The 115,453-nt window shown below is 37.0% G+C and overlaps 5 protein-coding genes and 1 pseudogene across 5 annotated transcripts; 2 read left to right on the forward strand and 4 right to left on the reverse strand.

The window, feature by feature from the left end:
- The first annotated feature begins 12,533 nt into the window (after window positions 1-12,533).
- Window positions 12,534-18,440, forward strand: LOC140234847 (deoxycytidylate deaminase-like). Its single transcript, XM_072314892.1, has 5 exons — window positions 12,534-12,637; window positions 13,762-13,864; window positions 14,426-14,561; window positions 16,280-16,493; window positions 17,697-18,440. The coding sequence occupies exons 1-5, from the start codon at window positions 12,534-12,536 to the stop codon at window positions 17,815-17,817; spliced, it is 678 nt and encodes a 225-aa protein (XP_072170993.1). The 3' UTR covers window positions 17,818-18,440.
- A 10,905-nt stretch (window positions 18,441-29,345) lies between these two features.
- LOC140234802 (acetylcholinesterase-like) lies at window positions 29,346-42,819 on the reverse strand. The gene is made up of 9 exons (XM_072314838.1): window positions 42,424-42,819; window positions 39,598-39,757; window positions 38,722-38,799; window positions 36,911-37,029; window positions 34,345-34,506; window positions 32,759-33,064; window positions 31,585-31,925; window positions 30,484-30,674; window positions 29,346-29,585 (listed from the first exon to the last, which is right to left on the reverse strand). The coding sequence occupies exons 1-9, from the start codon at window positions 42,802-42,804 to the stop codon at window positions 29,491-29,493; spliced, it is 1,833 nt and encodes a 610-aa protein (XP_072170939.1). The 5' UTR covers window positions 42,805-42,819; the 3' UTR covers window positions 29,346-29,490.
- A 7,301-nt stretch (window positions 42,820-50,120) lies between these two features.
- Window positions 50,121-55,051, reverse strand: LOC140234983 (uncharacterized). Its single transcript, XM_072315019.1, has 2 exons — window positions 54,774-55,051; window positions 50,121-50,778 (listed from the first exon to the last, which is right to left on the reverse strand). The coding sequence occupies exons 1-2, from the start codon at window positions 55,049-55,051 to the stop codon at window positions 50,121-50,123; spliced, it is 936 nt and encodes a 311-aa protein (XP_072171120.1).
- Window positions 55,052-57,258: 2,207 nt separating this feature from the next.
- LOC140234984 (uncharacterized) lies at window positions 57,259-59,627 on the reverse strand (annotated as a pseudogene).
- A 3,734-nt stretch (window positions 59,628-63,361) lies between these two features.
- On the reverse strand, window positions 63,362-67,667 carry LOC140234985 (uncharacterized). The gene is made up of 2 exons (XM_072315020.1): window positions 67,390-67,667; window positions 63,362-64,019 (listed from the first exon to the last, which is right to left on the reverse strand). The coding sequence occupies exons 1-2, from the start codon at window positions 67,665-67,667 to the stop codon at window positions 63,362-63,364; spliced, it is 936 nt and encodes a 311-aa protein (XP_072171121.1).
- Window positions 67,668-70,755: 3,088 nt separating this feature from the next.
- LOC140235265 (transmembrane protein 179B-like) lies at window positions 70,756-83,096 on the forward strand. Its single transcript, XM_072315297.1, has 6 exons — window positions 70,756-70,857; window positions 74,774-74,884; window positions 76,662-76,744; window positions 77,790-77,921; window positions 81,405-81,480; window positions 82,989-83,096. The coding sequence occupies exons 1-6, from the start codon at window positions 70,756-70,758 to the stop codon at window positions 83,094-83,096; spliced, it is 612 nt and encodes a 203-aa protein (XP_072171398.1).
- Window positions 83,097-115,453: the final 32,357 nt, after the last annotated feature.

A 115,453-nucleotide genomic window follows, 5' to 3' on the forward strand; every position in this document is an offset into this window, starting at 1 on the left:
TCTAGGGGTGCGTTCGAACGCTCTTAAGCGAACCAAAGCGAACTGAACTAAAGCGTACCGTACCGTACTGTGCTAGTTTGGGAGCGTTCGAATGCTCTGTTGAGAAAGCGTACCTCTCGAGTTATTTTTAGAAAAGGTCACGCGTGTTTGTAGCAAGAAGGTCATTCACCTTGCGCTTGACCTACCTACAGCTGTCCCGAACAAAGAGAATGATGTTTTTGCATTGTGACGTATGCGCATAATACGCGCATGCTTTACAACGAACTTTTGGTACGCTTTGGTACGCTTTTGGAGCACATCGGGAAGTGGTCCACTTTTGGCTCGGTACAGTACGGTACGGTACACTTTAGGAGCGTTCGAACGCTCCCCTGGCGCGGTACGGTACGGTACAGTTCACTTTAGGAGAGCGCTCGAACGCACCCTAGCACCCAGCTGCATGCTGCATGCTAGCTTTTTTGACCTCGATCAGTGGACGAATGTGTACTTACTACGTTGTCCACGTGCAGAGATTGTTACACAATTTCTTTGACGGTGCCACACCCAAAGAGATATCACCACCTCGAAAAAATAATCAGAACCGTATCGTTAGTCCCTGGATTCATGATCTTTCTCAAACGAGTGAAATCACTGAAGAAAAAAAAAAGTTGGATAATACAATTTAGTAAGCAATGATTAATTAACATGTTATTTTCTCAAGACATGTGAATATTGATCAGGGAAGCTGAATTTAAAAGTATAGTAAAATAGAAAGTATCTTTCTGCAATTTCATGTGAATTATATGTATGTGCATGAGCGTTTTTGTGACACGTGTTTGTGTGATTGAATGTGTGTGTGTGCGTGTGTGTGTGTGTGTGTGTGCTTGTGTTGCATCTGTCCTATGTAAATATGTTACTATTATACTTCTTGTTAATATGTTTAAAACTTTAGTATGTTTTGCTTTGTTTTATATGTTTATCCGGGACCCCTTTTTTACAAGCTCTGCTTCTTTTGGGGTCCCAAACCATTCATTATTCTTAATGCTGTATCCTTTTGTAAAATGTCAAATGTTTAATGAATTGGTTAAATAAACTTGAAACTTGATAACCAAGATGGGTAAAATACACGCGCGCAAACACACCCACACACACACACACACACACACACACACACACACAAACACAAAAATGCACGATTTCTCATCACAATAGAATCTGTGATGATAATGGGATTATACAGGCCTAATAGGACTACGTCTGAACTTGTCTTTGTAGTCCTATAATGTATACTGTGACAGATTATAAGCCTATAGGGGGCCTTCTTTTCCGAATATCCATCTTGGGAATGGAATAACTATATAATATTATGTTCCCTTCTAAGTCTGCGAAAGATATATAGGCCCTATATATCATATACATCACTCATTAAAAAAAAGAAGCTGCAATTACAGCACAGCTGGGCCTATATTCCATAAGACATCGTTGCCATGTACAGGCCTAGGTATTTTCTCGAATTTAAAGGGATGGTATATTACTGGTTGAGATGGGGATTTAGCTTTTAATTTTTTTGTGAGATACTTAGAAACCACTTTGGGAAATGTTAATGAGCATACCTGACCATTTGAATTGGAATTCATGTATAGAATTGATAGAAATGTTATAATGTTTGTTAGTGTTAAATATTATTGTTGATACTGGCGCATTAATCGCACAGATGTTATTTGTATTGTATGTTCTTAAAATTGTGATTTGTAACTTTCGATGTATACCTGCAGTTATCTAAAGGGATAATTGACCTGGTTATGTATAAACATTTTCTTGAATAAAGAAATGATTCAATTAAAAAAAAAATATTTGATGAAAATCAGTTTTGAAATGGCTGAGATATCCATAGATCCATAGATATCCAAAACATAGGTGAAACAAAGCGATCCTATAAAAAAAGATGGGTCCCACCCGATCAGTTTGTTTTGATATGTCGGCCATTTCAAAACCCATTTTCATCAAATAAACTTGAAATTCCTCTTAGAATATATGCTCTATCATATTTCTTAAGAGGTTTCTAACTATCTCACAAAGCAAAGTTGGAAACCTGAAGTCCCATCTCAACTAAAACTATACAATCTAGCAAGAAAGTCAAGAAAGATGGGCATCCTCGCAATAAGTATGGAGATTTCTTAAGGAGTTTGAGAGGAAAGTCAATATTTCCTACGAATATAAATATAGACCTACATGCATGGCGCAGGGTGCGAAAGTCGTAAGAGGAGGAAGAAAAGTGCACTTAAGCAATGTTAAGTTCGATGATAACTTTTGTAAGTGAAAGAGAGTGATATTTGTTATTCCGAAGGTTCGTTAATCTGAAAATGAAAATCATGTTCGTATTCCGAAACACATGCACAAAATCCGTAATCCTGTCATGTTGGTTAATCTGGAGTGGGCCTAGAGTTTGTTATCTAAATCGAACATTATTTTTGTTACATTATTACCAAGGACAAGGTTCCGTAGAATGTTATAATTAATCTGAACTAAATTTGTTTAGTCCGAAAATAAAATACACCCAAGGTTCACTAAATGGAAGGTTCGTTTAATTATCCTCAGAAAAAAAAAGTATATAGGGATCGTTATTCCGAAGGTTGTTTTATCAAGCTTTAATTCTTAATCCGATTATAAGAAATAAAGTTCTTTAATCCGAAAAATGAATAAAAGGTGCATTCTAACGAACCTTCGGAATTACGAACCTTATTTCGTAGGGATTGAATATTGAAACTTTGATTTTCCGTAGGCCTAATAGGCCTATAAATTCAATATAAACAGTTTATTTGATTTTTCGATTAACGAAATTAAACATTTTTGAACTGAACGATCCTTTATATTTCACTGCTGGAATTAGAACTTTGAGTTCTCTTTCTTATTAACTTTGAGTTCTCTTTCTTATTCGCCATACCCATTTTTTTAACCTATTTTCTTTGTTATGTAAGATTTGTCTAAGTGATCCATATAGATTCACTTGTGCCACCGCCATAGACCTTTCACCTTCTTATCCTTCTCGCCTTTTCCCTGGTCTTTTCCTGTTTTCATGTCTCTTTCTGTTTTTCCTTCCAAGATAATTCCTTCTTTTCCTTCACTTTGTTTGTTTTTTTTTATTTGTGTTTGTTTGTCTGTCTGTTTGAGTGTTTGTTTGTATACAGTATGTATGTGTGTGTATTTTGTTTTGATCTAACAACTTGCTTCCTTGCTTTTATGTCCATAAACGAGGAGAGTGCATCTGCAAAATACAAGCCGGGCTTTTCAGCACGTCTTCTTCTATTCCTGCAACTTTAATTTTAATTCAGTTTCATCTGTGATACGTATTGTGTTGTTAATTTCACGTATTTTTCTTCGTTAGTACATTGATATTGTGTTATTTTGTGTATCATGAAGATGTTTTGCATCGCTGGAAATGAAACAAATAAAATTGAGTTAGATTAGATTCAATTAACTTTCGGAATAACGAACTGTATAGCTGACAAAAAAAAAAACATAATGGTAGGGCCTATATTAGTATATAATTATAGAACCTGACTGCATGGAACTTGACAAAAGTCGTGCAATCCAGTTGTGATTTTAATTTGTGAAATTTGTCATGGTTGAAGGCTGAGGGAATGTAGGAATTAATAATGTACATGTTAATGTCATTAACAAGTTGAGGGGATGTATAGGACCTATATTATGTTTCTCACTAATACAGGTGGAACTACTTGTGGAAGTCCCTTTACTATTGTCTATTTAGCATTCAACCCTGCGACATAGGTATTCAGCAACATAAACGACGAATGGATTTAAACAAAACTTTAAAAATTGTACGGCAATATGAATTGTGTACGTTAATTCACTAGACACATAGGACTTATATGTTTTAGCATATTGTTTAACTATGAGTGGATAGGCTCTACTTGACATGCAGGCTCCTGTACCTCTGCATTGATAGATGACAAAACGCCTTATTATAGGCCTATCAACATAATCCATGAGTAACTGATTGTGAGTGATTGTGTACTATTCAGGTTTAAAAAAAAAGTAATTCGTGGTAATCTCTTTTTTTTTCTTCTTCTTCACATCGTTGTATATATAACGTGAATGATATATTCATGAAAGGGGCCGGGGAACACGCACGCTTTGGAAGAAACGGGATTAAATGATTAAAAAGAAATAAGATCACAATCGCAAAAGAAAACCTTTGACTGTATCGACGGTTTCTTTCCATGGAAGATGAGGGAGGGAGATGACAGCTAAAAAAGAAAAGAAAAGAAAAAAAGAGCTCAGAACAAAACAAAATATCCCCTATTAGGGTCCTACAACTATTCGCCGTATGGATACGCCCTCTGAATAAATCACCCAACCAACGGCGAGCAGCATATACGTTAGGCCACCCTAAATATTTGTGTGTGTGTGTGTGTGTGTGTTTGCTTGTTTGTTTGTTTGTTTGTTTGTTTCGTAGTCTTTAATGATCCTAATAATCATATCACAATCTATCAGGCCTGAAAATATAAATCGCGCGATGTAAAACCACCCTGGTGAAACAAAGCATAATATACAACAGCATTATTTATGAAAGAGAACAAGAGACACAGTTCGAGCTCTTGAATTATCTCAAACAATAAGCATCATAGGCCCTACCTATATGTTACCTATACGAGGTAGTTTTGCGAAGCAATTGCAGTTGATATCTTGCAGGGTAAAAGTCAGTAGTTGTTATTTTGCAGGGTTAAAGGTCAGCAGGCAATATTCGTTCGCCTCTGCCGGTTTTCTGCCTTGCAAGAGAAAAATGCAGAAGAATAGAAAAACAAGGGATAGTTTTTTCGCTTTAAAGGAGACCTCCGGATAATTTTCAGATTTTTACATTTTAACAACTGTAAATTAGTTATACAGAGGACAGAGTTTCAGAATTTGTGATGATTAGGATGAAAAATGAGAATATTTTCAAAATTTAGAACAAATTGCAATGAACAAGGATGATGACATGGCAGAGTCACCATAAGAATGCATGAGTTGGGGCTCAAGGAAGCAGAACAAAAGAAGAAGGCATGCATAGATTATACACAGGTGAACTCGCAAGCAAGCGGTATTGTAATGGAATTACACTGCTACATTTCTGAAATATGTGAACCTCCTATGTCATCATCCTTGTTCAGTGTAATTTGTTTAAGGTTTTTCAAAGTATTGTTTCTCTGCTCAAGAACCACAATAAATTCCACAAATCTATACATGGAGTTGTCGATTTATGTACTACATGATGTCAAATTATGAAAATCGTCTAATATCCCTTTAAGTCAGGGATGACGCTACGTGATTTCGTTTGTTTGTTTTTAAAATGAGGGGCCGCCGACTTCGTTGAAGCAGAGACTCCTATTATGGCAAGCCGTTTGTGTAAAAAGTCGATAAACTCTGTTTTTCACGGATAAACTCTGTTTATCACTTGATAAACTGAGTTTATCAACTGATAAACAGAGTTTATCAGAAAAACTGTGTTTATCAATTGACAAACATTGTTTTTCAAGAAAACTGAGTTTATCAAGTGATAAACAGAGTTTATCAGAAAAACTGTTTATCAGTTGATAAACTCAGTTTATCAGAAAAACTGTGTTTATCAGTTGATAAACACTGTTTATCAAGTGATAAACAGAATTTATCAGAAAAACTGTGTTTATCAGTTGATAAACACTGTTTATCAGTTGATAAACACTGTTTATTAAGTGATAAACACAGTTTATCAGAAAAACTGGGTTTATCAACTGATAAACATTGTTTTTCAAGAAAAACTCTGTTTATCAGAGAAAAACAGAGTTTATCGGAAAAACTCTGTCTATCCACTGATAAACACAGTTTTTCCGATAAACTCTGTTTATCAATGATAAACTGAGTTTATCAACTGATAAACACAGTTTTCCGATAAACTCTGTTTATCACTTGATAAACTGAGTTTATCAACTGATAAACACAGTTTTCTGATAAACTCTGTTTATCACTTGATAAACTCAGTTTATCAGAGAAAAGCAGAGTTATTCAAACCTTCTCGGTAGTGCATGGGCGCTAGCAGCATTTAATACGCAGAGCCGTCTGCTCTGTTAATACGTACATGTACGTATAGATCTACAGCTAGTGATGATACGTACATGTACGTAGATCTACAGCTAGTGATGCCATACACGGCACTTTATGTGCACGCGCGGCCAGCCGGGAAGCGAGCAGCTGCCGGGAAGTGAACAGGTATAAGTAGCGCAGCGATACATTGCAAGCGCTAGCGCTGCGATTATTATCAATGAGCAGAACATATCAAACAGTGAAAACGCCCTCTCTTGTGGAGAGATAAATAACTCTGCTTATCAAAAGTGAAAAACTCTGTTTATCAACTGATAAACTGAGTATATCAGAAAAACTGTGTTTATCAACTGATAAACACAGTTTTTCTTTGATAAACTGTGTTTATCAACTGATAAACACTGTTTTTCTGAGAAACTCAGTTTATCAAGTGATAAACTCAGTTTATCAGATTGATAAACTCTGTTTATCAATTGATAAACAGAGTGTATCACTGATAAACGGTTTGTGCCGAAAGGGTGGGTTGGGTGGTGGCGCGTCGCGTTAATGGGAACACCACCCTTCGTCCAAAGCCCCCCTCCCCCCCCCCCCCCCCGGTTTTGCCGAAAGGGTGCGTTGGGAGCGTTGGGTCGCGTCGCGTTGACTGGAACCACAGTAAACCCACACCCTTCGTCCAAAGCCCCCCCCCCCCCCCCCCCCCGGTTTTGCCGAAAGGGTGCGTTGGTACTTTTTCTCATGTAATATTAAAAGACGAGTTTTGAATTTATATTTAACCTTCAAACAACCATTTCAAAGAGGCCATCGTCCGGATCGGTTTACACTTTATTACCACTTGGTCTACAGCCAGTTGGTCTAATAGACTGTTTGATATCAGTTGGTCTAATAACCAGTTGCTCTAGTCATCATTTCGTCCAATTACTGTTTGGTCTAATTGTTATTTGGTTTAATTACTATTTGGTCTACAGTCAATTCGTCTAGTAACAGCCATTTGGTCTATTTTTGGTCTAACACCAATTTATATCATCAAATACCGATTTGGTCTATTATGAGTTGGTCTAATTCCATTTCGTCTAATCATCAAATGGTCTAAAATAAAACCAAATTTGTCCAATATAAATTTGGTGTACACATCATTAATTTTGGTCCATTGTATATAATATGCCCAGTTGGTCTAGCCTCTGTCTATCATCATTTAGTCTAGTCTACACCCATTTAGTCTAATAACCATTGATCTTATTGTCATTTGGTCTAATAGCCAGCCTCCTGGTCTAATCAGGTACCATTTGGTCCAATCATCGTTTCGTCTATATGACCAACTGGGCTATTTTTTTTTTTTGGGGGGGGGGGGCGGGGGGGTGGGCCCTTTTTATTGATGTGTACACCAAATTTATATTGGACAAATTTGGTTTTATTTTAGACCATTTGATGATTACACGAAATGGAATTAGACTAACTCATAATAGACCAAAAATAGACCAAATGGCTATTATTAGACGAATTGACTGTAGACCAAATAGTAATTAAACCAAATAACAATTAGACCAAACAGTAATTGGACGAAAGGATAACTAGACCAACTGGTTATTTAGACCAACTGATATTAAACAGTCTATTAGACCAACTGGCTGCAGACCAAGTGGTAATAGAGTGTAAACCGATCCGGACGATAGCCTCTTTGAAATGGTTGTTTGAAGGTTAAATATAAATTCAAAACTCGTCTTTTAATATTACATGAGAAAAAGTACCGACGCACCCTTCCGGCAAAACCGGGGGTGGGGGGGGGGGGGGGGGGGGGGGGGGCTTTGGACGAAGGGTGTGGTTCCAGTCAACGCGACGCGACCCAACGGTCCCAACGCACCCCTTTCGGCAAAACCGGGGGGGGGGGGGGGGCTTTGGACGAAGGGTGGTGTTTCCATTAACGCGACGCGCCACCACCCAACCCACCTTTTTGGACGAAGGGTGTGGTTCCAGTCAACGCGACGCGACCCAACGGTCCCAACGCACCCCTTTCGGCAAAACCGGGGGGGGGGGGGGGGGGGGGGGCTTTGGACGAAGGGTGGTGTTTCCATTAACGCGACGCGCCACCACCCAACCCACCTTTTCGGCACAAGCCCTGATAAACACAGTTTATCAGAAAAACTGTGTTTATCAGTTGATAAACTCAGTTTATCAAAGAAAAACTGTTTATCAGTTGATAAACACTGATAAACAGTGTTTATCAACTGATAAACACAGTTTTTAAACACTGATAAACAGTGTTTATCAACTGATAAACACAGTTTTTCTTTGATAAACTGAGTTTATCAACTGATAAACACTGTTTTTCTGATAAACTCAGTTTATCAAGTGATAAACACTGTTTATCAGATTGATAAACTCTGTTTATCAATTGATAAACAGAGTTTATCGCTGATATGCACAGCTTATCAGAAAAACTGTGTTTATCAGTAGTTGATAAACTCAGTTTATCAAAGAAAAACTATGTTTATCAGTTGATAAACACTGTTTTTCACTGACAAACAGAGTTTATCGACTTTTTACACAAACGGCTTGCCATAGACTCCGATTCATTTTTTTTTTTTATATGATGGGGGGGGGAGGCATTTCATTGGCTTCTTCTTCTTTCTTTTTTTTCTTTTCCTTTTAAGCCACTTCAGGGGTTAATCTGTAGACAAGCAAAAAAAAAAAGAAAAAAAAAAAGAAAAGGTCTTTGCCATTTTCGGGTGACACTTCTTTCCTGAAATCGCCTGACAATTAAGCAGCAAAAAAAAAAAAAAAAAAAAAAAAAAAAAAAGTAAGTGTGTGTGTGTGTGTGTGACTTTTTTTTAATGTAGTGCCTATTGTGCTCTTCATAAGTGAGTGGAGTAATAGATTATGTCTGACATATGTCAATATTTTTGGTGCACGTCACGAGACCGACGTCCATAAGTCATACATCCCACGAGTTAATTATACAGCCATGAGTCATACAGCCCACGAGTTATACAGCTACGAGTCATATAATTAAACAACCAATATACGGTGTACTATATAGTGTCGAACTATGACACGTGAGCTGTATGACTCATGGACCTGTTTTCAATGTCGAACTCGTACGTGGGCTCAATGACTCGTGGGTGTCGGCCTCGTGGGATGACCCCAATATTTTCTCGTGAAACTTATCAGTGGGATCGAGGTTAAATGTGTTGAAGAGAAATTTTTGCAGTTTTAATTGAAAAATGGACTTGTTTGTGTTTTGAATTGTTTTTGCTCATGTATACGTACATCCATAGTTTGAGTTATTTCCCGAATGATTGAATGAAATCAATAAATATCAAGGGGAAAAGTGTGTGTGTGTGTGTGTGGGGGGGGGGGGGGGGTTATTGGCTCACGCCCTCTAAATGAATTACCGGTACATAGTAGGCCTACACACTGTACTAGTACTAAGTGTTACAAAAAAACATTTCCCACTTTTGATGCTTAATAGCTCGAAAACTATCAGATAAAACTGTCATTGATGTGAGTAATAGCTGAATAGTGTACAATCTAGTTGGAGGTGATTTAATATGAAAACTTGCATCAACGGAAATCCATGATTAATTTCAAAGTTATAGTTCCGAGATTTTGGTCAAATTTTAACCCTTTGTTCAAAATCTGAACTTTACAAGGAACTAATGATGTGTAGGCCCTATATGTGAGTGTGTACTAATAGCAAGGAGGTACCTCCTTGCTAATAGGAACAATTTTATAGTGACCTGAACAATGGACATGGATACCACCTGTTCAGAGCTCTGCTCCAAAGCACATGGTGGATTGCTCTGTGCACTGCTAGTCCAAATTCCTAGCAAAAGGGTAGAAATGCATGCACATGAAAAAAGTAGCACATGTTTCCATGTGCTTGCATACACCACATTTCAAAATGGTTTTAAGACTAGCCCATAGTCTTCTTGCATTTTACGAATCCTTGATTCCCTTGATTGTATGTTTCATTTTGGAGAAAGGGATTTTGTTAATTCTCAGACCCAGGTGATGTATTCACGGTATACATACGGTGCATATATAATATATTTGTAATTGATTACATAAACTGCAGGTGCCAAGGGAAACAATTTGATTTGCATATTACGCGCGGCGGACCGCTCCAGTGTGAACAGCGTGCCGCTGCGGCAGAGTTTAGCGGCAAACCGCTGCCGCTGCCGCTGCCGCAAAACCGCTCCAATGTGAACGCCCTTTACGTTTACACGGGCCTCCGCGTGTTCATTCGAAAACACAGCTGCACCCAAACAGATGCACGTGAGCAGGCGCAAGGCTGCTAGCGCGGGCCCGGGGAAGCTGCATTTATTGACGGGCATGCAGTGGCGCAGAGTACTTAGATATCCCCACGTACATTGTACGTATGTACGTACGTAGAGTTCACACCATTCCACAGCTTGCAAAGCCAAAAAGAGGACCCGACAGTGATTCCAGGAAGCGCGGTAAGGAGCTTGGGGTTGTGTTGGTGGTACAGTATCAATAATCTTACCCTTGGGATAGCTGCAAGAGGAAACGAGAAGTAGATGCACTACGCCACTATGGCACTACTGCACTCCACTACTACACTAGTCGTGCTTACTATCCAAACAATTTGTGTCGGCTGAGCTCCATACAGGAAGGGCCCCTATTCACCTTATACTATGGATGTGCATGAGTCATAAAGTTTCTACCACTTGACTTTTTGTATTTATTTTTTTTTTTAATTCTTTATATTCGGGTCATCAAATAGCTCTTTCGCGATCGTTTTACATAGACCAGGGACATCTTTTATGCATTGAAAAACGTAAAGCTAGGAGGCCTAGCTAGAGGCCAGAGCCTAACGTAACGTTAGACCATGTGTGCAAGTTGAAAAACCTTAATTTATAAAAAAATGTATGAGTAGAATTACATTTACAGAGAATCATAGCGATAGGATTCTGTTTTCAGTGAGCAGCAGTGCAGAGTAGGTCAAATGTAAAATGAAGAAGTGCATGTTTTTCTACATAAACAGTAGGCCTAGGGGATCTCCACGGGGGTGCATGGGGCACGTGCCCCGCCCTTTTTTAATTACTTTTGAAATAAAAGAAATACAAAGAAAATGAAAGGGGGCATGCATGTGTACCCTTTTTCATTGTTTAAAGGCACATACATGTACGTAGACCCGGTGGTTTAGTCAAAATCAAATGCTTATGTGAGCAGATGGCGCAAGTTTTTGCAGAGACCCACATAGACCTATATGCTATCGACTTCTCTTTGGCGCTTATGCTTTAATTAACCCATTTCCAGGAGTCTGAAGAAGTCCAATCCACTGACGTAGTCAGTGGTCAGATCACAGTTCGGCTCATGATTCGTCTTAGGGGATGACAGCTTTAGCAAATTTTTTTTGTGATGTCATAATAAGGAGCACATATGCACGCACCCTGGCATTACTACAGACTGCGTGATGCGCAGCAGAGAAGACAACAAAGGCAACGTTACCTAGCATCACCGTAGATGTGGTGTTTACTCCTGATGACGGCTCAACTTCGGCAATCTTCGTATCGATGCTAACGTGATTGGCCATCCAACAGTGGCCCCCACAATGCCGGTCTCTTTAAACCATCTTTGTCAGCCACTTGTAGTGGCATCAGAAAATTGCACTGAAGTGTTTGTCCTTAGGGGTCGTTCACAATTATCACCATTTTCACAAGTGTACAAATCATACACTTTTCAAGACCCCCACCCTCCCCCATTAAAGTGTACGAAGAAAAATGTTGATTTTTTTTTTCGCATTATTTTCATGTGTTCAGTTCTTGCTTGCCGTTGGTCTGCCTTTTTTTTTTTCAGTTTGTGTTGACATTTTTCGAAATTGGAAAGCATACGCCGGGTGTTGACCCCCTCCCCCCAGCGTACGGTTTGTACGCTTGTGAAAATGTTGATAATTGTGAACGGCCCCCTTACAGTAATTGTTGCTTGTCAGTTGATGATGAAACCTGGAAGTGGCACAAGAAACAAACAAAAAAATGCGTAGGAGCCTTTTTTTTTTTTTTTTTTTTGCTTGTCAGTTGAAATGGCACCAGAAATGTTTTTGGTGCCCACCCCCCCCCCCCCTTAATTCTTTTGTTAACCCACATCGCTCGCATGTAGATCCGGTCTATAGATACTGTGCATTCGTAGACCATATCCGCCCACCGTATTGACTTTTCCTCAGCCCATGAATGTAGTTCTAGCACAATGGCAGGATTTTCCTTGCACTCATGCTCTCACGTAAACTAAACCTAAAAGGTCTAGAACAATAGATCCCGTTATACTTGAAGCAGAACCAGAACTTCAGTTGCATTGAAAAAAGTTTAATTCTTGAAAAAGAAAATGATAAAAATCAAACCTATATGGAGTATACTGTGTTCCAGTTCAGAAATTCAGTGTATACGTGAAGTAGGATCCACGGTTCAGTGACCCAGAGGTTATTAATGACTGCGACCTGTTCTTCAATCACTTGAAAAGGCAGAATGGAGACTCCTCCTCGACCTCACAAGAATCTTCCCGACAAAACTGCAGAGGAAATTGCTGCTGTTACCCCAACCAGGAACAAGAACAGGAAAGGCACAATAGAGTAAGTTCTAATTTGTTTTGTCTTATTTTGTCTGTGGTGGGTCCAGTGTGTCAGGAAGTATCATAGATCGTTCATTTCGATTACAGAACAAAATCTGGACATATGGTAGATCTATAGAAGAAGAGCACATCATTTAAGTGTGAGGAGAGTAAAAAAAAATGCAGAATTTTTAGTTTTGAGTTGAAGCCTTGTGCTGTCATTGCATGACAACGGCCACAATTATTTTTGTGCAGGAATGTATAGTAAGAGAATGTTGATTAGAGAATTTCACATGTCGTTATATTTCTATAGCACACAGAAAGAGCACTTGTCTCATATAGAAGGCAGGATATAGTATCATGAAAATATGTCATGGATAAGCAGAAAGAATGTGTACTTTTCATATTTCATATTTAGACATTGTTAAAGGACAAGTTCACCTTCATTAACATAAGGATTAAGAGAATGCAGCAATATTAGAACACATCAGTGAAAGTTTGAGGAAAATTGGACAATCGATGCAAAAGTTATGAATTTTTAAAACTTTTGTGTTGGAACTGCTGGATGAGGAGACTACTAAGGCTCATGATGTCATATGAGTACAACAGTATAAAGAAAATGTAAAGAAAATTCAACATATTTTCACTTTTTTCGCATAATAAAAGAACACTTGACTTGCCTCTTTCTAAGGGCAGTGGGAATAATATCATCCATAACATATGTCAGTAAGGAGTCAAGGGAATGTGTACTTTTTTTCAAAAGATGAAATTTTGTGAAATTCTTTTTATATTTTCCTGATATTGTTGTACGCATATGACATCATACACTGCAGCAGTTGTCTCATCCAGCGGTGACTGCACAAAAACTTCAAAAATTCATAACTTTTGAACGGATTGTCCGATTTTTCTCAAACTTTCAATGATGTGTTCTACTAATATTGCTGCATTCACTCAATCCTTATGTTAATGAAGGTGAACTTGTCCTTTAATGAATGTCATTTTAACTTGTGTATTTATATTCGTGGCCATTTTCAAGATGCATGGGAGCTTTTCATTATTTTTTTTCCCCTTTGTGTGTATGTAGGTAACAAAAGCACTAAAAAATGATGTGATTTTTTCATCTTAATTATCATATATGATATGCAGGGACGCAAAAGTTTCAAAGAGAGCTGACTACCTTCCCTGGGACGACTACTTCATGGGTGTAGCATTTTTGTCAGCGCAGCGGAGCAAAGATCCAAACTCTCAGGTAAGTTAAGGATAAACAACGGTAGGACGAACATTCAAGCAGCTTCACTACCCTTCATGTACATTAATAGTAGCTCACTGACCACAAACACACTCGCCCTTTCACCTCTTCTCCCCCCCCCCCCCCCGAAAAAGTATGAATAAATCGGTAAAGTGGGCACCAGAAATAGCTGAAGTATTATTGCTTTTTATTGTTATTATTATTGTTATTATTATCATTAGTAGTAGTAGTAGTACTTACTTGTAATAGTTGTAGTAGTAGTAGTAGTATTCATTCTTTAGCAATTTCCTTGTCTGCCAAGGCATGTTACATGAAGATATTTAAATTGTATATGATTTGTTTGTTCATGCAAACACACACAACACACACACACAAACCACACATGATGTGTAAAACGAAAAATAACAAAAAGAAAAAAAGGGGTCAAACATCAGCCCTTGGAAGAAGTGTGCTTGGTTTTGTTGAATATTTTAATCTGGACATATTCCTCTGGCTACTGAATATACAGTGGCAAGGTAATTGATTCAGTTTTCTGTTTGGTCTTTCTTACCATGCCACCAGGTTGGAGCATGTATTGTAAATGAAGAAAAAAAGATTGTGGGCATCGGATACAACGGCATGCCAAATGGATGCAGCGATGATGAGTTGCCATGGACACGGACTCACGACGACTGGTTGGAGACGAAATATCCATATGGTAAGACGAGCAGGATGACACCCTGATCTTCTTTTGTGGGTAGAATTGGACTGTGGAGCTTGACTTATTTATCATGGTTACTAAAGGAAGCAAGCTATCTAATTCCTTATAACTGCCTCTCTGTGCTATATATTTTTGAGTTCCTCTGCGTCAAGGCAACCTTGATTTCAAGGAGTTTCTTCAAATTTTGTGTACCATCACAGTCAAGTCAAAAAAAGTCACGGAGGGTTTTGCCCAGAAGCTTGATAGTGAAAAAAGAAACTTGCATTGTTTTTATGCCTCCGCCACGAAGTGGTGCCGGGGGCATTATGTTTTCGGGTTGTCCGTCCATACGTCCGTCCGTCCGCTTTCGTTTACGCGATAACTTGAGTAATATGTGCTGGAATTTTACCAAACTTGGTCCAAGTATGAAGTATGATGGGGCAATTATTTGATTACATTTTGGGTGAAATCGGCTAAAGGTCAAAGGTCAAGGTCAAATCATGAAATTGTATCCGTTTACGCAATAACTCGAAACTGGATGGAGCAAATTTCACCAAACTTTGTTGGAGGATGATGTATGATGGGACAATTACTTGATTAGTTTTTCAGTGAAATCGAACAGAGGTCAAAGGTCAAAGATCAAGGTCAAATCCTAAAATTTACCTGTTTACGTGATAACTCAAAATTGGATGAAGTATCTTTCACCAAACTTCGTCCAAGGATGATGTATGATGGGACAATTAGTTGAGTAGAGTTTAGTGACATTGGCAAGAGGTCAAAGGTCAAAAGGACAAGGTCAAATGCTACAAATGTTGCAATTTCCCCCATATCTATGCAATGCCCAAAGGTATTTTCTTGAAACTTGGTGTGGACATGTACTACTGCGTAAAGATTCTCCAGAGAGAGTTTCATGTCATAAGGTCAAAGGTCAAAAGGTCAACGGTTAGGTGAAAATGTTGCAATATTACTTTTCTCGCAAATGGTTCAATGTATCTTCGTGGAACTTGGTACATATGCATGTACTGTCTGGCAGGGATTATCTAGGGAATTTAGGGGTCATGGGTCAATAGTCGGGGGTCAAAGATCAAGGTCAACTCCTCAAAATTTTACTATTTCCCTCATATACTAGTATATGCAATGCTTGCATTATTAGTTTCAAAACTTAATACATGCATTACCTAATAGAGGTTCTCCGGGAAATTTCCAGCCAGAAGGTCAAAGGTCAAAGGTTAAGGGTCAAAGGCCAGGTTTCAATGCCCCCACCCAAAAAAAAAAAAAAAAACTATTTTGTACCGTCATCACACTCTTTCTTCGTACCTTGGAAATTACTTGTATTGTAAATTTCTTGTATGAAATTACATTGCCCATATTTACAAAAGGTGCAATCCTCAACAACCCCCAACAAACCCCTCCCCTAAACCCCTCCCCCAAAAGAGTAAAAGACAAAACACCTCCCCCCCAAAAAAAAAAAGGAAAACAACAAACACACACACCAAAATGGCAATAATAGAAATATGTGATGAACAAGTGATAAAGAGGAAATTTATTTCAGTTGCCTTGTGCACTTTCTGTGAGATTACAAAGATTTACTTCTTAACTATTTAGTCTTTGCAAAAAGGCTAAAATGATGAGTTGATCTAACATTCTTTGGTGTGATTATATGTTATAATGTTGTATTCTCCATGCCTATCACATGGAAAGGATATCAAGTGATTCTCACAATTGTTTAATTTCAGTCTGCCATGCCGAGCTCAATGCCATCATGAACAAAAATTCAGCGGATGTTAAAGGATGCACGATGTATGTCGCCCTCTTCCCCTGCAACGAATGTGCAAAAGTCATCATCCAGTCGGGCATCAAGAAAATCATCTTCCTCTCTGACAAGTATCACGACAAGCCCGTCATGGTGGCATCCAGGCGCATGCTCGATTACGCCAACGTGGAATACAGGTAAAGTGCCCCTTTAATCACAGAGTAAGCAAATAATCAGTCTCTAAGAATTTTGTGGTGCCTTAAACTTTAGTGAAGTTTGTGGGTTGACTGATACCAAATTACTGTATTTCTTATTATGCCACTTTTTTTTTTTGTTGATCACAAAATTTGTCTAAATTTCAAATTGTTGTATATGTCCCAATTCACAAAATATTATATACAGTAAACAATCACTAACATCACTAGATTTTGTGTTATATTTGATTCATAGACAGTAGCTTTGGGGTTTCTGGATGTAGAGGTTAGTGTAAAAACAAGAGTGACCCGATTTGAACTTAAATACAGCAGCTTTCACAAATTACAATACCCAAAACTCTCCCATTCGCTTTGTGAAAAAAAATAAAAAAATGAAAAAGTGAGCTCTTGAAAGATAATTGAACAACTGCAGCTTCTTTTCCTCCGATAGGTCATCATTTCAAGGTTTTTGTAACTCGACCAATATTTGTTGTTCAGTTGTGTGAAGATCAGACTACAAGGAAAATTCATGAAGATTAAAACACCATGAAGTATACCACAGTTACATACAGTAATTGGCATGTGAAGTTTACTCGTGATATAAGTGTTTTTTGTTTTCTGCTGAAAATTTGTGTATACTTTGTACATAGAACTTATGTACCCGCAGTATATGTGAAACAGCAACCGTCTTATTGATTGTACTCCATTCATTCAAGCTATCTTGAACATCTTGCAGGAAGGCATATTTAAGGAAGAAGTCAGCAAAAGCTTGCATGTCAACATAGATGAAATACTTTGGCCATCTGATTCTCATGAATAACAAAACCTTGCTCTGTGCACAATGATATTCTTCCTCCCCTGAATGAAATAAAACTTGTGCTGTTAAGCTTTGAGATCATTTATGTGAAAGATCTTCCATGAAGTTCTGCATAATATGAAGTTTTTTTTGGCACACAAGGCAAAAGAGTGAAATCCATGAAGTTTTTGTGTAAGTTAAGTGTTTTTGACATGGTGTTGTGTGTACAGGAAGCTGTCCTATTGAGCTGCATCATGTTCTGTTTAGATCTGGATCCCTCACCTGATATAAATGTTTATTCATGTCAGAATCATATGGCGATAGGCCCTAAGATAGGAAGAGGACATTTGGTGTGCCCCAAAGTTGAACTCTTCTCAACCTTAATACTGTCGTAAAAATCTGATTTTCAGGCAATTTACACCGTCGAAACAAGAGCTCACCATCGACTTTTACGCTTTGGACCCAGATGCCAGACCAACGATAGATGACGAAGTGTCCTCTTTAGTAAATGGAATTGATAGACTAGCATGAAAGGTGTAAGGTGATATGTACAGTATTATAAGAGATTATTTATAGTATCCCTCTGTGGAAGATATCAGTCAGAGTATACAGGGTAATAAGAGTGGTACTTTTAACTGTGTTTTGTAGTGCTTGAAGTTACCGGGTTTCAGAGAGGGTTAGTACTTGGCTAAAGACTATTGAAGACTATTCCCGAGTATACTTAGGCCGTTGTCGATGGGAAATGCATGTTGTCACAGAGCAAAAGCAGCTTGTCCTCAACTGGTTAAAATGATTATAGCATACAGTTGTAATTCTATCAGATGTTGCTCTATCATGTCTTTCATAGCAATACATGTATGTAACACAAACAGCACAAAATTAAAGTCACTGGACATGGTACATTTGTATGCCTTTTAGGTCTAAAGTGCTAATTTGTGGCTTGTTGGCCACATTGAGTTGGCCTCAACCATAAAAGCATTGTCAATATGACAGCATTTTCATGATAGGCAAAGGATCAGCAGGTTTAGAAACAGTGGTGTGACTGAAGGTAAACTTGATGGCGAGTTTATAGTTTGTGATGATATTTGTCTTTTATTTTACCTGTTAAAGGGATTGTAAAGTTTTGGTTGAGACCTAACGTTAGGTTTATAACATTTTTTTGGTGAGATAATGAGAAACCTCTTCTGAAATATGAAAGAGCATGTAATTTCAAGAAAGATTCAATGTTTATGTGATGAAAATTGGTCTTGAAATGGCTGAGATATCCAGAAAAGCGATCCTAATAAAATTGACAGGTCACAACTTTTATTAGAATCTCTTTATTTTACCTTGCTTTTAGATTTCAAAATCAATTTTCATCAAGTAAACTTTTGATTCCCCTTAGAATTATATGCTCTTTAACATTTCATAGAGTGGTTTCTAAATGTCTCGCAAAAGGTTTCAAGCTGAATCCCCACCTCTGCCAGTATTGTACAGTCCCTTTAAAAGTGCCCGTGGTAATTGTGTCAGCCTTGATCTTATTCTCTTGTGGATGTCATGTGTTTAGCCTTAACACCATTTTCTGATGAATTTCCTGAAATATAGAAGGAAAAAAAAAGCTTTTGCTGAAGCTTGAACAAGATGCTTCACATGCTGGTGTATGTTCAAATCATTGGTTCATTGTAAAATAAAATCAATGGAGGAAAATAATAAAGGCCTGGTAGTGTGGGGAAAATACAGTATAGACCGATTCGGGTTCGTTGAGGGCAGCAGACAATTTATGGCACTGGGCACAGCCATGAGCTCATTTTGAGGTGTCTTAGCCGACCCCCCTCCTCTCCCCCACCCCCCAGGCAACATGTTTATCGCGCACTTGTAACAAAGGTTCGCGCACTAAGCAAGCATTCGCGCACTCAGTATGAGACGCCCATTGGCTAAAACAACCATGCATCAGTTTTTCATTCCGCGCGCGGAAGGGGGTGGGGGAGAGGGGAGGGGGGGTCGGCTGAGACACGGCAGTAATGGCGCTGCCCATGCCAAAAATACACATAGCGCGTCACAGAATCGGTCTATAGGTAGACCTATTGAATCAATCTTCATTCATTGCCCACCAGGGTACGTTCGGAAACCACAAATAGCGCCCGTCAATGAATATATGTATCGAAGAGTACACTCATTAGTAATGGTCGACTCCAATCAAGATTCTTTGGCTGTGTGTGTACTTATGTAGAGATCAGTTATAAAGCTGGACAAAATTCATTTCATGGATTCCCGATCATTTATCTGAGCAGGGCCAGCCTTCCCAATCCGTGCACGGTTCCAGGTCTTTAAATGTACATTGGTGTTGTAGCAATGAAGTATAAAGCACATCTGTCTGTTCTTGATGAAGGGAGGCTTATGTTGTTCATGCAAAGGCTGAAGAAAGTATGGTAAGACATTAGGCAGTACTGTATTAGCTGTTTTTTTTCACGAGGCTTTCATTTTCCCAAATTTCGTGAATCATTGTTGACCGCAAATTTAACAACACATGGAAAATATCTCGAACTGTCAGGCATTAGTGCATTTATGATGATAGCGTCGATGTCAAATTCGCGAAAACAACATCTCCAGAAAGTGTCTGTGACCTCCTTATTTGCGAAAATATCTGCCAGGTACTCGAAAATTACAGCTTATACAGTATAGTTATGACGACATTCAAGGAGGTAATAACTCCCCCTGTCAATTTATGAATGCCTTCACAAAAGTTTATATATGTAATACTATTTGGGACAATGTGACTTTCATAGACAGGTGTCATACTCTTGTAAATGACTGTCAGTTTCAGGGCTTCAACTTTGTCAAATAATTTTCAACAAGGATAATCCATTAAAGCTCAAGATTCATATTTGCATTTACTAATTTGGGGCTGGAAGTCGAGTCATGACACAAATTGTTATCACACCTCTATCATCATATCAGCCTCAGTATGTATAAAATGAGTATCTTATTGGGCTGGAACAATTCTACTTTGTGACCGGATGGTGAATTGAGTCTCACTGGTTGTGGAGTGGTCATGGAGACATCGTGGAGACTGTCTCTGTGACATCTGGCATGTAGCCAAGTCTTTAGGAGTTGCAAGAACATGTTTGATCTTTTTGAAGACTCTTTTCAGTCTCCAGCAGGTCGTAGAGACATCTCCTTGATGTCTCCGCAAGATCTCCTTCTAGTCGTGGCCAAGTTGTGGAGACTGATTTAATTTGCGAGGTCTCCAAGACATCGCCCCAACTTTTAGGTGACCCATTGGCGACCTACCAGAGGCGTCGCAATGATGTGTCCTCGACTGAGGAGACATCTCGGAGATGTGGCAACATTTCTGCAAACTTAGCGGATGAATGAATTATCATCTTATTTGGAGATGTCTCTGAAGTCGCACTGGAGTCCCCTTCTTGGTGAGAACGCAAATCATTTCTCTGTCTCTTGAGTCACACAAGTCATGGTAGTCGGGGTGAAATCTCAGTCTAAAGTTGATATATTCCACAAGGGCAAGGCAATTTAGGAATTTTAGTTAAATACAAATAAATGTGGCAGTATACTGTATACGCCATAAATTTCGCGAGTCTAAATTTTCGTGAATCGGGACTTCCCGACAATTTCGTGAGTGGTTAAATTTGCGATTGTGGAGTCTTGTACTGAACGGAGAAATGTATACGCGTACGTCACATTCATGTCGGCATTAGAGTCAATATTTTCGCATGTTTTTAATTCCGCGAATAGCAGCTGACTCGCGAAATTCGCGAAATATTCGGCGTATACAGTAGATGCTTTTACAGAACTATTTGAGTGTATTTTTTTATACGATTGACAGACAGGACATGTTGGTGAGTCACTCAGTCAGAAAGGCAGCTTCAATTGACCAGTACACCATGTTTCAGTCCAGTATGTTTTTTGTTTGTTTTTTATATGTGCTGGTTCTTTTGTATTGTTACAAGTATTATACAGAAAAAAACCCAAACATTCATTTTGACTTTTGAGGTGCCGTTTGATGAGTATTATATGTACAGGCAACACCCAAAGACCTTGTGATGGGCAGTTTTCTTTTCTACATCGAAGTCTTATTATAGGTGAAGAGTGAGCTATATGAATATATATATATATATATATATATATATATATATATATATATACACAGGTATAATATAATTTTGGGACTTGAATTTTTACTTTGTTCTAACAAGAATTTTGTTTTAACCATGTTTGTTTTAATGGGAGTTCACTGCATTGTATTACACTAATGATGTACTTTGTTTACTCTGTTTGAATAAACAAAAACAAACTAATATGTTGGCACTCATTCAGCTACTGTGCTCGATGTATTTCAGGACAAGGTACTTTCAATGAATACCTCCATTTTGTAGCTCTCATGCATCCCCTTCCAAGATATAACATGTACTGTGTCATTTAAAGACAGTTTAATGTGTCTTGTCTTCCACAAGTCAGCACAATGAAAAACTGCACTTTTTTTATCGCAGTTTTTCTAGATGCAGTTGATGAATTATAGGCCCTGGTTTGAATTAAGGATTCACAAACCAGAATTTGAAATACAGCATTCTGAAGGACACAGCATTGACAGAAATGATACTTTTCAGTCGTTGAAGAGTCCAGGGGTCCGTTTCATGAAAGTCTTATGAGAGACTTTTCGCTCGTAAGACACACTTGTGAGAGACTTCATGAAATGGATTTTACTTTTTCTTTGAAAGTCTCACATACTGTAGCTACATATGAGCAACTTTGGCCATTCTGAGATTTATGTAAAGACTTTTATGTGATGACTTTATGAAACGTACCCCAGGTGTCTGTGTCACGCAAGTCTTATGAGAGACTTTTTGCTCATAAGACTCTTATAAGAGACTTCATGAAATGGATTTGAAAGTCTCTCATAGCTACATATTCTGATATTTATGTAGAGACATTTATGTAATGACTTCATGAAATGGACCCTAGATTTTTCCTGGTGTAAGATCTTAAAATAATTATGCAGTTATGACTAAAAACCAAAGGATGTAACACATGCACACACACACAATATATATATATATATACAGAATCTTAATGAGCTTGAGTGTGATGCATACGTACAGTGAATGTTGTACAATGTCATTTTTCAAAGATGGCAACGATCACAGGTAGTGCAGTAAACTTTGCTTAATTGATGCTGAAGCTATATTTTGGTCTTCGACGTAAGCCAGTCTCGGCCAACTCAAACATGTGCTTTTGTACATTTCATTTTGTACAGTGTGAGCCCAGATTTACATGGAATGGAAGGCTAATGCCTGCAGTGTTGTTTGTGGCAAGGCAAAGTGTGTGTGATAACTATATTCAAATATGCAGACAGTTTCTTATACTTGTAGTTTATGGTAATCCATATGTTTGAAAACAGTTTATGCAAGACATCATTTGAGAGGTACATGTATGAAGCGGCATAGGTATTTTAACAGAAGAAAAAGGTTAAAGAATAGTATGTATTAAAGTCACTTGCAGGTGTGATACAGTATTTCTGTACAGATAGGTTGTTAACATTATTTATATCGTCAGGCAAAGTGTATCACTTGGTTGAAAAACATTTAGTACTCTGTAGTTACTCTTGAATCAGAAGCATATATATTTCTCAGAAGCATAGAAGCATATGTAATAATCAACAAAGAAAAGCACAGAATGATTGTTACTGCAGTCCACATGTACCGGTAGTAAATGTCCAGTGGCGGATCCAGGGGGAGTGCACTGGGCATGTGCACCCCCCCCCCTTATTTTTTTTGTTTGTTTGTTAAATCAAAATTAATAAAAAGAAAAAAATGGGGGTGTGCCCCCCCCCCCCCACAGAATTCCTGGATCCGCCCCTGATATCAGTTTTGCATGTAGCAAGTGTCTCCAAACTAGCATCTTCCAAAAAAGTCTAAAAACTCAGTTGTTCCATTAGTAATTCTATTATTAAGCACATTCGAACATGTGCATGAAAACTGTGCTATATAAATGTACAAATGTACATTATGTATTGCTGAAATACATGTATTCGTGAATTTCGCGAGGGCCAAGGAAGATTCTTGAAATTAAAATGCATGCGACAAGCACATGTATAGCATTGAACGCCAGTGGCAATTCGCCAAAATTTAACGTTAATCAGGCCAGACTTTTTCGGCCATGCTAAAACTGGAGGGGGGGGGGGGGGCGCGGATTCCGCTGAAATACATGTATTCGTGAATTTCGCGAGGGCCAAGGAAGATTCTTGAAATTAAAATGCATGCGACATGTACAAGCACATGTATAGCATTGAACGCCAGTGGCAATTCGCCAAAATTTAACGTTAATCAGGCCTAACTTTTTCGACCATGCTAAAACCGGAGGGGGGGGGGGCGGATTCCGCCCCCCGAGATCTCGACCATTGGTGGTGCGATCATGACGAAATTTGGCATGCGTTACACCCACATCATATTTTACAAAATTGTGTCATAAGATATTTTGAAAAATCAATTTCTAATTTTAATTAATTATGCAAATTAAGCTGAAGATCATATTTTAGCCTAATTAAAAGCATTGAGAGTCTACTTTTTGGTCTGTTAATCTGTTTCAGCATATTCAAAAATTGGACTTCACAAAAACTTCCAAAACTTATTTCAGTTCTTATGTATTTTATTGTTTTAAGAATTTCTTGTGTATTTCCCTGTTTTTCAACTTTTGTTTTTTCTTTGTTTTTTTGTTGGAAATTGTCACTGACCACTCTTCTACCATAATTAGCATAAAATTAATCAATGAAAGTGGTTAATTGTTAAAATAATTAGGTTTTTATGACTTTCATGACAGAGTACTGTTTTCCATAGGAAATGTACACAAAATCACAAAATTGTGTCTGTTTTGGGGCAACATGCCATTACAAAAATGGGCGTGGCTTCGAAAAAGTATGCGCGGACGTTGCAAATTTGGTCTCAAAAGTTGCGCGAGACTTGAATGAAGAAAGTCAAGAAGCCTTGCGACCAGGCTTTCACGCGTTACAGAATTATAGCGCGAAACGTCGGGGGGGGGGGGGGATTCTGCCCCCCTTCCCCGGCCCTGTTAGGGTTAATGCCGCAAAAATTACCTTCTGTACAGTTATGATTATTGCTATCAGTGCTTTTGTGTTGAGGCAAAGTTTATGTCGATGATGATTTAGGACATGCATGTGAAGTACATAATTGCACCTATATCTGTAGAATCAACTGTTTATTAGGGGGGAAAGCAATAAAGATGTACAGTAGTAGCACTCCATTTTCAAAGTGACTGTGATAGTCACACAAACAGCAAAAGTACAATGCTTCTCACGTTCTAATGCAGTAGCAACGGGAATGGTTGAAATCTTATGACTTCCAAATCTTTCATAAATTCCCTTCAAAAAAATATATCCAAACATAGTATATCCTTCATACTGAAATATTGTGTTGATACTCATAATTTTCATCATTTTTGTCTCCGAGTTTCATTCAAACTTCTGTTTGATTTAATACTTGAAAACCTCGTTATTATGAGCTGCGTGGGACCCCAGAAAAGTCCTGTTATAGGGGGTATCTCGTTATGATCAGGGATTTAAAAAAAAACAAAACAAACAGTACATGTAAAAAAGGAATGGGACCTGCAGAATTGCCTAATTTTCGGGTATATCGTCATCCGACCTCGTTATAACGAGGTCCGTCTTGACTCTGCGTTAAAATGTATGTGCAAATGAAGTGGCATTTCATAAGTGTTTAATACTCAGTAGTTAAAGGGGAACTCCGGCTGTTTGTCAGACTTGTACATTTGAACAACTATATAAATTGGTTTTACTGGGTGCAGTTTTTTCAGAATTTATAGTGATAGGGATAAAGAATAAGAATGTTTTTAAGATTTATAACAAATCACAATGAACAAGGATGATGACATAGCTGCCTCACATAAGAATGCATGATTGGGTGCTCAAGGAAGTAGAACAAAAGAAAAAAAGCATGCATATATTTTACACAGGTGACCTTGCTAAGCAAGCGGTGTAATGGATTTGCATTGCTGCATTTCTGAAATGTGAGCTTCTTACTCATGCATTCTTGTGGTGAGCCCCCACTCGTGTATTCTTATGATTAAACGGTTACCTTGTTCAATGTACTTTTGAGGTTTTCAAAGTATTGGTTTTTCTGCTCAAGGACTATGCTCCACAAACATAAACATGGAGATATCGATTTATGTACTACATGATGTGAAATTCTGAAAATCGCCTGGACTACCCCTTTAATAAATTGATATTAACATTGGAAAATGACTGCGTCAGTGAAGGATCGCGTCTGATTAGAACTGTTTTTGGTGATTTGTAGGCCTGTAGAGTATATTTATTTTACTTATATTGTGATCATGGTCAGAGAAGGAGGCATTATAACTATTCATATGAGCAGATGCGATGTATAATACATGTATATGAAATGTGCAGTAATTTATAAAAGCTTGCTTGTTTGGTTTTTTTTTAAAGAAAATAAAGCAAAGTTTATCATAGTTTGATCTGCACCTTATTTGAAATGTATGTTTGTGTCATTGGAAATTGTGGCATTTTTAAGATCTAAATCTAACAAGTATGACAAATTGTCTTGATGTAAAAACACCATGTATTCGAGTATGTTTGTGACCTTATTCCCTGTAATACATAACATGTACTAATATTTTTTACATCTTATGTTCATGCACTTAGCCGTAGGATACAGTACACAACTGCATTTTTTTTTTTGAAAGCACGAAGCTACTGAAGTCCTGTAAACAACTGTTATTCAAATACAATTGTTCAAACGAGTGTCGCATGACCTCAAAGCCCCCGTTCCACTATATCATGACAGTAACATGCTGAAATCCCTGAAATCGGATCCGACAATAACCTAGCAGTTCAGACACACAATCATGAAATGTATGCTTTAAAGGGAAACTTCATTTGTTGTTCAAGCTTACTTAAATTGAGAAAATTAGTCGCCTATCACCCAATAATTAAGCCTTCATTGCAATGGGACAGAAATAAATTTCATGGAATTTCGGAGGTTCATGTGTGTGTCCTAAATAAAGATGTCCATTTTTTCCATTGTTTGTACGTATTAAGAGTACAGTGTATTTTGAACTTCACAGGAATCGAAGTCCTTACTGGAGAAAAAGCACCTATCTGAGCGATATCCTTGAACTCTCTTTTTTTCCCCTTTAGACTCATCCAATCTGTATTGTTTTTTAATACACGCTGTGCCTGGTTCCATAATTTCATCTGTGTCTGGGTATCCGGACGATTTTGTTTAGTCGTTTGTCTGTTACATGCCGCCGATCATTAACCATGTGTATATCATCCATGACAACTGGTGTATACCATCCATTTTCCTTTGATTCCATTGATGGGTAATAAATGGAAATGCACATTCCCGAATGTGCTACAAAACAACTTCAAACAGAAGTAATGTGTTTATGCGTAAATTGTGGCTGTGTGCACTCGTGTCATCTCATTTATGTATGAAAAAGAAATGCAAAAAAAAAAATCAATCACTCGAATTAATCTCGTTTTAATCACAAATAGTTACGTCTTCTCTATCAAAATGTTCCGTTGAGACAGAAGACACAACACAATTGTAGCCAATCATAATCCGCCAACAGTCACCACAGTCATCTGAAGTTCATGTTTTCATGATTAAGTACATGTATGGTATAAGCAGGTAACGTTTTACATAAGGTAGAAGTCATGATTAAGTTATTGCATTTAGATGCATGTAAACAATGCACACTTGACATATTGATAAAAAAAAAGTACATTGTATATGTACACGTATAGCAGCGATAGAAAAGGGTGATCCACTCACATTCGGTGAAAATCCAATCATCCGATCTTGAGTTTTTGGGTGATTAAGCTTTCTTCATATCCTTTATGATCCCTATCACCTTTGACCTTTGACCTCACGATCCTCAGATTAAATTGTTTCTTCTTCATCATAAACACCTTGCAAATTTGGTAAAAATCCGATTATCCGTTCTTTAGATACTGGGAGATTAAGCTTATGTACTTTAAGACCACTATGACCTTTGATCTTATGACCCAACAATTTAATTATTTCTTTCATACCTAATTATGAACATACCCTGCAAGTTTGGTGAAAATTGGTTCCTCCGTTCTCGAGTTATCTTGTGCACAATCAGACAAAAACGGAGCCGAGAACATAAACTCCGCCAACCGTAGGTTTTACCTACTGGCGGAGGTGAAAATAAACAAACTCAAGGTTACAACAATGCTGCGGCATAGATCTGACACTGCATGTTCATTGAGCCGTGTGTAGCAGGAAAATATGGTGACAAAACAACAATTACACGCAGGTGGTTACGCTAAACAAAAAAGAAAAAATTGCACTCGTGATCAAAATATTCAATACATGTATTATATTCAAGAATAAAAACACAATGACATTGCTTTACAACGAAGAACAACATTAATTGTAAGGAGAAGGAGCAGAGAAGGAAAGAAAGGTCTGTTAAAATCGTCAGGGCATGTGAAAGTGCTATTACATAAACAATATAATTATCTGTATGTGGAAAAGATATTTTTTCTTACTTTATATTTCAATGTACGTAATAAGCTTCGAAGATTCTTTTCAGCTTTTATCTAAGATACAATGTATTCCAAAATCTGGGTCCAGTACAAACACATGTAATCATGTTGGATGATAGTTGTCATTAAAGGGATGGTACAGTATTGGTGGAGATGAGAATTATCTCCACCAATGTATATATTCAAGAATAAAAACACAATGACATTGCTTTACAACGAAGAACAAAATTAATTGTAAGGAGAAGGAGCAGAGAAGGAAAGAAAGGTCTGTTAACATCGTCAGGGCATGTGAAAGTGCTATTACATAAACAATATAATTATCTGTATGTGGAAAAGATACTTTTTCTTACTTTATATTTCAATGTAATAAGCTTCGAAGATTCTTTTCAGCTTTATCTAAGATATTCCATCTGGTTATATCTGGTCCAGTAGAAACACATGTAATCATGTTGGATAATAGTTGTCATTAAAGGGCTGGTACAGTATTGGTGGAGATGAGAATTGGGCTTTTAATTTTTTGCGAGACACCAAGAAAACACTTATGATATACTACAGAACATACCATTTTAAGAGGAATTCAAAGTTTATTTGATGAAAATCGGGTTTGGAATGACTGAAACATCCAAAAACAAAGTAAAACAAAGCAATCGTAATAAAGTGTGGAACCCAAACTTTATAAGAATCGCTCTTTTTTGGATATCTCAGCCATTTCATAACCAATTTTCATCAAATAAATGTTTAATTCCTCATAGAATAACATGCTCTTTCATATTTCATAAGAGGTTTCTCATTATCTCACCAAAAAATGTTAGAAACCTGAAATTGGGTCTCAACCAAAACTATACGATCCCTTTAATGGGAGACGAAATTATGGATCGTTTCGTGAGATATATAGTTGTGTGCGTAACTATTACGATGAAATAAACCATGAAATATTTTTGGTAGGTGATTGCAGTTATAATCAAACACAAATTGACCAAGCTGAAGTAAATGCAAACCTTTTATTTTCAGAATTTTATGCCCAGATAGTAGAGCATCAGTGTGTGCTCGGGTATGGAGGTTAAAAACAATTCTGAGCGCCATCTTTTGCAATCCAGCAATGTCAGATATTATGTAATTCCTAAGCAAAAATCCTATAATCTAAATACTGTTCGAAGCTTGAACAAAATTTTGTTAATGCAGATTAAGAAAGATGATATTTCAATCAATACATTACACAAATATTACGCAAAATGTTACAAAATAATATCATTAATATGACACTTCCGTGAAAACACCTAACAATTTATTGAAAAAAAAAAGTCTTATACAGTATAGTACAGTATCAAATACAATATTACCTGTTATACTTTCTTCTTCATGAATGTACTACTTGAAGATGTTTAAACCAAGGTAAGAATATAAACGTAAATGAAAACAAACAGTTATCCAAGCTTATATTCATAATAATCTTATGAAATTTTGGTTTCAGTTATGTCTTTCATAGGTCACCTATAACGATTTTCTGGTTATCCGATCGATGTAATACAGACGGCGGAAAAGCGCTTCTGAGAAACAATTTGTATTACAATGAATTTGATTGATATGGTAGAGATCAGCTCAATTGTGTTGTCGCACTACATGGTGCCTGGCATGCGTCAATCTCCCGGGCAGGATCCCGAATCGTCACAACTCTTGCCACTGTCTTCGCTTACTCTGGCTTCCAAGAGAGATTTCAGTCGTTTCATCTCAACTGGAAAGAAGAGCACAGGCTTGTATTAATACCATCATGTAACAAAGAAAGGAAAAAACAGAAGGTGTATGTTCTTCTACATTTGCCCTACCATTGATTTTCTCTTGGAAAACAAAAATAACCACGTTATTGGTTTGCCTCTATACAGCGTGTCCCAGAAAGAAAAGAAAAGAAACTGAATTTCATTGCAATTCTTTGCGATCTTAATCATAAATTTGCTTTATGAGATGTACATGAATGGAAAGATACACTTCTCTTCTTTCATTATGCATGTTCATTGATCATAATTCATGCATGACTGAATTAGAACAATAGACAGTAGTGTTACAATATGTTCATTTGCACGCGCAAATGGCGACTTTGAGTTTTTCAGGCATTTTCGGCAATCGTTTGCAAAAAATAAGATCATAGTCTTAACATCCATTATTGGATTTTAAAGTGTAAATGACAAATTAAAATTTGGTAACGCCACTGTCCATTGTTTTAACTCAGTCATGCATGAATTATGAACATTGAGTTGTGCATCAAAAATCTAATGAAAGAAGAGAAGCGTATCTTTCCATTCACTTACGTCTCATAAAGAAAATGTGAGTCCATAGTAAAAAAAAAAAAAAAAAAAAAAAAAAAAAAAAAAGAGTTGCAAGGAAACTAGGTTTCTTTTTTTTCTGTAACACCCTGTATATCCGCACCGACATTCTCCAAGATCGTGTTTGAGTTTTGTTTTGTGTGTGTGTGTGTGTGTGTGTGCGTGTGTGTGTGTATTTGACACTATTACAAGCCAAACTACGTTACTGTAACGTTATCAACATCAGAAGACGAGTCAAATTGATTTTAAAGAATCAGCAACCATGGATACAATTTATGAAAACTGTCTGACAAAATACTATGTAGGCCCTACCTGCATTAGCTTGGAGTTTAGGTAGAACATTGAGTTGAAAATGGCATCGCCGTGGGGCCGGGTTACCCCGCCTATTTTCAAAGGGAAGAGATATGTCCTTGTAGCGTGGCTCGGACTTCGTAAACCTTGGCCATTCCGGAAATAAGGTGTTGGCAACCACTATGTCGGCTGTTGATGCAAGATTCGGATTTCTGCAAGTGCGTCGAGGAGAGATCATGTCGAAAAGAGACAAACCAAAACAACAGCAAGCTGCACGTAAACACTAACATCGGGGATCTTTACTGTCGAAAATCTACATAAGAAAAACAAGCGGTTCGAGTGGTACAATAATCACATATATTTTATGTGTGTGTGCGTGTATGTTTCTACAGATAGTTGGAACCAGAAAAATTATGTAGGCAGGCTACATTTATTTTTGCATTGTTGTAGGGTTAAACAGATGTGGAAATTTGTTACTGAGTTGTTTTTTAAGAGATGTGCAATGTAAATAGTTTAATAATTTTGTTGGAAAACATCATTTTCAAATATATGTCTGAGAATAATTGACCAAGCAGAGAAAAATTGTTAAAAATCATTTTGGAACATAATATAGAGGGAAAAATTCTCTCATCAAAAGCGGGTAAGATGCATTATATTTACATTTATAAAGATGGGAAAACACAGTGCTGAAGTGAATCACTTTGGCGCGTTTTCTCTTTAATCATGTATGCCATATCATATTATTGTCCGTACATGACTTACCCCATTTATTTTGCTCACGAAATCGACCGTGCGACACTTGGCGCTCCATAGAGCTTAACCTCAGTCGAAGGTAACTTGTCCTCGAGATTAATGTTCAAGGTGAAGTTCGTATTGTAACACAATTATAATTTTTTATTGTTACACTGTTGAATACATTTTGTAGACTTTTGTATAGTCTGTCTGTACGAATTTGGACGAAATTGTTGTTTGTATTCGTGTCATTGGGAAAAAGACGGTGATATTAAACGAAATTCGAATAAAATATCATTAAAAAAAGTGTGAGTGTGTGTATGTGTGTAATGTGTGTGCAAACGAAATCGGGTACGCATTGGTATATAAGAAGCTTGCCAAGTTACTTACCCAGTTTTGGAGAAGTTAGACCAGTACTCCATGACCGTCTTCGAAATGACGACTTCATCATCATTGAAGCTTCCCCTCATGAATGAGCCTTCTTCGTCGTCGGCCGCGACCATGAACGGTGAACCGAATACGTAAGGGACGTCCTCGGCATGAGCTGCACCCATCCACGTGGCGTTCTCACCCCACATCGAGGCCGACGGTCTATGAGTCATCAGGTAATGGTACACGGCGCTACCGCCCGCCGACAGGAGTTCGGCTGTCTTGAATGTCAGACACAGGAACACGTTGTCGCCGATGAACAGGGCGCCGTCATCGGCGAAATCCGCCTCGGGGTCGTCAAGCTGCCACAATGTCCAACGAGTAGCATTGTTTAAAGGACAAGTCCACCTTCATAATCACATTTTATACATGTGGATTGACTGAATGCAGCAATATTAGTAGAGCAAATCAGTGAAATCTTGGGGAAAATTGGACAATTCGTTCTGAATCCGTTCTGAAATTATGAATTTTTAAAGTATCTGAGACGACACTGCTGGATGAGAAGACTACTATAGCGTGTATGATGTCACATGTGAGAACGATATAAAGGAAAATATAAATAGAATTTCACAACATTCCATTTTTTTGAGAAAAAAAAAAGTGCACGTTTCCTCGACTTGTCACTGACGTAATAATTATTCCCCCTGGCTGCTTTTGAAAGAGGTATAAGTCAAGTGTGCCTTAACTATCCGAGAAAGAGACGTATGTTGAATTTTCGCTTTGACTTGTACCTCTTTGACGTCTTACTTGAACTTTATATATATATTCATTTATTTATATATACATATATATATATATATATATATATATATATATATATATATATATATATATATCGGCTCAGAGAGTTGGATTTTCAGAGTGGGAATGCATGCTATGTAGCTCGAATGAACTTCTTTCCTCTTCATTTTACACCGAAGAAAAGGAAGGCCCCGTTAACGATAAAATTTTGTATAACTTGATTTTTATTGTACTTTTTGTTATTTCGAAGATTTCTGGGGGCCCATGCAGCGAATAAGCTTTTAAGTACTTGATTCTTCAATCATTTTGCAGTGTAATACAGTAAATAATTCACAATAAAAGATGCTTTCACAAAAAAATATATATGATAATGAATACTTTTTAATATAGATACTTTTTCCGGCGACGTATAAGCAAATGACACCATGTCTATGACCAAATCGTCCGATCCGTCCTTGACCAGCGACAGATACGCGTTGATGGAAGATCGCATCGTTGCCTGGTCCCACACCATCTTTTCGCTGCTGGTTCCCCCCGCAGCGAATGGATGGAGGGCAACGTTTCCTTCTTCCTCCAGACAACCGATGAGGACGGGTACGTGGTTGAACTCGCCGTCGGCAGCCATTTCAACGGGGTCACGAGGAATAAACTGGCCGTCGATCGCCGGGCGGGCCAATAAGCCCGCCATCGCTTCAGGATTCTGGAAGTTATGAATTTATAATTCGTTGATTTCAAAGGATATTTCTAATTCTTCAATGATCTTAACGTGCTTTTTTTTGGCTACTTAGATCTATGGAACATGCGAACTTTGACGTTTCCATCAAATCTGATATCCAGTTGTACTCTCGAGGTTGTAGTTTAGATGACTATTATACCACCTTGCGTACGGGGACGGTTAAGGATAATAACATACATGTGCGTCTTCAAAAAAAAAAAAAAGTGGAACAAAGCACTAGTCAGGAACAGATTCTCCCGGCGATGTATATTGCCTGTTATCCCTGTATTCTTGCTGTTTGCATTATCTATACAATCAACTTACATAGAACAAGGTGGTATTTCATAATTCACAGTTATTGGATGACTACCTCGGTGATTTTAAGGAGAAGCTATAGCTCTTTGCATATTACATTCTTAAATGATATACTAATAGTCAAAATATTCCTTTCGTGTAGGTTTTCAGTGGTCGTTTTTGTGCAACATTCCGAACAATATAATGCTCTTAAAGTCTAAATTTGGAAGGTTAAACGCTGTCTACCTGTTTACATTCAATGCTTTCTATTACGAAGATAAGCTTCAATCACCCATTTGTAATATGTCAACAACAACAACAAAATCATTATACATAATGTGTTACCCTGTGTTACGCTCTCGAATGAATCTTCATCATGACGTAGTAGTCATCCTATTCAAACTACACTGTACTGAACATTGCCACGGATTAGTATACAGCAAGGAAAGAAGCACTCAATGGAATCAGCAATAAACAAAGAGCAGTGGTCTCGCCTTACGTCCAACTGGACTCCATTGAAGACAAGCTATTGCAGCTGAATATGGGCTATCCAGCCATCTTCTCAGATGAAAATGAAAAAAAAAACAAAACAAACAAACAAACAAGTTCTTGATCATTTCAAGAGGTAAAGCTTTCTAATTATTTTTTTCTGCCAATGTGTTTCATACAATGTAATTTGAAAATGAAATGCCCTGAACTTCATTGCGCGCGTTTAGAAGATAACTTTTCCGCTATAATCATTCAATCAAGAATTGGAGTAATCAAGGTAGATATTAGGTAATGCGTTTCAGTAGAGAATTTTTCAACGTTCAGTCAGTGTTGAAGGGTTGCATGTGATTGTGAGTCGCATTAATGTCTGTCAAAATCATGAATGATTAACTATAATAATTATAAGCAGATTACATGTATTCTACAAATGTCTATTCCATACTCCCAATGGAAGGAGAAGAAATCATTTAGCTGAGTCTTACCTCGACAAAGAAATTGATGATTTCGTCTGCAGATTTCTGTCGCAAACAAGCGACAAGCTCATGGGAGGTAGTGGCGCTGCAATTCATGACTTTCCCAAACTCAAATGCCAACTGCCGACTGTCTTCCACAAAGTATCGAGTCCATCCGCCTGTCGTTCCGCTCTATACGAAACCACAGTAAATTTCAATAATGATCACAATAATATTCTATTAGATTAAAGACTAAAAACTACCTTTACGAATTTTTATCTACTATAGAAACTGAAATTTTAGTATGAAACAAAAAAAAAAAAAAACATTTACACTTGACTATCTTTTCAGACCTTCCAAACAAACGCATACCATCACTCCACTTTTTTTTTTTGGGGGGGGGGGGGGTGGGACGATGAAATTAACGATGTCACGCCTGCACCCATGCAATTATGTCATAACCTAGCAAGTGATTCAAACAATACAGTTTTTTTACGTATCGGGTAATTACCCCCCGAGGGCAATTACCCCCCGGCTAAATACTGGTAAGTGGTAAGGTTAGAGTTAAGATTAGGGTAAGGGTTAGGTTTGGGGTTAGGAGTTTGGGTTAGGGTTAGGATTAAGTTCAGGATTAGGATTAGGGCCAGGGGAAGGGTCCGGTGTGATTGCCCAGGGGGTAATTGCCTTAGACCCCAGTTTTTTTTATATATAGTTGATCCTCATCCTGCTCATATAGGACCACAAATAATGGAAAAAGAAAATATGAATTGAAGCTGGCATCACAGTTCTTCCGCCTGCATGTAAACATCTTGAAAATCTTCAGGCTGGGGTGTATCATTTCTGCTAATGAAGCAATTCAACTCGAACAGTGGCTCTCGACCCTCCTGTAATGCGCAAGCCATGTACAGAAAGAAAATGTTCAATTGTGATTAGATTAGCTAACACATTACTCCTGTAATAGACGAAACAATGTGAAACAAGAGACCCGGGGGTCTCGCGCTCACCTCAGTATCGCAAAGTCACCTTCCATGTATTATTGCAGACTCTTATCTGAGAACATTGCAAACTTGGGAGGGAGGGAGGTTTGAGGGTTTCTATGGGGCATGGTGTACGATAGGCCTATTTGCATATTCTAGTACACTGGTAAAAAAAAAAAATAAAAAAAAAATCTTAAGTAGGCATACACTTTATTTAGGAAATTTTGACTATGTATCGCATTATGAAGTTAAAAAAAAATGATCAAAATGTAACAAGTAACCATTATCCGACTCCCGCCCAATAGCTGGATAATAACCATAAATAACCTTGACAGGACACCACTAATGAATTTGCTAAGAGCTTTTCTGCCAAGTTTGGTAACAAATTTGATAATATGTTTTCAAGGAAAAGAAAAGTATGTGGTGGTTCTCCCCTCCCCTCCGGGCACAGTGCTCGGCCCATCCCTGGAACTACTATAATGAACAGTCTCCAATTATAATAACTCATAGCATTAACTTGGCTTGTCACTTTTGGTTCTAAGAAAGAATATTTGTGAAGATTCCTAAAAGCGGGGCTTTGTCTCTCCTTTCTCCCCCCCCCCCCCCCGCCCTCCCAACGGGCATTATTGTGCCCCTAGGGGCCCCAAGTGAAGAATTGTATACAAATATATTTTCTGGTTCCATGAGATACTTGCTCCCAAGACAATTGTTCTCTTGAAATATCTGCACGCTAAATAAATTCTAACCACAAACAACCCTTATACACCTCATCCTAATTCTCACATCAAACTAAATATTAAAGCCTATCACGAATATCCTTGATTTTGGAGTTTTGTCTGTCCCCCCCCCCCCCCCATATCTCTGGGCATTGTGCTCCAAGGGACCCCCACGTATAGGGAATGGTGTCCATTGTGCAAATAATCACCCTCATGATAATACATAGTGTATCTGCCAAGTTTGGTGACAATTTGACTTTGTGTTTTAAAGAAGAAGAAAATGTACAATATATAGGCCCCAATTATAGACCCCCCCCCCCCACCGGGCCCTAAGGGGGCATTCCTGGATACACCATGAGCAAACTTGAAACTACATTCATCAATGTACTTACTCATCGTATACGTCTATTAACTAAGCTCGATCAGTTCCGGTTCTGGAGAAGATTTTAAAGATTCTTCAATGAAGGGGGGGGGGGGGGGGAGGGGCATGACATGGTGCCCATTTGAACAAAATTGATTGAGATCATATCCCTCTTGGGATGCTGCCTGCCAAGTTTCGTGAAAATCCGTTACCATGGAGTTATCACGAAGAAGATGAAAATGTAAAAAGTTTACGCACGACGGACAACGCACGGACGACGAGTGATCGCAATACTCACTTCAGAGCTGGCCGCTAAACAGACATGGCACCTGAACAATAATATATAAATTGCCTCAATACACTCTAAAAATGAAATGATAAATTAACATTTTAATGTTTTCACTTATACTCTAGCCTTTTGTTAGATGTTGTTAACACTCAAAATGTCAAACTACCAGGTTGGAGGAGTTACATAATGTATAGAGAATGTTGATTTACCGTTTCATGTTTTAGAGTGTATAGAGGACCCTAAAACCACGAACCTGCATGATTGCTCCAGAAAACAGACCAGCGCTCATGGGAGATATCAGGTGGTAGTTGACGGAAATGGATCCAGCGCTCTCCCCAAAGATTGTTACTCTACTCGGATCTCCACCAAAAGCTGAAAATGGAACAAAACTTGAAGTTCACTTTTTGTTCTTGTTTTTGTTTTTGTTTTTTGCTGTTAGTGATGGGCCTAATACGTGACGCAGATAAATGACCCGTGTCTAAATCCCATGCTAGTTTGTTCTTTTTCAACTGGGCCCCGTTTTATAAAAAGATATAATCAATTATAAATTTCCTTACTACACAGGCTACCATAGACTTATGACAGAAATCAACTATATACAGTAATCAATTATAATTCTTCATAAAACAGGGCCCTGGCATTATAATAATTAACAGGTCGAGCACACGATCTCATTCACTGAGGGTATTATAGGCATAGCAGAAAATAAAAAGAAAAGAAAAAGAAGGTAGAGACCGTGTTTCAAAGTTATTACTGAGTCTGCACGATTTTCGCCTGTGTTGTCGGCCATGAGGAGTTTTGTCTTGGATGATTTGTAGAATATTTCTTTCTTGAAAATATTAGGCCTTCTACGATAGTAAACATAAAGAATGAAAACAAATAAGTAAACCAAGCCCAGATTTTCTTAAATGGGTATATAGCTAGCGATGACAATATTTATGCGCTACAAGACAATAGTTTAGGCAACAACAGCAATAATCAAAACAAAATAAGATCTGTTTCTCCTGCCATATAGTGCTCAATTTCTTCAATCGTGAAGACCTTGACGAATAAAATCGTCAGCAGTTAGAAGAATGTCAGTGCATCGATGATGATGATGATGATGATCCACAGCAATCGTAGCGTCATATATCTGTTATAGAAACATTCAAAGGCATCAACCGCTATGAAGCGGTAGCCATATTTACTTTTAGTGTATCCGGGTAATTACCCCTAGAGGGTACCCTGCGGCTAAATACTGGTTAGTGGTAAGGTTAGAGTAAAGATTAGGGTAAGGGTTAGGTTTAGGGTTAGGAGTTTGGGTTAGGGTTAGGATTAGGTTCAGGATTAGGATTAGGGTTAGGGCCAGGGGAAGGGTCCGGGGTTATTGCCCAGGGGGTAATTGCCCTATAGACCCGTCACCGATACGGATACATCTCAGCAGTAATTCTATATGATAAACCTGGTCTATTTTTATAGCTGCTGAGATGTATCCGTATCGGTGACACGACATTTGCTCCTGCATGCGACAGTGGCTCCGGTCTTATTTTCTCCAAGAACTCGGGGTTAGGGTTAGGGTTGTGAAATAGAATTAGGTTTAATTTTGATGTAAAGATTAGGATTTGGGTTAGTGTTATGTTTGCGGGTAGAATGTATGTTTGGCTTAGCGTGCAGATATTTCATGGAAACAATGTCACAGGAGCAAATGTCATGGAACCATTAGTATCATCATTACAATCGCCATTTAATAATTCTACATGATAAACCTGGTCTATTTTTATAGCTGCTGAGATGTATCCGTATCGGTGACACGACATTTGCTCCTGCATGCGACAGTGGCTCCGGTCTTATTTTCTCCAAGAACTCGGGGTTAGGGTTAGGGTTGTGAAATAGAATTAGGTTTAATTTTGATGTAAAGATTAGGATTTGGGTTAGTGTTATGTTTGCGGGTAGAATGTATGTTTGGCTTAGCGTGCAGATATTTCATGGAAACAATGTCACAGGAGCAAATGTCATGGAACCATTAGTATCATCATTACAATCGCCATTTAATATTTTGTTCCGAAGAAGAAAGGGTTCGCTCACCCTCGATGTTCTCCTGTACCCACAGAAGAACTTGTCGCTGGTCGAGTAACCCGAGATTTGCCGGCATCTCCTCGTCACCTAGCAACAAGGCAAGACAATTTGAAAAAAAAAATATCAAAATCATTAAAACTAACTTCGTAATTAAAACTAACTTCAAGTTATTAAAACAACAAAATAATCATAGCATGGGCGCTTCTAATACCCAAAGGAAATTATGGTATAAACTACAAGGCTCTTCTTGCTAAATAAACACGTACATCATTTCTTGCTCTGATAGCTTTTAAAATTCATCATTGCATAATAGTATTGTGTGGACCACATCTAAACACAGTCATGTAAGTTTTCGTGCATTCGGCTCCGCGACATTACACTCTTTATTAGATTGTACTCCAGTCTGCAATTGTATCAATGCTTCACAGTTTCATTAAAAAGATAATATATATTTGGCTGAGATGGGGCTTCAGGTTTCCAACTTTTTTGTGAGATGATGAAAATCCCTCTTACGAAATATGTAAAACCATACAATTTTCAGAGGAATTTAAAGTTTATTTGATGAAAATTGGTTTAGTAATAGCTGAGATATCCCCCGAAACAAAAAGGTCCTAAGTAAAGGTGGGACCCACATTTTATTTGGATCTCTTTTTGTTTTACTTTGCTAATGGATATCTCAGCCATATCAAAACTGATTTTCATTTAAGAAAGACACGTTGAATTCCGATTAGAACTGCATGCTCTTCAAAATTTCATAAGTGGTTTCTAATCATAATGTCGCAAAAAGTTAAAGTCTGAATCCCCATCTCAACCAAGACTATATCATCCCTTTACAGCTTAAATTTTTTGTTATTGTTGTCTTTTTGTTATTTCTTGTCCACCCACCCGTCGACAGGAAACCCATGAACCCCAGTCGATAATTAAAGGTCACTACGATGACGTCATTCATGGCAGCCAGGGGAATGGGCAATGTTCTGGGTATAGAGCCCGCCCCAAACAGAAAACCTCCTCCGTGGATCCATACCATCACCGCGGCCGATGTCGGCTGCCAAACCAAAGAAGAGATAGATAGATAGATAGATAGATAGATAGATAGATATTGGTTTATTTCATCAAAAGGAAAATACATAGCAGCCCAGAGACTGAATTGCGTGATGGCCTTGACATACACATGTACAAACGAAACAATACGATACAATACAATATTATTATTCACAATAAATAGATTAAAAAAAAGTGAGCTTTGTTACATATAATACTACAAATACAATTCTCTTTCAAAATACAATATTTCATCAAAGACTAATTACACATAAGTAGGCTAATTACAGCTGAAAATAAAATAAACTGATGTAGAATATGAAGAGATAATGTATACTTACAGTTGTATGTACACTACATATAAATATAATGTACATAACGAACATCTACCCCCAACCGACTATTATGATAACATGTACCAAATTCAGATCAAATACACAAAAAACTGTATAAATTAACAATATATTTAATACAGGGCCTACATTTTCCTCAAAAAAGAGGCAATTGATTGTGAGAGAAAGTTAAAATATATCATCAGAATAAAGAAGGTTGTTCAGTACACTTTGCACAATAATATTCTTATGAAACACAGAAAAACATCATTATATTCTATGCAGTTCAAACTATATTTTGACATGCTGAGATAAGAGTTAACTTTGTGTGAGTGCGTATGGTATTTGAAGCAGGGCATATTTCATTTCATTTCATTATTCAATTCCCAGTACAACACAAAATATTTAAATACACATAGTAAAAAAAAATCAGCACAATGTTGTAACAACGAAAAATACTGTGAACTAATATAATAAATGTTGTGGCTTTTCTGATTTTATACCGAGCGGAAATATAAATTGTTGGAAATGGAGAGGACTTGTTGAAAAGCAAAGCTTGCATATGTAATCAACACTCTCCTCGTGGACAAGAGCTAATTACTGAACTGAATTAATAAAACTAAGGCAAGTTTCCTCAAAGAGAGAGAGAAGAAACACGTACACACACACACAAAACGGGCGAAAAACCCAACAGAAACGAGGCAGCTCTCTTGTATTAAAAAAAAAAAAAAAAGGAAGAATTAGAGCGAAAGAGTAACAGGAAATGAGTATAAGGAGGGCAAGAAAGACCGGGAAAGGGGGCGAAGGAAGAGGAGTTGAAAGGTCGATACCAACACAAGCGAGGCACAAGATGCGAGGGCTCACCAATGCATTCCAGAGGAAATTGTGTATTTTGAAACGATAAACGATTTTGATGAGAAGAAAAGGACTTGAATTTATGAAAAACTTCTTCAATATGAATATGAAACTATTTGTATTTAAAACTTCTTTTATACTGTTATCTAGAGAACTCCGAAATTTAGGGCCAAAAAGAGCAAGAGCATGTATAGATCGAGGAGAAAATATTAGTAATGGTCCTAGTCAATGGCAGGCGACATTTTTCAACGGGAAATGTAAACTTTGCAATAACTAAACTCATGCGCTTATGGGGTTGTCTGTATTTATGTAGCTTGTATTCTGAGCAAAGTCTCCGTTCAAAGTTCAACAGACGGTATTAGTGGAAGCCTGCATGATATATTGTGCCCACAACGGTTCGCGGTCTTCATGAACCTCCTATCTTCCATCACGCTCATACACAAGTATATATGCACACACATACGCGCACACACATACACATAAACGCAATGATTATTATGTATGTATGATTCATCGAAAAAAAAAAAACTAAATAGTGAAACACAGGTTCTGCGTCTTGAATCAGCCAGAAAATTACAAAGAAACACAAAATAAATCAGATTAAAGGACTAGTTCACCTTCATAAACATAAGGATTGAGAGAATGCAGCAATATTAGTAGAACACATCAGTGAAAGTTTGAGGAAAATTGGACAATCGATGTAAAAGTTATGAATTTTTTTAAATTTTTGTGTTGGAACCGCTAGATGAGGAGACTACTAAGGCTCGTGATGTCATACGAGTACAACAGTATAAAGAAAATGTAAAGAAAATTCAACATATTTTCACTTTTTTCGCATAATAAAAGAGCACTTGACTTGCCTCTTTCTAAAGGCAATGGGAATAATATTACCCATAACATATGTCAGTAACGAGTCAAGGGAATGTGTACTTTTTTCAAAAGATGAAATTTTGTGAAATTCTCTTCATATTTTCCTTATATTGTTGTACGCATGTGACATCACACACTGCAGTAGTCTTCTCATCCAGCGGTGACTGCACAAAAACTTCAAAAATTCATAACTTTTGAATGGATTGTCCGATTTTCCTCAAACTTCCAATGATGTGTTCTACTAATATTGCTACATTCTCTCAATCCTTATGTTAATGAAGGTAAACTTGTCCTTTAACTGCAATACCCAGTCCCCGCCTGCATACACACGAACATCATATCACACGTACTCACACTATATACACAAGACTAGAAGCGACTAGAGGAAGATATCCGTCTTCTATAATTTCTATAACAGGCAGGATGATAATATTCATGAACATTATGATAATTTAGCAATGATATCAGTGAAGTAACAATTAAGTAGGCATATAATAATCAATTAACAGTGTGTAATAGTTATGATGATATTAAATGACAGACGCAAATTCTTTTTTGTCGGCGGAGTTAATAAAAAAAAAAGAAAGGGGAAAACAGATATACGATGGTTTACCCGTGGTTCTGGCACAAATACATCAAGATACAGACAATCTTCGGCTGTTTCAAGACCAAGGTCAATGGCAGGAGTTCTCATCTGTGGGCAAGCCACGGAAGCTCTTGTCGCGTCGAAATCTCCCGTGATAACTTTGGGCACGGGTCGCCTGTATCGGAGATCCCCGACGGGTGGTTCGGCGTAGGGGATGCGGGTGTAAGCCTCGACACCTCCCCGATAGCCGACGAGCTGATACGGGTCGACAACGATTCTTTTTCCCGTGAACGTCGCCCGGGACGTTGAGACTACGGGTTGCTCGGCTGCCAAATCCGCCGAGCATGATGTGCCCAGTAAATGCAACGCTGCAATCGCCACGACAGTTGTAAGTGCTAAGTTCGCCATTTTGTTGATCCGATACAACTTGCATTCCCCACAGCTCGCTTATAATAGGCACGTGTTGCTTGATACGTCGCAATATCAATATCAGCTTCCCTCGATAACGTTTTGAAGGAGGCCAGAGTATGAAATGTTTGTGTACAATGCTGCAGAACTAGTCTCCCGGAAACAGACAGTGTTTTGTCAATGTGCTGGAATGTACAACTCATGATACTCTAAGTAACTAACCACTTTGTCTTTGGGATCCCCGCTCACCGATATGGTGTGTTGTATCGAACAACTATTATTCACACAAAAATATATATATATATAATTCCAAACATATTACACTTCCTTGAAATCTAATTAAGAATGTGAGTAGAACTAGCCTAATTGCGCTTTGTTGCCTAATATAAAAGTTGAGATCAAATATAAGTCAGAAAATCAATTATATAAATCTCTGAATACTCAATTCTCATTGGTTGATAACTAACTTACGTTTGACTTTCTGGTTTATGATTGATTTTATCTTTTGATATAACATGGCCATAGTATTCATTGTACGTCGACCTAGAGAATCACTTCATCCAAGACATATGCAGCGATCCGGGGAAAAGGGGGGGGGGAGGGGTGGGTGGAGGCGTGTCCTCTTACGCGAGGTATTATTTCGCCAACGGTGTTTCCGTCTCCCCCCCCCCCCTTTACACACACACACACACACACACACACACACACACACACACACACACACACACACACACAAACTCGTTACATGAAATTGCCGCAACTGCTTCAAGACATAATAATAACCAACTACAGTGATTCTATCTATATAGTGAGATTCTACGAGTGCAGTTTGGGAACCTGGATTAACTTCATTTTATTTCGTTGAGAGTTTTTTTTTTTCCCCTTAATTTGTCAACATTGTTACTATATAAAAAGGTAAGTGGTAGATGTTACCCTTACAATATTTGTAACAAAAGCAACCACAAGTCATTTAAGGCTATCTCCAAAAACTCCTATCTCCAAAAACAATGAAGTATTATGACAAGTATTATGGGCCTAAGTGGCAATTATTTATTACATGTCAAATTTCTTTTACCAACTACTGTCTACTATATCAGTGATGTGAAAACAGACACCATGTTCCATTTTCTGCTGGCTTCGTCTGTTACAAAGGTCACCACGCAACTAAGATGTTATGGTATTCGTTTTAAAGATGTGTCTTTGTTTTTGATAAGTTTAGAAGATCTTTTAAGCATTGTCTGTGTGTCTAAGACAGTGGTTTAGTCTTTTTTTTTGTTTCTTTTTCAGCGCATAATTTGGTGTCTAAATGACTATAGTTTATGATTTCAATTCTTCATTTTTTAGTTTAATGTACCCATAATGTTACACCAAAAACACTGTGTGTTTTAGGTCACGTGAAGATGCACATGTACTGTAAATTGTTTCCATTATAGGCCGCCAACGAGATCTATATATAGTAATTGCTTTAAATAATGGTCCTCTTAAGTTATCAACTTCAAACCATGTCATATCAAAATATGGATTAATAGTGTATTCATCTTATTTTGTGCTGGAAAATTCATTGTTGGCGTTTCTTTACAATCATAGATCGAAACGCCCTTTTTTCGAGTACATTTTGTAATGCAGGATTAGAATAAGATGTAGCATAAAATGAATAGAACGTACCACTCAACATCAGGTGTATGTGACTGACTTTTCTGTGTATTTATGACAAAGACATGTTGCAAAATCTTGTAGAAGAATATATCACTCGAATGGTGTAATGGACATTAAAAAAAAACCCCAGTTAATTCAAACTTTTTTTTTCAAATTTTTAAGAGAACCTTACACAGAGTAACAGTGCAATTTGATTTGATTTGATTTGATTTGATTTGATTTGATTTATTGGTTTCTGTAACATCATTGCACATGCACATTCATGTACAAGCATAAATATAAGTTGTTCACAGAATATGTTTTCCTTCATTGACTTTGCACAGCAATGTACAGCAAAATGTACAACAAACATACAACAATGAATAATACAGTGGGGCTACAGCATAAGCGTGGCTTGATTTGCGTGCAGCCCCCGTACATACTTATTATTATAATATACATCGGAAGGAGAATAGGAGGGAGGGATGACTTGCATAGAGATAGGATAGTTGAAAGGAGAAAGGGAAAGGAGAGGTCTGTCTGCTTTCACTAAAGGTTTATACAAAGTAAGATCACCTGTATCACTGATTAGCAAGGCATAACAAAATATTTTCTCACCGAGGTGCAGGTGAACAGTTGATACAGGTCATGGTCGGTTACATAATTACGTGATAAATTAAATGCGTCGATACTTCTGCGAAAGAATTTCGTGAATAATACATTAACCATGACAATGGAATTACTGATATCCAGAAAACAACATTGTTTTTACAGCTTTCCTAAAAGAGTACATGGACTTTAAACTTCGAATTTCAGGAGGAAGAGAATTCCAAACATCGGGTCCGGTGTGTCTGACAGATTTCAGAGCCATCACTGTTTTGGGATTATATAAAATGAAACTTGTTAGATTGTCTTGTGGGATAAGAATGTATGTCCTTGTTTGATTGAAATAGTGAGAAAAAAGTAGATGGCAACTGACCATTATGTAAGCGAAACATAAAGAGTGAGTTTTGCAAAGAATTAATGTCATTCACCTTAAGTGTTTTCAATTCTGCGAATAAAGGATCTGAATGGTCTCGATAACCTGAGTTGGTGCATTATTACGTATAGCTTTCTTTTGTAAAAGTAATATACTATCAATGTGGCTTTTTGAAGTTGCCCATACAATGTTGCAATATGAAATATGCGATAATATCAACGAATTATATAACATTAATAGAATATTCTGAGGGACATAATACCTTAACTTATGTAGTACACCAACATTGCGAGACACTTTATCAGAGATATATTGCACATGAACGTTCCATTTCATATTTTCACTTATATATATTCCAAGGAATTTGATACTTTCTTTTTGTTCCAATAATATACCATCCACCATAATATTTAAGTGTTGCATTTCATTTTTATGCTTCTTATTATAAAAATACATAAAATTTGTCTTTTTCAGATTGAGTGATAATTTATTACTCTTAAACCACGTAGATAATTTTGGTAATTCAGTATTGAGAGTTCATAGGAGCGAATGAAAATCAGAATTGGAACAGAATACATTGGTGTCATCGGCAAACATAATATATTGCAGTGACTTAGATGAGTTTAAAATATCATTTACATACACTAGAAATAATAGCGGTCCCAATATGGATCCTTGTGGGACTCCACATTGTGTAGGTAATACTTCAGAGTTAACAGATTCATAGTACACATATTGCTTTCTATTCGACAAGTAATCTTTAAACCATTCAAGTGGAATGCCACGAACTCCATAGCACTGCAATTAACGTATGAGGATAGTGTGGTCAAGAGTGTCGAATGCCTTGCTTAGGTCCATGAAAACACCGATGACATGTTCTTGTTCAGCTAAGGCAGTCGACACTCTATCGTATAATTGGGCTAGTGACATATCTGTAGAATGGAATTTCCTGAAACCATACTGGTCTTGGTTAAGAATATCATATTGTGTCAAAAAAATCATACAGTCTGTTATAAACAAGCCTTTCTGTTACCTTAGAAATACTAGGAAGAATAGAAATAGGACGGTAATTTGATACAAGAGAGGAGTCATCTTTTTTGTATATTGGCATAACTTTTGCAATTTTACATGCATTTGGAAATATACCAGTTGAGAGTGACAAATTACAAATATTAAAGGTGTCATTATACTACCAACAATCTGTTTTAAAAAATACGTGCTCATTTCATCATGACCAATTGCATAACTTGATTTTAATGAGTGAACAATGTCAAAATTCTCACTATAATCTGTTGGTTTAAAAAATAATGAATTATCATTTGACGCACCTAAATACTGCGAGAAATCAGTTTGTGTGGGATCTATTTTTGAAGCTTGACTAGGACCTATATTAACAAAATACTCATTAAAACAACATGCTACATCCCTAGGGTTACAGAGTGTTTGTCCGTCACGCATAATTTGAAATGTTGACACATTCTTTTGCTTACCAATAACATCATTAATAACTTTCCAAGTGGCTGACATATTTCCAGTAGCATTTTGAAAGGCTTCTGTATAAAACATCCTACGAGAAAGCCTTATAATTTGTGTCAATTTATTTCTATATAATTTATATCGATTAACGTTGTCATTATTAGGATACCGTAAACTATATTCATATAAAAACATATTTCTTTTCTTTATTGATCGGAAAATTCCTTTTGTTATCCATGGATTTTTAATTTTTCTATTACTTTTCTTTTCAATTGTGGGGATATGTTTGTTAAAATACGAAAAAAAAATATATTCCAGAACGCATCATAAGCAATATTTGGGTCTGCGCAAAGTAATACATCATCCCATGTTTCCGTGATTAAATCGTCGTTGAGTGATGATATATTTTCTGATGTGAATTTGCGCTTCTTCTTGCTTTCTTTTTTTTTTTTTTTTTTTTTTTTTTTTGCTTGACATGGGAATATTGTGTGTCGTCACAGATGAAAAATATAGGTAAATGATCAGATATATCACTGTACAAAAGACCAGATTTCGAATAATCAGTATCAATGTATATATAAATATTATCAATCAATGTTGATGAGTTAACCGTAATTCTCGAGGGCTTATCAATAGTGACATTGCAGAAATTTGCTTGCAAAATATTACAAAACTTATTCTTAACATTATTTTCTTGATTCAAAAGATCAATATTGAAATCGCCCATCAAGTATACATCTGTGTTTTCTTGATTAATCAGCTCTAATAAAACATCCGAATCTTCCAAAAATAAATTACTATCTCTATGAGGTGGCCTATATACAACACAAAGTATTATATTTCTTCTATTATACATATTAATTTCAACACACATACAATCAACCTCATTTCCGTTATATATCAAATCAGGTCTTACTTTAAGCGATAACGAGTGTGATAAGAACAGGGCAACTCCGCCCCCTCGTCCGCATTTTCTACCAGAGCGGACAACAGAATATCCATCAATGTTATATAAAGGGGGAGATTTATTGTTAAGCCATGTTTCTGTAACACCAATAACTGAAAACTTCATATTTATCGAAGACAAAAATAACTGCATATTTTCATAATTTCTTTGAAGACTGCGAGCATTAACGTGTAACATGCTGAAAATGTTCATTAGTAGAAAATTCTGAATTGAACTCGTCAGGTAAATAATACCGACATTGGACATTTTTATGTGTACATAAATTCATTTCATCCATATTTGAAACAAGAACAACACATGGACCATGACATGATCGTGAACATTTGCTTAAGAATTCCTGAAAGCAGACAAGAAGAGAAGGAAGGAATAGAGCAAGTCATACAGCTGCAATAATGTTGGAACATTGGCAGTAATTAATAAGAAATGACTCTCAGGGTAATGGCCTGTAGAGTAAATTTCTTGCACCTAGATCTATTATATGCACTTGTTCGCAAATACATAATTACACAGTAATCATCAATACTGGTACAATGCACTATGAAGTTATAGGCCTATATATATATACCTTCCCTTTGGATATAAACGACAAAGCGTCTTTCACTGACTCATAATGACATCACACGTAGGCCCAAAATTTCTATGGGAACTGAGTACGAAAACGATAGTGAGATTCTTCTGTGAGATGTAAATGTTTCTAATTCATGCGCGAAGATTCTGTTTTCTACAATATGAATTTAGCATAAGGGCTAGTTTATTGCTTTCCTAGGCTACGGTCACGACCCTCAATGTCAGCCTGCCTATTTCGGTTGGAGACCAACCGGTGACTGACCGATAACCGACCGGGCACCACTGATTTTTAGGGCATCAGTCGGAGCTAAAATTTCAGCGGCGACCAACCAGTTTCACTCGCTGCCCAGCAAAATACGCTCAGTGTCCAAGCGGCAACCGCCCTCCCTATCTCAGTCAAAACTATACCAACCCTTTAATATACGTTTTTGTAATTAAAGAAAATGTTTGTCATAGAAATAAATCTTTGTGGCGAATTAAACTCTATTTTGAGGAGAATAAGGGAGAAGGAAAGCATCTGTTTTAATTGCATAGAGGTTTTCATGTATCCTTGTCTTCACTAAAGTACTTTGCTTGTGAGCCTTGCTGTCGTGATCGTTGAAGCAAAATTAAATTCATCGTATAACCAGACTTCGTTGCCCTATCAGATTGAAAGCAAAAGCGTTGTTGTTGATGGCCTAGTCACATGGTTATAATATCCAGGTAGCGCGTGAGAAATTCACGGTAGAGACTAGCAGGCCACCGCCGGTAGTCTGTGAGACGCCGGCAGATGACCCATCGATCACCGGTCGGTCGCCGAGCAATTTCGAAAAAATCGGCCGGTGACCAGTGGAGGGTCGTCCAGTTGCCGGCGGGGCATCACTCCGTGACTGCTCGGACTCTGCGAGGAGAAGATCCCCATATTCATATTTCGCAAAGTTTTTAACCTAAAATCGACAGGACATGTCGCTCGGGCACCGCTGGGGGACTTTACAGCCTGCTCGACATCGTCAAAAAAATCGCTGGGCTGTGCCAAAATTTTGGCGGCGACCGACATTGACCGAGCAGGCTGCAAATTGGTCAGTCGCCGCTGTTAGTTGTGACCGTAGCCTTAGATGGCAGCTTCTACATTTTGCGCTCGACGATAGCTTGATTTTTAATAAGAATTGGCACTACTTTTTTTGACATGCATTGTCTGAAAAAGTCCTAGTGACATTACGCAATGAACATAATGAAGACAATACGATGAGAACAGGCATAGGCCTAATAACAATAACAACTGGTTCAGCATTTGTCGATATTCATACTCTATACAAAAAGAAGCTTTTTGTGCTCGTGACTATAAAAAGTGAATGGAACATTTAGCCTGAGTTTTCCTGGAATAACATATGAAAATCAAGTAATAAGTGTTTAAGCAGGGGCGGATCCAGGAATTCCGTAAAGGGGAGGCGCCTTTGCAGAATTGAAGGGGGGCGCACGCCCCTCACCCCCATTTCTTTTTGATTCTTTTGTTTTTAACCAAAAATAAAGAGGGGTGCGCGCTCGGTGCGCCCCCCCCCCCCTGCATCCGCCACTGGTTTAAGCATAAAACATGCTTCACCGTAACACCAAAGTCTGTTTGATGACCGGGCTTCATTCCTGATAATAGATTGTAGAGAAGTGAGGAGCTTAGGATAGGTGTCCAAACCACGAATCACATAAATTTAAGATTCATCAATTCGGTTGGTCAAGTCTAATCCTATGCGAATGCATTTCTTCATAAAGTTCCATGACCTCGTTGGCGCATCTGATGACGTCAGGGGTCAGGTCACTTCGGCTTGGCATTGCACCTGGTGGTATGAACTTTGTGCTGTCTATGGTTCTCTGGTAGAAGGATTTGTAGCTGGCGAAATGTTGAGCAGACGCCACCTTCCAAGATTCCATCGGTCGGAGGGATCCTTCCCACTGCAGCATCGATTCCTTGTACGGCAATCCGACCGCCCGACAGTACTTCGGTAATATTTTGGCAGGATTTCGGAGCAGATCGTCGCCATCGATCACTACCGGCTGGCTGTCGAGGTGGGTGCAAACGTGCTTCCAGATCTTGTACAGCTCCCCAAAGAAATATCCATCGGGACAATATCGATTGTCATATTTGAGATCAAACTTATCTTCAGTCACTATATCTTTATCAATCTCATCTGACAAGCTTTTAACTCTGTATACGGCGCGACGATAGGACGGAAGAACTCGCCAGGGATGGCGAATCAGGAAAGTATGTTTGAAGCCTTTAGGCAGGAACCGAATGCCGTCGTCACAGCCGTAAGCAATGTCTTTCACGAAGACATGCTGACTTGTGGAACGTTCCAAGAATCTTTTGTCTGATGCGTACCTGCAGAGATGAATAGAAGGTAAACTCAAAACTTCAGAAAAATTTATCCGCATAAAGTTTCAGGAAATGCTAAACGCTCTTACCACACACATGGACTATGAAAGGAGGTCTTTCTTTGATCCCATCAGCACCATCGCCACCTGATCATGTGCATCTTAATGAGTGCATTTAGACGTTTGGACAGTGACAATTGTGTAATTGTCCCTGCCTTAGGATTATAAAATAGAATTCTACAGACACTACTAGAAAATAATGCATATATTATTGTGAGTGAATCCACTAAAGTTTTAAAAAGAGCAAAACCACATCATTTCAAAACACACTTTTAATATAAAATATGTGACAACATGAATAGTGTCCAACAACAACAACAAAACACTCTTTATACACACAAACAACATATAATACCACATTATAACAAGAACAATCTTAGTGTCGTCATGACATTACACTTTAACAAGGTATCTTTTCAATGATCATTTAAAATCTGTTTTCAGTGGATATTTCGTCTGAAATTCCAACTAAATCAAATGGAATATGATAGACACCCGAGGGTACCAGATTATTGCTATTATCATTAAAGGGGAAGGCTAGTAACTGATCAGTGGGAATCAGTGGAAATGCTGGGAGATGATTGTTCCAATCCTTATGGGATTCATTCAAGAGTTCATTGTATATCTATTGTTGTGTGAAAATGATTTGCTTCAGAACGGTCTCATATTCAAGTAATGTGCAGATTAATGCTCCGTCACTGACCAGGGACGCTTACCTGGAAGCATTAAACTGCACATTACTTGAATATGAGACCATTCTGAAGCAAATCATTTTCACACAACAATAGATATACAATGAACTCTTGAATGAATCCCATAAGGATTGGAACAATCATCTCCCAGCATTTCCACTGATTCCCACTGATCAGTTACTAGCCTTCCCCTTTAAGGTCAAGCATTTAGAAACACTCGTTTTATACACGCGGCACATCTACACCACAATATTTCATTTCATTTTCATTTTGTGTAACGTGTACAGTACAGTGTATCCTTTGTAGTGTTCATTCTGGTTTTTGTTTCATGTTTGTGATGTTAATGATAATGTATCCTATATTCTTTACCTGGTCGAATAAATGATAATAATAATAATAATACTTGTACAAAGTATGCGTACTGGAAAATAACTGATGTTATGGTATAGTGACTTACGAACAAAACAAAAAAACGTGAGTTAACAACAAATTTTTTGATTGGGTCTAGTGAACTGAAAGAATTAAAATCTGTTTACGTTTGACTTCGATCCGGGGAGAAGGGGGGAGGGGGTGGAGGCGTGTCCTACTGGCTACGACCATGAATGTATACACGCCGCTATATTCCTACATGCGGATATTCGCCAACGATGTCTCCGTTTTTCTCTTTCTTCTGAAGTTTATTTATGTTTGGGGTGGATTTCCTCTTTTAAGGAATTTTCTGCCGAAATAATCATCTTGCATCATTAACTTGGCAACTTTTTTTTTTTTGCTTCGTTTTTGCTTGTTTGTTTGTTTGTTTGTTTGTTTGTTTCTGTTTGTTGTTGTTGTTGTTTGCTGCGAATCCTATATTGGTAAACATTAGATTTATAGGTGGCTCGGTTCATGAACCTGCACAAAATCAGAATGAAATTTACATTAATTTAACTGTGTAAGAGAAAAATAACTCAGAAGCTTTAATCTTGTAAACGCGTTTCAAATTCATGAATCAGCCATGAATAGTAATGAATGAGAGGTCTTTCAAAATCATGCAACAACAATGAACATTTTTAAAATATAATATATGAATGACAAAAGGTTTAAATGAACGACATAACAATATGTAGGCCTACATTCAATATGGAAAGGTTTTTGGTCAAAAGTCTACTAAAATCATTCTACTGCTGAGAGTGCACGCTGACCGCACACACAGAACGCGAAGGTGCACGCTTTGAATTTATTCATGAGCCTACACGGTCTGCCGCACACGTTGTGTACACAGCAGTGATACGGACTGCTCCATTGTCGAATATGGGTAAGATGCTGCTGAAACAACATAGGGGCAGTCATAAACACAGCATTATGGGTTAAACCTACATTGACAACTTGAATTACTCAGTACATGCTTTTCACGAAAAAAAAAAACAACAACCAAAAAACAAAACAAAACTGAAAGCTGAAGTAGTGTAGATTCATAATCATGTGGTAATGTTGACCACCGGAAGTTCCACCGGCACTGCACTGCATTGTACTTCATGCTCCACTCACAGTTTTAATTATATAATTTTTAAACAGGAGGTTGGTTTAGAAAATTACTTATTAAAGTTGGATGTAGTGGATAGAATAACTCTGTGTAAATTTCGTTGTGGGCCACCACAAGCTGCCTATTGCTACTTGTCGATATTTACCTGATCAAGTATCCCAATTATGTACTTTACCAACTTGCAGGTTCAAGGGGATGAATTTCATTACTTGTTGGTTTGTCCTTTCTTCAGTGAAACACGTAGGCATTATGTTAAGAGGTATTTCTCATGCCGTCCTAACGTTATTAAATGTCATCAATTATTCAGTAGTAAGAGTATTAAAACGTTGAAGAATTTGTCCAGATTTTGTAAGATAATTATGTTGAAGTTTGACTAGAATCATTTTTAGTAGTGCCAAAACTGTAAGGTGTGCCAGTTGGCACAGTGTGCTCTATTGTTGTAAAATCTTGCCGATATTATATTACATGTATTTATGTGTTGTGACTGCCAAAGATTTAATTTTTTTTTTTTGTTCTTGTGTGTTTTATACTCATTGTATTTCTTCCATGCCCCGGGAGGGGCCGTTTTAAGAAATAAAATTAATTGTCATTGTCATTGTCATTGTCATTGTCATTGTCATTGTCATTGTCAGTTACCTCGGAACGTTCACCCCCATTACACAATGGTGCACTCTCCGTATATGTGCTTGCCTAGAAAGATATGATTATCGAACATCATTGAAGAAGAAAATTCCCGTTTTCTATATCTTCTCAGCAACATATAAAGTCATAACTGGTACAGTAGGTGGTCAGTTAATACAAGGGTTCACCGCTGACTTCAGGAAACTTAGAAATGAGAAGTACATATCCAATTTACGTTATAACTCGCGGTATATGAAATCATAACCCGTCCAAATGCAGCCACAAGTAAACAGTGACGTCATGTTTCATAATAATAATGATAATGAGCTTCTCTGTGTCGCTGATTCTGATTGGATTGAGGACGGGACCTTCTCAGTTTTTTGCCAATTCCGACAAGACCTATAAGCCAATCACAATGAGTTTGACATATATGATAGAGAATTTTTTGGCGCGTAACATGGTAGAAGCCACAGCTTTATGTGCCATTCTGTTGCGGAGATACAGCCTTTCAAATAGGAGGTGTCACTGCATCACACGGCAAATACTGAGAAGTGTGTACAATCCTATGGGGCAGTTATTCTGAAGTAAACTCAAAAAGCTGTTTTGAGCAGCCAATCCGACGTTTATTAGAAGTCCATTTATCTTCTAATTTTAGTATTCTATAGAAAAATGTCCAAAGACTAGAAAGCTGCTAGCCATACGTCCATGGATATTACTTACTTTATGATATTTCTGCATTATAATGACAGTATGTCGGGTTTTGCTTGTGCGTCTCCATAGGTTATGATACAGGGTGCGCGCGCGCGTGGTCTGTGTGTATTAAAAGAGACAACCTTTCCATGTTATGACACACTCACAAGTAATAATTGTTCCAAAAAGATATAGCACCTAACCATATTTTCTCCAAGGACTTTAGGTTATACAGGGTTGTAATAGCAAAAGGTTTAGTTTGATAGTAAGGATTAGAATTACGGTTAGGGATATGTTTGTGAGTGGAATTTATGTTGGGCTTAGCGTGCAGATGTTTCATGGGAGTAATTTTCGTACGAGCGAACAATGTCATGGAAACGAATGAAAATCGCTGTGCCACACTGGTCTCGGAGAACTCACGATATGTAGTCAGGATAATATCTCGTCATCGTGATTTCGGTCAACTTGTCGGCGACCTTCTGGTAGACCTCCTCATTTCCCTCTCGATCTGTGGGCAATTTGCCGCCGAAATGATGGGCGTACTCCAACATGGCGATGTGGCAGAAGCAGTAGGGCTCAAGCCATATCTCGCTTTCCTCGATAGATGACAGGCACTTGGTCAACGAAGTGGAAGCTGACCTCGGGACACACCAGAGGATGGTGCGGCTTCGACTCGCGTGGTCGATCTCGGAGGACATCGCGCTGATCTCGAGTGTTGGCGAAAACAGCGATCACGACCAGACATAGACATGGACACACGCAACTTGTATGCCGTCATCTCGGTGTGATTTCGTCATGCCATGTACGAGTGTTACTACATGTATTTGACCTTTAGTCCGATGTAAATGATCATATGGAAATCGTGTTCTCATAATGGTACGTACTTGCACTTTGGAGTTGGCTGTCAATATAAGCCAGTTCGGGGAGTCCAGTTTGCGCATGAGCAGAAAAAAAACCCATTTTTACTGCAAAGGGACAGTTTGGTTTTCAAATTCAGAGTTTAGTATCTGTAAGGCCAATATGTAATCCTTATTACTGGAGCCTGCCGTTATACATCCACCTGACAGTAAGCCTGGTATTTGGAAATGTTAACTGAAAAGCACAAAGAAATGGATGCTTCCTAAAGTGCTGACTGACGAATCATTCTTGTCATTATGATCTACGCAGGTTTATCCTTTGTTTGAATACGAGTTCCATAAATTGCTATGTTGGGCAAACTGATGCATTGTGTCGATTTGAATCGAGTGAAGTACCTAACCAACTGAGAAAAATGAAAGGTCATTTGTACCCATGTGCACATGACCTATCTCTGAACTGGCTTATTTGGTGAATCCACACAACTCAACATGCAGAATGGCGATTAAGCAGGCCCTTTGATATAGGGGACGGGGTCAGCTTGAACACACACACACACACACACACACACACATGTACATATATATATATATATATATATATATATATATATATACACAAGGTTTAAAAGTTATTTCTAAAATTTCCATTTGCAAATATGGAGATGTGCATGATCAAAATGAAAAAAAAAAAAGAAAAAAAAAATCCAAATCCACACAATCAATAACCTCAACATGACCCCTTCCCGCTAGGTTGACGTTCGTGGTTGAGAGTCTGAACTCTGAGCACGGATGTACACGTACTAAACACCTTTCCGGGCAAGACTTGCGTGTGAGTTGCGGGGAACATTTTTTTGCTACACGTAGATCCCGCAGATGGCCCGCACATTACAGTACCTATAGCACGTATCTCGCCCGTATAGTTAGGCTTTTGTAATTGTAGAACCACAATTTGCCCATATGATATTACAATTATCTTTGGGAGAAGTAAGGTATTGTATATGATGAAAATAGAGTTAAATGAGCGGGAGAAGAAACTTCAACTTAGAAATAATCCCAGTGGGTTTTTTTTTTTTTTTTTTTAGAAATACACGTTATAACAAGGTGCAAAATGCTCGTTCCAAGTCAGTTTTATCTATACTCCCAAAATTTCAGAATTTATTTTCTTTTCTAATGATATCGTCAATCTTCTTTCACATGTCAATTCTCATGATTTAACATAACACAATCTATGATATTGCAAATGAGTATATTCCCTTTTTCACCCTCTTTTATTTCTATCAATACGATTTTTAAAAACTTTAGTCAACCTCCTGGTGTTGTTGCTGTTTGTGTTTTGCCAATATGTTCTTTCTCTTGTTGGGAATGTTATCTTTTGTTCTGTATCAGATTTTGTTGAATGAATGAATGAATGTCAGTTTATTCAAAACCAAACAAAAATAACAAGATAACACAAATCGCTGATACAAAAATTTACATGGTTTTTAGGACCCCGAAAGAAGCAAGGCTTGTGAGTAATATGGGGCCCTATGCAAGGTACAAATAAGTTGGGACTCAGCAGCACAAAGGCCAACCGCCAATGATGTAAAGTGACATTCCCCATCATAATAATCAGTTGAGAGAACATTCAGATCAGTCACTGAAACCACCGACAGCAGACCAAAGTACCACGTAAGTTCACACACTAACACTACAACATGGCAAGTATATATCAGAACAATCATAATGTATATACAATGGCAACAGATAACCTACATAAAAAGGAGACCATAAACACACTAACATACACACACACCCACCCACACCCTCACACCCCCATACACAACCACACCACACAAAGCACTCAAAACTAAAGTAGGCTGGCCAGTCTACATAACATCAAATAAATATCTAACATGTAGTTTAACAAATTCATTTCAAACTGTCTAATAGATATTTTTTACACTGAACTTTGAATCTAGAAAATGTTGTACTGTTCCTAATGTCAACAGGTAATTGGTTCCACTCTTTAATACAAGTGGTTCGGAAAGAATTCAAGGAAACAGTAGTCCTTACATGAGGACGATGGAAGAGGTTTCTCTGACGTGTGTTGGCAAAATTGTGGACAAGACTGAAGTTTAAACACAAAAACCAAACAATGAAACGATACTAATCCATCACTTGGTAGTAACTTTAACTGAAGGAATAATGGCTTACTCGGCTGTCGGAAGTTGGAATTGGTGACAAGCCTTATTACTTTCTTTTGTAATACTTTCAATTTATCAACGTGAGTCTTAAACGTATTGCCCCATGCAACATTGCAATAAGTCAGGTAAGGAAGAACAATGATATTGTATAAAGTTCTTAAAATCCTCTCTGGCAATTAATCTACATAAACACCAACACTTCGAGAAACCTTGGTGCAAACAGATTCTAGATGGAGTTTCCAAGTCAGATGCTCATCGACAATAACTCCAAGGAATTGAACATGTTCGCTAAGGACAACATTGTGTCCCCCGATGTTTAAAGTATCAATATCATTCGGAATAATTTTACCTCTATAGATCGAAATACAATACATTTAGTCTTTTGAACATTTAGGAATAGCTTATTACAACAAAACCAAGCAAATAATTTTTTAATTTCAGCATTTGCAACCGTCATCACAGGTACAATGTTTTTATTAGAGAGTAGTAAACTAGTGTCGTCAGCAAATAGTGAATATGAAAATATTTTTGATGAGTTAATGATATCATTGATATATATCAAAAATAACAAAGGACCAAGCACTGACCCCTGTGGCACACCATACCGAATGGAACCAGATTGCGATTACTCAAAAGGATGTTGTGGTCTATGGTGTCAAATGCCTTTGACAAGTCTAGAAAAATTCCAAGGCAAAAATGTCCATCATCAAAGGATTTTATGATAGCATCCAACAAGTTGAAAACGCCCATGCTATAGTAGAAAAATGTTTACGAAAACCAAACTGTTGTGGAATCAGAACATCTCTTTTCAATAGAAAATCGTTTAAACGCTTGTAGACTATTTTCTCTAAAATCTTAGAAAAAATTGGTAAAAGCGCTATAGGTCTGTAATTAATCAGATTCTTATTATTATCTTTTTTTATACACAGGAATTTTAGCTACCTTTAGCTTGTCAGGCACAATTCCTTGCGACAATGATTTGTTGAAAATATCACATAACGGCTCAGCAAAAAAATGAATGCATTCCTTGACAACCCGAGGGGCAATATCATCCGACCCACTTGACTTCGATGACTTAAGCGAGGATACAAATTTAGTGATTAAAAAATACAGAAATTGGTCTAAAAAACAAGGATGAATTATCACTACTTGGCTTTAAGTATTCATAAAAAGACTGTGGGACTGAAGGAATCCCTCTACTTATTTTAGCGGGTAATCCTATAAAATACCTGTTAAAAGCTTCTGCCTTCTGTTTACTCGACACCAGCGATGATCCTTCATGAAACATCTCAGAAGGAATTGAGCACTTCTTACCACGTCCCAACAGTCCATTAATGTGTGACCACGTTTTTTTTAATATCACCTTTTACGCTTTGAAACAAATCATTATAAAAATTCTTCTTTGCTAGACGAAGAGTTTTTAACCAAAATGTTTTTGAACTCTACATATTTCTTTTTATTCACATTAGTTGGTGTTTTGACGTAACTGCTATAAAGCTTGTGTTTACGATTTATTCACTTCAATAGCCCACAAGTAACCCAAGGCTTCTTACATTTTTTCTTACATGTCACTTGGATGAGAGGAAAACACTGATCATATAAATCTGTAAAAACCCGAATAAAATATTCATATGAATCATTAGCATTATCCAATAAATACAGATCCTCCCAGTCGATATTCAATAGCTGTTGCTTAAAAGATAAAATTCTTTCATCTGTTATTAGGCTTGATTGTTGGATTTAAAATTCGTAAAATCACCCCTATTAACACAAAAGATAGGCATATGATCTGAAATGTCAGAACACAGAACACCAGCATTAAACTCGTTATGAATACAGTTTGTAAAAATGTTATCTATGAGTGTGGCTGTATTTTGAGATACATGTATACGAGTAGGCTTCGTTATGAGAGAAAACAAGCCACTTGTTTTATGTGTTGTGAATTGATGCTGGGACTGAGATCATTTTGATTGCAGGTTCTGATCATCATTGTGCAAACCCCCTGCCGGACACGAAGATAGTTGACGTTTACACTACTGGTGTTCTGCTCCCACAATATCTTCGTGGTTCGCTACACGACGGGAAGACCGAGAATATGCGGAAGCAATTTTGTGACAGTCCCCGTACTCGGACTCCCGTCCCCATAATACGCAGTTTCGCTTTCCTGTACAGGACGGAGGCGTGGGGACAAGATCGCGGATTAGCTGGCTGGCTGATTCACTCCTGCCCAGCATCGGGACCGAACGCTATTTTGGCCGAATACCGTACTCTTTTTCTCCAGGACGGTACGTTTCTCGGATTTGATCATGCGCAGAAACAAATTTGGCACACGGCACGCTCAAATCCCGCCCGCGTCGTGCTTACGAAAACTCCCTATTATAAAGTGAGGAAAGGACTTCTCTAATTATTGGGTTTAGGACCCTTCCGAAAGTACATATTTCAACTTAAAATTCCAATCCACCGACGCAACATTTTACGTCACTTACATTACCATCACGTTTTTGGTATAGAGGGCTAGCTACGTCATAGTTTGACCGGAGGAGGACTTGGAGGGGATATAATTATCTTGCCCATATTTGACAAATCAAGGTGGAGAAAATGTAGACTTCATGAAATAAGGCAGTATGACTTTTCATAGAAAAAAAGTATTGTTTTGTTACTTCTTGTTCGGGTGTTAATTCTAAGAAATGCTTTATTCGAATCACAGAATTCGAATCACAAAACACACCTATACATGTACTTTTGTTAGCAATAGCACTAGGATAAACTAGCTATTTTCAATATATCTTAAAAAACAATATTGTGTCCGAGTTGATAAATTATTAAGTGTTTCTATTTATTTTGTTAAAAACTGTATGATTTTGAGTTATCAAAAGATTGGGTAATATTAACAATTTCACTGGGATTTGTTGGATTCAGAAAAAAAAAAGGACTCTTGATTTTTGGTCGAGGAGATAATTTCTAAATTGAACATGAGTAGGTTCCGGGCCGATATTAGTAAAAAAAAAAAAAATGAATTGAATAAATTGACATATTCAAGATGGGATCATTCATTTTGGAACCATTTAATGTGATGTTATACGTTGGTGGAGGATCTGACTTTCCTCTTAAATAATTTGATCTCTTTGGTAATTTTTAAAGTTGCATTGATATTTGAACTGACCTTTTTTGTTTTGTTGGGGAAAAACATCCGAAAAAAAAGAATCGATTGTCGATTGTACGTTGACTCGGAGTCCTTTCGAGTCAAGACAGCGATTCGGAGGAGACGGAGGGGGGGGGGGGTGTGTCCTACTGGATACTACCATGAATGTATACACACCGCTAAATTCCAATGTGAGGGTAATTATTTCGCCAATGGCGTTTCCGCCCCTCCCCCCTCCACATACACACACACACACACACACACACACACACACACACACACACATAGACCAGGGAGGTGGGTTGCTTCCCACCTCCCTGCATAGACACACTCGTTACATGAAATCGCCGCAACTGCTTCAAAGACATAACCATGCACCTAGTTATTTTTACTAGTGAGATTCTTCGAGTGCATTTTGGGAACCTGGATTGCACATATTTGAATTTGTCTTAACTTCATTTTATCATTTCGTTGCGATTTTTTTTTTTTAATTTGTCAACATTAATACAACAGAAAACTGAAAGTGGTAATTATTACCCAGACAATATTTTTAACAAAATCAGCCATAACTCATTTACCTATCTCCATGTTTATGGTTTCCAAAACATTAAGTATTATGACAAAATGTTACGGGTCTATGTGGTCGTTTATTTATCATATTTGTCTTTGCTTTTGAAATGCTTTGAAGATGTTTTTAAAATTGTGTCTTTGTGTCTACGACAGTCGGATTTCGTCTTTTTTTTCCTTTAATTTTCGGCGCATATTTTGGTGTGTATAAACAATGACTGTAGTTTTTGATTTCTCTTCTTTATTAGTATATTGTACCTGTGTCTTTAATGTTACACCAGAAGCACTATATGTTTTATGTCACGTGATGATATCTATGTACATGTACTGTAATTTGTTTACATGGGCCGTCAACGAAATCTATAGTAATTGCTTTAAAATAATGGTCCTCTTCACAATTATCAACTTTAAACTATGTCATATTTGACAGATAAACAAAGCAGCCACACGTGATTTAAAATATGAATTTATGGTGCTGTATTCATTTGTGGAAGAAAATTCATTGTTAATTGCTTTACTTTCTGAATGATTTCTTAATGCAGGATTAGAATAAGATGTAGCATAAAATGAATAAAACGTTACGCAACATCACATGTGACTGATTTTTCTGCATAATTATGACGAAAACACTTTGCAAAATCTTATTAGAAGAATTATTCAAATGATGTAATAGACAGAAGAATTATTCAAATGATGTAAGAGACATACCAAATATTCAATTGAATTCATTTTTTCATATTATTTTTTTTTCTTTAAAGGGATCGTTTATATAGTTTTGGTTGAGACCTAATTTCAGGTTTCTAACATTTTTTTTTTTTTTTTTGTGAGAAAATGAGAAACCTCTAATGAAATATGAAAGAGCATGTAATTCCATGAGGATTTCAACGTTTATTTGATAAACACTGATAAAAATTGGTTTGGAAATGGCTGAGATATCCAACACAGAGCAATTCTAATGAAGTGTGGGACCCACCTTTCATTACGATCGCTTTGTTTTACTCCGTTTTTTTTTTTTTTTGGATGTTTCAGTTATTCCAAACCCAATTTTCATCAAACAAACTTTGAATTCCTCGTAAAATGGTGTGCTCTATACTATTTCATAAGTGTTTTCTTGGTATCTCGCAAAAAGTTTAAAGCCCAACTCTCATCTCCACCAATACTGTACCCATCCCTTTAAAGAGAACATACAAAGTAACAATGTAATAACGTTGCTAATAATTATTGATGAGAAATGAACCTAAGAGTAATGGCATATGGCCTATCATACAGATGATAATATTTTCACTTATATTCGCTTATTCGCAAATACATAATTACTCAGTAATCAATAATGCCTGTTTCCCATTGGATATAAAACGACAAAGAAACTTTCGCTGACTCATATCATGACAAAATAACGTGTCTAGTGACATCACAATTTGGCCCTACTCTGGGAACTGAATGAGATCCTTTGTACAATGTAAATGTTTATGTTTCACTTGAGAAGATTCTGTTTTCTACGACATGAAATTAGCATAAAGGTTAGTTTATTGCTTTCTGAGATGGCATCTCCTAATTTGTGCACTTGACGATAGCTTGAAGGGATCGTATAGTTTTGGTTGAGACCCAATTTTAGGTTTCTAACATTATTTGGTGAGATAATGAGAAACCTCTTATGAAATATGAAAGCGCATGTAATTCTATGAGGAATTCAACGTTTATATGATGAAAATTGGTTTTGATATGGCCGAGATATAAAAAAAGAGCGATTCTAATAAAGTGTGGGACCCACACTTCATTACGATCGCTTTGTTTTACTTTGTTTTTGGATGTTTCAGTCATTCCAAACCCGATTTTCATAAAATAAACTTTGAATTCTTCTTAAAATGGTATGCTCTGTACTATATCATAAGTGTTTTCTTGGTAATTGCAAAAAGTTAAAAGCCCAATTCTCATCTCCACCAATACTGTACCATCCCTTTGATTTGTAATCATAAGTGGTACTGCTTTTCTGACATGTCTGAACGAGCTAATAGGGACACCACACAATGACGACAATGAAGACAAAACTTAAAATGAGAACAGGTACAATAACAATAAAAAAAGAACAGTTCAGTGTTTTGAGAAGGTCTCTTCCTGCAAGAACATGATGAGAATCAATTAATAAGTGTTGAAGCATATAATATACTGCATCATAACACCAAAATCTGATGACTGAAGGAGCTTGGATTTTATAGGCGGAGTCCTTATAAACCCTGAATCACATAAAGTTAGGATTTATCAATTCGGTTGGTCAAGTCTAATCCTGTGCGAATTCATTTCTTCATAAAGTTCCATGACCTCGTCGGCGCATCTGATTATGTCAGGGGTCAGGTCACTTCGGCTTGGCATTGCACCTGGTGGTATGAACTTTGTGCTGTCTATGGTTCTCTGGTAGAAGGATTTGTAGCTGGTGAGATGTTGAGCAGACGGCACCTTCCAAGATTCCATCGGTCGGAGAGACCCTTCCCATCGCAGCATTGATTCCTTGTACGGCAGTCCGACCGCCCGACAGTACTTCGGTAATATTTCGGCAGGATTTCGGAGCAAATCGTCGCCATCGATCACTACCGGCTGACTGTCGAGGTGGGTGCAAACGTGCTTCCAGATCTTGTACAGCTCCCCAAAGAAATATCCATCGGGACAATATCGACTGTCATATTTGAGATCAAACTTGTCTTCAGTCACTATATCTTGATCAATCTCACCTAACTGGCCATGAAGCTTGTACATGGCGCGACGATAGGACGGAAGGACTCGCCAGGGATGGCGGATCAGGAAAGTATGTTTGAAGCCTTCAGGTAGGAACCGAATGCCGTCGTCACAGCCGTAACCAATATCTTTTACGAAGACATGCGGACTGGTAGAACGTTCCAATAATCTTTTGACTGATCCGTACCTGCAGAGATGAATAAAAGGTCAACTCAAAACTTCATAAAAATTTATCCGCATAAAGTTTCAGGAAATGCTAAACATTCCTTATTAACACCATCGCTCTGTCTCTTTGTAAAACGTTCGTCCCTGCCTTAGGATTGTGGAATAGAATTCTACAAACACTACTAGAAAATTATGAATACACTATTTTGAGTGAATGGACTAAATCTTTAAAGAGAGCAAAACCACATCAAGACACATTTTTAAAATAGAAAATATGTGACAACATGAATAGTGTCCAACAACAACAACAAAACACTTTGTATACACACAAACAAACAACATATTCATTACCATAACAAGAACAAGTGTCGTCATGAAAGTACCCTTTAAACAAAGTAGCTCATCAATGATCATTTGAAATCTGTTTCCAGTGGATATTTTGTCTGAAATTCCAACTAAATCAGATGGAATATGAGAGACACACAAGGGTACCAGAGCATTTAGAAACACTCTACACGCGGCACAACTAAATCACAATACTTATACAAAGTATGCGTACTGGAAAGTAACTGATTTATGGTAGAGTGACTTACAAAAAAAAAAAAAAAAACCCAACCCGTGAGTTAAGATTAATTGGGTCTAGTTAACTGAAAGAATCAAAATCTGTTTACGTTTGACTTCGATCCGGGGAGAAGGGGGGGGGGTGGAGGCGTGTCCTAAAAACGACCATGAATCTATACACGCCGGTATATTCCTACATGCGGATATTCGCCAATGGTGTTTCCGTTTTCAATTCAATTCAATTCAATTCAAACTTTATTTCATTTTTCGAAAAGAACATAAACATTTCACTTTCTTTGGTAACAGAGAATAAGGTTGCATACAATCAAAACAGAGTAAATTGAGAAAACATAATTGTGGAACCTTGGGGTAACAAATAATGTTGTAATGAAAATTGACTGAAGTGATATAGACGATATAACATTACACAAAATATCGAAAAATGGAGGGACCCACTAAAAAGGCAGTGCTTGTAGAATGTGGGCCCCTCAGGTACAGAATGTCAATAGAAAATGAACTGATGCAAAAAGGGGAAAAATTGGGAATAAAGTCAGATAAAACAAAAGTCTGGAAGCCCAATAAGAAGACAGAGTAACAGACAGACACACATACATAGGCGAATGGACATTAAACGAGACTGGGACGATAAAACTTATAAAGGGGGACTTAAGTACAAGACAGAACGAGACAAGACTGTCATAATAGGAAGACAATACAACGGACAGAAAGGCAAAACAGATCCAGCGATCCTCGACAGAACTATATCGAAAAAATAATGGGATGCGTGGAAAGGATACGGAAATATGGAAAAATAGAGAGAAATAGATGCGGAAGTAATACAAGTAGAATCGAATCTACTCTGTAAGTGTCTCGGGACAACAGAGACAAGAAAATATGTGACAGTGTATCATAGGTAATCAAAATTCTTCGAAAAGAAATTAAAATGAGCCAACAGGCTGATTCAATTCTGTAGGAACATAAATTGCAATAAGAAAGACTTTAAAGGACAAGTTCACCTTCATTAACATAAGGATTGAGAGAATGTAGCAATATTAGTAGAACGCATCATTGAAAGTTTGAGGAAAATCGGACAATCCATTCAAAAGTTACGAATTTTTGAAGTTTTTGTGCAGTCACCGCTGGATGAGAAGACTATTGCAGTGTATGATGTCACATGCGTACAACAATATAAGGAAAATATAAAGAGAATTTCACAAAATTTCATCTTTTGAAAAAAGTACACATTCCCTCGACTCTTTACTGACATATGTTATGGGTAATATTATTCCCATTGCCCTTAGAAAGAGGCAAGTCAAGTGCTCTTTTATTATGCGAAAAAAAGTGAAAATATGTTGAATTTTCTTTACATTTTCTTTATACTGTTGTACTCATATGACATCACGAGCCTCAGTAGTCTCCTCATCCAGCGGTTCCAACACAAAAATTGTAAAAATTCATAACTTTTGCATCGATTGTCCAATTTTCCTCAAACTTTCACTGATGTGTTCTACTAATATTGCTGCATTCTCTCAATCCTTATGTTTATGAAGGTGAACTTGTCCTTTAATCTCCTCTTAAATGAAAATTTAGAGGGTGCAATTTTTATGTCATTATTCAGAAAATTCCAGTAAGTTGGTCCAGTATAGATAAGTGTGTTCTTAGCAAGAATTGTTCGTAAAAGAGGTAAGTGAAATTCATTGGAACGTCGAGTGGGATAGTGATGGAATGATTGATTTCTTTGAAACATAGAATCGAATATGGAGGGGAGTGAGTTGTTGCTGTACGTATACATAAATTGCCCCAAATTGAATAAATACAAATCTTTAATTTTTAGCAGCTTATTAGCGGCAAATAACATATTTGAGTGGGAGGGTATGAAAGGATAACTGATGACACGGAGAGCTTTCTTTTGAAGAAGGAACACTCTATCCAGTAGGTTCTGGTGAGTGTTGCCCCAAACTAAAACACCATAATTAAGATAAGGCAATATCAATGACGAATATAACATAAGTAATGATTTTTGTGGAATATACAATTTCATTCTATTTATAACACCTATATTACGTGAGATTGTGTTGGATATATAATCAATATGTAACTTCCAGGAAAGTTTGTCGTCAACAATAATTCAAAGGAATTTAAAATGTGAAACTCGTTCTAAATGAAAATCATTCAAAACTATAGCTGTACTCAAAGTGTCAACAGTATTACTAAAAATCATATATTTCGTTTTTGGGGCATTCAACGATAATTTATTGGCTCTAACCCAATTATTCACTTTTTGTAATTCAGTATTGACTTTTTGAACAAGAAAATTAACATCATTGTGGGCAAAAAATACACTGGTATCGTCAGCAAAATGGATAAAGGACAATACATCAGATGCCTGACAAAAATCATTAATGTAAACAATAAATAATAATGGCCCCTTCTTTCTTTTGAAGTTTATTTATGTTTGAGGTGGATTTCCTCTTTTAAGGAATTTTCTGCCGAAATAGTCATCTTGCATCATTAACTTGGCAACTTTTTTTGCTTCGTTTTTGCTTGTTTGTTTGTTTGTTTGTTTGTTTGTTTGTTTCTGTTTGTTGTTGTTGTTGTTTGCTACGAATCCTATATTGGTAAACATTAGATTTATAAGTGGCTCAGTGAACCTGCACAAAATCAGAATGAAATTTACATTAATTTAACTGTGTAAGAGAAAAATAACTCAGAAGCTTTAATCTTGTAAACGTGTTTCCAATTCATGAATCAGCCATGAACAGAAATGAATGAGAGGTTTTTCAAAATCATGCAACAACAATGAACATTAACTTTGTTCTCGGAGAACTCGCGATATGTAGTCAGGGTTATATCTCGTCATCGCGATTTCGGTCAACTTGTCGGCGACCTTCTGGCAGACCTCCTCGTTCCCCTCTCGATCTGTAGGCAATTTGCCGCCGAAATGATGGGCGTACTCCATCATGGCGATGTGGCTGAAGCAGTAGGGCTCAAGCCATATCTCGCATTCCTCGATAGATGACAGGCACTTGGTCAACGAAGTGGAAGCCGACCTCGGGACACACCAGAGGATGGTGCGACTTCGACTCGAAGGGTCGATCTTGGAGGACATCGCGTTGATCTTGAGTGTTGGCGAAAACAGCGATCGCAGACAGTAGACGTGGACACCCAACTTGTATAATCATGTAGGTTGGATTTCGTCAAGTCATTTACAAGTGTTTCCATTTGACCTTCAGACCGATCTATTTGATAATACGAAAATTGTGTCAATCAATAATGGCACGTACCTGCACTTTGGAGCCGGCGGTCAGTTAGGTCAATCCACACAACATGCAGAATGACGATTAAGCAGTCCCGTTAGGGGGTGGGGTCAACTTGAACACACACACAGACTGACAGACAGACAGACAGACACACACACACACATGGTTGAAAACTTCTTTCTAAAATATCCATATGCAAATGTGCAGATGTGCAAAATAAAAAACAAAAATCCAAATTCGCACAATCATCAACCTTTACAGTTAACACCCCTCCCCCCCCCCCTCCCCCGCTATAGGTTGAGAGTCTATATCTCTGAGCATGGAGGTACTAAACATTTAAGCAGTATAGCTCCATTTTCTGAGTGAATAGCTGAGCGAGATATCTTGAGATCCAGACTGGATGCGCATCCCACTCCACCATGACCGCACGCAGCGGGAAGGCAGGGTGGGGGAAAGGGCGCAGTCATGCCCAGAAATCTGAAGAAAAATGATTTAGAAGAATCATTAAAAATATATGGAACATGATTATTTAGATATTCATTTGGCCGCATGAGTGGTGATTATTGTGTTTAGAATCAACAAAAGTAAACATAATTATATAATATCATTTATATCATTTGTAATATCATTTCATAGGTCCGTTAATGCATGGTGTTGAATTACACTTAAAAAAAACACACATATATTTCTTTCATTTCGTGAAGGCTAGTTTCTCAGTATTTTTTCCCAAGTCAAATTTCGTTAATGTTTTGATATGATGAACCTGAATAAATGAACTGAATATGAAAAAAAAAATCACACTTTTGATCCTTAATAGTTCAATAACTATAAATCAGAGTATAAGTAATAGCTGAATAGTGTACAATTTTGTTGGAGGTGATTTGAATATGAAGGAATGAATCAGTTTCATTAAATCCATGATTAATTTTAAAGTTAAGTTCCAGATTTTGGTCAAATTTGAACCCTCTGTAGAAAAGTTATCTTCACACAGGAACCATAGGTGTGTACGTGAGTGACCATGAACAATACACATGAATACCACAAATACCAACTTTTCAGAGTTCTGCTGACTATAGGCTTCTGGTCTCTTGCTCCAGGGCACATGAATGCTTTATAAATGATTCATGATGGATTGCCCTGGGCACTGTCAGTCTGAAAGGGTAAAATACATGCACATGAAAAATGTCAGCACATGTTTTCTTGCATACACTACATTTCAGGATGAATAAAGACTAGCTGTGATGGTGGAATTTTTCATGAGTATGTGTTGAGTATTCAAACCCTGGTCCTTGTTCAGGACCATTGTCTGGGTGTTAACCACACACTCCCATACACACCATGTGCAAAGTTGAAGTTTTGTACAGAGCGTTGATAATAAAGCAAAGTCTGAACCCTAACTTGAAAATAAATCTTGAATTTAGTAAAACTGATTTAAGCTTTCATTTTCAAATTATACCTCCAACAAAAGTGTACACTATTCAATTATAGTTCATATCAATATCAGTGTTATCTGATATATAGTTTTTGAAGTATTACGGTTCAAAAGTAGGATTTTTGTAACACATCTATATTGATATTATGCATAAATATAAATGATGTTTATCTAAAGGACAAGTTCACCTTCATATACGTGTGGATTGAGTGAATGCAGCAATATTATTAGAACACATCAGTTAAAGTTTGGGGAAAATCGGACAATCCATTCATAACTTCTATAAGCAGTCACTGCTGGATGAGAAGACTACTACAGTGTATGATGTCACATGCGTACATAACGATATAAGGAAAATATAAAGAGAATTTCATTCATTTCTACTTTTTGAAAAAAGTGCGCATTTCCTTGACTTGCTGCTCACGTATATTAAGGGTAATATTATTCCTCCTGCTTTGTCCTGCCTTCTGAAAGAGGCAAGTCAAGCGTTCTTCTATTATGCGAGAAAAGTGAAAATATCTTGAATTTTTTTTTTTTTTATCTTTCCTCTTTGTCGGTGTACACATGACATCACAAGCTGTAGTAGTCTTCTCTTCCAGCAGTGACTGAGCAGAAACTTCAAAAAATCATAACTTTTGAACGGGTTGCCCAGTTTTCCTCAAACCCTCACTGATGTGTTCTACTAATATTGCTGCATTCACTCAATCCACATGTCTATGAAGGTGGACTTGTCCTTCAAAGAGAGGTAAAACATGTATGTATGGAAGCACGGAATTTGATGGAACGTACAGAAATGCGCAATGAGCCAAACAGTTATAGAACTGTTAAATTATTCATTGTATTCTAAAACACGAAGAACAGACAATTATTATAGAGAATTGAGGGAACAAAATTAATATCATGCAATTTAAGGAAGATAAGCAATTAGTCTTTACGTATATGTACAATGGTGTTGCATCATTGACTCTGTGCTAGAGTCTGCTCAAACAGCAACGTCTAGCAATAATAGCGAAGATGATGAATTGGCAATGACAGTATTTTTAAAAACACACACAGAAAACCAAGAAAAAAAGGGGAGGAAGAAGAAAAAACCCCGTTTCATGAGACTTTGCGAGAGGATGCCTATTATAGAAGCAGGCACATCTAAGCCTACTCGACGTGGTGGTCTCCCTTTCTCCCTAATGGTCTCGCCCAGACTAGCAAAAATGCAATCAATAATTCAACACACTCTATTGTTGATTCTACATAGTATAGGTTAAACCAGGGAGGTGGAACCTCCCTGCTGGTTGAACGAACGAGCCTCGGGTCGTTCAGCCAGCATCGACGGCGTACATGTTGCATGCAGTGCATGGGCTTTTATATGGCGCCTGGATTCCGCATGACTTCCGATTTCCCTGACTTCTGCATGGTCGTGCATGGACTTGTGCTCTCTTTTTTTTTCTCTCGTCACGTGACTTCGCGATCTCCTATTATTTGTTTGTCCAACAATATTTCATATTTCAAAAATGGGTCTGCTGAGAAGCTTGACGATATTCGGGGAGATGATCCTCCTGGTTGGTGTTGTGGGCACCTCGCTTGCTTCGGTGATAACCATCGCACTTTTGAAGGTATTGTCCCCTATAGATACCTTTAGCTCCATATTTAAAGTAGGGTCCAAATAGTGGGATATAGAGATCCTATAATAAACCAGAAGAGTGGCCTACTGTTCTGATACATTTAGCAACACATTTTGCTTTCAACAAGAAATACTGATATAAAAGCTGTTATGTCCCTGCTTATGATACATTCATGTAATGACCTGTTCGAATATTATTGTGCGCTGTATGTCTCAGCCATAACTGGGGCCTAACAAATATGCACATGATATGTCACCTGACTAATCTGTATAATTAATTTAATCATTTTCCTCTTTAATTTGTAACCTTTTACATTTATACATACATGTTAAGAAAATAATCTCTGTTGGTCATACAACTTTGTTGTGAACAAAACTACACATAAGTATAAAAGCATAAAAGCTGTTATGTATCTGTGTATACATGCAGGTAGAGACCTGTCGGAATGTGTGTTGTATGTCTCGGCCATAACTGGGGGCTTTGGAACATGCCTAACAATCATTGATTAATCTTATGCACATGACTAATCACCTGACTACCCTGTATAATGTTGAATTATTTTCCTCTTTAATTTGTAACCCCCCCCCCCCTTATGGCCGATATAATTCACCATATGTTTAGAGCCGAATATATATATATAATGCATATGTTTGTGATTGTATACATACAGTAAAGAATGTAATCTCTGTTGGTCAACCTTGCTGTGGACAAATCTACAAATGAGATTCCAGAAATAATAACGACAAACAATGTAGAGAAGTGCAACAAATTTGATGAATAGAGCACTGCCTTCTATGCTGTAGGACCCATTTTGCATAATAATTCTATAAGCAGCCGTATCTGAACGCCGAACAAACAGTCATGTAAACTTAGCAATTCAGTACTATGTCAATATAGGCTGGCATTTCCGAACGCAAAGGTCTGTCATAAACATGATCCATAGCTCAGCTAGTGCCATGTATATGGAGAGGGGAAAAAAGTCGCTCTGTCTTTGCCTCTTACTTGTAATATATTACATTATAGACGAAAAACGCGTAAATTCATATAGACATAATCAATCTATTTTTCATTCGAATTATCATGCAGAACAATAATCATATTAGACGTTATTTTTGTATATACATGTATTATAATAATTTGAATATTGCATTTATTCATTTAGAGATTTGATGTAATGTGCTGTGTGTAGATTGAATGTATTTTGATATGAGAGTTAATGTTTAGGAAGAGAAGATTGTGAGGAAATATTTTTTTTTTTAATCATACTTATTATTTTAGCTGTGTAAAATGTGTTGATTTGAGCTGTATAACAACATCTGCATCAATAAGTACAAATGGCCGGCATACACAAGTAGAATAAACTCACTTTATTTATAATAATTATTGAGAATAGTGATATTAGATATTGCAATTGTAATATTTGGTTTTGTATTGTATTGTAGGTTGATCTCATTGTGCAATTGTTAAGATGAAAAAGATTGATTTTTGTTGTTCTATGCGGGTTTGTTTTTTTTTTTTTCATTGCTACGCTGTATCTTGTGTATATTTTTAATGTATTCATGGTCCTTTGTTAACAATGTCTGTAGTACAGCCTCCGGGCTGTGATAGGTATTGATCAATAAAACACCTTTTCAATTCAATTCAGATCAATTCAATTCAAGTCGATACGATTCAATTCAATTCAAGATTTTGCAAATATTCCCGGGGTTTCATGAATGAATGCAGGTGCAACGTTGGTCATCGCTAATGACCATGGCCCCGTTTTATCAAAAGATATAATCGATTATAAATTTCATTTCCACACAGGCTGCCATAGACTTACAATAGAAATCAATTAACTATAATAATCAATTATAACTCTCATAAAACAGGGCCCATGTCGTTGGTACAACCGGCAAAGTTGACTTTAAGTCAGGTGATTGGCAGACTTTGGCGACTGATAACTGTGTGTCAGATAGTGTGAAGAAAAAACAAACAAGCAAACAAACAAACAAAGGAACAAACAAAGCTTTACCACTTTGAGACCCTAAGATTCCAGCATCAGCATCAACTTCAACATCAACATGTCAAGAGAGTGTATAACCAATGCTAGTTGTATGGGACTTATTTATGCCGCGGTTGGGCTTTCATTATGCAAAGTCAAACTGGAGTGACAACTATAAATTGTGATCGACGATGTTTGAATATTATGATCAAGTATTAGATATGAACTTTAAATAGACATTGTATAGTGAACGAATTGACTTTACCCTCGACGTATGCCGATACGAAGCACAACATCATTGAAAGTGGAGAATGAGGGTATAAACGCTACACACTGAGAAGAAGTGTCAGTTCATGCAATATCTATAGATGGGGAGTTTTGTGATGAAATTATGGTGATTATATTGTTTTCTCTCGCTCTTTCTCTCTCTCTCTCTCTCTCCCTCTCTCTCTATATATATAATATATATATATATATAATATATATATATATATATATATATATATATATATATCGTCTTATGTGATATATAGCCGAGTAGTGTGTACGACAATAATACTGATAGAGGTAGAAGGAACTCAGTGCACATTTTGACGATTTTGAAAGTGCATAATTATGAAGTATTTGTTAAGTTATGAGCTTTTAAATGCAGAGTGTCTAACGTTCCGAGTTAACAAAAATTTTGATATGTGCGTTGCCAATATGCAGCCAGAATATCTGATATCAATTGCAAGGTACTGATCATTAGAGTTTTTATGTTCCTTTGCCTATCCTGAAATTTAGATTCCTTTCATAAGCGAAATAGAGGTAGGCAATTTACACCTTTCCTCAGAATAATAAAACGTCTTTATGATGGAGGGACAAAATATAGACTTCAACTGAATTTATTTAGAACCAGAAAAAAAATCCAACCGTTAATCTCTTTACAAAAGGGGAGTGTTTTCTGGAGTGACATAGGGGTAATCTTTCATCTCCCCCTCTTTTCCAAAACTGAAGTGTATCAGATTTTATACACGATGTTGGGAGACATTAGTCTTCTATTATGCTAAATTTCGTGGCGTTTTCAAAAGGGATAGTGTCCGAATTTACTATATTCATCACTTCCCCATGGCGATATAGCTTTTGAAAAAAAAAATAAAAAATGGCTTTCTTCCGTATAGATACCTATGTAGTTAATACTTTGGTATAGTGACAACATGATGTGAGCTTATAGAGAAGAATGGAACCCAGATATGTTAATTGAGGGAATGCAGCAATATCGGTAGAACACACAAATCAATAAAGGTTTGAGGAGAATCGGACAATCCGTTAAAAACGCTATGTGTTCCTAAAATTTTGGTGCTGCCATCTGTGGATGAGAAGACAATACAGCCCAATTATTGACGTCACATGTGGAAAACAATATAAAGAAAATTTGAAGAAAATTCAACATACTCGAACGAGCACTTGATCTAGTAACTCTTTCAAAAGTAGGGGGAATAATGATAGCCTTAACATATCAGTAACAAGTCGAGGCAATGTGTACTTTTTATTTAAAAAAAAAAAAAAAACCTCAATTTTGTGGAATTCTCTGTGTATTTTCTCTCCGTGCATATAACGATGACGTTACCAACTAGAGAAGTCGTCTCATCCAGCAAGATGGCAATTTGCATTATTTTCTCTACTGCAATATGATGGACATTATCTCTTCCTGTTGTGGATTGATCTTTTAACATACATCAGCATAGATAAGTATAATTAAATTCCTTATCAGCAAACAGCGCAGTGATGTAAGAATCCAATATTTATTCCAATGTATTGTTACAGGGAGTTGTGGATTGATCTTTTAACATATATCAGCATAGATAAGTATAATTAAATTCCTTATCAGCAAACAGCGCAGTGATGTAAGAATCCAATATTTATTCCAATGTATTGTTGCAGGGAGACTTCGAAGGAGGATGCCCTCTCTACCCTACGATCTCAGATGGGGGCGACAAAGTTTTCATTGTTCTCAATGATGTTTCAAACTGTAACTACGTAATCACATTTAACGTGAGTGCAATAACTTATGTTTGCAAGATGCAATCATTGATTGAATTTGATGAATGTTATCTCTTTTTTTTACCCTATCGAAAGTCATGTTCATACAAATAATAAAAAAGGAGAATGTTAAAAGTACTATATCATAACGTACTTGACGACCAGTACTGTAACCTGCATATGTTTATATAATAATTATATAATGATTATCATGATCGTTATTTAACGATACATAGGCCTATTTATAGTTTATATTTGAAGTATTTCCACCGAGAACCGTATTTATACTCTTTATGTACGCACCTGTGTATGGAAAATAATTTGAATTTATTCAGCGTATATTTTGGGGATTTTTTTTGGGGGGGGGGGGGTGTGGGGGTAGTTACCTGAAAGCTGAGTTTTATGAACGCATTATACCATCACGAGGATGCCTCTCACTCGATCAGTTTCTTGTGAGCACACAGAGAGGGTCGTTGGAATGACTAAGTCTGAAAAGGCCGTTAGGGGCACTAAAAAAGGCTGTTCGAGTGTTTTGATGAATACTGCTCTTCAGTCTTTTTCCTGTACATTTTTGTTTTGATAAAGTGTAGACTATCGAGCTGACTTAATCACTCCGTAAAGGATTTTGCAAACTTTTCAAACATCCATCCAGCAGAAACCAATTAATGTTCGAGTGTTTTGATGAATACTACTCTTCGGTCTTTTTCCTGTACATTTTTGTTTTGATAAAGTGTAGACTATCGAGCTGGCTTAATCACTCCGTAAAGGATTTTGCAAACTTTTCAAACATCCATCCAGCAGAAACCAATCAATGTTCTCGCTGGTCTTATAATATGTAAGGCAGAAGGTTGCTATGGGCAGGCGGTTGTTTTGTCAGGTAGTGGCTACAGCAGGTTCGAATAAATATGGTCGTACAAAGTGTATATCATAAACTGCAACGATTGTCTTGACGGATGGAGGTATAGAGTTATGTATAGACAGCAATAAGACACTGTTTGAAATAATAGTTTTCTTAACTTTATCATAATCTCTCAACATTAGTTTCTGGTGACTGAGAACTATTTCTTCGAATGGTATTTCATTAAATTATCATTCAATTCAATTACAAAATTATTTCATCGAACAAAAGGCGATACATCGTTCAAAGTATACAAGCAAAGAAGAAAAGAAGTACAAGCTATATAATGTGCGAATAGAGGTCTGTATGACTGTATACAAGTTTATACATATAAGACAATTAACAGTGCGTAGTTTGCAAGAATGACATTGAAAAGTAAAAAAAGCGATGGAAAAGAGTGATCCACTAAAAAGCAGAGCTTGCATACGTGGATCACTCGCTAAATAGTATGCAAATAACATATTCATCCAAAATTTATCATTGAATAAAAATGTGTTATGATAAACGTATATATTTTGTCAACGGTACTTAGAAAATACAGATGAAGGACAAATGTAAAATAAGATGTTAATATTTTGGCACAGACAATATCCATTGAACTCATTATTACGCCCATTGTGGGAGCATTGGATAAGACTCTGACTTTGAAACATTAGGTATTGGGTTCGAATCCTCCCTCGGCGTTCATCCTTGAGCAAGATGTAATGTTTCCCTACAATTTTCCACTTGACTATAGCACGTGTGCATAATTGAGTGCCAGGCAATAAAAGAATGGCTTTTCCGGCAGGGCCCTTTGGTAAAGCAGTGACAACAGTGTAAAAGGGCCACAGAATAAATAGGAAAATTCATGTATTATCACCATTTGTTAACAATATTCTACTATTTCTTCAGGCCATCGCATTACTGGCAGTCATTCTCATTGGACTACCAAGAGCCATGGAGTTAATGAAGAAGAAGAAGTCAATAACAGGAAGGTATGTCAAGAAAGAACAAACAACAAGATATAAAAAGGACTTTAACCCTAATAGAATCAACATCGAGTTTTCTAATTTTGCCATCTCTTTGTTTCAATTGCTATAAAAGTATAGCGGCAATGTGATCAATAATTTTTCACCTAAACGATCTCGCAAGTAAACATCTCAATCAATAACCGCAGAGTGGCAATAATCTGCTCACAATGGACACAAAAAACCGAAAAATAAAGAACATCCAGACCTACATGAATATTATATACACGCTGAAAAGGGGGCCATGATGTACGATCCCAAGCGAACTGCGTATTTACGCGGTATGAATTTTGGGGGTCGAATTTCAATAATGCTTTCGTGATTTTGCATATCCAAACTATACACATGTCACTCTTTCATGGACTAAAATTGACACCACTTTCTTTCCAAATAGATATAGCGACAAGGCGGAATGGTTAAGTCAAGTCACATTGTGATTGCTACCCACAAACACGATACATATCGCGCTTTGATATCTTTTCATTCCCCCATTTTTTTTTTCTTAATTAGAATTTGTATCGTAAATGACTGTACATTTCAATGTGGCAGCAGGTTAAAGGGATCGTATAGTTTTGGTTGAGACCTAATTTCAGGTTTTTAACATTTTTGGTCAGATAATGAGAAACCTCTCATGAAATATGAAAGAGCATGTAATTCTATGAGGAATTCAACGTTTATTTGATGAAAATTTGTTTTGAAATGGCTGAGATATCCAAAAAAGAGCAATTCTAATAAAGTGTGGGACCCACACTTTATTACGATCGCTTTGTTTTACTTTGTTTTTGGATGTTTCAGTCATTTCAAACCCGATTTTCATCAAATAAGCTTTGAATTCCTCTTAAAATTGTATGCTCTGCACTACATCATAAGTGTTTTCTTGGTATCTCGCAAAAAGTTAAAAACCCAATTCTCATCTCCACCAATACTGTACCATCCCTTTAAATTCATAACAGAAACTATAGTGAATAAAATGTGATTGATTTAATTTTCTCTTCACCTTTCTGCTGTTCAGCACCATTTTCCAATTCGTCATCGTTATACTATGTGCCGTGATCGCCCTCCTCGCCCTTGTCTCGGCTTGCATCGTCACGGTCGGGTTCAAAGACCTATGTGATGGAATGGTATCATATTATCCATACTCTAGGTAAGTAATGTTGCACACCAGACATCAAAGCCTTATGCCGTATACAATATTGCTCAGTACAGCGCCTGAGGCTGAAATCAAATCAAATGAAATGTCATCAAATGAAAAGCAAATCAAATGTTGTATATAACATGACGAGCAGGGTGTATGTCACGCGTTATAGGCCTACAGCCCCATGAGTTATTGCAGTGCCCGCGAGTCATATACAGTCCACGAGTTGCACAGCACACGAGTGCAGTCCAAAGGTGGATACAAGAGAGCAATGTCCATGAGCACGACACCAAGTAAAATAGGTCCACGAGCTAGACACTGTAGGCAAATATAAGGCCATGAGCTAGACACTGGGCAAATAGAAGGCCCACAAGCTTGGCAGTAGGCAAAAAAGGCCCATGATCATGAGGTCGACTTTATACAGGGCCTTGATAAGCCCATGAGGTCGACATTAATGTCAAGCCCTTTGACCTATTTTGCTTTATGTCGAGCTTATGTTCCTTATTTTCCTAGTGTCGAGCTCGCTGGTCTTATTTTCTTAGCCTCTATATTCTTTACTGTGGTCATCCCACGAGTCATACAGCCCATGAGTTCGGCACTATTGATTGATTGAGGCCAATTTAGGCCATTTATTCGGCAAAATAAAACACAATAACATGTAATAATGGCGTTTACAACGAGAGCCAGGCAGCCTTGAAAGCATCTTGTGCTTGTGTTAGGTTGCCTACACATGAAAATGCAACTTTGCAATAGCAACATATATTACAACTGGTTCTGTGTGAAATCAAGTAAATAAAAAAAAAAAAAAATCATCACATTAATACGTACATAGTATATACACACTCTCACACACACATACACACACACACACACACACATGCAGTTTACATACTACTCTACTACTCAGTCATGGCTAACTGTTCAAAGAAAGAACGCTTCAGTGAGCACTTAAATCTAGAAAGAGTTGTACTGCATTTCAAAGCAGTACTTATTGAATTCCATTCACTTACACCTATGAACCTAATAGAGTGGGATCGTACAGTTAAACGAGTAAAGGGATACCGTAAATTACTTCGGGAACGAGTGGAATACATATGAAAATAAGAATTTGTTAGAAACATATTATCAAATACAGAAGGGAGCATACCTCTATGATATCTGAACATAAAGATAAGGATATTCAATTCAAGTTCATGCAATGGCAAAATCTGTAATTTGATAAACAATGGCAGACTGGGGCTATAATATGGGGCATTACTTATTAAACGTATTGTTCGTTTTTGAAGAAGAACAAGCTTATTAATATGTACATGATATGTTTTTCCCCAGATTTCATTACAGTAATTTAAATGTGGCAACACAATAGAGTTATAAATAATAATCAATATTTTTCTTGGTAAAAAATGTTTGAGTTTTGATAAAATCCCAACGGTCCGTGAGATTTTTGAAGAAACATTGGATATATGAAGTTTCCAACTGAGGGATTCACTGATAAGTATACCTAGAAAAGATATTGATTCAGTTCTTTCAATAACATTATTATCTATCATTAAAATATCACTATTCAACGATACTTTTTTAGTCATAGAATGAAAAATAACATATTTTGTTTTATCATAATTCAAAAATAACTTGTTACTCTTGAACCATTCATTTAATAATTGAAGTTGTGTATTCACTGTCCTTATCAATAAAGCAATATTCTTATGTGAAAACATAACCACTGTATCATCAGCAAAAAGTGAAAACTTAAATACACGAGAACAATTTACTATATCATTAACATAAATAAGAAAAAGCAGAGGACCCAAAACAGAACCTTGTGGTACACCAATATTTACAGAGAGATAAGAGGATCTGACACCATCGACCATCACATACTGTTTTCTATTGGACAAATAATTTTCAAACCACTGTAACTGTACACCTCTCACTCCATATAAATACAATTTCTTAAGTAGAATCTTGTGGTCGATGGTGTCAAATGCTTTTGACAAATCCATGAAGACTCCACAACAATAATTACCATCATCAATTTTCTGCAAAATATAATCTGTGAAGGATATTACGCTAGAACATGTAGAGAAATATTTTCGAAATCCAAATTGTTCTGGTATCAATATATTATTTTTGGTTAAAAAAATTAGAAAGACGATTGTACATTAATCTTTCCAAAACTTTAGCAAAATAGAAAGAATTGCAACCGGCCTATAATTTTCAATACATTCTGGATTATCCTTCTTAAATAACGGAACAATTTTAGCTATTTTAAGATTATCAGGGACAACACCAAACTGCAAAGATGAATTATAAATATAACAAAGAGGTTCAACAAAACAATAAATGCATTCTTTTATAATTCTTGGCGCAATATCATCAGGACTGCTTGCCTTTGAACTTTGAATAGACAAAGATATATCTACTATTTCATGAGTAGATACTGGTGTACAGAAAAAAGAATTATTGTTTTGATATGAAAAATAATCAGTAAAATCACGCGAAGTGTTCGGTACTTTATAGGCAAATAAAGCCAACAAGTTCGACACTAAGGAAAAAAAAAAGCCCTCGAGTTCTACACTGGGTAAAAATGATCCACGAGCTCGACATTACATCATGGGGCTTAATGTGTCGGGTCTCCTGGGCCTTGCTTTACGTAGTGTCTATCTAGTGGGCCTTGTTTGCCTAGTGTCGAACTCATAGACTGTATGACCCATAAGCTGTATAAATCGTATGGGCCTGTACGACTCATGGGCTGTATGATTCGTGGGTATCGAACACGTGACGTGTACCCTTTTTACTTGATGTCTAGCTCGTGGGCTGCATGATCCTTGGGAGTATGGCACATGGACATTTTTTTTCAATGTGAAGCACGTGGGCTGTGTGACTCGTGGGTGTTTATATATAGCTTGTAAGATTACCGCGATGAACAGGGTACAACAAACCCAACGGAACGCTGCATGTTTCAATCATTTCGTTTAATAACAGTGTCCCATAGTGGTAGACTCAGTCACAGAAGTAGATGTATTCATTAATAACCCCACATCTGTCGTTGAATTTCTGTATGGATATACATGGTTTTGTTGAAAAGTCCCTTTTCTTTCCTTCCTCTGTCGATATGACATTATCCAGTACAGAAAAAAAAATTGTGTGTGGTTTTTTTTTTGATTTAAGATTATTTCAAACAGCGCCTGTATATACACATATTGTTGCAACGGCAAACAGAGATGGTGAACTTTGAACGCACACACTAATCCTCACTGCGACTTAGAAAAATTCAGTCTTGTTTCCTTTTCATTATACATAAATGTTCCTACTCTTTGAGCAGAACATTGTTAAATGTTTCCATGGCAAAGTCAAAGAGTTTGTATGCTCGTCTAATATTCGCGGTTGTGGACCTCTCTTTCTTTTTTTCCTGCCAATGCGTTCCAGCTATAACCAATGAAAAAAAAGCGATCATAAGTAAATCAAGGTGCTTTCTCATCCGCTTCGCAGGTGCGTTGACTTCCAAAGGTCAGAGTGGGAATATTATGATGGAAGTAATTTCTACGACTATTTGAGTGCTGCACAGGTAACCATAAACTGGTCTCTAGATATAAATCTTGCTTATTTTCCTGTCGTCTGAGCCAAAATTATTAGTTTGCTTTCTTCAACTTCCTTTAATTATTATTATTTTTTAACTCTCCGACAAATTTCCTCTCTGGTTAGATTTTGGGAGAAAATTACAGAAGAAAATGTACTCTCAACTTCAATGCCTCAAAGCCTCAAACGCAGGATAAATGAAATTGGGAAAGTAATGATCATATCAATCACAAACTAAAAGCAACATCACTAATCTTGACGAAAATAGCGGTAAAGACATTTACATTATGTCTGTGTATTGAAATGTTATACATGTATTTCTCTTTATTTTTATTATTTGTGTAATGTATACAAATTATATGTATTTTCAAATATGTCGTATTTCTCAATATGGGTATATGAATCATTTATCATTATTGTGTGTGTGTGTGTGTGTGTATCACCATGATAAAGATGGGGTAACAAAATAAAATATTAGCAAACTTAAGGAAATCCTGAGTTATAATATTATCCTTGCCTACACCAACTCGCGAACTGACAATATGACGATGATATAAATATATGAAGACCGTGATTAAGATGACACTGTTTGGCGCAAAATCAGTTTGAGCGTTGTGAGGTGATGAAGTCATCCTAATATGTATATATTCGTTTGATTACACATATGTATACTACACATTTCACACATTATGTCTATTTATTCATTACACATTAAAGGGACAGTGCAGTTTTGGTTGAGACCTAATTTCAGGTTTCTAACATTTTTTGGTGAAATAATGAGAAACCTCTTATGAAATATGAAAGAGCAGTTAATTCTATGAGGAATTCAACATTTATTTGATGAAAATTGGTTTTGAAATGGCTGAGATATCCAAAAAAGAGCGATTCTAATAAAGTGTGGGACCCACACTTTATTACGATCACTTTGTTTTACTTTATTTTTGAATGTTTCAGTCATTCCAAACCCGATTTTCATCAAACAAACTTTTAATTCCTCTTAAAATGGTATGCTCTGTACTATGTCATAAGTGTTTTCTTGGTATCTCGCAAAAAGTTAAAAGCCCAATTCCCATCTCCACCAATACTGTACTATCCCTTTAAAACTGTAAGGCAAGAAAGGTGACTGTACTTCCAAATATATCCCCCGGAACTTTATGTAAACAATGGCTTTTTTGGGCTTGATTTTTTTTTTTTTTTACTGGACAAATGTTGTTTATCAAGTTGTCTTGCCTTTCCATGTAGGATACCGATACTTTCTACATTTTCTTCAGGTTTATTATGATTAATTGTGATACCTTTCTGATTGATCTCCCTGAGTGTAATGTATAATGTGCTGCCCAATATCTCCTTCAGTTTATGTAATTTCGTATTGTATATTTTGAATGAAAGGTGCTACAATTTGTCACATTGGTTTACAAATTTGTCAAACATTTTAATTGCATGACTGTTAGAGTTTTTCTCTAACTTTTGACATATGACATTCTAATGCCATTGCAGGTAGCATCTTGGCTGAGTTTTCTTTTTTGGCTGTTGGTTGGTGTGGCCTCATTTCTCCTCTTGACGTTTCTCCGGCAGACCAGTCGCCCCGAATCAGTTCCCACTTGAGCCTTCGTTTGTCTCGAGACGCTGACGGAAAAACCACGATGGCAATGTTGCAAAGTTACAGTCACTGCACATACTGTTTGCAAAAGATTTGCAGTCCAGTCATAAAAACACGAGCAACAGCGCTGTCCAATTACGCATATTGCATGTAGAAATAGTCTTAAGAAATAGCTATAATTCGTAGATGAATGAGTCGCACTCTCCTAATAATTATATCAGTCATTCACGATTTAAGATACCTCATATTAGTCTCTTCTCGTGAGGGACCTTTTATGTAAACCGTGTCGGATCACCAAGTTATGCTAATAAGACAATGTGCTAATGTTACTTCATGGAAGTATGCCCTGCTCAGAGGCTTGATACTGGTGTCCGACATTTTACTTTACACTAATATTTTTTTGGGACGACAGTTATAAATTTGTTGCCGTCTACTACTACCTACCTACCTATACTATCCTTTCTGTCTGGCATAGCTATATCAGTGATAAGACGTGGAGTCTCGTGGCTGTAAGATAATTACAGTAGTTTTACCTGCCATCTTAATGAGTAACAGTAGGACAAATTGATTTGGGGAAGAGTGTTATATCATTATATGTTAAATTTTGACATCTATGAGATGTGAAAATGTATCTAATAATGGTTATGTAGCCCACCCTGGACCAGGTGGACATAGTGTTTGCGTATAACACACAAACCCCACTGAAAAGTCCAAATGAAACTCATTCACAATCAAGCAAACGGCACGCACACACAAACACACACCACATGCACACACACGCACGCACGCACACACACACACACACACATATATATATAAGGAACACTCTACAGTAGGCCTATATACATTGGCAGTATATCATAGTCATATATTTTTCACCATTCTTTATTATGTCATTAAACAATGTAGCTTGTCTATCTGCTTCCTTGAATAAGCAGGAGACACAAGGCACAGACATGTATAATATACATGTATATATACTTATAAATATATATATATATATATAAACGAGAGTAAAGAGGCGGTAGACGTTGCTTAATCCTCACAAGTGATTTTACTCAAGCTTTCGGGCTTCCTGCCCTTTGTCAAGACTGGGGACAAGATACAAAACATGGATATCATATACAAATAGAAAATAATAATGATGATCAAAACAATAGCGGAACTGATAACTACAGTGAAAGAGGCAGAGACGGCTGGGAATAATTACATAGGTGGGAGTGTATATATGCCTCAATCTTGCATAATACAACTTGCAGACCCACGACTCACACCTATATATATATATATATATATATATATATATATATATATATATAATATATATATATATATATACATGTATAAACATGTTGCGAATTCACGTATTGGCTCCAATATAACGAAGAATCAAGAAATAAACTAGTAATGCACTATTTCGCCAATAAGAATGAGTTTATTGAGTTGCTCAATAAACTCATTCTTATTGGCGAAATAATGCATTACTAGTTTATTTCTTGATTCTTCGTTATATCCATGTATATATATATATATATATATATATATATATACATATATATATATATATATATATATATATATATATATATATATATATATACAGTATATACAACGGACTCGTGTCACTGTATCGTCCAATTTTCATCAATTTCCATTTTATGTGCATTCAGATTCGTATGCCTGAAGCTGTGGAGTGACTTTTGCCAAACGATTTAGTCACAATAAGAGCTTTAGAATTAGTTTTAGGCACCCAAATCAATGGTCAAAAGGTCAAATTCGGATGTAAGCGTGCAATTTCCTGTTTCAGCATGAAGTTCTAGACTTGTGCATTCAAATTAGTGTGATGGGTTGGATAAACACTTCCAAGCACTGTTTCCTTTTTTCTTTTTTTCTTTTTTGAGCGATTGATCTTTGCATAAAGCATTCAATTTCATAAGAGAGCATACATAATAAGCAAGGGTGATTTTGTCAATTTGATTATTGAGTGTGACCGTGAACTGTCATTTTTTGAACATCTTCTTTTTCTCGATATTTTATGTGAACTTCAATATCACTCCTCCTTTACATCATGAATATCATATTCTCTTTTTTTTTTGCGATCTTAACATCTTCATTTTTATTGTGATTATAATATTGTTTTTATGATCTTAATTTTACGTATTTATATTCACCATTATTGTGTCATCCCCTGGAGATTTTCTCTAACATTCAATTAAGATATACAATATACAGGTAATGTATTTTTTTTTAATCAACACCTTACATGATTAAATTAAATGTTCCTTTTGTGAGCTTATTTGCTGTATTTGAATATTTGGAATGAGCTGGCGACACATTGAGACGAAGATTGCCGAAATGTATGTGAATTATGAGTAATGAATTAGAATGCACAAAATGTAATGTGTAATCACTTGCAGCTCTAGTTAATTTGAACAGCGAAAAACGATCTCAGATAACAATATAACGATGCATGAGCGAGTTTGACGAAAATGCATGCTGCTACTATGAAATTGAATGACAAAACTATATGAAATTGGCCGGGAAACCTATTTACACCATCCGAATAAAGGCTCAACGGTTAAACATTACAAGAATATATTCAAAATTTAAAGATTGTCCTACATCGTGAGTTCATGAACAAACTAAATCTGTTACGGTTTTTTGATGTTCCAAAACATATATTTCTTTCCTTTTTTGATTGATTTGACACCGTATACATCTCTGTTTTAAACTACATTATTTTCATCTTTCTCGTTTGAAATGGAAACAACTCGAATGAGCTAGCATCGTGTCTCTATAATAAACCGGAACTCACTTTTTTTTTCATAGTGAGAGCAGAGGGAACGTGTCTAAGAGAGTTCTTAAAGGGCTGTGTATGCATATGACACACGACGAGATTAGTGATATTCTGTAGACAGAGTCTGAATATAGTCTTTCGTTTTGTTCTATCTGTCTACTAACCCGAATATGAAACATAATGATTACAATTATAAACTTATTAAAATTGTGCATATACGCAAGGTTCCAGATGACGATTTCAAAACTTGTTTACCTATTTCCCTCCGTGTTTTCATACATCTATACGCTAAATCTTGTACGTGTAATATTTTGTAAATTTGTATCACTTTCATGCTTATGGATATTGCTACGTACGTGTGTAAAATAGTTTGTCTGTCTAAAGAAAGTCTTCCAATAAACGCTGCATTTGTAAGAATGGAATGCTGCAAGATTCTTGATTTTATCGAGGTTTAGAGAATTAATAAAGTTTATTCACCAAAACTTCGTTATTCGGCGATGCCATTTGCTGTGATACCAATTTTTCACTCATTAATTTCACCTCATTTTTAAAGTTTCCACACAAATCATGTATACAGTGTCTTTTTACAACATCCATCCATGACAATGTATAGATAACACATAAATTATTGATATAAGTAATAAGTTCAGTATATACAAATAGCATTTACATAGCACAAAATCAATTAAAATCATTCTCAATGGTACATTCATGACGGATGAATAAAATTGTGTGTGGAGGGAACCTACATAGAACACATAAAAGCAGCTTTGTAACATTGATCTGAGAGGTGCAAAGTTGCACCCGTATGATGGTGCGCCTATAGTGTGACGCTGGTAAAGGTGCAAAGTTGAACCTATTTTGCTTAGAGTGTACTCAGTGAGCAGTGGCTAATAACACAGAGGACATAAGAACTAATCTTATCTTTGTTTGTTTGTTTGTTTGTTTGTTTTTTTGGGGTTTCTTATTGAAGTCAATGTATCCTCGGAGAGCGAAAGAAAACGTGCAAATACTATTGCATTTGACAAAAATGACAAGAAATTTTGAGATATTTTTTTTAAAACCACAACTTCAAGAGCTTTTCCTGTTATGCGACAAGACGACATCACAAGAAAGGTTTGTGTGTGTGTGTGTATGTGTGTGCTATCCGATGATGGACTTAAAATGTTTTTAAAATGATGCTTAACAAGTTTTGCGATCAAACTCCTCAAATATATTCCTGTTTCAAGACAATCTGCTGCTACACTGTTGACTTGTATTCTTCTCTCCCTCCTTATCCAAGGAAAGACGTTTTATTTCTCCATCTTCCGCATGTATTGCCTGATGTTATAATAACAAATATTGACAAAAAATGATTAACAGCAGGAAAAAAGGGCAATAACATAATGAAATATATAAACGACAATTATTGATTGTTTGTGAATTAAGTAACAACATGTGATTTGCTTTCATCATCTAAGAACATAAATATTATAACGGTATAAATATACAGACTATAGTATTCTCTTAGGCCCTATACAAAACGAAATTGGGCACCGTGTTTAGATGTTAAGCATGCTACACGGGCTGTAGTATACCATGAACCATAAAAAGTAATAAGATTAACTAATCAAATTGTGTCAAACGAATGAAAATATGGAGACACAAGATTTCACAATGTCATGTTCAGGGAGAGAAATTCCAAATACACGGACCATCGTGTCAAAATGTATACACTCGGCAAAAGAAAGAAAATAAACACTTTTTTAAGTTCAGATATTTCATACCACACTGTATAGAATCAACGTTACATCTAATTGGAGGAAATTTTATTTTATTCCATATTAGTAACATATTAACAGGAACTTTATGCCTGAATGGTATCACACACGTTTTTCGCTTCGAAGGTACACTATGTACAAAAGTAAAAACTGCGAAAAATTGACAATGTAGCACTGATTACTCAGACAAAAAAAAAAGAAAAAAGAAGAAAGTAAAGGGGAAAAGTTTAATATGAAAAGTATGTACACCCGTGGGTGAAAAGTGTTCAAATTTTGAAAGAAAAACGATATGAAATATTTTGAAAGTGACGTATTACTATATATCATTAGAAAATTATGCCCTTGGAAAATGAAATCCAGAACTCCAAAAATTCTTAACTTTTGATGTCCATTTGTTGGTTTCTATTCCCTTCATGGTTCGCACACCTTGCCTCGCTTTAACGGGCGAAACAAATCAGCTCACTGAACGCACTGAAATAATCAGGGTTGACACTTTATATCGAAAATAAAATAGGAACTAAATACAACTAAGTTTAAAGCAATAGCATAATGACATACTACTCTATTCGAGTAGTCGTGTATTGTATTTTTTCCCCTCGTAATATCCCGCTTTCTTCTAGGTATGACCAAAGTGTCGCTCTTTATCGAGAGAGGGCGTAGTTGCTATACAGTAACCTGGAACTGACACAACTCGTGCTCACTCTCTAGCGCATTATTATTTTGTTCTATAAAATTATATGTGATTTAAATTCTGCGGCATCCAATTTAGCAGGTTTCCTACCAACTGCAAGCTATTAAACTGGACCTCACACGCAAACTTACTGCATTTTGTAACACAAATAAAGGCAATGCAGCTGAACCTAGACGGCTATATACATGGTCGTTAGTACCGGTAATAGGATACCATATCCTAATCCCCGGTGAATATAAAGTTTTGACTTCATGCACAATAAACGACGGTCACGTGATGGCAAAGTAGCTAATCCTTTGATTCGATCCATGCTGCCGTTTCCAATATTACAACACTTGGCATGCAATTTTGTATTGATTGTAATTAATCTCTCTCACTCAGCACATAATATAACACAATAAGCAAAACAACACAAAGGATATGCTGACATACCAGGTTCATCTATTCTGAACACATGGCAGGAGATGACACACTTACAAACGCTAACAGTGAAAGAGTGACAATTGCTATACTTACAACAAATTTTGATGATTGGCAACAATCATGGCCATTCCATAATATAAATATCGATTTTCTTATACGAACTCTATTTCAGTACAATCGCTTCGTGTGTGGTAGACCTGCTTGTATTCTGAATAAGTTCAGTAGGTCTATCTTACAAAGATTATCTGCACGTTATCATAATATGTCAGGTTGTTTGGTAATGTTGGCTGTTTATCATATCTATCGGTTTTAAAAAAGAAGCAATAAAGAACTTATTTGTCTCTCATTGTTCAATTCTCTGTCCTATACGTAACGGATTTTCGACTGAAATGGCCTATCAGACAAAATATCGTGTGTATGGATAGAGTTACCTGCGATGTGTACAATTTGAAGAGCGCTGTATAGTTACATGATGATCACCATTCAGTCCTATATATCAAAGTTTATGAAATTATTGTTTCCAATCGATTGCCGCAGTTGGCTTTCTTATACATGTCAAAATTCTATACGGGATTGCACAATCTCGCGAAACAGCGATGTCACGCTATAGCCGCTGTGTATGTGGCCATGAAAGGGGGTCATCGTCATCATCACCATCATCGTCATCATATTCGTCATCATCATCATTATCATCAACATCATCATTATCATCAACATCATCAACATCAACAACAACTACAATTCTACAGCAGCAGCATTATAGAGATGTTCCTATACGAGTTTTGCCTCTGACTGTGGCAATTCGCTTCAAAACTCTCCATCCATATTCTGCTTTACGCGTGTACTTCCAATACTGTATATTTCATGTAAAAAAAGAAATAAGCATACCAAGAAATCACAACAGGAAAGGTATGACATGAATTTGAAGGAAAATTTGAAGAAAATGATCGCTAAAAGACGAAATTGCTTCTACTGTTAGGTGTGCAGCGAGTGTGACAGACGAATTTGAATTGTAAATAACGAGAACAAGTGACAAATGACTAAATTGAATAAACGTTGTTCGAAAATGATCGACAAAAGGTGAATTTGAAACTAGGATTGGTATATTCCAGATTTCTCGGAACGAAATCGAACAACTATAACAAATCCATTAAATTGAATGAAAAAGGTTTGAAAATAACGCGAAAACCTATATTGAGAAAGAAGAAACGTCTCATGATGTAAGTTTAGATCCAGATTTCTCACAACTAATTCTTTTACGAATTTGGATATTCTCTTCGACTGGATGAATAATAATCCATTTTCTATAAATACATTGCATCTTCTAAAAAAAAAAGCGTGCATCATGTCATTTAATTTCAAGTATCCCGCTGGATAACTTGTGTAGCTGGATAACTTGTGTGGCTGGATAACTTGTGTAGCTTGAATAGGATGTTGAACACGTCCTACAAGCTTAGCTTTTTAGTGGAACACTCTTTTCCGTCGTCATGATTACTTCTTCTTTTTGTTACCATGGCAAAGTGTGCATTGTTCCTTTCTTTTTTGCTGTAATACCATTTGTGAATGATCTGACCTTCCCAGCTGGATGAAAGTCGAACTGACACAGATTGTATACAGCTTTGTATCATGATTTTTTTTTATTTTTTTTTTACTGGAAATATTCTGTAAAAAGTGTGCACCAGATCGTTTCGTTTCAATGTTCAAACGTGTTCTTATTATCATCAGTTGCAGATCCTTTGGTTCACATTTTATTTTTGTCAATTTCTATTGGTGTGTTTTCTGATAAAATGAAATTAGCTAAATTCCAATATTTAAGAAAGGCGAATAATCTGGATGTCAGTGATTATCATCCAATCTCTTTATCACCTTCACTGGCCAAAACATCAGAATTATATTCTTTCTTTATTTTTCAATGTGCACAAAATATTTACAAATCGTGGTTTGGTTTTTGAGAAAAAAAAACCCGCACAGTTCCTTATTTTATCAACAAAGTCGTTAATGCAATTAACGATCATTCTCATTCATGACATATTCTTGCAAGGCCTTCGATACATATATTAATCATAACATCTTACTCCAAAAGTTATCGCACTATGGAATACGTGGGAAGGCCTTGGAATGGTTCGAGTTATTTGGCCAACCGGAAACAATATATTGTTTCGATTAAAGATAATAATTCAGCTACAAGAGATGTTAAGTGTGGCGTTCCACAGGGGAGTCGTTTTAGGACCGTTGTTATTCATAATATACAGTGTATACTAATATATCAGTTATCACTGATTTTTCTAATGTGAGGTACTTTCCTTTATACATTTTGCTAGTGATACCACTGTCTCTCTTGCTCATCAATGACGATATCGGCGTTCTTGTTGAACACTCAATATAGAATTGAAAAAAAAGTACCAAATTTGGTCAGAGCTAATAAGCTATCACTGAATGTTCAAAAGACAAAATAAATGCAACACTGTTGATTCTTTGAATTCAGAAATAGTTTTTGATGATTATGATTTAGAAAGTGTGTCATATTTCAAATTTCTTGGTATTTTGGTAGATGATAAACTTTCATGGAACGAGATTGTACGTATTGATCATAATTATCTGCAAAATTATTTCTCGCAATATAGTGTTATGAACAGACTGAAATTATATATTCCTCCAAAGACTTTAAGTTAATCATGGAATTTAAACTTGGGGCAATTACTCATCAGCCACTCATATAATCGAGTGTTATTACTATGAAAAAAAAAAACCCTCCGTATCATTTGCTGTTCTCCCATAAATACGTTCAGATACAAATCCATTGTTTGGCCTGTAATAAGCTATCAAAAATCAATGAGTTATTTTTTATTTAACTTATGCCAACATATGACAACAGTTTTCTCTCGCCTATTTTTGATTCTATATGTTTCTAAAAAATCATTCCATAATTATACTCTGCTGTATACTCGATGCTCTAATGAGTTTCACTTACCATTTCTTCGAACAATTCTGTAGCAAAGCACACACTTATTTACACTGGACCAAATTATTGGAATTCTCTGAATCATGATATAAAATGTGTTCCTTCTACATACACATTTAAAAGGAGAATCTAAGTTTTTTCTTTTACAATCTTATAATGACGACCCCCGCCCCGAATTGGATTAGTTTAAAGGCTTATTTTGTTGCCCGTCCATATAATATCTGCATTGCCGTTTTTTTATTATCGCTATATACTGCCTAAACTAATTTTATAGATTAGTTCACAGTTGATGGGTTTGCTATATTCTACTTTTTTGTTCTTCTACTTCTTCCTCAAGCCTCCGAGGATCGTTGCCCCTGTTGCATATTCCTGTCTATTTTGTTACCTCTTTGTCACGCTTGTCTTGTTTCCTGTCTTGTCGTCAAGTCAGTTTTTCCCTATAAAGGATAGTCGTTTTGATGTCCCAGTCTTGTTTCATGTCTATTAGTTTGTTCATTGTTGTTTTGTGGTAATGTGATTGTCTGTCCGTCTGCTCTAAGTGAGCTACCAAACTTTTTGTGCAGCATTCTTGCTGTTTTCAATTAATTTTTGCATCGATCTTTTTTTTTTTTTATCCAAGAGGGGCCCACCAGTCTGCAAGCATCATTGTCTTTTCAGTGGGTCCCTCCATTTTCTCACACATTGCATATTGACATTTATTTCACTTTCGTTACCTCAGCATTACACCCATTGCAACATACCGCTGCTGTAAATTTTCAGTTATTGTTGTTTTCTCCGTACAATTCATATGCATTATTTCTGTACCTGGAGAAAGTATATGCTTCTAAGAGGTTTACGTTTATACATTATTTATCGTGCGAAAACGAAATGAAATTTGAATTTGAACTTGAACTTGAACTAAGATTTGTCTCATATCAACCCCAAAGAGAAAAAGTTGCATCTTACATAACCTCGTATAGATATAATACTTTTGTTATGATACCCATGACATTAGGGAGGATCATCAAAAGTTGCAAATATTATATATCAGACATTGTCTTATTCAACAATACATGTACATATATTAACTAAAGCAATGTCTGTGGTGGATTGTTTAAAATCGGACATTATGGAAAAACTTATTGGATTCCAAAGTTGCATATTAGATGAATCGATGATGTTATCAAATTAGATAAGGGAGAGGGTTTTTTTTTTTTTTTTTTTTTTTTTAATAACATTTCAGAAATACTGACTTCAATCAATAATATTGATATTTAAAGTCAGGTATACAGAATGAATGTGAATATAAAGGTTCTGTCATTGATATAGATAATGTACTTTCTATAGTGATGAATGAATAGCCCCCCCCCCCAAAAAAAAAATAAATGTGTCAGTAAAATACAAACAAACAAACAAGATTGAGTGTCAGTAAAAAGAAAAAGAAAAGTGATAGAAAAATAAAACGGTGATACGGATTGTGATTATATCACAATCCGTGAAAATACATTAGATTATGAAATTAATGTAAAATATTGTATATTTTTTGAACAATTTGTTTCAATTGATGAAGAATAAAATATTCCAAATCGATCAGGGTACCGTTTCATGAAAGTTGTCAGCGCTGACAGTTGTCAGTCTCTGACAATCACCATGGTAACAGTCAGTGACCAGAGCATCTCAGCCAATCAAAACCAATGATTTTGCTGAAATTGAGACTTACATGTCAGCGCTGACTAAATTGATGAAACACCCCCCCCCCCCGCCGCACTTAGCCCTACACTTTACTATCCCTTATTCAGATCAATGGAATATAGAGTAATAACATCATCGGTTCATCTAGTTTTTTTTTTCTTTTTTAACTCTCAGCTTTTATATTTGACTATACCTTCCATCAAAGCAATATATGTGTTACAATTCGTTGCATATCATACAATTTTGTTATTTTCAACATTTTCGTGTTGATCGTACAATATGCTTAAATATTTATACCCTTTTAATCAAAGTCGGGAAGGTTCTTGATCGAGCTTGCCGCCAAAGAGTGCGTGGTAGTTTTTATAGAAACTCAATAGTGAAGTAAATTTGGAAAACATTTCCTACATCACGAAATCGCGAATGATGCGAAGTTCAAGCTATACTTTCTGAATACTAGTGCATCGCCCAGTGTTCATTTGTGCATTAAATCTTTTCAATCGTATTGTACTCCTGCAAGCGCAAGAACATTAATCAATGATTTTATTGGAAACGAAAAGAAAAGACACTTTCCCAATAACTATTTCCCAGTAAAATGGAAATTACTATCAGTGAACAAACATGTAGTTTTAGTTGTAACTGCTCTGTGTCTTGTCTTTGAATGAATATAATTACTAATCCATCTCCCGAAAATATCTCATTATGCAAAACCTGTACAACATTAATCATTCATGTTCCATGACATGCTGATCATACAAGCACATCAATTAAAACGCACGAAATGATCGAGCGCACGCACACTTCGTTGATGCACACGTGATGTTACGGGTTCAACGCGAAGCCTCACAATTTCGCCCACCTGCACACATCTCAAAGCGCTACAATGCATGCCGACAGTGCGTTGGCTGTCTTGTTGATGCTGTGGGATGAGAGGGGCCCGACCCGACGTTCTCTACGTGCGTACATCCGAGTTTGTTTACGGTGAACCGTGTCACCACAATCTCTTTCACGCGTACATGCACGAATTCAGCGGCCCATACACACAGGCGCCTAGGCCAGGATGTATTCCGCCTTTTCGCCATGCCCGCCCATAACGTAACACTGAAATGAGCGTAACTAGTTAATGCCCCTTAATCACAGATTGAGACATAGTGTCACTGCAAATGGGGCTGAAAATTGCACTACCAACCTGATTCATTGTATCAGCTTCTAGCATATCTCAGGTAGTACGGAAATATCCTTTGTAGTGAGGAATCGAACATCTGGAAACTTATTTGCAAGCTGTCGTCATGCCATGGATGGTTGATGCCATTGCACAGAAGATATTTGCTCAGTCACAGTTTTTGTGGTAGTCCCTCTCGTTCCCCGCAGTGTTAGTAGCGAGCTCGGGTCACACGTCTCGTTAATTTTGTGTGCATGGTGAGGCCTAGAAGTAGAACACTACTCAACTGCTCGTCTTCATTTCTTTCGCCGACCCCTGAGCAGATTACCTGAATTGAAAGACACTTGATTTTAAATCCTTAAAGCTTCAACGCTGACATTACACGTGCCACTACTTAGACCTCTATCAAGAATTGCAGAAACATGGATGCAAAGATTTCTAGGACAGGGCCTTCAACGAAACTAATCACTCATTGTCTGAAATTGGTAAACGTTCTCATTCCTTCGTCGTGACTGTTTTGACTGCAATTCAAGCAGTGCTTGTGATACTTCAAAGCAACAGCATCAACACATTTGTACAACTTCATACAAGTTACTTCACTTGCTTCATTGAAATTGGTAAGTACCAGTGCAGTGCAGTAATCAAGTGCAGTGGTAATTATCGTAATAGGCAGTAAAAAAAAATCTAAATTTTACTCAGCTCAGCTCAGCTCAGTAGTCTACTTAGTAGGCTCTACTACTAACTAGTGATAATCGATGACGATGGCGCAGTCAGTTGATGGCACAGTCAGTAGATGGGTGCAGGTAGTAAATTTAATGATTGATTGATAATGTAAGTTTACATTGACGTCATTGTATCTACACCTGTGTGTGCTATAGTAGTATGTATCAAAGCATGTCATGACATAGGATAGCGTCATAGACAATCGAGTGATCGTATGTAAATTGGTCCCTCTTATAGATCTACTATATAAGTATAGCATCGTTCGGGTCCCAGGACAGAATGAGGTTGCATCTTGCTGCTTGATGGAGGGAATTGTGCAACCTCTCAGTCTCAGAATACAGCTGAGTTTGGAGTGAATGCGGCACCTGCACCGCACCGTGGTCCAACCAAGGTTTGACCTCCTGGGTCCTGTACCAAGGTTCATCTGCGTGCAATTTCAGCAAAAGTGTATGAGTTTCTACGTAGTAAGCAGTTGAATTTGGATGGCATCCTGGTCGAATCATGGGCGGCTTGCATTACTACAGATTCAGGTGAATATTATTCTATGTAGACACTTGAACTGATCTTGGGAATGCTACAAAGTTGTACCAGTATGCATCTGTTACCACTTTGAATTTAATGTTGCATTTCTGGGATTCTGTTCATGAAGATGAGAAAGATATTTGGACCAGTGATTGAGCCACGGATGGGGACCCCAGGTAAGATATCCTGCAATGAGGATTTAGAACTGTCAACAACCAGATAAATTTTACTGCTTTCTGTTTGAGAAGAATACTATTAGCCAGAATGTGTCAAATGCAATGCTGTAATAGGTTGTAGCACTGGAGCTTGAGGCAGAGTTGTTGAAGAGACATTTTTAGATAACTACTGTCTAAACGAGGAATGTTCGCGTGCATTTTAATTTCACAAATTGCGCGAGCGGCAACAGTCACGAAATTATTAAAGATGCACATGAAAGTTCTTGCTTACACAATATGCATTGGATGCCAGTGGTAAGTCGTGAAAGTTTCATGCTGCGAAAAGGGTTGTCGGCTCCAATTGGCGAACTTTTCATGCCGCAAATTTATTGTGTTTTACAGTATACACACCCGTGGGCTTTAATACAATCGGGATCCGAACCACCAACTGGCTCAGTCCGATAACATTGATTTTGGATTCTTGACATCATGCTTGTTACCTCAGACCCATTATTAACAATCTTTATCAGTTAGTTCTAAGCATTATTTCAGTGTTATCGATATTCACATTAACTATTTATACACAATTCACAGCTTACCAAAGATGAAGAGTTATTGCATCGTGTACATGTACATTTGTAGATCACATTTCTTCGCACAGTCATCTCCAAACCATCACTGTGCTGCACTTTCAAAGGTCATACTGTCGAAATTGAAAGTCCAAGAAGATGGTGTCCACCTGGCTGCACTTCAGTAGGATAGAAGACCAGTCATAGGAATGCACTGTGAATAATAGCTGTGTAGTAATTGATATCTCTGAGGCCCATTTGGAAGCTTTGCTGGGCATCAGTGAGAATCTTGTTTGATGCCAGATGTGTGGAGACATGGCTGACGGTTACTGAGGGTTATGTCCCACCATCTCATACCCCTTTCAGGTAATCGCGGTTCAATTATCCGCATCCAAATAATGCGGATGAAGTAGTCAAAATCGCGTTCATATATCCCATGAAGTGCGCACTACTTTTACGAGCACCCGTTCATATAATGGTGCGAAGGACGGAGTTATTTGTCATGGTTACGGCGCACGCCTCTACTGCGTATACTATAACTCACGTGTATGCACACCTCTCGCGCGCTCAAGCTCAGCAATCAGCGGTTGTGCGGGAAATCGAGTGACCTTTGACCGAACTGTGGAATGTTAGTGCGGATAAGTCGTAAAACGCGTTCATGTATTCTCGATCTACTCCTCATGCTGCAATTATGCGCATAATAGCAGCATCAAAATAATGCGCACTTTTCTACTCCTCTCCCGTTCATGTAATCGAAATTTTACGACTTAGTGCTCCTATTATCCGCATCCACGATTACCTGAAAGGGGTATTACAGGCATTGCAGGTTGGGAGATGGGCGGTAGTTCCAAGGGTCACTCTTCTCACCTGACTGGTGTATAGGTGAGACAAGTGCCTGTTTCCAATGTGATGATACTTTTCCAGCTACTACCCTAGTTATAACTTATTATATACCTCATATATAGATTCCTCTCATCTGATTGGTTAAAAGCGGAGTCATGAAAATAGCTGTGCCCCATTTTTGATCAAAATGACGTCATGATTTACTGTGCGCGGGGCATAGAATCAACTGTGCCCTGTAAATAGGTTTGGAGACAGTCGCAACCCTGTACACATACATGTAGATCACTCATATGTACGCACCAATGATACGACAGCCGCGCTGTCGATCAGCGTTGATTACGAGTGCTGAGAGACTAGAATCTATATTCTCAGTATCTATATTTCGGAATCAATATTTTCGGTATATAAAACAAATAATGACAGCTTGATATTCGGGGCACAGTTAAAATCATGTACACAATGTAGGCCCTCGTTGATGTGAAAACCGTAACTACAGGTATGCCCTCAGCTTCGCTACGGGCATAGTTATGGTTTTCACATCACCTTGGGCCCATGATTTTAACTGTGCCCCTCATAGCAATCATTATTTGTATACCGGTACATCTGTAGCTTTTCAACACGAAGGAGAGTGTAGGAGGAATATCACAGGCTATGAGTGTGAATAGCTTAAAAGTGCAATGTCATCAGCCCCTTTGTCACTGGAAAAGTTTAGCTGCTGCACCTGCTTCCTATAGTATCTCCTCTCCTAACAAAGTGTAGGTGACTGATGGATCTAGTCCAGTCATTACATGTGGTAGGTGGTTAAGTTGTGCATATTTTCTTGGGTGAATGTAGCATGGAAGAAGTCATTTAACACTTGTGCCATATCTGCAGAGTTTTGCAGCAGTGCCTTTTGAAGGTATTCCACTCTGTGCTTCAGTATGGCATCTATTTTTGTATGACCAGAAGGCTGTGGGATTGTCTTTTAAACTTACTGCAAAGATGCTGTTAAAGGTAGGGGATACCTTTTACAGACCTCCCAAAATGCAGCAAAACATTAAATATGAACCTCAGGGGAGTTGTTTAGGCAACTGCTGAGAAATTTGGAAGTCAACAGTTATCTACAATTTGAATAATGCACAAAACCCAACTACTCAGTAGTTCTGTGTGTCAGCCACACTTAAGCATTTTTGTTGCAGTCTTCTGTATCTTTTATCTATAAACACAAATCTAAAAGTGTAAGAGCTGATGTAATAACAAGTAGAGTGTGTGGCAAGAATGTATAGAAATGTTTGTAAGTTTTGATGAACTTTCTTCACAAAATATACATGATGGACACACATGCAGTGCATGGGTCTGCAAAGGTAGCCTAGTAATGTACTGGAATTTACGGTGAGCCCCGAAAAAAATTCAATTCAAAATCTAACGGTCAATAAAAATGTACTAAATGTTACCTTCCACTTTCAATACTTTGTGGGAGTTTCTAAAATGATACTCTCTTCAACATACCACTGTATTTATACAACTCTTCATTTAAGGCATGCAAATGGGATTCCCTACCTTTAATGTTAGTCATCATGGGCTTCATGGACAATCTTGGCTAAATAGTTTTTAAACTTTCTGGAGACTTGTTCCCACGTTTGATAGTTGCCTGGTGGCAAGCTTTCTTGAACAGTCTTCCTCAATTTGTCATCTTTTGTTTGATGTCTTGGGTAATCCATGGGAAATGTCTCGTTTCTTAGTTCAACTTTGATGGTATGAGCTCAGCTTAAATACTTATTCAGGATATTGGAAATTAATCTCCCAATTCAACTTGACGGAACACTTTTCATAATATGAGAGAAGGAACCTGGTTGTGAATAAGTCTCTTGCAACTTGCTCAGAGCATATACCTCCTAAGGAATGGACTTTCAACGAATCCCACCACTTTGAAGTACGAGATCCGCTGCCACCTTACTATGCGCATCTCAATGGGTGAGTACATAATAACAGGTGTCTCAAAAATGCTGATTGCATAATCATGCATCATCAATGACAAAGGAACTGCTTCCCTAATTCCAGTCTTATTTGGCTGATGTGCCTTTTCAAGAGGAAAAGTCTTTGAATAAATGCCAGTGATGAGAAGCAGCAAACGTCAGAACATGACTAATTCCATGTATTTTGCTTGGAAATTACATAATGCGCTTTGATGCACACATTGCAGGCAATTCTATTCTAGTCAAGCATGTGCTTCTCATTGTTTTCAAATATACTGCAGTGGGCAATGAACAAAGATCAATCAAAGGGTCGTTACACTATCTTTCTTTCTGTTCTCTGAAAGAGTTGATTGGCATCAACCTTATTGAATGGTGAATTAAGTGAAGAGGCTTGGGTTGTTGATCCAGACTCAAGTTGATTGTGTATTCAGTTGGTGGTGATTGGAAATTTCGGGTGGCACCTCTGCATTGCTCACAAAACTAGGATTGGAAGAATATTTCCATGTGAAGAGTGGGTAACACCATGTATTAACTGGAATAAGGAGTTTGTGATCAGGATGCCCAGTATTTTTTTATGCATTGTAGCAGAACTAGGATTGCTTTGGTCTGGCTTTCCAAATGATATCAGGATGATTGAAATCCCCCACAATGAGGATGTTGGGATGACCCCGCCGATTCCCCATCAAGGAAGATAGAGAGTTTTCCAACCCAGTAAGGCTAGCTTGATGGTCATTTGATGGGCAGTAGTATGACCCAAGAAAGAGTTGTCTTATGTTTGCCAATTCAACAGTGCACCAAACTATAGAAGTTTGCAGTCTTTGGTAAGATGTGGGCACTCGCTGAATGTGATGTCGCAACAGTGATAAGAACACCTCCCCAACACTAGTTTTGATCTTTACAAAATACTGAGTACAATGAAGGTGCCAGGAAAGATGGAGTATTCTGGGATGTCTGCATTTAGTTCGGATTCGCAGCCCAAGATACAATGTCTGAAGAATGCAAAGTGATGTGCAGCATTGAAGTTTGAGCACTTTGGTCTCCCTTTAAGACCATGGCATTACAGTTCAAGGTCATGATCATTAAACTCTTTTGTCTGGTCTTTGGGGAGTGAGATTGTGGGGGTGAGCAGTGAGGCTGAGGAGCTGGTGCGCACCTGTTTGTGCTTCTGGTAAGCAGTGAAGTGATTGGAAAGCTACAAGTTGAAGCTGGAGAGTCAGGCTGGCTGTGTTCAAGTGGAGAGAAGCTGTTGGCATTAGTAAATTTGAGTCCTTCCAGACAAGTGCTAGATCCGATGTTTGTGGATCCAGATTGGACACAATATCCAGGTGAAGCATTTGGAATTCATGCTGCATGCCGAAATGCCAAAGCATTAGATATGACACCATTAGCTGCACATTATGACACAATGGCTGGGTTTGCTGTCGGGTACATTTTCTCTGCAGACGGCACAAGGATACTCGTGTGCAAACGAACCAATTTTCTAAGGTCTGAGGTTGGGTTGGGTTGTTCTTGAGCACTGAGAGGGGTGTTTGTACATAATTGGACCAAGGATATTGACCAATGGTCAAGCCACCCTGTATATACAATTGTATGTCTTGGCTTTTTGCATGTACCACAACCTGACCTTGAATTCATTAAAAAATGATAAATCTGCTTGCTGGTAGCATAATGCAAAATTGAGGCAGCAGCAAAGAACGCACTGGGTCAGTGAAGTTGGTGGGACTATACACACATCATAACCTCGCTACAGATGCAAAGTGTATGTTATCATAAAATACTAATACAGTGTATATTCAGAAGCCAATGTAAAATCAAGTAAATATTGCAACAAAGTGATGACAGGGCCTAGGTTCATAAAAATACACGAGAGAAGCTGGACTGGAGCTACAGTGCGCAGTCAACCTTGCATACTTCCAATCAGTAGGGTCTGAAGAAAATGGTTCGACTTAAAAATGCGACATCAAGATTTCAACATCAGCATGAATTTCCCTCCAACTTTTTCTTTGTTGGACTTACCTGTATTCATAGATGTTCAAAATGGTATGTGTAATGTTGATTGTTTACACAGTAGTCACAATTGTTAATTAGAATGTGGATAAATGAATTTTATGGAAATTGACCATCATTCTCTCAGCGCATGTTCTTATTTTTCTGATGGAAAACTTGAATCCCTTCACCAATTAAAAAAAAAAGGTGAACAACTAGAAAATGGCTGATGCAAGAGCTGCTAGATATGCAAGCTGAACTTTGCTGTACTTTTGCTCACATGTGCATGACATATGGAAAAATCAAGGCGCAACAGAGCACACAATAAAATTGATTCTTTTAAAAAGCACACTGTTATGTACACCACACAAGAATCGCAGCATCACATTCCTACATAGTGTAGCCACTAAGTTGTAAATTTTTTATTTTGAGGATAATGCTTGCAAGGTGAATTAAAGGACTGACAGCATATTGGACTTTACCCTGAATTTTGCTGAAACACTTTTCTCCCATGTTGTATCTTACAGCCTATGAATATGAGGATTGTATGCTTTTATCATATGATTTTGCATTCAATTTTTTTTATTTGCCACCATGCATGAAAGTACCAATGTAATAAAAAACAAGTTGTTCGCTTCAACCTACAAAGCAAATATGGCGGAAAAGTCATTGTGGCCATATGAGCTTGCACCATTCATGTGTACAGTTGCAACCCTACTTTTTGAACATGAAGTTGTGCAACTTTATATTCACGCTATTTCTGCTGACAGTCTGTCTGTTCTTGCGGGGCGGGGGTCAACAGAGATCTTGTATTTAGGAGTTCAGGCTGAACACTGAATTTTCCATGATACACGGTGTATTATCGTGGGTTACATGTCGTTATTCCGAAGCTTCATTATTCCGAAGGCTCTTTAGTCCGAAGATTCGTTATTCCGAAGGTTCATTGTTCCGAATTTCATTTTCGGATTAACGAATCTTCGGAATAACGAACCTTCGGAATAACTCCACAAATGTTCGGATTAACGTACCCTTTTCCATTTTCGGATTAACGAACCTATAGGTATAGGGAATTTGTGTGTTTCGGATTAACGACCCTTCGGAATAACGAACCTTCGGAATAACGAGCAGCACCCTCATCGTGCAAAGCTGGAATAGCTTTCTCAGGGAATATTTACTCCAGAAAATTGTCAGAAGAACGGTACATTTGTACGATGTACAATTAAGGAGTAACATCTACTTGTAATTTAACCTTTGCATGAATTGGCATCATATCGTGCAGATACTATTCATTATTTTGCTACATTTGTACATGCCATACCACAATCATTTCATTATCTTCTTGCTATAAAACAACATGGAATCAGTGTTGACATTCTCTTGATAGCACAAAAATGAAACAAACTTTGCAAAAGGGAAAAGTTTTGAAAAGCAGCAAGTAGGAGAGCAAAATTGAATAGGGGAGATGAGCCCAGGGAATGTTATCCACATGTTCTTAGAATGAAAACTCTTGCTACAAACCCTTCCCCTCCCCAACTACCTTCCCATTCGGTATTCATACACACTGTATGTCAATAGAAGTTCAAGCAATGGACCATGAGTAACTAGTTAATGTCAGCATACAAATTTACTTCAGTATAATTACATTGTATTATGTACATGTATATTAGACCACTTCTGTATTAAATGTATTACAATTTATACATTTTCCTACAGCCTAGTAATGAAGCATTTCATTCACTTACATTGTACTCCCTCCCATTTCATGCCATAGGCAGAAATTCACTTAGTTGTTGCTAGGTAGGGCAAGCCTCTGGCAAGCTTTGTAGTTGTTAAAGGGCAACTTATAGACATCATCACGCTATCATGGGAACTTCACAGGCACGAAGTGCTGTGGGCATACACAGATATGTATGACACTGTAGGTGTGGGGTATTTTTCTTCCATACAGGGTCTTGCATTGGACACAAGATTGTTCTGATCTTGATTCTAATACATTGTATTTACAATCAAGTGAGAACAAAGTTTGTGAAGCTGTCTTTGCCACTCGTGCCTGATTAGCCTTGATATTGATTTGTTTGTCTGGGGATAGTAGAGTGTTGTTGGACTTTCAATTCAAGTAAAATGTGGGGGAAAACAGTTTGTTGAATAAAGATTCCCAACAAGGTAACCAAATACATCGGTTGTACTTCAACGGATGCATGTTTCATAAAAGAATGAATACAGTGAGGAAAAATCAGGGTTTTTTTTTTTTATTGATTGAAGTTAAATTGACATTTCTGTAAAATAGATACTTTTTATAACAAAAACAGGGAGCATTACAAACACTAAATGCAGTCAGACTGGCAAGAAATTGTTGAGAAGTTTAAGATCACGAAGTCTTTGCGATCTTTTTTTTTTTGTCCGGTCACACTGGCAGCCGAGAAATTTTTGTCTTTAGTGCATGTGCACAACGAAGAAGAAAGAATGCACATTCTGATGGCTAGTGATGGTGGCGTAACAATGGACTCTGGTACATTACGATAGCCGTGCGCTTCTGAGGCACAGCCCAAAAACGGGTGGTTGACTGGTCACATGACAAAGATTGCAAAGTTTCAGTTTCTAGCTGGGTCACACTGACAAAAGATTGAGAAGATTGGCGGGGGTGGAGGAAATATCCCTAGTTGGAGTGGGAAGTTTTGTGAGAGGTTTTGCAGGAATTTTGCGGTCACACTGACAAAAGTTTGTGATCTTAAACTTCTCGATACTTTGCCAGTCTGATCGCACCTATATTTGAAAGCATGAGAATTACTAGACTTTTGTCAAGGCCCTCTCGCTGTATGGTGAAGAGAGCCCAGCTGAGTGGGGTTGCGCGAGGGCCTTTTGAGATCTGCTTCGCATCCTTTTGTTAGCCCTTTGAATTACCGAGTTTTGCTCCCCGATTTCGGGAGCAAAAGTCGACGGACCAATCAGCGTGTCTGTCTGCTCGAACCCGATTTGAATAGAGCGAATGCACGCCGCTGCCGCAGACCTCACAGAACTCTACACACAGAGTGTGTAGAGTTCCGTGGCAGACCTCCTCGGGTGGTCAGTGATGCATGCGAACAGGCATGTCGACACCAAGGCTGAGGATGTGGGGAGCGCGCCATTCCATTGGTTGACCGGAAGCCATTAAAATGAGTATTCAGAAGGGTTCACGTGTCATGAATAATAATGTGTGAAGCAGATCTCAAAAGGCCCTCGTGCTGGCGCTCGGCTGGGCTCGCTTCGCTCGCCCATTACAGCGAGAGGGCCTTGACAAAAGGCTAGAGAATTACAAGAACATTCATAGGAAATACTGGAAGCAGGGTACTAGTTGGAAAGTCTCGGGAGAGAGGCAGGAAGGCAAAACTTTACAATGCATGCTTCAGCTGGTCTCCGGATGAATCAATTTCATCAATACATTATAAAAGTATTTTTGATAATAGAAACATCGCATATTTTGGCAAAATAGTACAAACCTTCACACACCCACACACTCACAGCCTACCAATCTGAAAAAACAACAACAACAACAGCATTATTAAATTCATTCAAGAGATAAAGCTTGTATCCCCTGTTTGTTTTTTTTTTATTACTTTGGTCTGTTAATGTACATTGTATCTTTAGTAATCTTTATGTTGTTTACAAAAATTATATCAATCTGATTTGTACAAGTGTTATAATTTGTTCTTACATTATTCACAAGTTGATAATACATTACATTTGTAATGCGCTTAATACAATGTTTCTAAGCACAAAATAATTAATTGCATCTGTGCAAATAACATCATAAATGCAATTCATTAGAAAAGGAGTAGGCCTAATGGATCACTTTGGCAACCCACATCTTTTAAAACTACATTAATTCTGCTTTTACAGCTTAGAATGAAAAAAAAAATATATTGCTTATGATTGATATTAAAGATCATACAGGTAAAGTCTGTTTGTATTCTACAAATTCAATATCTAGAAAGCTGATTATTGCAAAATTGCATGACTTAAGAGTATTCATGTCTTATTTAAATCTGGTAGTTAATAGTAATCCTATCTTTACTATTTTTACTGTCCAAAACATTAACAACTTTATGAACAAATTCAATAATGGCAGAAGATGTGGAGTTACTTGTACTGAATCCACACTGGCTATTCGTAATAATATTGCACTTGTCCAAAAATTGTATATTTATTTTCTAACACACACCCACACTTTTCTAAAATTTGTAAAAACATCACTTGGTGGAATAAACATTCATTATCAACACCTTTTAAAATTAATATAATAACTTTTGTAATTTTTACGTACTAGTGCAGAATAGTTCTCATAATAAATGAATAAGAAATTGAATATTGCACATATTAGGATACATGAAATATGAAATATTTTCTTTACCATGTAGCAACATTATTTATCATTATTTCTGGAATTTCATTTTTTTTTTGGTAATAGTTTATATTCATAAAGCATTTTTAAGTACTTTTCTCAAATATCTGATTCATTATACTATTAATGACATATGTTTTTCAGTGTTTTATTAAACCCTGGGTTATTTCTGAACTTATTTTACAAACTTTTTTCAGAAGAAAACACAAATTTTACAATAAATACAATGTACACATACTTAAATTTCTTTAAAAAGTTGTCTTGGGCTACTTTCACATTACTACATTACACATTAAGTAGGGCATATCGGAGCTACTGTATGAGCTGAAATTTTTGCGGTGGTTTTATTTTCGCGAATTTTGCGAATCGCCTTTGAACCGCGAAAATAACAACACGCGAAAATAACATGCAAATAATTAAGTTCAGTTAGACCCTCGCAACCGCGAAATTAACAACACGCGAAAATGTCCTCCAAGTAGCAATTCGCGAAAATATCTGTACCCGAAAATTTCAGCTCGTACAGTATGTGTTTCAAAATGACTTTGTGTTTTATTGACTCAACAGAAAGGCGTTTTTGGCTGAAAGGCGTTTGTGATTGCTCTTTTTTGTGCATTTCAGAAACACGTTTCTAACCCCATAATCAAAACAGCTTTGCGTATTATGAAACTGCCCAAAACTCCCTGAAAGTTGTTCGGAAACCATAATTCTGCACCAGAAGTGAGTTGAAACACACCCACAGACACTTTGCCACATAAAGAATGACAGCAACAAAATTCAAAGATCTTATAATGACGAGTGCAAAGACCTCTGTGTAAATTCAGTAAGTTCTCGCACATTCACTCACTTCTTGCTTCAAGAAGATTCTTCTTTTCAAAGTTGGTATAGGGACCCATTCCTTTAATATATCCACTCACGCAATGCATGACACTGGTTGTTTTTCACAAAGTTTTATTAACCTGTTGAGGATGGGCTGATTTTGCTACAACACGCATTTCCCATTGACACTTGCCGGAGTATGGTATACTTGGGACTCGTCCTCAGCGGGTTAACCGAAGGGCCTCGTTAAATTTCCTAGCATACGCCAGGGGAGCAATACTCATTTCCACAGGATCTCCTCTTAATTTTTGATTTAAAAGAAAACACAAACAAAAACATTCCCAGAAGTGAAATGTCTCATGTGAGAGGTAAGATTGGAAAGCAGCGCACTAAATTCCCATACTGTGGAAGGTTAAACTGTTCAGATTGCAAACATGTACATACTAGGGTCCCAGATTTGAGCGCAGTTGATTGGATAAACACCTCCAGAACAAGATTGTCCAGACATGTTTTTCGGAACATGTTGAGGAGAAACGTGACTGAGGTCTGCTATCTGTACTGGAAAATACATGTGGTTGACAAGAAACGTGTTCTTGAACTCATTCACAAACAACTCCATTATTCGTGTACATCCTCTCTAATTCACAAGATATTTGCAAAGACAGACACATGATTGAAGCTGACTAGTGTTGGATTAGTTGGATTGCAAAATCATTTAGTTGCCATGTAGGGGCGTTAGATTTAAAAGAAAAACTGTCAGACATAACATGCTAACTCCCACCTGTCTTTATTACAGATGACAGTTGTTCTTTGATAGTCTATTCCAACCATCCATCAATGCATTTAAAGAAATGCTTCTGAGGCCATCGACGGGCCAACAACATGATCATGGCTTTCAAGACAAGTTTAATGCTGGATTACAATTTGGTGTCTACAAAGAGAGTATAAATTGTTTAATTTCTCTTAGTAGAAATTGAAAGTTGTGCTAATGTGTATGATGTATTGAACAAAATACACACGAACCTGTGCGTGGCAGCCTCCCAAAGAAAACGTGAAAGGTGTCAGTTTGATTTTATCACAAATGCAATGTCTGTATTTTGTGTACATGTGATGCACTAATATTCCTTGTAAATACATTAATTAATGCACAAAATCCTTTGAGGTGTTACCAGTTATATAATAGAAATACAATAAGCTGATGCAAGATACAGTGTGTTGTTTTGCTCTTAGATAACAAATTACTTTGCCCTTAAATAGACGGGCTGTTATGCGAGTTGCAGAAACTCAGGCAGGAAGAATGGGAACAATTTAATAGGCTGACACGGGGGGGGGGGGGGGGGGGTGCAGTCTTGACTCTGTGACTGTCATTGGCAGTGAAATTTTGCCTGTGGGAAATGAATACAGTGAATGGCGGCAGCTCATTATAATTATATAGGATCTTGAACTTGTATTCTTTTTTTTTTTTTGGCAGGGGAGTTTGTTTTGGCCTCATATTGCAGGTGGGTGCTGTGAACAGGTGGCCACTCAGGCAGATTTGACTGTACACTTGTATATTGTACAAATTGGCGCAGACCCCAAAAATTAAATAAACTCTAAAAGAAAGAGAAAACAATTCCGAACAGATTTAAAAAAAAAATGACAAAAATTGGATAAGAAATAAGGAAAACATGACATTTTGAAATTTCCCACTTCTTCAGAAAAACATTTCTTGACCAGTCCATATGAATATTCAAATGAGTGAGTTGATGATGTCATGCCCTCACAATTTTTCATGTACATCATACGTTACATCTGTATGAAATTCAGAATTATTTTTAGCCAGGACAGGTGAAAGCATATTCCATTACCAAAATATATCAGTTACAAATGTAACATTTGTTCTTGGGGGTTTTTTTGAGTGGTTTTAAGGCAATTTTTATATTAGATACAGCTGAAATAGGATATTTTAGTCATTTCTGTCAACTGAAATGAACAAGAAATTGTGAGAGCATGACATCAATTTTCTGATTTGATATTTTTGTAACAACTGATCAAGAAGTAATTTCCCAAAAATTTTGAAATTTCAGAATGTCATAACTTCCTTACATGTATTTCTTATCTGATTTTGATGACTTTCGCACTGTTTTGCAGGGATTTTTTATATAGGAATCAGCGGACGGTCGGGCGGGCGGTCGGTCGGGCGGTCGGTCGGGCGGGCGGTCGGTCCGTTGCAAATCTTGCGTCGCGAACTACTTCCTCAGTTTTCAACCGATTTCCATAAAACTTGGGCACAGATGTGTGCCTTGGGTTGTAGATGTGCAAGACATATTTTTTGACAGTACCCAAAAGTACGTTGCCATGGTAACGGCATATTATGGGCAAAAATGGGTACAAATCTTGCGTCGCGAACTCCTCCCACAGTTTTTGATCAATTTTTATGAAATTAGGTACAGATGTTCATCTGAATATGTTAATGTGCAAGACACATATTTCCGCAGTGGCAAAAAGTGCGTTGCCATGGTAACGGCATGTTATTGGTAAAATATAGGGCAAAATGCTTCATGGCAAAACTGCTTCATCAGTGTTCTTCCAATTCTCATGGAATTCACATTGAATGTTTGTCTTAGGATATAGGTCAGCATGACACATTTCTTGACGGTGACAAAAAGTATGTTGCCATGGTAACAGCTCACATATTATGAGCCAAAATGATGGAAAATTTTGTGTTGCAAACTACTTCCTCAGTTTTTGCCCAATTTCCATGAAACTTGGTACAGATGTGTGCCTTTGGTTGTAGATGTGCAAGACGCATTTTTCGACAGTACCCGAAAGTACGTTGCCATGGTAACGGCATATTAATGGCAGAAGATCAAGGAAAGATCTTGCGGATTTAGCTACTTCCTCAGTTTTTTGACCAAAGCTTATGAAATGTTGTTTTGACCAAAGCTTATGAAATGTTGTTTGGCGGGGGTATAACCAGTCGCTGTAGCGACATTTCTAGTTTTTTCTCTCTCTTTCTTATAAAATTGATAAAATTGGAGATGGATTTCTTCAAGTACTGCAACTGTAGGTTTATAGATGTTCTCTTGTCCTAAGCCTAGCCTTTTAAATTTGGGCAGGAGAAAATGCGTCTCGGTCAGAGCGAGAGACTTTCATACTCGAGCGTGAGAGCGTGAGGTTTTGAGAAAAAATGGCAACAGCACGGGAGAGTTGAAGTCGCAATGTCGATAAACGAAAAAAAATATGTGCCCCATGAACCTGCGTGCTGAATGCAAAGTGTGTTCTGCGTTCAATAGCTGTAATTGTACGGACAGTTTCAGAGACGGTACTAATTACCGATGGGGGCGTGGGAGGAGCGTATCTTCCCCATAAACAGGTTGGCATGAAGTGAGCCTTGATCATACCTCATCAATTCTGCAAGTCATCCTTCAGTTATCACTCGGTGCAGGAGCCTAATTGGTCTTGCACTGTACTGATCACAAATCACTGCAACCACACATTTGCCTTCGCCATTTTGATTTGTTGGGTTACCATTTATAGAATGTTCTTTGTTCTTTGTTCAGTTCTTTGTCATATTTCTCCTCTTATTTACATGTTACATCAGGTTTAATTGCTTTTCTGGTTTGCCTTTTAAAGCCCCCCCCCCCCCCCCCCATCTTGCATTAATGACTTTGAATTGATTGATTTTAAATTTTTATGTATAGACGATGGTACTCATCATCATTGACAGTTCACTGTTGAGGTATAAATCAGCAGCGTACTTGGTACATATATCACAAATAGCTTCTTTTGTAGACACACAATCAGTGCACAGCTAAGAATAACATTCGTTTGAAAGAGAAAACAGCAAAACAAAATACACACATAAAATGTTTTACACCCAAGACGACTGGATAATGCCGCGAGGAATCAAAATGAACAAAAGGAATATTACAAAATATGTTTGCTTCCTTTGAGCATGTTGCGTACGGAAGGTTGTCAGAAATATTGGACATGCTTTATTGTGATTTCAGAAGTGTGAATAGATGCAAACTCTGAGGACATTACTTGGTTGGCAAGGGAGTGCCTCGGCCTTTGTTATCATTCAACTACCTGTTTTCTCAAATGTCTTTGTGTTGTTGAGGCTATGCATCATTTTATGCCTTGGGATAATGATGTAAGTGAGGATCCTTTGGAAAACAACTGCACAGGAAAGCATTTGCGCACAATTTGCTGTTACACAACAAGACATTAAAGTGAACACAATCAAATTATGGAAAAATTACTTTTTGACTTTTTTCCCTGAACTCTTTCATAGTGAGATTTGTTCATTTTGGCTTTGCAACCAGTTTTGTGCTCATGCTGTATATTTATACTTGTGTTGGTTTCTTTCTCTGTCTGGGCACAGTACAATATATATTTTTATATACATTTTGTATGGTACGTCACTCCAGTATTTGTTTACATCCATTTTCCAGTGAAGCAACAGCAAACATGTATTATGTATCTGCCATAAGAATGAGATGTAAGTACTCGTGTCCCATCCTGTAATCGGCGGAGCTACATGTATTTATAGTGCCGAAAGGTTTTGATGAATAGCGGAATGAGAAGCAGACTAGAAGTGGAATTCTGGAGAATGCTGGAAAACATGTATTGTTGCATCCAGGGACAAATCCAACAGTGCAGCAGATCAATTTCAGGTCTCCCATGCATGTACAGTGCTATTTATGCTTGTTTTGGCCATTTGCAGATTTCACCTCAAGCCTGTGTTCATTCAAGATATTCAGGAATAACTTTAATACATGGTTGAACGGATACTCCATTAGAATGGATTTGGATCATTGTGTGGCACCTGTGAAATGTGAAATGCAAAATGCCTTCGGAAATCAGAGGTAGTCAGTGCTTCTTTGAAATTAACTGAAAAAAAAAAATCAACCAAAGTTGAGTATCATGGAGACTACATTGTGCAATTTCCTCTTTGAATTATGTGTCACATTTCCTAGATCTATACCAAGATTCAGAAGACTTGGTACTGTAAGTAATTTGGCAATCACAGTGAAGGATGATGATTGACTAATCACCATAGCAACACTTTGTGTAATGGCTGCTTCTAAGTTCCTTATAGCCCAAGTAATATCTTAGTATCTACAGTTTGATAGTGTGTTGAAGTGCCTCTCCAAATGTAGCCCAGGCTTCTTCTATTTTTCCTGCTGTTCATGAGAAGCCCTTTGATTGTGGCATTTCATTTAGCTTTTGTTGGATTCGGAGTAGGAGTATGGCAGGTTCATATTAATATTCTGATATTCCAAGAATACATCGTGCATTTGATGTGAAACGAGCCTCCCCGCCCACATTGTAAAGCCAATATCTTTGCACAGCCATGCCCTTTCATGCCAGTCTTTGGTTGCATTGTAAATGTGACTTCTTCATCACTACTTTGACTGACATCAAGGTTTTATTGTTGTTTTATTTAGTACTTCCAAAGAAGCATAATTGCTAAAATAACCCAAGATCAATATCAGGAAGAATACACATTGAGGGCAATGAATACATTGCTATGCCAATATCAAGGTAAAGAGAAAACAAAACATCACTGTAAAAAAAAAATCATATTTTGCTACGATGTAAATGAAACTGGTAAGGTCTACCTGGAATAATTTTCTTGTGACACATGAAAACATCTTTCAGTTAATGAGATGTGCTTTAAGTACAATAAAACAAGCACAACTGGCAATAAAAGCCCTATGTACAGATTTCTGTCTATTCTCTTTGACAGATGACAAAGCAGTGCTTAAATTCATTCTTTACCATTTGTAGATGAAACAAAACCCCAACTTTAGTGCTTAAAAATAGTTTTAAAATGTAAGTTAGGATACAAACAACCAATGCAAAAATGTTAATCAGTATAATCAATATTAAGCATTGCTAGATATACAGAATGTGAACAATAGTTATAATAAAACTGTTTCTAGAATAAACCTACAGTTATGGTTAATTGAGAAAATCAGTGATACATGTGTACCTCATATTTTAGGCTTTATTGCAAAATGTTTATATGGTAGGATATTTTGTGATACAACTGACCTACACATATGCATCAAATGTGATAACTTGAACATTTTTATAAATCACTGCTCCCAATGGTAAACGGTACCTTTAAATAATCGATCAAGTGATAAATGTTCTATTGTAGCAGAGCCTGCAGATACATGTGAATCTCCTCTGATGACAGATAAAGCGATGAGTATCAGGTACCTAAATCATTCTACTTCTCAAATTTGATCAGCAGTTTTGATCATGACAGAATTTTTTAAACAAAGTTGTGTACAATCCTATGTGAAAAACACCTGCTACACACAAGACATTTTGTGTAGCAGTCATATCAAAAACACATACATGTAGCAAATTGTGATGTGATACCATGAAAATTATTCCTTGAGCATTCAGCTTCAAAGGAGAAATCCAGTCCAAATATAAGTTAGTCTAATAAGAAAGAGTAAAATATTATGAGTTCAACGGTTTAAATTTGATTGAAATCAGATGAAAAATAAGGAAGTTATGACATTTTGAAGTTTTGCTATTTTGCGGGAAACAGTTCTTGAACAGTCAATATGAATATAATGCAAATGGGAAAGTGAGCATGTCATTCCCTCGCAACTTACCATATAGTTTGTACATAAAATTTTGAAATTTCCAGTTTTTCATTTAAGCGCAGTTATGTCCGAGGCTCACATCCTCATATATCTACCTGATCACTATTCTGAAGTCATTCAACCAGCTGAGTAACATCATGTTTCAGACTTGACTGACAGAAACACTGGATTTTGATCAATTTTATTATTATTATTTTTTTTTTTTTGGTACACGATCAATGGAAAATTGTGAGGGCATGACATGGTTAGCTCAATCATTTGCATATTCATACCCACTGTACAAGAATTGTTTTGGAGAAATTAACAAAACTTCAAAATTTCATAACTTCCTTAGTTTTCATCCAATTTTAGTCAATTTTTTTTTTTTTTTTTTTTTTTTTTTACTGTTTTTTTTAACTGTTGAACTCATAAAATTTTACTCTTTTTGATCAGACTAACTTATATTTGGACTGGACTTCTCCTTTAAAGAGACTGGCTCCAACAGTAATCCCAGCTTTCAAAAGAGGGGAAGATTGGCACTAGAATAATTCAGCAAATAGTTTTGGAAACTCCCCCAAATCCACCCATGAGCTGGCAACATCTTGCAATATTGCATGTCATTCTTTAGTAAGAATCAGCGACAGTACAAGTACTGTAAAGCAAGAAATATTTGCAGCATGACATTTTTACAAATTGGAGCTGATTACCTTTTCCGCAGCATGCAATTTTTGCATATTGCCACTGGCATCCAATGTATCATAGTGTAAGCAAGAACTTTCACATGCATTATAATTTTGCAAATTTTGGCTCATTGTGAAATTTGTGAAATTAAAATGCATGCTAAAATTCCTGGTTTTATAGTACTTTACTAATAGATAACCAAGAAATTAACAGTCATAATTAGCTTTCTTTTCTTTTGCTGCTGTCCATCAAATTTGATTGTCACTCATTTTCTGAAGTTGAATTGCTTCTTTTTTTAAATTTAATTTGTACATTTTTGTTCTTTGAAATTTGGGGGCACATATTTTCAGTTCCACTTCAGCATGGGAAAAAAGTTAAAAAAACAACTGCAAAAAAGGTTGTATAGTTTTGGTTGAGACCTGATTTCAGGTCTCTAACATTTTTGGTGAGATAATGAGAAACCTCTTACGAAATATGAAAGAGCATGTAATTCCATGAGGAATTCAACATTGATTTGATGAAAATTTGTTTTGAAATGGCTGAGATGTCCAAAACAGAGCGATTCTAATAAAGTGTGGGACCCACCTTTTATTACGGTTGCTTTGTTTTACTTTGTTTTTGGATTTTTCAGTCATTCCAAACCCAATTTTCATCAAATAAATTTTGAATTCCTCTTTAAATGATATGCTCTGTTCTATTTCATAAGTGTTTTCTTGGTATCTCGCAAAAAGTTAAAAGCCCAATTCTCATCTCCACCAATACTGTACCATCCCTTTAAAATTTCTCGTGAATGTGCATTGATATTGGTGGCAACCATGGATACAAGTTAAGAAACATGATAATACTCCCTCTTAACTGAATTTCTAATTTGATATACAGAAATATTTTGCTAAAGTTCATTATTATATAAAATAAGTTAGATATTTCGAAGGTTCATTATTATATAAAATAAGTTAGTTATTTCGAAGGTTCATTATTATATAAAATAAGTTAGTTATTTCGAAGGTTCATTATTCCTAATGTTTGTTATTCCAAAATGAAGTGAAGGTCCGTTATTCCGAACGTTTGTTAATCTGAAAAACAAATGAGGATTGTAATTCCAAAAGTTTAACAGTATTGAGGTTGCTTTCATTTTCAAGTAAACAATTTTTTTTTCTTTTTTTTTGCATTTTTGGATTATCGAACCTTTGGAATAATGAACATCACCTAAATATGCTTCAGTTACATTTCGCATATTTGGTTAGTAATTGAGAAACTCCGACACCTATAACTTGTCCCCCAGAAGGTCATCATTACGAGGTGATAATAGTTCAACATTGATTTAATGTGAAGGATGCCATTTTTTTTTTTTTTTTTTTTTTTTAATACATTTCATTCGATAAAAAAAGCAAGATTGACAGAAGATTTGTCTGCAGATCAGTAGAGGACTTGGGAACTGTTGACATGGCAGCATCAGCTAACTTGCAGATTTAATAGTTCTGATGGATATTACAATGTTGTGAAAACATATATTCCACAACTTTGCTGAAGCTGCAACCATTATCATGACTTTCGGCATTAAAGTGTACACTTGAACATCTAGTGAAACTTCATTTTAAACTTATTCCCCCCCCCCCTTTATCATGATGTAAGTTCTCATTCACTCGTGCATATGTAATTTATGTATTCAATTTCTTTTGTC

This window comes from Diadema setosum, chromosome 11 (assembly GCF_964275005.1).
Source record: "Diadema setosum chromosome 11, eeDiaSeto1, whole genome shotgun sequence".
Taxonomy (NCBI): domain Eukaryota; kingdom Metazoa; phylum Echinodermata; class Echinoidea; order Diadematoida; family Diadematidae; genus Diadema; species Diadema setosum.

Coding starts and splice junctions, on each gene's coding strand:
- LOC140235265 (XM_072315297.1), top strand. CDS start 70,756: ATGGGTCTGCTGAGAAGCTTGACGATATTCGGGGAGATGATCCTCCTG. Junction 77,922..81,404: donor TCATATTATCCATACTCTAG/GTAAGTAATGTT, acceptor TCCGCTTCGCAG/GTGCGTTGACTTCCAAAGGT. Junction 81,481..82,988: donor ACTATTTGAGTGCTGCACAG/GTAACCATAAAC, acceptor ATGCCATTGCAG/GTAGCATCTTGGCTGAGTTT.
- LOC140234847 (XM_072314892.1), top strand. CDS start 12,534: ATGGAGACTCCTCCTCGACCTCACAAGAATCTTCCCGACAAAACTGCA. Junction 12,638..13,761: donor AACAGGAAAGGCACAATAGA/GTAAGTTCTAAT, acceptor TATGATATGCAG/GGACGCAAAAGTTTCAAAGA. Junction 16,494..17,696: donor TACGCCAACGTGGAATACAG/GTAAAGTGCCCC, acceptor TCTGATTTTCAG/GCAATTTACACCGTCGAAAC.
- LOC140234985 (XM_072315020.1), bottom strand. CDS start 67,667: ATGTCCTCCAAGATCGACCCTTCGAGTCGAAGTCGCACCATCCTCTGG. Junction 64,020..67,389: donor TATAACCCTGACTACATATC/GCGAGTTCTCCG, acceptor TCATCTCTGCAG/GTACGGATCAGTCAAAAGAT.
- LOC140234802 (XM_072314838.1), bottom strand. CDS start 42,804: ATGGCGAACTTAGCACTTACAACTGTCGTGGCGATTGCAGCGTTGCAT. Junction 37,030..38,721: donor GGTACAGGAGAACATCGAGG/GTGAGCGAACCC, acceptor TTCCATTTTCAG/CTTTTGGTGGAGATCCGAGT. Junction 33,065..34,344: donor TCATCAATTTCTTTGTCGAG/GTAAGACTCAGC, acceptor CATAACTTCCAG/AATCCTGAAGCGATGGCGGG.
- LOC140234983 (XM_072315019.1), bottom strand. CDS start 55,051: ATGTCCTCCGAGATCGACCACGCGAGTCGAAGCCGCACCATCCTCTGG. Junction 50,779..54,773: donor TATTATCCTGACTACATATC/GTGAGTTCTCCG, acceptor TCATCTCTGCAG/GTACGCATCAGACAAAAGAT.